General features: G+C 44.2%; 5 protein-coding genes and 1 pseudogene across 11 annotated transcripts in view; 2 read left to right on the top strand and 4 right to left on the bottom strand.

Moving 5' to 3' along the window:
• Positions 1 to 5,629: 5,629 nt before the first annotated feature.
• On the bottom strand, positions 5,630 to 48,495 carry aPKC (protein kinase C iota type). Of its 2 annotated transcripts, none has more exons than XM_084598258.1 (18): positions 48,172 to 48,494; positions 44,334 to 44,455; positions 42,039 to 42,128; positions 41,863 to 41,913; positions 40,460 to 40,545; positions 39,173 to 39,304; positions 37,950 to 38,061; positions 35,315 to 35,427; positions 27,085 to 27,249; positions 26,327 to 26,424; positions 25,422 to 25,558; positions 23,702 to 23,787; positions 22,746 to 22,833; positions 22,128 to 22,253; positions 21,844 to 21,923; positions 21,587 to 21,676; positions 19,712 to 19,827; positions 5,630 to 10,843 (listed from the first exon to the last, which is right to left on the bottom strand). In XM_084598258.1, exons 1-18 carry the CDS (start codon positions 48,219 to 48,221, stop codon positions 10,756 to 10,758), a joined length of 1,830 nt encoding a protein of 609 aa, XP_084454384.1. In that variant the 5' UTR covers positions 48,222 to 48,494; the 3' UTR covers positions 5,630 to 10,755. The 2 variants fall into 2 exon arrangements, with proteins under 2 accessions (XP_084454384.1, XP_084454383.1); XM_084598257.1 differs by lacking the exon at positions 5,630 to 10,843 and adding an exon at positions 15,630 to 16,851 and having other exon boundaries at positions 48,172 to 48,495.
• Positions 48,496 to 48,639: 144 nt separating this feature from the next.
• Positions 48,640 to 63,170, top strand: LOC146196502 (acetyl-coenzyme A transporter 1). Its single transcript, XM_084598259.1, has 10 exons — positions 48,640 to 48,764; positions 51,308 to 51,581; positions 52,526 to 52,830; positions 54,013 to 54,167; positions 57,930 to 58,132; positions 58,512 to 58,696; positions 59,089 to 59,209; positions 60,776 to 60,997; positions 61,734 to 61,904; positions 62,577 to 63,170. Exons 2-9 carry the CDS (start codon positions 51,321 to 51,323, stop codon positions 61,890 to 61,892), a joined length of 1,611 nt encoding a protein of 536 aa, XP_084454385.1. The 5' UTR covers positions 48,640 to 48,764; positions 51,308 to 51,320; the 3' UTR covers positions 61,893 to 61,904; positions 62,577 to 63,170.
• Positions 63,171 to 79,583: 16,413 nt separating this feature from the next.
• On the bottom strand, positions 79,584 to 115,009 carry LOC146196503 (uncharacterized). Its single transcript, XM_084598260.1, has 10 exons — positions 114,827 to 115,009; positions 113,470 to 113,587; positions 111,541 to 111,732; positions 96,831 to 97,010; positions 94,566 to 94,795; positions 92,037 to 92,231; positions 89,355 to 89,614; positions 87,011 to 87,301; positions 81,928 to 82,254; positions 79,584 to 80,240 (listed from the first exon to the last, which is right to left on the bottom strand). The coding sequence occupies exons 1-10, from the start codon at positions 114,895 to 114,897 to the stop codon at positions 80,107 to 80,109; spliced, it is 1,998 nt and encodes a 665-aa protein (XP_084454386.1). The 5' UTR covers positions 114,898 to 115,009; the 3' UTR covers positions 79,584 to 80,106.
• On the bottom strand, positions 98,097 to 104,293 carry LOC146196504 (uncharacterized; annotated as a pseudogene).
• Positions 115,010 to 115,437: 428 nt separating the features above from the next.
• On the top strand, positions 115,438 to 132,420 carry LOC146196505 (succinyl-CoA:acetate/propanoyl-CoA:succinate CoA transferase). The gene is made up of 7 exons (XM_084598266.1): positions 115,438 to 115,855; positions 121,105 to 121,257; positions 123,688 to 123,927; positions 124,946 to 125,134; positions 125,978 to 126,193; positions 127,739 to 127,876; positions 131,402 to 132,420. Exons 1-7 carry the CDS (start codon positions 115,681 to 115,683, stop codon positions 131,713 to 131,715), a joined length of 1,425 nt encoding a protein of 474 aa, XP_084454392.1. The 5' UTR covers positions 115,438 to 115,680; the 3' UTR covers positions 131,716 to 132,420.
• Positions 132,421 to 133,225: 805 nt separating this feature from the next.
• The window catches only part of Gug (arginine-glutamic acid dipeptide repeats grunge), a 72,964-nt gene continuing 62,010 nt past the window's right edge, over positions 133,226 to 144,179 (bottom strand). For 4 of the 6 annotated variants that reach the window (XM_084598263.1, XM_084598265.1, XM_084598261.1 and 1 more), the window contains one exon: positions 133,226 to 135,705. In XM_084598263.1, coding sequence (XP_084454389.1) covers positions 135,558 to 135,705 — 148 coding nt within the window. In that variant the 3' untranslated portion in view covers positions 133,226 to 135,557. Of the gene's footprint in view, positions 135,706 to 136,485; positions 136,595 to 138,008; positions 138,125 to 144,179 lie in introns of those variants that run through there. The other 2 variants (XR_014706116.1, XM_084598264.1) reach the window with 2 other exon arrangements.

The following is a 144,179-nucleotide window of genomic DNA, read 5'->3' on the forward strand; positions in this document are numbered from 1 at the left end:
CCGCCTCGTAACATTTTGGTGGAGGTGTGGGTGCATCATCATCCTGTCCCGGAGCTTCGGCGTCGTGAGTCTTCTTACGCTGTCGCCGGAAGGTTAGGAGGCATCGCATGGCTGGTCCCCAGCCTGCCGGACCCAACAAGACGTTGCCGTTCCTCCGCCCCGTCCCCCGCCTCGACCTGAAGACACGACGATTTAAAGTGGACAACTGTGCTAGCTGGTGATCTTTAGATTCAAAGCAGTTGGTAACTATAGCGTTAAAGACAAGTACGGAAAAGAGACGGGCACCACGAACGCTAGACATCAACTTCGTTTTCTTCCAGACACATTCAATATAGAGGCAAACCATGTACAGGCACGGGCATAGGTAAACGGAGCACGCTTTTCCCTTCAAATTAAAATCACGCCTTCTGCCGTGGAGATAAGAAACAATATTTTTCAAGTGAAAGAGCACTGGCGTCTACGACCGGTTCGCACGTATCGCGACTACAAGATGAAATTATGCAGCGCGTGAAATTTTACAAGGAAATAGCGTTCAACACTATAGCCAAATGGGTGAGTTGGTGGAACATTGGATGGAAAAACGGCGCAAAAAACGACCACAGCAAGGAAACACAAGACAAGCGCTGCTTGCGAAGCCAAAACGGCCGAGTTATCCAGATGGGGGTGAGGACAAATAATAGAGCCCGAGGTAGAAGTAATGAAGTTCAACACTATAGCCAAACGGGCGAGTTGATGGAACATATTGGATGGAAAAACAGCGCAAAAGACGAACACCACAGCAAGGAAACACAAGACAGCGCTCGTCTTGTGTTTCCTTGCTGTGGTGTTCGTCTTTTGCGCTGTTTTTTCATCCGAAATAGCGTGCTCTATTTACTTTTGTGCTCACCGGTACAAAGGATCACTCTAAAGCGCATGCGCAACGGCACCTTCTGGTTCAAGAATTATAATTCCTTAGTTGATAACGATAAGGATGGTTTGCGTACGCACGACTGTCGTTCCATGTAAATGAGAAAAGCTTCCAGAATTTCCCGCTCCATCTGGTCTGAACTTGAAAAAATTACCCGTGTCTGATTGTGCATCGGAGCACAATTATCCTCACAACGTTAACAATGTGCCGCCAAGTATCTCGAGCGTGATAGTGCCTCGGCAGCCTGCCTGTCGAGCGTGATAGTGCCTCGGCAGCCTGCCTGTGCTCCATTAGCCAAACAGTTTGGCCGATGTAACAATTCCCACATGGAATTATGTAGACCATATTGGTCTTGCGGAGCCGCGTACGGCATTTGATGTTTCATTGGGAAATGACTTTTTTTGTTTTTCGAGGCAACATTAACGGCCTTGCAGATTCCTACGGTAAATTGAAGCGCAAACGAAAGACGATCCACAAAGAAGAGGCAAACACAAGGACAGGCGTTATCCTTGATAACGCCTGTCCTTGTGTTTGCCTCTTCTTTGTGGATAGTCTTTCGTTTGCGCTTCAGTTTACCTTACGAATAATGCACCAACTAGTCCCAACCGAAATTTTATTCAAGTTCCTTTCTAGTTCAGTGGGCCCCTCTTTTTGTGTCTTCCCCGTTTTTTTTCTTCTTCTGTCATCAACGCATTGCTCAGCCATATGATCCATGCCACATGCCGAGAAAGACAGTGCGGGTGCTTAGCGCCTGTCCTTGTGTTTGTCTTTTCTTTGTGGATCGTCTTTCGTTTGCGCTTCAGTTTACCTTAGGAATAATGCACCAGCTAGCCCCAACCGAAATCGTACTGAAGCCTTGCAGAGTTTGCCTAGTTTATCTGCACAACGCGGACCTTGCCTATCTAGAAAGCGCCACCTTCATTAAGCAGTGTTGTTGCGACTGTACGAAGAAGGCAAAGAAACTGCACGGGCCTGCAAACTAGCTCTGTAGCTGAGCCACCTCCGCTGCCCCGTGCAGACAGAAGAAAATAGAACGGAAAGAAAGAAAAAAGGAAGAGAGTAAGACGCGCGTCGTAACGGCCGTCGTCCGCCACCGAAGAGATTAACGTCGTCCGCGTAAATGCTGAACTTATAATCCAAAATCAATGAGGTGCAAGGGCGACTTTAACGTAGAAATTAAGGTCGACGGCAAAACCGTACCAAGAGTCCAGCAAATCAGAATCCTCGAACTTTTTATTCAAGAGGATGGGTATAACGACGGAACGATAAAGAAACTCACTACCTACGCGACGCAAGTAACAGGAATATTTAGGAGGATTGCATTCAAAGGCAGAGGCCTCAAAGAGAGAAGCCTCTTGAGACTGATGCAGGCGTACATAATAAGTCGAATATGCTATGCCACACCGTTCCTCAACATCAGGACTAATGAAAAAGATAAGATAGACGCACTCATCAGGCGTTGCGTCAAGAGGGCGCTGGGTCTACCCATCTCCTCTTCTACGGAACGCCTGATAGAAATGGGAGTGCATAATAGCTGGACGGAACTTGCTGAAGCGGTGAGAATCGCCCAACATGAAAGATTAAGTAGGTCGAGCACGGGTCGAACCATCTTAGAATGGGTGGGTCGAAAAATAGATAGGGGCACAGTCGACAAGGTTGCCCTACCACCACAATGTCGCGAGAACATCATTGTCCGTCCTCTCCCCCACAACATGCACCCAGAATACCACAAGGAGAGACGGGAGAAGAGAGCAGAAGCACTGGTTAAAAGTGCAAAAGAATTCAGAGTAAAAGAAGTTGCCTACATAGACGCTGCAAGCGGCCGATCAGGGGCGGCAGTCGCCGCGGTAGTCGATGGTAGCGGCGCACCAGTCGTCTCCGCCACCATCCGAAGCAGAAACATAGACACGGCTAAAGAGGTCGCAATAGCGCTCGCTTGCGTCGGAACGAAGGCTAGATTGATCTTTAGCGACAGTAAAATTGCTCTCTGGAATATCGGAAAAGGCAGGGTCTTGCAAGAAGCCACTCGAATTCTAAAAGCTGCAACTAAAATCGATCGCAAAATCACCCTAATTTGGGTCCCAGCACACACGTCCGCCCCTGGCAACGAGGCGGCCCATGATTTAGCCCGAGATCTCTACTTCCGGGCAAACGCGGAGCCGCCCGACTGCCAGGCGATGGACGAACGCTTGCAAACCTATAAAGAAATAATCGAAAATTATAGATTAGGAAGACGTCTGATGCCGCCACCGGATCCTAGCTTAAATAATAAAGAGGCCATAGCCTGGCGGCGATTACAAGCCGGAAATTTCCCGAACCCTGTCTGGTTGTTTCACACCCAGATAGATGAGAGAAAAAACGATAAATGTAAAGCCTGCGAAGCGAGGGGGACCCTCGACCATATACTTTGGGAATGCCCTAAGTCTCCGGGCGCTAGGGACAACATTAAAAGTAGCGAAGCCTGGGAAACCCTGCTGCGAAGCGACGTCCCCGCTGACCAGCAGAAAGCCGTCCGCCTGGCGGCTGAGGCCGTGAATAACCAATGTATATTCGCCAGTCCTTAGTCGCGGAGGTTCCAGCCCCCGTTCCTCAGGCCTGCGTGCCAGGAGCGGGGAGTAGGGGCCTCCTAAATCGGTGGAAATTAAAGTTTTAATCAATCAATCAATCCGCCACCCTTCGGTGGCGGGTACAATTACGGCCTACAACAGGTACAACCACCGATGGCAGGCTATCCCCCACCTCAAACGGCAGGGACCTGCCAGTTCCAGCCCCGTAGGGCCACGAGCAATCCCCCTCCCCCGTGCGTTCCTTAAGCGGTGTTGTGGCTGTAGGAAGAAAATGCGCGGGCCTTCTACTGGCTCTATAGCTGAGCCACCTCTGCTGCCTCGTGCGGATAGAGGAGAAAAAGTAGAGAAGAAAAAGAAGAGGGAGAGAAAGACGCGCGCCGTCCACCACCTAAGCGGTGGCGGGTGCAACGACGGCCTGTCAGTCCCACCCAGCCCCGTGGAGCCAGGAACAGCCACACCTTCGCTGGTGAATATAGGGCAGTGCCACGCATCTAGCCCGCTCATAAGCTCGTAGCTCAGTTTTCATTGAGTTTCCCAGTCGTTGCCAATTGTTGAACCGAAAGGTGTTGTTGCACATGCGCTTTAGGGCATGTTATTCATTCCTTCATGCTTTAGGGTGTGATCCTTTGTACATGGTTGGCCTATATATTGAATGTGTCTACCTGGATTAAAATCAAGTTGATGTCTAGCGTTCGTGGTGTCCGTCTCTCTTTTTCATTGTCTTTAGCACTATTACCATATGCCTTGTATATATCAAGTCCCGCTCTGCAGATCAGCTCACATTGGCCTTCAGGTGTGGAGTACGCGAGATGCCCGGACACCGACTTTTCATTCCACAATTACTTTTATATTATTTGTTCAAGTTGGCTTTTGGAGGAAGGGACATCTCAGTGCACATCTCTTAATGAACATCTTCTCAGTGGACACCTCTAATTATCTGAGGTACATATGTCGTCGGTTCGAATCCCTATCGCGAACTAGCCTCGGACTTGATAAAAAGATGGATACCAAACAGGAAGCGAAGTGGCAAGGTGTGCTGTGGTCTAACAGGTGGTGTCGTCTTCCATTGGAGACACTTTGCCTCTCTTCTCTCTTCGGTAAGTAGAGGGAGGTATTCCCCTGATGGGGCTGGGACAGGTAGGTCACCGCCGCTTGCGGCGGGGGCTTGCCTGCCACCGCATTATCTGTTGTAGGCCGTCATTGCACCCGCCACCGCTTCGGTGGTGGACGACGGCCGTTGTTGCGGCTCGCGTCTTTCTCTCCCTCTTCCTTTTCTAGACAGCGGAGGTGGCTCAGCTACAGAGCTAGTAGCAGGCCCGTGCATTTTCTTTTCCTTCTTCCTACAGCCACAACAACCTCGTAAGGCCAGGAAGAGCCACCCTTCATCGCCTTCCACCCCGGTGGAAAAGAGGCAGCCAACACAAGCAAGAAAAAAAGCTCGCGAAAACACGTGACGGTGCTCGGCCAATGGGAGCGTCGAACGCAGAAGGAGAGTACCGGAGAGGAGGCGGGCGGCAATCTTCACGTTGGCGATAGAGGCCGTTCGCCGCAGCCACACTACCACAGCTGCGAAGAGCCGGATGGCGTATCCCCTGCTTTCTTAGCTTTGATCCATCGAAAACTGTTCTCGCCACAGTGCACCCTATGTGGGGCACCAAAAGCCGATTTCGAACATATGATTAAATGCTCGAAATTCCACCCTCCAGTCACTTGGCAACTCTCCGACCTCGAGCGATGGGAGGCTGCGGTGTCCAGCTCTGAACTAGCCGTTCAAAAGCGGCTGGCGGAATGGGCTTTGGGAGTCGCTGGGAAGCGCCAGCTTCCGGCCACAACACGTAGCCAAGAGGCGACCCGTCATTAGGATGCACCCAACATGGCATAACGTTTTTCACCACTACCACTAGTCAAACGACTCGAGGTGAGAGAGACAACGACGCTAACTCGGAATACGGACGTACGGAGTTCTAGCTGGTGTTAACGGACGCGATGCGACTAACGATCGAGGCTCCGCGTGTGCTACACGGATGGCCAGCTTCCGCTATTGACAAGAACAAGTCCTGTAACGGCCAAGTTTTGCAAATGCGACCCTTTATCGAGGCCGTCGATTTACTCAACGCGACGTCAGGATGAAGTAACCCACAAAACACAAGTGGTGTTACGATCGCCTCTGTACAATACTTTTCTTTTATTTCGTGGTGAGTACAGCTACGCAGCGTACTTTAAAGCTACACAGCATACAAGACCAATCCTGTAACGGCCACGCTTTGCAAATGCGGCCCTTTTTCGAGGCCGTCGATTTACTCGACGCGACGACAAGATGAAGTAACCCACAAAACACAAGTGGTGTTACGATCGCCTCTGTACAATACTTCTTTTCTTTTATTTCGTGGCGAGTACAGCTATGCAGCATTAGTGTAACAACTACACAGCGGCAGCAAGGATTGGCAGCGCGCAAGTGCCGTACAACTGCGCGAGTGCGCGCGTACAATATGCGATCTCTCTCGACACCATCATCACCGATCGGCGAACAAGGCGACAGATATGCACAGTCAACAAACAGGCAAGCTGCCGTTACGACGGCAAATACATTCACGATGCGATGTCCTTCTAAGCAATAGGAGGAGACGTCGGTCAATATGGAAGAAGCACTCTATTGTCATGCATGCGTACACTCACTTTGAAGAAAATAGCGCACGCTGTCAAACAGATGGCTTGCACGCGACGTGACGTGCGCCATGATGAAGCACCGGGCATAACTTCCACAGTGCAGCAACGTTGGAACAGGTGGTGGCGATATATTATAAGCGTACGTATTACCGATAAAGGCTCATATTTTTCTTGCTCTTGGCCTCCAGCACGTGGCGGTCACTGTGGCGTCTGTGCAAGCCATCTACATGTATATATATATGTATGTACACAGGCTGCGCAAGGCGCGTCGGGAAAAAAAGAAAACATGGTAATCGACAGGAAGTACAGGGATTAAAAAAGGGGTATGCACACATAAAAAAGAAAGGCCTCAGTGTCTGCGATCCAGTAATCGCTGAACGGCAGTGCTCATGCAATGCGAGTAAAGGCCAAATAATAATAATAATAAAAAAAAGGTTAAATTTCGCCACGTTTTCATCTGAAGAATAACAAAAAGGCTGCTCTAATTGCGAAAAGCTCCGAATTTCTAAGAAACAATAATGAGTGCTTCAACTTCATTCAACATAGAGTAATGGTCAGATATCAAAGCTGCACTCCACAGGGAATGTGGCCAACACTACATATCTAGTAGATATACTACTCAAGAGAAAGTGCAGCTACTGAGGAGTGCAATTAGTGTGTGAATACATTTTGCTCATTTAGTGCCGAATTTGTCACCAAAATACCATACATCGTGCTGAAATGAAGCTTTAGCAAATACTCACCCCGGCAAGTAGTGCAGCAATTGGCAGCGAGCGTGGACTCTGCAAAATGCCTCAGGATGCAACGGTTGCTTGGGCCTCAATTTGAGAAGTGTCTCAACATTAACTGCTTCAGCATCTATTAACAAAACTGCTTTCTGTGCAAGATGATTCTGCTTCAGATCTGTAATGTTCTCTCATAGTACAAAGGGCAACATGGGCCAACTGTTAAACGTTGTTCGGATGAACTGTACGGATGTCCATCAACTGTAATCGTCACCGTTACTTGCTCTGTAACGTTATCAAGTAGTGAAGATATTTGAGTGAGTGGCAGCGCTGAAAGTGGTCACACAAAAAGCAAAGAATATTCATGACCAATACCTTATACAGACGTGACAGGGTAACAGTTCTTTTGAGACAAAAGTGTTATAGATTCCATACGCATTATAAGAGGGATGAAAACGTGGAGAAACATTTGAGTCTTCTGTAAAAAGCAATGCATGGAACTAGCAAGCTGATATAGTGACAAGCGCGTGAGCAAAGGCAACAAACAAACAGCATCAAGGAATAGTACAGGGGGATCACTGAAACCGAAACAGCAAGTCACGCAAACATATATGCACAAATCACGGGCAACAAGAAGCTATATATATATATATATATATATATATAGAGAGAGAGAGAGAGAGAGAGAGAAAGGGTGAGGCCACAGGAAAGACAGCCCAGGTAACTGGCTGGCACTGACACACAGCTTGCACAAAGTGCATTAGTCAAAAGTGAGACTGGTGCACTGGAAATTGCAAAAAACAAAGGAAGACAATAACCGTGGCAAACCTACAGCACGTCCACGGGGCAGCAAGCTTAGACAAGCTGCCATATCAAGGAAAGCATGTATAGTCATGCACAAACAAAGAAGTGCAACGACAAAGTAATATGAGAATGAGTAAACAGCAACAAATGAAAATAATCACAATCACAACTGAATAATGATAAAAACATGACAGCATAGAAACGCAACATATTGCAGTCATATAAATACTCTGTGGCTGACAAAGGAAAATAAGGTGGATCACGCTATCAGAGCTGAAGCATGCACCTCTCAGTTGTACACAAATTTATCATAACAACGTGATAAAAAAGCAGTTATTAACAAGTAGTCAACAGGGAGTCATCACAATAATGCGCTGCAGTATTTTATGAGAGGGAGCCATGCCTTGCAGTTATGTTTTTCTTTTTTCTCTCACAACTGATATCTTTTTACAAACCAAACCAGACCACTCTTGTGTAGGGACATGGAAATAGCATATGAATGGACATATCACGAGCGCATTTCAGCACCTAGCAGCAGGCAGTGGCTGCACCAAGCATGCAGCAGGCCAAAGAAGAAAGTAGGCAAAGCAAGGATTTAGTCACTGAACAGCGAAACGTAAAATAATTACTACTAGTGTAAAAGGCCAACAATCACAAAAATTTCTATTGATATTACATAAACTGGGCATGACTGTCAAACTTCTTGCGAGGTAATGCAGCAACTATGCTCGTAAGCTAGTTGGATTCAGAGTGCACGATTTAATCTACTTTCCTTTGCTTCACAATCTCTAAAGAATTGAATGGTCAAAGAATTACCATTTTTAAATGCCTGTAAGCTGTATTGTGCTTTCTCCAAAGACAAGAAAACACCTCCAAGCATTTTTCTAAGGCATAGTTCAACGTCCCTCCGGAAGAGCCAATCTGTTTCTTTTGCACTTTTTATGAAAGTGACGTGTGCAAGAAAAAATGCAAAGATGCATAAAAGTGCACGGTCATTGTGCTTACCTCTTTTAAAAGGGAAGCCACACTGAAACCTTGTGTGACTGACCATTTTTCAACGAACAATTAAAATTTTCATCAAAGACTAAGACAAACTGAAAAAAAAAACAAAAACAAAGGAACGCTTAACTATTTGCAGTTGCACATTGAGATTTCACAAACAAACCAGTCCTCTCATATTAAAAATGTAAAGGAAGAAAAAATGCAAGGCAACTAATTTTTGCAGCTCACCTCAAGAATGCAAACAAAGCACCTGTGCTCTTGCAAAAGTCATCTTAGCAAGGTCGATGCCGCTCAGCACCGGAAGAGACTACAACTTGACCATTTGATTTTCTATACGGGAAAAACGTTACCAGTCCAAACACTAAAACAGTTGGCAAAAATGCTCTGTGCTACACATTTCTACACAGTAAGTGCAGTGCTGGTGAGAGTAACACTTCATGGTGTCAGCACTCCACACGCAGCTGGCAGGGACGGTCTCTCTACACAGTCCTGGATTTGGCCTAACTTTCTACGTCAACACAGCCTTTATAAATGCATTGCACATTTTTGGGCAGTCTGCAAGTGTTGCCCCACTGCTGAACTAAGAAACTGTTCCTTACATCAAGACTCAAATAGGTATAGCCTGATAATGGCCCAATGCCGGCAGCTTGTAGACTGCACTTTTTGGAATAGAACACCAAGCTTTATTTTATCTCAGCCGCTTTCTTAGCTCGGAGTGAAGGCAGCAACAGCACCGGTTGCCCAACATACAAGAAAATAAAGTTGTACTAGGCCAGGACAAAATTCCTGACCTTGGCTTAAAACACTTCAGTGCAAGAAAGGTAGAAACTTCAATGCACTATCACTTCCAGGCAGGCTACAGGTAGGCACAATCTAAACAGAAGTAATGTCGTCATTTACAGAAGATGTTTAGAACTATGCCCAATTCTATGCCTTACACTGATCCACCTAGACAGAAAGGGTCAACTGCCCAGGGATAGAAGAGGAGGAGAAAAGCCCACACTAACGGATGGAATGCACTCTTTGTATGTCCCTGGCGTCACAGGACGATAAGAAAAGGACCACGCCTAATACTATGAAATACGGTGAAAACACACAGCCGCTCTGGGAACTCTACCTGGCTCCCAGCAGAGTCAAAACTGGACCCAAAAAGGTGCCGCTGCTAGTCCGGCACCATGCTCTGGAACAACACTGTGGCACCGCAACTGATGCCCACAATCACCTGGCAATGGAATGTGCTACTTCGCTGCAGGAGGTTTGCCACAGGAAAGATTTCTGCATCGCTACTCTCTACATTTTTAGCGACTACTTTAATTAGGCTGGGTGACAGCACACTGGTGAACCTATGTCCTATGCAACCTACACAACACAGCCTCGCAGACCAGCAGCAACTTCTGAAAACAACTCCCCGGCCCAAAACTGAGCAAGAAGGAAAATGTTAATGGTGCCACTTAAGAGACTATAAGACTACTCTGTGGTTTTAAGTATTGTTAGCAAACCATTCGCCACGCACTGCTGGATCAAAGCATCTGAAGCATACCGATTCCCGAATCCACTGCCATCAATTACCGAATCCATCGCCCATAGGCAAAGGCCACAACACGTCGCACGCACGTCTGCAAGCAGACAGACGAAAAGCCCTACCACAAGTCAAAACAGCACTCGTGGCAACAACGGTGAGAGAAAAAAATCTTACAGGCTTTGAAAACAAGGCCTCCTTTGTGGTGTGTGTGGTCGACACAGGCCAGCCAGCATGAATCTGCGATCAGGCGCTCGAAACGAAACCTGCTTATGGTGTTCATTCCTCGTAACAGCTGTGCAAGATTCAAACATTTCTCACAAATAATCGTACGGCCCTCTCCTCGACCAGACACTCAAGTGTGAGCAAGGATGACTAAAGGGCTGGCTTGGTGCTGCGAGTTTTTCTTTACAGCCTGCACTCTTCTGCGTGGACTCCGAGAAGCCCTCTGAAGTGCCAGAGAGAGAGAAAGGGCACTTGAAACACCCTCAATGCCACCGCATGTCCCAACACGGACAGCAAAACAAAACGACCGGTGACAGGGAAAGGTAATGTGAGAGGTGGTTACACACAATCCTCCAGCGACATCAACAGTGGGTTGACGTACTCAAAGCCCTCGAACTCCGATTGGTCAATCTTCGAGATGACTTTCCTGAAAAGAAAAAAAAAAAAAAAAAGACAGGGACAGAGGGTCAACATCACAGGAGAGCTCCACCTGAGAACACAGAAGTCACAAAGGCATCCAGACATCAGAAATTAATAAAAGGAGTGCCTGTTTGCCCTGCACAAGATCAATAATATTGGGGCTATCGGTGTGGTTAGTTTACATCAAAAGGTTTGTTAAAGATTGAAATTGCCCTCCCTACTCCATGTTTTCTCCCAAGCCGAGGTAATGCTAGTCTTTGCTTTTGGTTGGAGGATGAGGAAGAAGCATTTTTATTTTGAATGACAAGGTATGCATACCTCCATGTTCCCTGGCATTCAATGCCACCAAGCTCTGCTACTTTCACTAGCTTGTAAGAAAAAAATAGAGAGGAAGCTCCGAACTCTTCTGTATCTCGAGCACACAACAAAATATCATCTATCTGATGGGTTGGGCAGCTAGAAATAGCAGCAAGCATACCTGTTGCTTTAAAGAGTCAGAGCGCAGGAATGCTGTCTAACACACACTGGCCCGAATGCCACTGCTGAATGTCAAGAGAACAAGAGTTGTCCTGCTGTGTACGGCAGCGGGCAGCAAAGTACAGTTCACTCAGAGCTGAGTCCGATCTAGACAACAGCTCGAGTGCCGTCTTGCTTGTTTTGCGGGCACTTGAAAACGGTGGCAAGGCGGCACTGATAACACCGCGTTTTGTGTTGCGGATGTTCCGGATTATCCGTTTGTGACAACAAACACAGTTTGCTTGCACGCTTTGGCATGCGTGAAGCGTGCTTCGGTCTAAGGAAGGTAATGCAAACAAGCACCAGATGTGAGTGGACATACTTAGAATAGATGTGCCAAAGAATTTCTGACGCAGTCACTTGATAACATTAACCTTGCAGTCACACAGGTTCAACGTGCAATACAGAGTGTAAAAATATCAATTAGTTTCTTTCCTACTAGCAAACAGGTATCAAGTCCTCCCCCCATTGCTCAACTTAATTTATATATTCAAAGCAAAGCCAACCTGTAAGCTCTCTTAGAAATGCAGGAATGCATGCTCCAAGGACATGCACTTCAAAAGGCACGCATGCACCGAGTGCAAACTGACCCTGGCTTATGACAATAGGGTTCCGTGGACTAATCACAAAAATACCCATTTCACTGAGAACAGAGCATTTATAAGTTACATAAGTCGATACTGTTGACCATAAACCCTGACTGCTCATTGGAGGGTCAAATTCTAAAGTTAAAGCTCAGCTACTTTGGCCATCTGATGAGAACAGAGGAGTCGCTGGAGAAAGATTTGACGTTGGGAAAGGTTGAGGGTCACCGGAGAAGGGGTAGGCAGCGAACGCAATGGTTAGATGGCATCCTCGAGGTGCTGCAGATGAGGTTATGTGATGTTAGGAAGATAGTGAGAGACTGGAAAGCGTGGCGTGATATGGTCCATAGGGTCACGAAGAGTCGGACACGACTGAACGGAACTGAAGACCACATAATGAAACACAGGCATTGCCATCACCAGCTGGTTTTGCAAGTGCAATGCATGCTCAAAAGTCAGTTTTGGACGCAGGCCCCAGAGGTTATGTACTTTGCTGCTGTCTTCAAAATGGCGACAACTAAAGTGTTTTCTATAACTATGTCACGAGCTTAAATTGCTGAGAGGGAAGGCTTTTAAATTCGATTTTCTCAAGAAAAAATATGACTTCTGCTGCTACAACACAAACGTCAACATGACCAGAACAAGATAAAGAACCAATTTTTACTGAGAATATTTCTTAACTTTAACCCTACCCATGAGGCAGTCAACATTTCAGTCGATATACTACTACTACTACTAAGTGCGCAGGTGGTGGAAGGACCTTTAATGCTGTTACTGGTTTATCCCGTGCGCGTCATTATGAAAATGAAGTTACAATGTTTCACGCTTCCAGGAATTACCTAATTTATCGCATTTAGTGCTTGTGCCATGCTGGTAACTGCTGTGGCCCTCCAGCCCAGGTAAGGCAAAGGTCATGCGACACTATTGGATCGTGCTCTGCATATTTTACAACCGTTTGGTTTTGGTTTGATGTGCTAGGATGCACAGAATTAGCTCTGCCACAGCACTGAGCCCAGTGGCATTTTCTGAAGTAAGAGCAAACTGACGTGCCAATTTACTAATGGCCAGCAACATGTTTAATTACAATAACGCTTAACTGCAATAGTTAAAAAGTTAACCACAGATGTGCAAATATTCAATATTTTCGACTATCAAATCGAATATCCGCCTATTCCTTTCGCCAAACATACTAAACATGGCACATTCAAAATCAGGTTTGGTTTGGTTTGGTATACACCGTTAACGCTGCAATAGAAGTCTCTGGTATTTTCGACCACACTTGTGTGCACTGACACAGTACAATACACAGACACCACCTAGCACTTTTCCTTTATTGAAATGTGACCATTACAGCCATGATCAAACCCGCATCCTTAGGTTCAGCAGTCAAGCACTCTAACCACCGAGCCATTGCAGCAGGGCCCTTCAGTTTATTCATAATGAATCAATTATGTTCTATGTTCTCAAGTTCCAAAGTAGTCAATGAATAACTGTAAAAAAGTTCAAGCACATTTTTTTTCCCCTTGCAAATGCTTTAAAAACAATGTCTCCTCAGGTGTCACACAGCACGCTGCCGCAACTGGTCTACATGAATAGTTAAGTACCACGACACGATCCTGTAGTGTAGTGGCATTTATAATGCTCATACCTGGGCTCCAAGACTGGGTGATGTAACAGCAGGCAGCTTTAGAAAACCCTACCTTGATGCCCTTATATATGAGAATCGATGACTCAAATGTAGCTCATGCCTGTCTCATGTATCGAGTCGTGGCACCAGTTTTCTGTCGTCATCATGACAGTCACGTGGAGGTCACAATATTAATAGTATACCGGTTCGTGTTGCACATCCTCTGGTGGAGATCAGTGCTATGCCTTTTCACATCTACAGTTATAACTCCATAAGTGATAGTGAGTGCAACATCACTACTATTAAACGCTCCATGAATTCATGACCCCTTTCTCAAGAATTTCATCTAGAAGTGTCAAGCACCAGGCCAAGAGAAATCTTATACTTATTGAAAACCGGTGGGAACCCCGTGGCGCCAGGGATCGAACCTGGTACCTCCTCTATGTAAGGTGGATATGCCCTAGCACAAGTACCGAATACTCAGTACATTGCAGAGCTGGGTAAGCTGGTACAACCTTAGAACGATTAAAATCAGCAGAACTCTGGTTATTACCTGTGTAATGCAAGTTGTGTATTGTATACTATTATCTTGCTGGAAAAAGTATGTTGAGCAAACGGGCCACTACTTAAATACCCTACTTAGAGAACATGAAAGGTCTGTACCTTCTGATGATGGTGTGCGAATTTGTCAAAACTTAAATACCCTACTTAGAGAACATGAAAGGTCTGTACCTTCTGATGATGGTGTGCGAATTTGTCAAAGCACTGCAGAAAGCATAAATGCAGTTCATTACTCAAGGATACCACCATTCTTGGATGGGGTAAAACAAAGAGCCAACGCTAAATCTTGGAGGCATATCGCATCATCAAAAACAAGATACATGCGTCAGCCATACTCCAGGAAGGTTGTTCTTAAGAAAATTAGGTTCTTAAGCTCTTTAGAGTACCCAGAGATAATTTTAGAAAGTGTGATGTCACGGGCATCGTTCTCTCTTTTATTATAACTTGTCATGTCATTTGTGTGTGTCTGGTTTCATTGCTGAAAGATGGAAGCTTGTTAATTTGAACAATAATTCAAATTTTCGAACAGTTTCGAACTGTGCTACTTGCTCCGGCCAAGTTCCATAGAAGTATGCGGATAAAAAAAAGCTGTTACGCTTCTTTCGTTCGTGTGGTTCTTTCACTGCTCTGAAAATATGTGCTTGTTAAGTGCTGTCCAGTGCATCGTGAGGTGAAACCTTACACGCGATACAGGCTGCTTGTGAGGGGTCATCGCTGCTACTGTGGCACACCGTGAAGGGTGACAAGAAGACCTCTAACCATTTCCAAGTTCCGCCTTGAGGCTCCCGACAGTGCACGGAATAGAGCATTGACAGCAATGCAAAAAATAGTCGCGCTGTCAAGATAATTGTTTTCTTACGTCCATCACAACTGGTACAATATTACATGCTGCAAACACCATTTTTATATGTTAAAGATAAAAAAAAAACTTATTTTTAAATACTGCTGGAGGGCTTCAGTGAAACAAATATTTCTGCCGCTATTTTTCAAACCTCATCTTTTACCCCCTGTCATTCATGCATGGCCTATCTGCCTGCACTGCGAGAGTGGGAGAGCTCATATAACAAAAAAGAAACACGCTTGCGCACTTCACTCATGAAAAGGATGCCCCAAGTGAAAACACATCCCTGTGCTTCACACATGACAGGATGCCTCAGCTCTTTATCAAGAAGTTCTGCTATTTCTGCAAGGTGATAACCCCCTGTTTACGAGGACATTCCTGACACAAAGACCTAATCCACAGCCCCATCTTGGGCTTATCTTTATGGCTGCAGGCACCTGAAGGAACGAGCAGATAATGCTAAGCAGGCTTGTGCAGTGCTCTTAGCTACAAGTACCGGGCATATTTACGGCCCAAGCATGTGCTGCAGCTTGCATGTGCACCACATTTCACGAGGTGGTGTTTGTAAATAGAAGAAGTACTGATGTCTTGAGAGATTTGGGAGGGATCAAAGCAACAGCTTTTCCGTGAGTAACGGGAGCACAAACGACAACACTACTAAGAATTTGTCCAGAACGAAGAGCAAAGCATGGCCATTTATTTAAGGAGGTTCTACTGCGTTGACACACACACAAATAAAGTGAAGTACAGAAGCCACCAATACAGAACAAAATTTTATTGTTCTTGGCCCAGTCAAGTCCACTGCAAGACAAAGGCCTAGCTCTCCACTGTCCTTCAATAATTAACTTTGTCCTTTGCAGTCAAGACCATTGATCCCATCTCTAAATTTACTGACCTCACCTCCCTACCCAACTCTGCTTTCTTCTTTTCTTGCAATCCAGGCCGCTACGCTAATGGATCACTTGTTATCTGTGGTCAGCATTAGAAGTCCGGAATGTCTACTTCCTCTCCACGATTACAGCAACATCCTTGACTAATGTTTGCTCAGTAACCCATCAGCTCTCTTCCCATCTCTTGGCGCTACCATTTTCCCTCCTACAGTAGAGCTTCAGTTCGAGCTCACTCAGCACACACCACTTGAAAAGAACTCAGCACCAACAAAAGGTGGTGCGATCCATCTTTCCTGTGTGTTAGCCTCTTTCCAAATCACTTTTCCTGGACCTTCCCACAGAATTAACTTTACCACTTGCTGAATGTGATGAGCTAAAGAATATTTCACGTTGACATTACATTCTAGTGAATGTGCGCTCCGCAGCCCTGCTGTGAGGCAACCCTTACGATAGATTCACTCTCAGCAGTCTAAGTGCTGGATGCACTAGGAAAAACGGAAGCACTTGCTTAACGAGTGAACAGAAACAGAGTAGGCAATGAAAGCGAAAGCGCTACACAAGATGACCTCTGATACTTCCCAAGCCACTGCTGTGCCAAGAGAGATAGCGGTGAACGAGAGATAACTTTCCAGAGAAGCTGTCAGCATGAGCGTGTGTGGGCGTCTGTGTGTGCGACAGCACAGGAGGTCACTCGGTGGATAACCGTCTGGCAGAGCGTAGAAGATAAACAAAGAGGCAAACAAAGGTGGGAAACACAGAACGAGGAGGTGAATGCCAAAAGGAACAGCAGGTGCCCCCTTTCAACATTTTGCTGAGTGGCCCCTTTACAATGTCCGCGCATTTGTTGCTTAATGCTGTAGAAGGTAGAATACATTCCCTCGTGCCCGTGGAGTGCTATGTGCAGCACTAGCAAGAATAGTCTTCTCGACTGTCCCTCCTGCAGTTTGAACTGGGCACTGCTTCTTAGCTTGAATGTCCCGAGATCTCTTGAAAACACTGGTAGAGAAAAGTTAGAAACTGAAGAGAATGGGGGGCCACAGGAACGCAAATAACGATGAGACATGTTACACAACAATTTGTTGCCATTAACTGGACCTGCTCCACGCAAGTACTCAACAGAACAGCCTTTTTTGACTAGTCTGCCCGACACTTCGCTGCCGCATTAAGACATTCACTGGTTCTGAAATGCCCCAGTCAGTTAAGTGGCACTCGTCAGTTTACGTGTTAGAATCAAATAAGCAAGTCTAGCTCAATGTGTTGCTGTCATCGGAGTGAGAACAACAAAGTACTCCGTTGAAGAGTAAGAGCTTTGTTTGTGCTAGAGGCATTGTCATAAGAAGGGAGACTTTAAAGTGCAATGCGATAACTATTAAAGTGGAACATTAATTAACAATCTTGAAAGGAAAGGGAAGGTGGGAACGTCCACTAGCATCCTTTTAAGTAAAAGAATGAAATCACTTAGAAAGTAGTATCCAGAGGCTGCTTTCGTGTCAACTGACTAGCCGCTCCACAACAATATGATCCCCGTCTTCAAGTGTGACCATCAACTTTCCTTTATAACAACCAAATGCTTTGCTGCAGAAGTGTTTTACTACCTTAAACATTGGTACACATCCAGTGATGTGGTAAAAATAGCCTACAGATTTCAGACCAACCGCACAAGTATTGACGGCGATAAACCAGGTGGGTAGATAAGGTTACGAAGTCTCCTAGAATAAGGAAAAAATGAGACTGCCGAGAGAGAGGTCCTGCAGCAGATGCAGCTTGTCATACTATCAATCCTAGTGTCGCAAAATGCAAAAATGCAAAGAAGGAGACAACTACAATGGATTCAAGTAAGGAGCATTACAATATATATATATATATATATATATATATATATATATATACACATATATATATAAAGAGAGGTCTGTGGTGGGCTGACTGATCTCCTGCTCAATTAAGCAGAAAACGACATTAAAATAAGGTAAAAAGAAGACAACTAGCTGGCTCGTTCTACAAAGCTTCAGTTTCACCGTGGCAAAAAATTGCCTTGCATTTTATGCCTACAGCTCTGAATGCTTCACGAAAAAAATGTTGCTTCCTTATCTAATTAAACCTGGAAGTGCTTCATGAATAGAAATGACAGTGGTCACTCGAAACCTTAAAAAAACAAAAAAAGCAAATGAGGCTACATACTAATGAGACAGACCCCCTAGACACTAACGGCAATACTCAACTCTTGGAAAGTTAGTTTGAAGAACACTGAACAATGCACATGAAAAACAAAACAAAACAAAACAAAAACAACCTATTTTTACCAAAATGTTGCATTTTTTGTTTTTACTTATTCTATAATCTTTAACCCTTCCGCTTTCATGTGCAGTAACCCCAGCCTCGAATGTAGATGAGAAGCAATAAAAACTTGCAATGTGAGCATGCTAGGCAGAACTGAGTTGCTTTTATAACGGCTACGAATTTCAAACACGACTTCTACCACTTTTGTGGCGTTGCAGACAGGTAGAAAGAGCTTTTTGCATTTTGTGAGTCCTCCACCAGTTTTCAAAAAGAATTAGAAACGAGTCTTTTTCTGCCTCCAAACGCTGCATCAAAACCCTCGAAAATGCGTCCGCCATTGGCTCAAAGCTGCTCTATAAGCGCGTTGTCATGTTGCCGTGCTGTGGTTCAATCAGGGACGCACAGGCTTTGAGCAAGGCTTGGAGAACCTGTGTTCTTGGGAATTAATTTACTAAATAATGCGCGTGACAGTTTGCGAGTCTCAAGGAAGTCTGGTAAAGAAACTGCTGAGGCCAAGTTCCATAGTTGCCACATGGCGAAGAAAGCTTGTACCAAGGGCACTTTTCGGAGGCAGCACGAGAGATCTACATATGACACACAAAAACTCCAAGGAAACTCTGCAGCTCCTTAAGTTGCATTTTCTCAAGTTTGTTTAAAAAAAGTCATATTCACTCATTAAATGCTTGTTCAAATTTTAAAACCTTCTTTTCTTTGTTGTTTTCAAGCAACCCTACTGCTTGTGCATGACATTACTTCATCTATCAATGTTGTATCACTATGAAATTTTGTATAGATGTTCTCTAGTATTTAGTATTTGCAAAAGCATTGTAGTTCCACCAATAAAGAGCAACTTAATGAGTAATATATACTTTTAAACCCTCAAAAAGTTTACAGATGGAACACTTTGTTCTCACTGTGTTGAGCGCATCCCTATAAAGGAATTTACACACTGCTCACTGCTTTGTGATATTTACGCCGACTTCAAATAGGTGCACAAAAGCACACTTACATTTCAAATCGATGCCTTGCAAAAATTCAACCAAACTAATAGGCAAGAATTAACACCAGATTTGAAACACAGCTCCTAAAAATTGACCAAACGTGAAATTTCCGGCCACCTGTCTTTTATATTAACAAAATTGTTTCTCTCTGGTCCATGTCCCCTTCCTAAGGTGGTCCTAAAATGAGAGAGAACTCGATACAGTCCTTGCTGGCTGTGGACAGCAACCAAGACAGATGCATCCCAATGCAAATACAAGCCTATTTGCTAAGTGTAATCAGGCTTCCAATAGTCAAGCTAGCAGCATGCGAGAATTCAATGATCCTAGTGCTAAACAGCAATGCGCTGTTTTACCAAACACCGCAATAAACCTTTCACAGCCAGCTCCACCCTTCAGCTGCTCTATCCTCATCCAGTGGTAGTCTTCACACTTACTGCTGCACGTCACATCCACCGTAATTTATCACTCATGCTGTCCTTTTCCGGTGCAAGAAAAAGCGAGATAAGATGAAAAAAAGAAAGGAAACCTGCAAGCAAGGGGAGAAGGAAAGAGAGGGAAAGAAGACTGCTGCTCACGTATCATCAGGAGTCAGCTGCACAGGCTCGCTGGTGAACTGCGGGTCAAAGTGCTCAAAGTCGCGCTCCGTGCCAAGCTTGGGCTTGTAGGGCGGCGTCACCTGTTTTCCCTCCAGCTTCAGAGCAGAAAAGAAAAGAAAAAAAAAAAGAAAGAAAATAAGTCAAGCATGCATGGCCGTCAGAAAAAGAAGACTGCAAGCGAAAGGGGTACTCTCTATCCAAAAACAACTTGGCACGGAGGTCGTGCGCTCAGTCTGTCGGTGCCGAAGAAATGGTGCAACAAGAGCGCACAATCTCTGCTTGGCAATGACTTCAAGAAGCTGAGATTGTGCACTGAAGAGAAACCTTGCGGCCCCGCGGTTTCAGAATTAACAACAGTACTCTGTAAGACAGTGGCAATGGAAAAGGGAAGCCGTACAAAGCTTCGACTGCTGTAGTTGTGTTGCTCGGTGCAGTGAAAAGTTCACTGGACAAGAATGACCTCGTCATTCCAGAAGTTGAAAAATGATAACCCTTAAAACATAAAAAAAAAAGAAAAAAAAAAGAAAAAATGCCGTCACAATATGCTACTTCTTTCTTCAGGAAACTGTTTCTTCAGACATTCTTCCCGACAAGCAGTAGTTTTTTTTTCTTAATTAAATGTCTTGTTCGGATGCTCACAATTGACAACTCTACTACTCTAGCTGGACCTAGAATTGCATCTCGTTTCAATGCGTAAAATTATTCAGTCAGATTGCTAAGCATTCAATGATGATACACTGCAGTTCACATTCTGTTAACGACACTGATCAAAAAGTTTTTTGTTCCTTTCTTATTTCACAGTTTCAAAAGTAGAACTGACAGGTTTGTGGCACCATAAACTGCTCAACTATCTTTTTTGCACGCTGCAAGTATTCCAGTCGGACAGCCTGGATTTCTTCCACCAGCTGCCACAACATTTTAAACAAAATAAGAAGGCAGCAATGACCATGGTGACAGTGCTTGTTATAACCCTAGGCTATCTCCAGCAAGAAAAATGCAGCACAGCTAAAGACATGCAATGATGCTGAGCAGACAACATACACTGGGCATAATGCATATTTCTAAGCGCGCACACTTAGCAATGTGGTATAGGCCTAAAGCACATTTTTCAATTTTTCAACATATAGTCGCAGGGTGGATAAGGGGCCTGCTCTTGAGTGAGAAATTTTTACAATAAAAACTCACATTTGCTCCTATACTTTTGTGTAAAAGTTGGAGTGGAGATACAGCCGAACCCGGATATATCGAACTCGAAGGGAATCGCGAAATAGTTCGATATATAGATAATTCGATATACAGAAATTAACTACAGAAGCCACTTGAGATCGTGAAAAATGATACTGTATTTGTCGTGTAATCAACCCACTCGCATAACGAACCCACACCCCACTTTTACCCTTCGCCTTTTGCGCTTTGCTCTATCGAGTTTTTCCCCTCTCCCTAACACCACGGCTGCATTGGTTCCCTCTCGTTCCTTCAAGCACACGGCTTGCAAACGTCACATGCTGGCGTGCGTCAGCAGCCTTCTGCGTGACCAGACCAGACCAGCCTTCCGCGCGTGGCTTGAGAACGTCACGTGGCAAACAGCCGAAGGTATGCGATCGTCTTTGGGAAAGGCACCGTCCAATGCGTGGTGCGGAGTTCAATATATTGAACGACCAATGAAATTGGGTTCGATATACGACGCAGCTTTCTAATAATTTACATGGGATTTTCAAGGGGATATTCCGCGAGTTCGATGTAACCAAAATTCGAACTATCCGGGTTCGACTGTGTGTGTGTGTGTAGTGTAATTAAGAAAGCTCTGCTAGTGTGTGACAAAGGGACCAGAAGAAAATGTGGAAAACCACGAACCTGCTCCCAATTGATGCTCTTGAAGAATGCATGTGACATGATGTCACTGAAGCCTGTGGTCGGATGGCAGCCCAGCCTCTCAACAGGGTTCTGCACAAGCAAGGGATGTGAAGAGAGAGAGAGAGAAAAAAAGGTGACAATTATAAACGAAATTCGGCATGTTTCACAGTGCATAAAGCTGCATACTATCTAGGTTATCTCACAATGTGATAGCACTGCTGCAAAGTAAAAATCATGAGAAATGGCAATGCGCCCACCTTGTTCAGGAAGCCTTTGAGCACCGACTGTGCCTTGACCGAAATAGAGCGTGGAATACGGATCGTCTTCTCGAGGATTGCTGCAAGGCAAACGATGTAATTGAAACATGACGACAGCTTGGCGTTGATGTTTCATACACACTGACAAAAGATAAAAAAAAAAGTGAAAAGAAATCTGAAGTGTGATACTGCTATTCTCTTAGGATTCTGTCTAGCTGAACCCCATGCACAGCTTGGAGCCTCACACTGACATCCACAAAAAGCGACAAGACAAAGGCACTTACCCTGGAAGAGAAAGTCTTCGGTGTTCTCATCAGGGTTCTCGCTGGTGCCCATGATGTCGAAGGGAGAGTGGCCTGCCAGCATTTCATACAATAGCACACCCAGCGCCCACCAGTCCACGCTGAAGTCTGCATGACAACGGAAACAATGGCATAGGGGAGCCAGCGTTAGACTAGTTTTCACATGCTGTCATCCAAAGTTCACTGTAAATGCAACACATTTGGCAACACAGAAAGCGGTAGCGCCACACGTAACATGTTCCCATGGGTCTGCAAAAGACGTCACAAAACTCAACAATAGCACAATGACAGTTATCACATGGTGACATCAGTGTTGGCTGCTTAGAAGCTTACAGTGAAAATCAGTCAAAATAGCAGCACTTTTTAATAAGTGAACGTGTTCATCACAATTTTTCTCACACCAAGTCCACATCACAAATCACTTCAACTTGAGCAAAATGAAATTTCTTGATACACTGCACCCCACCTAAGCGACAACACAAGAGTGTCACAAAAGAGTAATGCCCGCATTACAGTGCATGTGTAGTTATATGAACATCAATTGCAACACTGCTTTGACTCCACACAAGCAGAGTATCGGTGTCGTTCGGTGATACATACCATAGTCCTCGCCTCTGAGGATCTCGGGGGCTATGTAGTTGGGGGTTCCACAGAATGTGCTTGTCGTGTCACCGGGACGAATGCCCTCCTGCAAGTGATGCACATCACCTATGTCACATGCTGCACATGGTTCACATATACAACCCCATCACATACGTTCATCCTGCTTCCGACCTTTGACCACAAATGCATAGCACAGAAAGTGCGAGAGTTTGACATCTCCGAAAAGGCGAAAAAGCCAATGCTAATATGAGTATTTGCACTTGCTGGTAATTTAAGGCAGTTAGGCAAAGAGGAAAAAAAAAAGCATAGGCAATGAGGTGGCTTGTTGCGAGCTCTTTGTGTGCTGCCATGGCCAACCAGCCATTACATACATAACAACACAGCCAGCTTCTGGTTTCTTCCTCCTCTATCCTAGGAGAGGAGAATTTCCCTCTTACCACCTGCCGAATGTGGCAGGTGGCCAGTGTGCGACACCGGCAGTTTTCGTTGCAGTGGGGCTCTTACATGTATAACAGTCTTTTTCTCGTGCAGGGAATTGTAGCAACTGGAAAGGACTGGTCAGAAAGCAACTGGTCAGAAAACTTGGTTTTCCTGTACCCAGTCTTCACAGGAAGGCGAGGCTGCCCTTTAGTCTTGGCAAAATGTGGCAGTTACTAACACTGCTACTGTGCAAAGATTTCACATGCAACGTCCACAAGAAATCAAAGCCCCATTTTCTGAACTTGTCCAGCCTTGCACTTGTTACATTGAACTATGCGCCCCCCCCCGTGTATGACACTGATGCAATGCGGAAAGCACCGTAGACGCGCAACACACGAGGCAAGGCCAGGACACCCTGCAGCAAAAAGAATGGGAAGCCCGCCAGCTTTCCCCTTAAAAAGCTGCATAAATGTGAAGCAAAAATAATGCAGCATAATGAAGTAATGAAGTGCGGCAAAGAGAGGTGTACCAACCTTGCACATGCCATAATCAGTCAATTTGATGTGGCCCTCATGATCCAACAAGACATTGTCCAACTTTAGGTCCCGGTAAATGATGCCTGCAAGCATCAAACTAACATCAGGCCCGACTGGCAAGGATTACGCCTTCGCAACAAGCATTCTTCAATCAAATCCCCGCTTTGAAATATAGAAAAGAATATAGAGAATACAAAAGAGTGAAAATGAATGACAGGTATCCACAACCCAGGTTGGCTCAACAAGTCCACTGCGGAAGCATCAAGCAAGATTTTTTGTTGTTGTTTGGAATGAAAAATAAAACATGACACTCCAAATTATCAGGTGACCTCCACTGCACAGCTACCACTAATGTTGTTTTACTGCACAAGGAAGATAAAAATGAATGCTAAATGTGTAAACAATTATATCTAGAAGAGCCATAACACCCGAGGTCAACATGAACTTTGGGGGGTACGAAGCTAAGTGCACGAAAAAAATAAAATAAATGTGACCAAGTTATGACAGTTTTTTCTACTATTTTGCCAAGAACAAAAACTTCATGGATTTTCATTTTTCGATCATTTCTGCAACACCTAAAACTGAAGTAAAAAATGAAAAATATAATCTTTTAAAAATAAAATCGTACAGAATCTTTTTTGCAATTTATAAAAAAATTATTTTAAATTCTGTACCTCTACTACTGGATCGAATACAAAAAGTTTCGCTTCATTATAAGGCACAATTGGTGAGCAGTATGAACCAATTTGACTACCTGGGATACTACAACGCGTAACAAAATTTGAATATGCTGGTGTTTGTTATGGGCGTGTAAATAGTATTTTTCCAAACCAAATCAATTATGAATACTGTACCTCAACTAGTGAATTGAATACAATAGTGTTACTTCATTACCAAATTGAATATGCATAGAATAGTGATAAAAATGAATTAACTACATATTTAATATTTGTACTAATATTCACCACTTTAAGAATATGCATACAAAATAAGCAATAGTGTGAAACACTGGAATTTCAGTGGGAACACATTCTATGAATTGTGCAATGTTAATCTCTCGTAAGGGGCCACAACAATGAATCCTGCATGTTAGCTGTATGAGCATTAAATTATGTGAAGAAAAATAACATTTCCCACTTATGGTGAAGGGGAATAAACTATAGCCACGCCTCAGGGCAACAGATGGGCGACAGTTACTCCGAAAAGGAAGAAGAAAAGAATACTGAGCTATGCCTTCAGAGATTGGCAATCGGGGCCAAGTTTGCCGAACTTGCCCGAGCCCTGTCGCACTGTCCAGTCTTTGTGGCTATGCATTAGCATTATGAATGGACTGTTCAGTGGTGCTAAATTGTTCATCCCATGCACACTGACCTCTGTAATACAGTACATGGTGCTGATGTCGGCCCTGTTTTTCGAACCGTCTCAGAAAGCAAAATACCGCAGCAAGTGCAACTTGAACCTTGTGCCAATAATTCGAAAAGCATTAAAAAAGTTCAATCCATATTCGATATTCGATTCGCTTTGAATAATTCCTAAGATGCGCTATCTGGTATGTTCGTATAATCAAATAGGTTACTAGGAGATTTGCTATTTGAAATCTTGAAATAATTTGCACACACCTAGTGTAGTATTTGCGTTTTGCGTCAAAGTGCAGCTGCTTGTACGGAGCACAATATCAGAGCTTCTAAGCCATGCATGAAGGCAATGCGGTTCTCACCTCTCTCGTGCAAAAAGTTCAGAGCGAGGGAAATTTCGGCAGAGTAAAAGCGGGCGTGCTCCTCCGGAAGACGGCGTTGTCGCTGCATGTGGAACATGAGGTCGCCTCCACGCACAAACTCGATAACAAAGAACAACCTGCAGAGGAGAGAACGTGGTAAGCTTGTACACATCTTACTGCTCAAGAGGTTGCTTCTGTCGGGACCAGCTGCTACATCTGTCAATGAACGAAACTCAGTGCTGCAGATGCGTTTACTATGCAACCATGCCTATTATACCCCGAAAATCATGTCACGGTCCTGATTTGGAAACAGCGAAAGACCTTAGATGCTGACAGATTTTTAGTGATGAACAGTCATGAACTGTTCAGGCCAGCCTATCTGTCGTCTAGTCTGATTCCAAAAAGTGGAGCTTCGCTTAGAGGGAAGTTTTTGCAAGCTCCACGAATTTTGTTACAATGGGGTTTTAGCGTAGCACTACTCATTAAGGTCATTTGCAAAACTAGCTCATCTGATTCTGAAAAGTCAAAAATGTTCCAACACCAAAGGAGTCTACTACAAGCGACTTCAGTCCTGCTCTGTATTGTGCACGCTCTCCTGTTTAACAGTGGCCATGCAAGATTGTTCACATACAATGATGCATACTAAGTCTGTATGCTAGTGTTAGCGGAACTGTTAACAAGCATTGAAACTTTGGAATTATGAACAGCAAGTCACATGTCGTGGCTTGCCCAAAATACTCTTCCTTCCTTCTCTTTTATGCGCCCATTCCTGGAGCGGTAATTCTTAAAACTAGCCACTACACATAGACGGTGTGTGGACCCTGATGCCCCCAAGTCAACCCACAGTAAAACGTAACAAAATGTTCTCCCAGCAAGCTTTGCAAGAGTGCTGAAGGTCACCTCACCTGCTCTCCGTCTGGAAGCAGGAGTGGAGCCCCACAAGGAATGGGTAGTTGGACGCTGTTTCAAAGACATGCTTTTCTGTCTGGATCCAGTCAATGTCCTGCACATAGCAATAATTTTTTTTAATAACTATAAGCTATCCATATTAAATAGTTTGAGGAAGGCAGCACGACAGGCAGGACATAAGGAAGGGATGAACATTCATCCTGCCAGTACCCTTTCTTATGTCCTGTCTATCCCCACATCCTCCACTGAATATGTGCGACCAACTGGCAAGCAACTCTATTTTTTCCTAAGCAGCATTAAGGGTTCATATCCATTTATATTTCTGGTCTCCGTTTGGTTTGCTTGATGGCGTTTAACGTCCCAAAGTCACTCAGGCTATGAGAGACGCCATAGTGGAGGGCTCCGGAAATTTCAACCACCTGGGACTCTTTAATGTGCACTGATGTTGCGCAGCACACGGGCGGCTTACTTTTTGGCTCCATCGAAAAGCTGCCGCCGCAGCTGGGATGAGGAAGTACACAAGAATGAAAACAGAACATTTGTGGCCATCTCCTAATTCAGCAGAGGCTGCAAGAATTACTGAACGGGGGAGTCATATCAATGTGCAAAAATTGCTGTGATCTTGCAAAATATGCTCAAAAGCTTAGAAGGGCATTGAAAACAAACTGAAGTTGGCCAATAATGATTGCTCACCACAGTGATTTCACTACAACAACCAACAAGGTCAACAAGGTCAACAAGGCTAACAACGCACCTCGTCGTCAGTGACCAGCTCCTTCTTGATGATTTTCATGGCGTAGATGCGGTTGGTCTTGCGCAGCTCCACCATGAGCACCTTGGCATACGAGCCACGGCCGATCACACGAATTAGGTCAAAGTCCTGCAGGCCGTACTGGCAGGAGTCTCCCCCAGATTCCACCTGCTCGACACAGTCATGCACACAGAAGGTCAACTGCAGAGGCACGCGAAATAGTGGGCGAGCAAATGCGAACACAACAATTCACACGAGAGCAGGAAACAACGTTGAGGACCTTTGTGATTGCTTTTGGCAAAGTGCCTTTGACTATCAGGAGTGGTCTTCAATTGAAAGTTGAAATCAAGCGGGAGATCATTTTTGCAAGCACCTCCCCTCTTTGTGTGTTGCTGTTCATGTTTTAACTATCCCTGCTGTGTCATGCGCCCACCGCAATGTACGACTGAAACATAATAACTGAACAGCCTGTCCTCTCCCCGATTTAACCGTAATGGGGGTCAAATTAATTTTGACCTCCATGAGTTGCTTAATATGAGCTGACATTGCACAGTAGGTGGGCTCCTCGAGTTGAGATGAAATGCAAGGGAACCGCGTATTGTATGCGGGTTCCGTCCCAGCTGCCGTGGTCGGGACTGAACCTTAACCAGCAGCTGAGCACCCCGCAGAGCCACAGCAGCAGGGAAATTTCCCTCATTCCTTCTTCGACCATAGGACGCAAGCAGCAATAAGAACTACAGTTTACTCCTGTTGAAATGAACCCAGGGGGTTAAGATAAGCTCTCGGATAGGGTGAACAATGTAAGGACGTCTGTTTGGTTTCCCATAGGAACGAAAAAAAAAAAAAAAAAAAAGAATCTGTTCAAGATGAACATTTCAGAAGCGCTAATCAGTAAAATGAGCTTTTATGCCCAACTATGCCCAACCCGTGCTGCTATACTTGAACGTCTGTGCTGTAACTATCAAGAAAAGAAACTAAAAAGAGCAACAAAAATGAAAACTTCTCGGCATAGGTGGCACAGAGAGACGCTGCTCTGGAGTCGGAAACGTGCTGATGTAAAGGCAGAAGTGCCCCTGCTATTCCTGCACCAGGTGTGCCCTTTGCCCCTATATTAAGTTTGCGTTGCCAGCTGTACAACGAGATGATAATCTCCAAATCTTCCAGGATCCGTGCACGCGGCCCCATCACAATGGCTCACTGGCTAAGGTGCTCAACTGGCCATCCTAAGGATTAAGTTCGATTCCAGCTGTGGCATCTGCTTTTGAATGGAGGTGAAGAGCAAGGTTCCCTCATACTGTGCGATGTCTGTGCATGTTAAATAAACTTCAGGTGGTCGAAATTGCCAGAGCCCTCACTACAGTGTCCCCATGGGCCGAGTCGTTTTCGGACATTAAACCCTATAAGCCAAACCCTGCATACCTTCTTCTACGGACGACAGACCCTGTGTACTTGTGTGTTTGTCCTCTCTTGAAGATGCTAAGCAACGACTCTAGACAAGAGCTCCCTTTTTGTTGCGGCTTTAGCGTGCCCCTAGTAATGGACTAGCCATGCTGGCCTGCGATCACGAACAAGTAGGAAGCACAGTGCAAAGAAAAAAACAAAAACAAAAAAACGATCATGCATTTATAGGCCTCTAGTCAGCAAAGCTGAAACCAGACGGAAAAAAAGAAAAATGTCTAAGTGTCGTAGTTGCTGCTGCACGGATTGGAGACCAAATGCTGAAAAAAAGAAAAAGAAAAAGGCAATCAGCCAATGCCGTTTATTATGGAAATCACGTGATTGCGTCGCCCTATTTTGACCAGTGGACCCACTCCGACTACACCGTATGCTGCCACGCCAGTCTGTGGTGCACAGTATTTCGCTTTCGTGGTGCGTGCTGTGTATGCCGTGTTTCCATTATGGCCAGTCAGCTGATCACTCTGAAAGAGCCACTCGATCTTCGTGAGAAGGCCAATGAATTTACCAATGTTCATCTGGCTGGCTTTTGAAGACTGAAAGCCCGCAAGTTCGGAATCATGAAAAGTAACATGACGGCTATTTTGAAACATTAAGTACCAGTGCATTGGAAAGATGGAGAGTTTGGACCAAAACAAGAAAGGATGCGAAAGTTACTCCCAAGCCTGCACTAGTGACTTGCAATGCAGCTGACGCTTGCCTGGACACTTCAGTGCAGTTTTATAAGAGGGCCTCCAGGAGCCGTTAAAACTAAACTTAAAGGTGGAGCTCTTTTTTACAAGGTCATTTCATTCACTTGTTTTCGTTCGAGAAGTACTTGGATGCACTGCATGCTCCCACTATTTTTGAAAGCCCTCCCGATAAGACTAACTTCTGATAGCCAAAACAATTTTCACTGGCTTACAATTGTGATGCTTGGAAATGTGAAATGAGACACAACTCTTCGCATATTTTGGTTTTCCGACATGCTCAGGTAACGAACTCAAGTGACAATTGTGCATATCTGAGTACAGCTAGAGATTACTCTTTATTTACCAATAACATATTGATACCTCAGCAGACACTCCTTTCCAAGTTCTTTATAGTTTGAAAAGAGTCCTCGCAATCAATATAACGGTAGATGTTTTCTACGTGCTGGACCAACACCTGGCTTTGCAACACGAGGCCCATGCATGAATTATGTCTCCTGTTCGTGCCGTCAACTGCTTGCCGTGACAAGCGGTGCATTGCTCTGCTGCCAGCTGCCATGGCCAGCAGGAGTCCGGTTATGCCGACAAATACAAGGTCAAGTGTACAGTAGACTCCCGTTAAGACGAACTCGCTTAAGATGAACCCTCGGTTAAGATGAACAGTGGAGGTCGTTTGTTTGGTTTCCCATAGAGTCAATGTAAAAACAATCCGCTTAAGATGAACACTTTGCAATCGCTAATCGGTTAAGATGAATTTTCACAGCCGGCCGCACCCCACCAGCGCAGCTTACTCGACCGTCCGAGCAGCGCTTCAGCGGAAAGAAAAAAAAAAAAGCTTTTCAGTGCCACGACCATCCGTGCCGCCGATGCACGCAGACCCAAGCAAGTCGGCGTCGGAAATGCGATTCTATGAAGGCGGAAGAGTGCCGCTGCTCGTCCTCTCCCACCGTTCCCCCGCTCACTCCTTTTGTCCCCGCAGTAGGAGTAGGTTTGCGTTTCGCGTCGCGCCGGCTGTCTTGGTACGACCTCGGGCAAGGACGAAACAGAGCACAGAGAGGAAGAGAGAGAGAGAGAAAAAAAAGAGCATGCGCGGCCCGGCCAGCAAAACTAGCGAAACGCGGGAAAAAAAACGGTGAGAAGAAAAAGCAGCCAATGACGTTTTCCAATGGTGATCACGTGATAGTGTCGTCATGCCAGTGCTACCGAGCTCCGCGCCTTTGCTGACTGCCAACGACGCCTACTACGCAGTGCACAGATCCATTGTTCGTGGCGGGTGTGCGCGTCGTGTCCCGCAATTTTCTACCAGGCTGTACGCTGTCACCTCGTGGTGTGCGCTGTTTGTTTTCGTGCGCGCCGTGTTCGCCGTGTTGCTACTATGGCTAGTCGGCCAACAAATCTAAAAAAGCCGCTTGAGCTTCGTGAGAAGGCCGAAGTTTTGACCGAAATTCGCGTCGGCCGGCTTTCAAAAACTGAAATAGCGCACAAGTTCGGCATCGCGAAAAGTACCGTGAGCGGTATCGTGAAGGACGAAGTGCGGATTACCAGTGCTTTGGAAGATGGTGAGTTTGCGCCGAAGCGGAAGAGGATGCGCACAGCTATGCACAAAGACATTGAAGACGTTCTGCTTGCCTGGGTGAAGAGAGCGCGCAGAGTGAATTTGTCAGTGAATGGAGTGCTACTGAAAGCTAAGGCGGAAGAAATTGCCCTGCGACTGAATGTCGAGTTTGCGTGCAGCGATGGGTGGCTCGACCGTTTTCGGAAAAGGCATGGACTGGCCTTTCGTTGTGTTGTCGGCAAGGCCGCTGCAGTGGATGAAGCGGTCTGCAGCAATTGGAGGCAGAACAAGATGAATGAACTCATGGACGAATATTACCCTCAAGACATATACAATGTGGACGACACTGCGCTTTTCTACCAGCTACTCCCAAATAAAACGCTCGCATTTGCTGGTGATGACTGCGTGGCGGGCAAACGTAGCAAGCTTTGAGTAACGGTCCTCGTGGGCGCAAATATGACTGGGACTGACAAACTAAAGTTGCTGGTGATTAGCAAATCTAAAGCACCACGCTGCTTTACAAACATAAAAACGCTGCCGGTCACGTACATGGCTAATTCAAAAGCGTGGATGACGCAGGCACTTTTCGAGCAGTGGCTTCAAGAGATCGCCACTTCCAGAGACAGAAGAGAAAAGTTCTCACTGTTGTTGACAACTGTCCCGGACACAGCCACGTCGCCGGAGTTCATGCCATCCGACTGGAGTTTCTACCAGCAAATACAACTGCGAAGCTGCCGCCTATGGACCAGGGAGTAATAAGCAGCTTGAAGAGGCACTATCGTCGCTCTCTGCTGCAAAGGATGCTGATTTGCACGGAGAGCAGTAAGGAGTACACAGTTAACCTGTTAAGTGCTGTCCACTTACTGACGAGTGCCTGGGAGGAGGCTACTCAAGCCACTATTGCCAACGTCTTCCGCCATGCAGGATTTGTGGCGCTTAGTGATTGCTCAGTGCAGAATGACTGCGATACTACGAATGAGGACCACACTGCAAACTTGGAGGATAGAAGCATTGTTTCTGCGCTGAGCAGTAAGGGTGTGTTCATTGACATCAGTGCGTATGTCAGCATTGACGAAAGTGTGGAAACGTGTAGGGCTGACACACTGGACGCTCTGATTGAAGAAGTGCTTGACCTACCATCGGAAACTGCTGCTGAAGATTGCAGCTTGAATGTTATGCCTGAATCTGCACTAGTTACCTGTGATGCAGCTAATGCCTGCCTAGACACTTTAGTGCAGTTTTTTTAACAGTGTGAGGGCACTGAAGGGTATCTTCAAAAGTTAAGCGAGATGTCTGCTTTTGTAGCAGGCCGTCGATTTTCACGACAGACACACAAAAAAAATAACAGACTGGGTAACAGTCAACAATGCCTGATGACTTACTACTGCAAAGTGTAGTAGACAATCATTAGTCCAATAAATGCTTGTATTGCAGTTTATTTTCCTGAAAGGCCATTTTATTCATTTGTTCTCATATACGAGGTATTTGGACACACTCTGCATGCTCAAACATCATTTTTGGAAGCACTCCTGATTAGACTAACTTCTGATAAGACGAACAATTTTCATGGTCCCTTGGAGTTCGTCTTAAAGGGAGTCTACTGTAACATCAATTACGCAAAACACAAGAGATGCCTAAGATCTGTCCTCCAAAAATCTTAGGTAAACGACAGGAGTCGCTAAGACCCTTTTAGAACCTTTAGAAATGTGAAAAAGCTATGGCTTGCCCTCTCCTACAGCTATTGTAGTCACTATCTCCTTTTTTTTTGCCTTTCACTCTCACCACCCTATTGCGCATTCCTTGGCTCTCCTCACAATGACCACCTGCTTTCCCTGCAATCACCATTCGTCCTGAGTCACTCGAGTATCATTCAGGTTGTGCATTCTTTGGTCACTCCCCAAGGTTGGTTACACTGACTACGCCGCCAACACACAATCTAGGAATGGGCACCCAAGAGCTGCACTCTAAAAGAAAGGGGTGACTGAGGCTAACGTCACTCATCTGGCTGGATAACCTGCACACGACGAAATCACTCTGCACACTAGATGAAGACAGAATGAGTCGACACCCTCTTTGTATATACTGGTACAGATATTTCCAAAAAGAATGACAACAATCCTCTATAATTTTTAACCAATAATTCGAACTAAGATGACCTCATGGGTGCACAAATTTCTTTACTATAGAATATAAGAATAAAATATCTATGTGTTAATGTGCTTTCTATAGGGGTGTGCGAATATTCGAAATTTTGAATACGAAGTTAATATGTTTGTTATTTGATTCACATTCATGTTTGAAAAAAAAAAAAAATATATATATATATATATATATATATATATATTCAAAATTTTCCGAACACCTGAAAATTACCAAATAAAGTTCCGCTAAAGATCGAATTAACAAGAGTTTACTGTATTCAGCAGCAATATACAGCTTCACCCAATTTCATGCAAATCCTTCCTTTACAAAAAAAAAAAAAAAAAAATAAAAATAAAAAAAAATATATATACGGAACTTTGTATAAAATTTGTACTGGATTATAGTCATCTACAGTGCAGTCCACTTATAACGATACCAGATATAGCGATATATCGCTTATAACAATCAAATTCTCGAGATTTATAATTTTTCCCATTGCCCCTATGTAAAAATAAACCAGATATAATGATCGATCATCGGCGGTACATCGGCTACAACGATAGCTTTATCGCTGCACGGTTGTTTTCCACGAAAATGTGATTGAATATTTAATAAAAGATAAAATATTAAGATGACAATGACGTGAAAACTTGACATATGCGGCGAAAACGGAAGCAAATGGGCACTATCATCATCGCAATCACAGCCACGCAAAGGGTGCTGCTGCGGCCGTATCGTCATCGCCATCGCCGATTCTGCGTCCGTGGGAGCTGGTGCCCACCAGATTGACGGACGGTGCGATACATGGATGAAACAGCAGATTCATCGGGATTTTTGGCAGGGTTTTAAGGTTAGAAACCTCATGAAAAAATGCGGACATTCGCACTGTACGATTTTAACGACCATCAAGACTGATAATATCCTTCAGTTCGTCCAGTCGCTAATCGGTTTCGTGCACACACAAAGGACTGCCGCCAGCGTACACGCTACTGGAAGCGATTCTCACAGTGATTGTGAAGTTCAGCTGTTGCTCAAGCGAGCGCAAATTTCCAACTTCTTTAAGTATGTTTAAGTTATTTTATTTCTACTGATGTGTAATCTAATAAAGTGTTTAGTGCTCTTTACGATGATTAACGTTGTTCAATCCGATTTACCCATCGTAAGTAGGCAAGCCTATATGCGTGGAAAAATACGTGGGTGTGTGTGTGTTTTTTTTTCGCTCGTCCAGATATAACGATAATCGATTGGATTTTCAAGTTTTCTCAATATCGTTACAAGTGGACTGCACTGTATACGGAAGGGTATACACTTCTGTGCAATTGTAGTTTATTTTATTTGCAAATGCCACGTGAATATTGAAATAAACAAGATGAATAATGTTTGCTTTTCTCTCTCTCTCTCTCTCTCTTTTTTTTTTTTTTTTTGCATTGATCCGATATTCGTTGTTGTGTTGTGTTGGGTTTTTTTGGCGCATAAGCAACTAAGGCTATCATGCGCCAAGAGCAAGTTATTTTTGTCCAATATTCGATTCGATACCCAAAGGTGGTCCTCGCTCTCCTATTTGTATTTGATTTATATTAAAAAATTTCAATATTCGCACACCCCTAGTGTTCTGACATTGCGAACGCTACACTGCATGTCAGTACCACATTCCGGAAAACTTCACGCATAGAAAGGTTGTGCAACTAAGAAATATTAACACATTTATGAACAAAGCTCGATTCCCATTTCAGCCTGGTTAATTTATGTGTAAAACTTAGTACACTGAAGTATTTTTAAGAGATATACTGTTAGCAATTCGAAGTAGTAGGGCCAAATAGTAGTGCTTTGCCTAGCAGTGGCAATCAGTAGTCTTAACTTAAACCACAGTTTGCTGCCATGCTGCTGTCTATAGTACGAGGCAGTTGCCCATGAACCCTTAACTAAACAAATGCTCCTCAATGGTGTAGAGGTAGCGTGTCTGGCTTATGATCCAAAGGACCTGCCTTGGAACATCCTCTGCTTTTTATCAGTTTTTTTTTTTCTTGAAAGGCACCTTGTAATGCTGTTTGGCTGAGCTTGAGGCCCTTCGAATGCCGTCATAACCCTGCCAACTAGGGTATGAAATTCAGTCTGGTTGAGAGGCTGATGATGTCACACGGTCACGGGACTTGTATGAGCACTGATTGGTCAGTGGGTTGTGCGGCGTCATGAGATCAAGTAACCTCTCTCAACCAATCATAGAAGTTCGTGACACATGCCAGCTTTTTCTTGGAATGTGGATTCAAGTGCTATTGCATCAGTATACTAATGATGCGCGAAAATTTTATACAAAAAAGTACCCTTGCTTTCCTTCGGCGTCCTACAAAAAAACTACCCGCAAGGCATAGCAGAAAAACCTAACAGCACTTACGCCTCCAGTGACCTGGTCATCGATGTCCTGACCAATTTGAGGACCAGCAGAGTCGGTGGATGTCTCAACAGCTGAGCTTGCCCTGTGATGCGTCTTATGCCTTGGTGTTCCAGCTGGAAGCAGGAAAGGACAGAACAGTAAGACTCAGGTGATCAGTCTCTCTCAGTTATGCTTAATGCAACATTGAGCACAACTCCATCCAGTTTTGTAACACGACAGCATTAAATACCCCGCTCTTCATAGAATCCGGAGTTGGCGCTATGAGCAAAATATCACGAGCATGCTTCTGGCAAGGGGTAGTTGGCAGGTGACGTTGCTAGGCCCTGATTAGTGATCAGGCTGTGTGACGTCACGAGACCACGTGACACGGTATAGTTGGCAACAGGAGGGTCTCGACTCAAACGCTACCCATGGGTCATGCAGGCATGTTTGTACGGCTTGGTTAAAGCAGGTGTTTATATCTGCGTCAGGTGGTATTCCACATAACGCAGTAGCTTAAGATTGCATGCCACTGAGTGAGTGTGAGATAGTAGAGGCAAAACTTTGGGTAGCAGTGATTGAGTGCGTAGCAAACTGCACGCTGTTGCATCATACCCTTAAAGGCAGTGTCTTCACTCACTCCCTAATGTTACCCCAAATTTTGGTTGTGGTGAAATTTGTCTGTTTGGCATTTTGTAACCATGTCAAAGTATGTTCAGGAGCAAAAGATGCATCTTTCACAGAGAAATTTGGAACTGAAAAGGGAATACCTTTTCTTACCATTCAATTCCTAAAATGGTAAAATTAATTATATGTCAAGACTAGCAGGGACTTCTGTCATCATTGGCAGACAGCCCATAAGCTATGTTTACAGTGATAGTAGCCTCTTTACAGCTAGAAAGTGGTAATCAATCATACATAACAACTTCGTTTTTTTTCTTGTAATCCCTAACCATTTTTTTCTTTTGCGCAACATGCTAAAAGCCTAATCCTAGTGAAAGACCTCACAAAAGGTGACACGCCACGACAGTCACTACTCTTCTGCATTTCTGTCCCTTTTAAGCCCCGTAAAGAATCCTGAAAAATAAATAAAGACCTGGGACAAAAAAACCTGCAGGCTAGAACTTTTCAAGCAAAGAAAAAAAAAAAAAGAAAAGAACATTTTTAGGTTTTAAAATTTTGTTCTATGTCAAGTTTGCACAGAAGCAAATATTTATCCATTTCCCAGTACCATAAATAATGTAATGGAAAGGTGAGAGAGTGAAATTTAATGAGCAGCACTTCCAAGTGAACTTAGCTACTAAATTGTAGCAAAGTGAGGCCAAGGAAAGCTTAGGAGAGCTTAGAAGGGTTGTTTTGTAGGCCAGTTGGTGATCCATACTTCAAAAAATGCTTCGGCACGGCAGACAAGGACAAGATGTAGAGAACGTTGACACGGGTTTCAATAAAATCAGCTGTTAGTTGGCGCTCTGTTGTGTGTTTTCTACGTCTTGTCCTTGTCTGCCACGCTGAAGCACTTCTTGAAACTTAAGAGAGCATTAGGACAGAAAACTGCAGCCATAAAAGATTTACCTTTTTTACAAAGCCAAAACACCATGCACAGGAGAATCAGGAACATAGTGGCACAGTTTAAATGAGGCATTGTAGCCGAAAGCTTAGTAATTAGACTTTATCACAATGAGCTTGCTTATCTGCTTTCATTCTCCGATATCTACAGATAACAAAGGCAAACACATTAAGTATTAGGGACAGAAAAAAAAAAAGGAAGACAAAAAATGTCTCTGTATTGTCTCATTTTTCTGATGTATCCCACAGTTCTTTCACATGAACACCATTTTATGCGAGTGACTTGTGACCTTCCTTTTCTGTTTCCCTAGAAAATGTCTGGTCGCCGACCCTTTTTCTAAGAAACCTTGTACCCATTGGAAGACTGGTAGGTAGCCGGGGGCACCAGGGATCGATCCTGGCACCTCCCAAATGCAAGGGGGGGTGCTCTACCACAAGGCCATCACTTCGGTGATGTGGTTGCTGACACTTGCACCGTCACACATGTCAAATGGATAACATGGGCAAAGGAAACATCGCCAACATATCGGCTTGCTGCTGCAATGGGGCCGTAGAGCCACGGCCTCACCTGAATTTGTTCACTGAAACCTCGACTTGAGAACAGCATAATCACAGAGCGTGAATATGCTAGTCACGTGATCTTCTTGCATTTTGTGGGCTTTCTCCGAAGCTCGGAAAACAAAGATACCTGCGAGGCTTCCTTATTGCGAATGATGGAATGGGCGTTTCTGAAGGTGTTCACAAAACTTTTCAAATGCCACTTATTGTCCAAACTAAATATTTAGTAATTTAGAAAACAAAGCAAAACATCTTAAATAGCTAATTAAGCAATCGCAAAGCAAGAAATTGCCTGTGGTACACAAGGTGGCCGCGGCTGGTAGGAATATACAACTGGGTTCTCTCGTCTGCTTCAAATATTAAATTTTTTAGCATTTAGCTCAAGTTAGCTTGAATACTCTCTTTCTTTCGTGCACATGTGCATATGCGTGTGTTATAGTATAAGTGTCCCAAAACAAATTCCCCCCCCCCCCCCCCCACACACACACACAAAAAAAAATAATAAAAAAAAAATAAAAGAAAGAAAACCCACCTCTGTTCAAACTTGTGCCATTTACATCTCCGCCATTTGTCGTGTCGTTTGTCCTTGCTGGTGCCGGCGTGGTGGGGGCAGACGACTCAGCAAACTGGTCTTGGTCATTTTTCTGAAAAAGAAAAAGATTGATTCTCATCTGTGCCTTAAATGCAGCATCTGACACCTTTGACATTGCATGATTCAGATAACAGCGTAGTGCGTGGTGCAAAAATGCAAGAGAAAAGAATCTGTGCCCTCTGGAGTGGCATGACAGTGTTACAGTGCTCGAAGTGGCCTGAAGCTGGTCGTACACTGCAGGCCCCTGGCGGCTGGCATTCAAGCACTATACTTCCAAGCATGCGAAGACCAATAAAAATGTATCGTCAAGTGCATTTTGTTACCACTCTTCCAGTGAGGTGCATTGTCAGAAGCTTGTATTTAGCACCACCAGATGACTCCCCGGCGTAATGCCCTCACCTTTTTCACTCCCTATAACCCTTACCACAGGATGCGATTCAGGTACCCATTAAGAGCACAGTGACGTGGTCACTGCAGTAAGCTTCATTCAAAGCCAAATCTAACCAAATGTTTCCACTGGAGCCTTTTCACCCATCACTATGTAAGTTGACCGTTCAATTTTACAGATGAAAACGGTTTGCCTCGTGACATACTCCTGCTCTGCGACTACTGTGAGCATACAGCACTAGAACTGCTTCAAAAATTGAATGAACCGATAGCTTTGGCACAAAGATCTGGAAAAAAAAAAATAATAAAGACGTTCCCAGAAGTTGTGCAGTTGAAATGTACTCTGATAACCAACGACTGTGGTACATGAAAAAATTTCTACCATTACTCTACCATGAAAAACTAGAGAAAACTACTTTAACATGCTGTCATATGTCAGCTAGTAAAGGTGCACAGCTTTTCCTAGCAGCCCGTCCTCCCCTGCATCTATGCAAACATTCTCACATAGATATAAATTAATTATTCAGGGAGTCTCCCACACATTTGCCTCAACAAAGGCTTACCATACCTACGTTTGTCCTTCATATATTTCACATGAAACGGCCGCTCACGCTAGTTACGACTAAAGACCCATGCAAACAGTCACAAAAAGCTAAGTGACAACCCCAGTTTTCTTTTTCCTTTTTTTATGTGCACCAATGTATAATCCTTTCTTTGCTAGTTCTAATTTGGATTGTGGTGCACCGACGAAGAACAAGGGAGCGGAGGCGACTCACGAGAGGTCCCGAGCAAGCCAGCTTGATGAGCTTGTGACACTTCTTGTGCACCATGAGTTTGCAGTTGATGCACTTGAAGCCCTGCCTGCCCAGCCCCCAGATGCGGTCCAAACAGAAGGTGCAGAACGCACGCTGCAAGTGACAAAAAATACGCAGGGAGCAACGATTAGTCAGGGCAGCACAACATGCACCTCATTACGCGGCACACGTTGAAAAAGAAGATTTTCATAATAAGAGGAGAACATAAAGAAGGAGGAGAAAAAAAAAAGTTAATGCTGGCACAGTAGCATTAAGGAAAATGCAGCATGGTACAACTTCAATGATTGCAATATTGCAAAGGACAGGTGTTAAATAAAAAGGTACATTGTGAGGTTTGTTCGCTGCAGAGTAGAAACCAAGCAGTTTTCTTCGTCTTTCCTAACTAAAATTGTGCCGTGCTATGCCACGACTATCAAGCCCAACTCAAGTTTGCGAGTAGCACTACAGAGAACCAATGAACTACAAAGGGTTCCAAAGATGCTGATATATATATGTATATATATATACACAATTAAATTTTCATAGCTAATTGGATGCCCATTTTTATCACCAAGCAGAAAAATTTTATAGAAAGAATTTTTTGATGCAAAAAAAGACAACAAAGGAAACCTTCACCATAAAACCACAAACAACATTTAACTCCCACATTTGTCAAGTCAGAAGAAACTGAAAAGTCAAGCGGAAAAAGAAAGAAAACAGGTAAAGCTTAAATAATCTATGAACTAAATAACAATAACAAAGAGGAACAAAATGCGTGAAAGCGAAGAAAAGACTCAAAAAGGGAGCCTTGGCCAGAACAATGCCAACAAGAAAATAATTATCACTCACTATCAGCTCTATCAGTATCATGACAAACGCAAGGACAATGGGGCATGCCTAACAGATGTGAAGCCTGACAGTCTAGCACCCAGGACTGGCCTGTCACAGAGCTGCGCCTAATCAGAATGAGCCACGAACAAGATAAGCGAGCCCCCCACTCAGCCCGTTCCCACCAACGCTTTCCTTCCTAGAGAAGAGGAGGAGGCTGGGGAAAGGGACGTTACTCAAGCGACAGACAAGAGTCGGTGACAACCGCAAGGTAAGGTTTCTCCCGAGCCCGCCTTTTAAACATGAAGAGAGGCGACAAGAGCAAACACCGTTATCTTCTTTCCAACGGAACTGCTTCTATACGGGATGTGGAGAGACAGCATGCGGGGGCGACATCAGCAAGGAGTTTAAAGCAGTGCCAACGGCATTGCCCTGACATACCCGGTTGAAACGCTTTGCTTGGAAGATGTGGCCGTTGACGCGGTACAGCTTTCGCCACCGTCGAGCCCCTCTTCGGTAGATGCTCTCTGCACCAAAAGAAAGGGAATCCATATCACAAACCGTCATGATTCACGCTGCAGAAGTTGTTGCCGTGAGAAGACATCAAGAGACAGTAAGAGATTCCCAGTATGTGGATGGTAAAACCCTGCCTGAACCAACATGTAAAGAAGTGACATCAAAGAACAGACCCGAGATTAAAATGTCATTCTGCCTGCACACTATGTAAAATGTGGTTAGAAGAAATCAAACATTGTGAAACTTAGCGCATAATTAAATCTAAATTTAGTCAAGCCTGAAAGAGTTGCATGCACCAGCCACGTCCAGGAGCAACTCTTTTCTAATTATACTGGCTTTTTAACTAAACTCGTCTAAATTAAGCGTGACGGAAGTGGCTGTAATAAAAAATGAAACCTCATCAGTGCTTTGGCTCAACAGACTAATCAGGTATTAACATCTTACCAATTAAAAATGCAGCCGACAGGCATCGCAAACCCTGCCACCCGCAATGTAGTGAAAGTTCAGAACAGAAAAATATGAAGCAACCATTTGTTGGAGTCAGCAAAAGAAGTTACTTGATATAAGAAACAAAGAAAACACAGTGGAATGTAAGAGGAGGAATATATGCACTATGGTTTTAGTGTGAAAGTAAACTCAAAGTAATAGCAGCCAACATATCACTGACTCTCACAGGAACAGAAATGAATAGAGGAGATGAAGGGCTCGATAGGATATATACAAAAAGGGTAAACAAACTTTCAGACTTCTGCTATCATTTTTTTTTTCCTAGCTGGACAGAAAAATAATTACCAATCATTTTAGGTGAGATATAATTTGTCAACACAGAAGACAACACATCACCAATAGGAACAAAGCCCACAACCTCTTCGTGCAGAGTGTGATGTTTTACCAAGTTGCAGCAAAGGCTATTTGCTTCTGTACGAGACAGATGAAAGCTTCTGTAGCTCAATTGGTAGACCATTTCACTTGACCCACAAAGGTCATGACCATACTCGCACTGGTGTCTTTTGTTCCTGTTTTTCAAACTTTATCCTGTCGAAAATGACTACTCAATTACTTCCCTCCCTAAGAAGAAAAAGAAAAAAAGAACAAATATGTCTTCCTCGGAATCAAAGAAGGAAGGCTTCTTTCATATGTTAATGTATGCATGCAGTACGAGCAGGCTGCTGGCATGATTCCCACTGGCAAAGATGTTCTTATCAGCAATACTTATCAACAACAGACTAGTGCAATCCACGCGATGTGCTTATAAGAGTATGAGCACAAAAAAAAGGTACACACCACCACGCACTTAAAAAAGACAAAGAATGAAAAGATGAACTCACTGTCCTCTCCAGCACAGGGCATTCCAGGAGCCACAGGAACATTAGGAAAAACTGCACAACAGGAAAATTGAAATGAGCAAGAAAAGAAAAGCACAAAAAACCTATATAAAACAAAAGGAGATGAGTCTATTAACAAAGAGAAAATAAGGGGGGAAGTTGCAAGCCGAAGGACCAACCGTGTATGGTAAGCTCCGAGTCCTTATTGACTTCGTACAGGCGAATGGCTTCGTTCAGTTCCTCCTGAGATGAAATGGTGCATGGGTCGCCTGCAGAAAAGCAGTGCACAGGCTGACACCGATGGTCAAGGGTTTCCCCCATGCCTCACCCTGTGAGCTCAAACAACTTATGTGCAGAAGACAATGTCTGCTTCTGCAGACACGAAACACAAGTGATGCAGTACTTTCACTTCTGCAGCACACAACTTACAAGCAACCTAGGTGGAGTAAAACTAGAATTCTCTTTCCAACATGGAGTGTAGGTTCAATTTATCCTACAATGAACACAACTGGACCTCTGTTCACAATGAAGTATTTAATGCAAATAAAATGGACTCTATCAGGTGTCTGCAAAGTATTTTTAAGATTACCCCCGCCACCCTCCTTCTCAAAAGCTAACTGCACCCGCACGATTTTTCGCCCTAACCTGTATGCAGTGAAGTGTCAAGAGAAAAAAAAAGAAGCTGCTTCCAGACAATACCTCCGAATGTCGTTGAAGCAACTCAGCACATAGCCAAATAAAGAAAAAAATAGAATAAAAACAAACAACTGCGCTTGCAGGGAAGAGGGTGCATTTCAGCCAAGCCCCATGCTCCACGCAGGCCTAACACAACAGCGCCAAATGCAGGCCTAGGCTTCACAGACCCTTGCCTAATATGACACAAGTGATTAAGCAGCCTTCATGTCAGTAAAACAAACTGTGACAGTCACTGCTGTGCTGCGGTGGATACCAATCAACTTGAATCCAAGGACGAAGCAGGTGTTGCTGAAGCTGAGTGCACACAAATGCGGGGCCAGCCCCTTTCAAACAACGACAATAAAGGCACAGCTGGGCTCTCTCGCGGCAGGCAGAGCAAAACGGGTCATGCAACACCGCCACAACGCAAGGAAGGGAAAGAACAATGCCGTTTGAAAATGAAGGCAAAAACTGAACACGCAAGGACATGCATGTCTCGTTTTTAAGAGTGACAGCTCTCCTCTCACAGGTGTCGATGGCGTCCTTCTGAAGCTTCAGACCACATGTTCATTTTTTTTTTTTTTTTCTGCCGAATACATTTCTGTTTTTAAAAGCAGGGTGATACCCTCAGTTCACTTATTTTTTTTTTTCCATTCTACCCTTCCCTCCCTATCTGTCAATTTAGGCAATGTGGAACCTGTTCAGTCATATAACCCCACACATGAAATGACTTTATGGTCCTATCTCCACTTCACACGGTACACACAAGCTACACTATGCATAGAAAGGGAACTGAAATTCACTGAAGAAGATACAAAAAGATATGTTCACAATTGGACCTGCTTATTTCAGCATTCCAGCCAGTAATTTTCTGAGCTGCCCTCTAAAATAAACAAATGCTTATTTAGGAACTTCATTTGAACAGAAAAACCCGTCACTGCTAATAACGAATTTTAGCACACAGAACATTCAAGACTGGTAGCTCTAACTGCCATTGAATGCCACCAATTTCTTAGTAGGATCAGCTGCAATCGACACTGCCACTTTATGAAAGCATGCATGCATTAATAGGCCCACACAAGAGGTCTTTCACCAGCTCTGCGTACTGTGGCCCAGTGCACTGTGCATAGAAGTGTGCTGCATCTCAGTGTACTTTACCTCAATATACCATGCCTGCTTACTGTGCATTCATCAAGCCAGCTCCCAAAGAAAGCATACAAGAAAAAATGGCATTATGTGCACGCGCCGCCCCTACTGCAAGGCTGACGGATGCATGATGAAATGCCTAACCGAAGTCAATGTACGCATAAATGCAAGCAAATGTGCAACACCGCTGCAGCTAAAGCATGCAGCCTACTGGTAGCCTTAGCAGAATTATTTTCGAACAATATATTCGCAACACTGCCATTGCTCTCAATCTGAAAATGGAGTTCATTTCAGAGGACAATGAAAAATGAAACGGAGAAAAACGAAACATTTTCGAGTGCACTGTACTGTTTTTGAAGAGCTTAGTCCCAGACCAGCTCACAATGAACCTTCCAATGGTTCCGGATGTTCCCCCTGCCATACATATATGATTTAACTGTGCACACTAAAGTGACAACGATAAAGAATGGCTAATGTTGTTGCAGCATGGTCAATCTTAATCTGGATGCTGCTGCCAGTTTGTTTTAAAAATTCACCAACAGAAAGGGAAAAGAAAAAAAAGTAACTGCCTCAAACCACATTAAGTGTTGCTTCAGGCTGTTAATGAATGGTACATTTCCAAGACCACACATAAAAAGACTTCGCAATCTCACCTTCTTCGTCGACCCACTTCATCGTGAATGGCTGCTCCTCATTGAACTTGCAGATGTCACGCATCTCCTTACAAAGCTTCTCGAGAGCAATGGCCGGGTCAATGTACATCACCATGATCTCCCTGCATAACATGGCCACAAGCAGTTTTCAACAGATGTAAAAGTTGCATGTGAAGTTTTCCATATATAAAAATGAAATGTGTGTGTGTGTGCATGCGTGCGTGTGTGTGTGAAAATACAGCAGTCACTTTTTTTTTCTTTTCAGTGCACTTCATCCCTTCACAGTGTCTTACACAGCATTTCCCATTTTTCATAGGCTGGTTCCTAATGGCTGTCATTTTGTCTAGAAATGTCATTTCTGGGTGTGCAATAAGGCAGCTGAGCTCTGTCACAGAAAATTGCACTGTAAATTTGAAAGTCCTTTATTTTTTTTTAATCCATCAATTTCACACACTGGTGGTGTTCTGTGAAAAGCAAGACCGATCTGTAACCTCGCTGCAAGTTGCATGCAGGAATCTTTTACACAGCATTTAACAAACGCTTAATTCTTAGTAAGTTGAATGTGATGAGTAATAACCTCGTACAGTAAAATGCACTGTACATTTAGTACCAGCACATGAATATATATCTCATTAAAAATTCAAGATTTTTTTTTTCCGCAGTCTTTATTCCCCTTTAAAGCAAGCCCAATGTATTAATGGCAAGGAATTTAATTAGAACTGGTGGCTATAACCCAGGCAGTAATGCAGAGACTGCTCGGCAACAAATTCATCTTTATCACTGGTAGGCTGCTACAGCTATTTGTGTTTGTCCAGTGGCAGCGAAAGTCATGCACAGAGTCATCCTTTTGCTAGCACTAATGACTTATAACCTGCTTGCAAGTGACTGCTATTTTTTGCTCATTAAGACCCCTGTTTAGCAGTTTAGAAAGGAGTCGTTGAACACACCACAATGATGATGGCACTAAACAGTTACCATTCGCAAGTGATGATGATGATTATGTATTAGACCCATTTTGCCAAGCATTTCACCCAAGAGGAATAGAGCACCAGGCCTGGGGAAAGCTTGTATCTATAATATCAATGATAGGTGGCCAGGTTGGGCATCCGCTTCACACAAGGAAGTTGTAAGTTTGGGTTGATAGCCAGCGGCACTGGCTATCAACCCAACCTTACAACTTCCTTGTGTGAAGCGGATGCCCAACCAGTAGGGACATTGTTGCGGTGTTACCATTTGTGATAGAAGAATTAGCTAGGATTTTTTTCAGAGATCAAAGTAAATTCTCCAAGTAAGGTCTGCAATTCAAAACAATGAAACATCAGAACAGGTGACATTTACAACCAGTTACAATGAAGCAGCGGTCCCTACTGCCTGATCCTGTGACCACATGATAACCACCTCACGGGACAAGCTTCAGACCATGGACTGAAAACAAGGTAATGACAAACAGCCGATAAATGCAAAACCAACAACAATAAAACTGATGCTGGCATTCGTTAAAGAGTCAAGAGTGTGCCATGTATCCAGAAGTAAATAAATTACAAATTCCGTTCTACTTTTTACATGGGCTGACCAATTCTTGCACTTTTTCAAGCCACAAAACGAACCTTTGTTTGTTATGTAACAAAGGCTGAGAACGTTGGAAAATGACCTCAACATGGCTCAGGTTTTACTTCTTAAAGCACATCTTTTTACTGAATAAATTTTATGACATAAGCTGTATGTGGACTAAGGCAAAACTAAGTAGCGAGAGTTTTCCGTCCCATACTCAGCCGAGCCCAGCAGGCAACCTAGCACGAAGAGAATTTATGATTAGTCAAGGCTTCTAGTCAACAACTTTTGCCATAAAACATGAACAAGGGCAACTGGCAGGTGTACCATTAAAACAGCTCACCAATGTAAAGGTTTTTACAAACTGTAAACGAGTGTTAAGGCCTGTATGAAGATAGCTTTCAGCTCAGCGAAGCTACTGGAATTGATGGAAATATAAAGTTGTGACGCGCACAACTGCAGCCCATCTAAAGCTGCACATGCACAACGTTCAGTATGGTTAGCTATGCCATTTTTAAAATGGTAAATAACGTCCCAAAGTGACAAATGCGCTATAAGGTTTGAAACAAAACAAAAGCGACACTTCATTTAATTAATGTTTGGGTTCCTGCATACGAGCTTGAGTCCACAATGCCTATTCCTAGCCAGATAGGAAAGTGTAAAACCCTACTGTTGTAAGCTTCGGTAGCGGAAGTCGAAAAAAGTAAGGAAAAACATATCCACTCGTTCCAATAAACCTGTGACGACAGAAAGGTGATATTCTGACTAAGCAGATAACACAGCGTGTGAGGGGCTTATTCATGCAACGCCCACGCAAAAAGTGCAAAGGGCGTAGTCGGCGCCCAGACCTGTTCGATAGCCGGACTCGTTTCACTAGTTCTGCTTGCTGTGCCTAGGAGGGGGGAGGGGGGCAAAAACAAAAAGAAAGAAGATCGGAAACATGCGGAGGAGGGCTGGCGTGAATGAGAGGAGCGTATCAGCGCGCGCGCGCGCTCTACGATGGAGAAGCTAAGTTATCCGCTTTCTTTGCTTGCTGACGAGCGTTTCACAGGGCGTTCCTCTCACAGCGCTATGTCGGAAGAGGAATGCGTAGGCCAGAAGAAAAAGAAAACAAGAGTTACATCAGAGGGCGAGGAAAAAGATGTGCGGGGGAGAGAATGAGTCAAGAAGAACGGCGACGTTACAGGGGCAAGAGAAGCGTGTCCAGTGCAGCAAGAAGCACCGTTATGAGCCGCGCGGGCTACGGCGTAACGCGGCGGCGACTGCCACGAGCAGAAGCGGTGGCAGCAGCTCGGCAAGCGAGCCAGCCAGCTGCGCTACGGACGCGGCTACGGCACAATGAACAACGGCTGGGGCCGTGACCGGAACGAATTCCATTTCACAAACACGCCGCCTCGAAAAGAAAGAGACAGACAGCAGAAAACAACAACTAAAGAATCACGGACAGTGCCGCGCGACGCTCGCATCGCACGGGCCGTCACGTCACGCAAGCGGGCGCACAGACTAGCTGCGGAAACATCCATCGGACGCACGCACGCAAAAGAACTCGCTGCGCCAAGACGGGGAAAAAAAGGAAAAAAAAAAAAGCGACTTCTGCCAACTACCGATAAACCAGCCGCCCAGACACCGTAGGTTGCGTGCAGCACGGGAGCCAAAAAGAAAAGAAGAGAAAGCCACAGGCGCGCCGCTACAGAGACGTTACGAGGAGCCTGTCGAACGGTGCGATTGATTTTGGTCTGCAACAACGTCGCGGACCTTCTCCTCCTTCGTCGCGACACTTTCGAGGTCAGCCCGTCTTAATTACCGTGCGAACCGGACTAGGTTAAGGGGGAGGAAATACAACGATCAACAGCGTCCTCCGAGGAAGTGCGAAACATCTTGGAATCGCCAGCGGGTCCTGCTCGCAGCTGTAGCGGTCCAACAGGAGCGAATTGAGTCGGAGTCTTGCCTAGCGTGACAGCAGCCTGGCCAAAGCAAACAGGCAAAGTGACAGGCGCGCTTCGATTAAGTCCCGCACGGAGCGCGTCTCTCTTTCAGAGAGTGTAGGTCATGATCGCACAGACTTCTCAGGGCTACCAAGGAGGCGAAAATGTCATGCAGCTTAATCAGCATTGATCAATAACACGTGAAAAAGCTTCCCTGCATCTTCAGTGTCGAGATATTGCCTGTGTCAACGGTCATCAGAGAAGGGGGGTACCAGCCTGAGATACACAGCATCATGGAAGGACAAGCTTGACGAAACTGTGTGAACAGTAACATGCGAACAGATTTTACAAGCCATTCTCACCCGTTGTAAGCCGTCTTGACACGAATTTCGTTGCCTTCGCCGTCAGTCATCTTGGAGGCCGAATTAATTACTCAGAGAAAAGCAGATTGATGCCCGTGGTCAACTTGCTGGTGAAGCGCGGAGCGACGGCTCATAGGATCGCGGTTTTCGCGAACTAAATGGGCTACAAATGTCGCAGACAGCGCGTCCGCGACGTTGATTTTGCGGTCTTCAACCGTTCGGGCATATTAACACCTGAAGCGCGCCCAACTTCTACACACAAACACCCCAATGAGTCAAAGTAGAAATTCCACTGCCGCCATGCTGGGTTGTGCCACAAACGGAAGCGGAAATGCTAACTTACGTATGCTTTCTTTTTGATCTTTAACGCTAAAATATTATCAAACATATAAAACAAAACAACAAATGTTAGCATGTGACTGCTCACAGTTGCAAATTATTACCACATTAGTGTTGCAATCATGTTGAAATGTAGCGCCGCTTAACGGCGAAGTCTACATTCAGAGGGACACGTATGTTCAAGCCGGAGTCGTCTGCTGCATTCATTCCAAACGACGAGTAAATGAATGACGCGGGATAAGTGCAGATTCGAGGTGAGAAGCACCACTGCGGTTAAATTTCAATTTTTGTGGGGCGTGCAAGCGTTTGAAACCGAGTTGAACATGCGCTGGGAACCTACGTACGCCAACGTAGTAACTAACAGAGCATGGACCATGGCCAAATGTTGACCATGACACGACGGGCTATTAATCAATGGACGCTGGATAGCGGTGGTCATTCAAGATGCCTTTGACCTCTCATTGGCTGCAGATTGTTACAGCTGCATTTTGCCTGCTTTCTTGTAATTCACGTGCAGCATCTATTAGAAGTTATTGAGGTCTTGTAAGCCAATTTTAGAAGTCCGATCTCAAGCGCTGCTAAACTAAACGCACTTGCTGCTTTCATCCATTTATTTACGTAGTACGTTGGCGCTGTTTGATAACGCTTTATGATTTTATTTTTCCTTCTACACGAGACTGAACGACATTGTTTTGCTTTATATATCATCACCTCCTTCTTCTTGGTGCTGCCGGTTTTTGTAAGCACAGCTGTGTTCGCAAAATTAAGCGCTATTATAGAGCATATGTGCCGATGCACATATTGCGCCAAATGTCGCGAGGGCGTTTAGCGACATTTACACGCACATATATGCCATAGGCTTCTTCGTTCCAGACGGTACGGTTACGTCGCATGTGAATCGATCCAATCGCATCGATTCAAGTGCGCGCTGTTAATCGAGACTGATATATACTGCGCCTCCACATTAACGTATACTAGGTGACAAAGATTTTAACCTGCCTGATATTGTATGTAGCGACAAGACGTAAGATACGCTTGGTCTTAGTGCCCAGCTTATTTGTCTCCTACTTGAATAGAGATGCGCACGGTTTTGAAGTCGCAGAGCTCAGGAGTGGAAACCGTTGGTCAAAACCAGAGGAATGAAAAGAACGCAAATGGTATAAGCAAGATTTTATTGGCGCAAAACACATATCGTGAATGGTAATGTTCCAGGATAGTGCTAATAAAATCTGGTGGAAGATGCACAGCTTAAAGAAAGCGACATGTAAGTGAAATATGAAAACTATTTCCTTGTCAAAGAACATATGCTGCTGTATGCTCAGACTTGTGCCAGCGACAAGGAAAAAAATACTACTCCGAGTGGCGATCAGTGCTGACAAATAGTGGATTTATTTTTTTTGCTAGTTCACTGAAGTTCTTGCTTGTAAAAAAAGAAAAAAAAGAAACCATTGACAGCTGTTTTGTGTGCATGGCTATAAATTTGTGCTGTCCATGCTCATCAAGGCACCGGTGCACATGCCGGCCTATATGAGACTGAAATTGAAACATCATGGCTGGAGGCAATATCCCTTTCATGTTGCCCGAGCTAGTGCTGTCTGCCATCCGCAGCACTCATAATCTGCGCACTTTGATGTCGAACTTCCAACCTTTACGTCCCCGTTTTCACAAAAGGACCCAAGCTCACTGTTTGCTCTACAGCTGATCTTACTGGGCAAAAAAATGTTGTTCATATACTCACTTGATTGTAAAGAAAATGCATTTTGATAGAGGCTAAACGTAAGGTGCCCATGTACTGTGCAATGTCAATGCATGTTAAAGAACCCAAAATGGTCAAAGTTGTCTGCAGCCTCCACTACAGCATGTGAGCCACTTTGGGACGTTAGACCTCATACACCAAACCATGCCAAGCCAATATTGTGAATCACTGTTTAAATGTCAAAAAGAAATAAGGCTTCTTTTTCTGCTGTTCTAGACTGTGGCATATATATGCACTCGCGTGAGGCTTTAACTTTCCCACTAGTTTTAATAACAAAAGTTGTAGACCACCAAATTTTTTCGCTATCAATCACCTGATAAGTGTGGGGTGGGAAAAAATTCAGCAACATCCTTACGAACATGCTTGAACTATAAATCCAGCTCCCGAGTACTAATTTTGTCAGTGCAGTCAAACAGTGAGGACCTTCGCAGATTTTGCTGTTTCATTTGGTGGGGAGAGCCTTTCTTTAAAGCCAAACTATTTGCTATTGAAAAACTTCATTAGCATTGTGTGCCATAACTGTACCCATATGGCATCAAGGGTGGCTGCACGGAATCGCTATTATTGGGCCATTTCTATGTGACATCACTGTGGCCATTTAATTATTTAGCTATTTTGCCCCTTTTGATGCATTCTCGCACCACCCTTGTGCTTTGTTATTCAAAAACTGCTAAAATAACCAATTTAGCACGTTTTACTGTGCTTTGGATCCTGTTATTTTTGGGGTGCAGTTTGCAAAATGCAAATTGTGAAGTTGCTCGTCTCAGTCACCACCACTAGTAGTGCAGAAAAGTGTATGTGAAGTTATTACCCCAAGTGCTTAATGTTTGCAATATTCCTTTTTCTAACAAGGCCATGTTATATATTTGAAAGGTAACCCTTGACATTCTTGAAAGGTAATCTCTATTTATGTACACATTATTTATTTATGTACGCATATTTATGTACACATAGCAACAGTGTATTGGGCGGGTATTTCGAAAAGTGATCACGGCTGTCTGACTGAATAAGTGCTCTGTCATCATGCTTTTACCTTGGAAGGCTGTGGAGTAACATGGAGGCCCGCAAGCGTCCCTTCGGTGGGCATCAAGACTCCACCGAAAACAGCGCCATGGCTCGAAACAAGAATCCACTGCTGGAGGATGGCCAAGCGGCCGGAGATGGCCATCCTCACGACAAAATTCATCTGGGAGGCGTGCGTGAGGAATGGCGCAGTATTGCACTCCTGCTCTTCCTGTACGTGTTGCAGGGCATCCCCTTGGGTCTCGGTTCAGCCGTACCACTGCTGCTCCAGAACAGGCACGTCAGCTATAAGGTGGGGCATTGATTCAAGAAGAAAATGCCTCTCAGTGGTGTCACTAACTGATGATGATGCTGTACGAATGTTTGTTAAAAAAGAGAATTCTGAACTACAGTTGCACAAAACTCACGTTTACAGTAACCACTGTGCACAACTCCCCTCTGACAGAAAGTAGTCTGCTGTTAAAGCTTTTCTGGTTACGTCACTAAAAAGCTGAGAATCAGACCAAATTGTAAGCTAAAGAACTTTGATGTGTTTGGTTCGTTTGGTATGGTCATATTTCAGGAACTGATTTTGTTTACAGTTCAGCGAAATAATTCGCAGCCTGTGCACCATAACTGATAGTTAGCAACCGCTGTTATTTTTTAAGTTGTATCCTACTATAATTGCATACATTTACATCATAAATTTGTTTGTATAATATCTGCAACACGCTTTTGTCAAACTTTTTAGGCTTAAAAATATGTGGAGAACATATATAAGTTCTTCATACCATAAGGAGTCATAGCTCCTATACAGGGCCCACTATTGCTGATGATTATATTACCTTGAATACATCTTACAAAATGTTGTATTGCATGGCTTGATGTATAGTATTTCGTCAACTGTTGCCCATTGTCATTTTTCGCTGTGTAAATATTGTATATGCTCCCATGTGTGACTGCACTGACAGGCTGAATTTCAGTACTGTTCAGTCAGTAGCTGATGCAGAACAGAAAGCATCCTCAAATGCCTGGTATTTTAATCACAAGGGTATCTGAAGGGAAGCAAAGTGTAGCAACACCTTTGTACAGAGACATCCTTGCAACGCAAAGACTGCCTTGTGGTTGGAATCAACCAGGAGTCCTCTGCTCCAGCATGACTCATAGTCAAAGTGTAAACATGCATAAACATTTTAGCCACTTGGACACTCAGGCTCCAAAACTTTGTGTCGCATTACTTCTTGTGTTGTGATGCAGGAACAAGCCCTGTTCAGCTTTGTCTCGTGGCCCTTCAGTGTGAAGCTTCTGTGGGCACCTATAGTCGACTCACTTTACTCAAACCGTTTTGGGCGGCGCAAGTCATGGCTGGTGCCCACACAGTACGCCATCGGCCTGTCGTTCTTCTGGCTGTCGTCACACGTGCGAGCCTTGCTCGGCGACGAAGAAGGGAGCACAACCGAGCCGAGCATCCTGGTGCTGACGGTCATCTTTTTTGCACTCAACTTCCTGGCAGCTACTCAGGACATTGCTGTGGATGGCTGGGCTCTCACAATGCTCTCGAGGTAGGCGGGCACAAGGCATTTTCATGCACGTGTTGGCTTCCACATGCAGTTTTATTTGTTGGCAGTGCTTGTTTATTAATTTGCAATATGTGATATTACTGTGCTGACATTTCAGAGTCTAATTACTAGAGTGACATAACGTAATTCAGTGTTCTGTTATGCTGCTGCTTTATTACCGTGTCAAAGAGGCCACTCATGTGGGTTGGTGTGGCGATATGGATGAAAGAGAACACGAGGAGACGTTGATTAGGGAAAAAGGGAAGGATTTGAAAGAAGGCATTAGTGCAATGCCTGCGCTGACTTCCATTATCTTTGATGGTGTGTGTTTCTATGACTGATTTGCGCAATTCCACGTTCATTCCACTGGGATAGCATGTTTTACATAGAGAATTATTGCATAATCTGGTTGCCAGAAATCTGCATGCTTGCATGCATATGGAATTAATTATGGTATGTGCTACATATGAGAAACTCCTTCTGCTATGCTAAAATGCAGTGCTAGGTAAAAAGGTATGTACAGAATTGTTCGTTGTTAACATACATTATTAATTACGTTCTAGAGTTGGATCACAGTGTCTCAGAACTTCACACCACCATGGTGGCCATATTATCATGCATGTGCGAAAAGAGAGGCAAAACATACAGCTGTCCATGCTGCCAGCACTTGCTTGCTAATTTACAAGTATCCAATGTACAGTGCATTTGTGTTCACTGTAGCACTAGACAATAGTGTAACTTGAATTACTGGCAAGCCATTTCGTGCTTGGATGATATATGGTGCCATGATTGAAATAAAAGCAAGAATGCAAACAGTGCCATAGGCATGATGCCTCCACCTCTCTGCTACCTCTACACCCACCCCTTTCTGAAAAAGAACAAAATAATAATGTTAGCTTAGGAATGTTGCCAGAAAAGAAAAGTTTTTGATGCATTCATTACAGAATTCTATGAGGCTATGAGGGTGTGTTTTCTATTTATAAGTGCTATTTATGTCCATTGCTTTCAAGCTAGAACAGTTTTATGGTTGTTGTGTTTCAGATGAGTTTCAGGTATGAATCTGGAGGCAGCAGCTGAGGTTTTGTGCAATTCTTGTGTAGAGAATTTCCAAATGAATATGATGGAGAATATTCTCCGTCTGCCATATAGTAGAAAGAGATGGACTCTTCTGTTTCACTTTTTCAGGAGGCACGTTGGCTATGCTTCTACGTGCAACTCGGTGGGACAAACGGCCGGCTACTTCTTAGGCAATGTTGTCTTCTTGGCCCTCGAGTCGGCTGACTTTTGCAACCGCTACCTCAGATCTGTTCCTCAAAAGGACGGCGTTGTGACTCTTGATGGTAAGGGGAATTCTGTCATTTCACAATTTTTTATGGTGTACTATAGAGGCTTTTGCTCACATAGTAGATTGTTCATTCATAGCAGCTTTTGCATCTATCCACATGTCAGCATGACTGTACTTTTGGTTAATAAGTATTGCTAATTAATGTAAATTTGTTGAGGCATGCTACAAAATCTTAGGATTCAGTAATCTAACCTAACCTTAACATAAACCTGAACTAACCTAAACCTTAACTCAACCCTAATGTAAACCTAGCCTAAACCAACCTAATCTAAACATAGCCTAGCCTAACCTAAACATTACCCTGACTAGCCTAGCCTAGAAGGGTCAGGGTTTGGGTAGTGGGTAATCAGCTGAGGTTGTGTTGTGCCCTATGGAACCTCTAGCCTAACCGAACCTTAACACTTTTGTTCATGACTGATTTAACCTACTTTTTTCATTCGCCATTATTGTGAGCTTTATCCGGTTGTTTTAATTGTGCAGTTGCTGGTTACATTGATCAGTGTAAACTGAGGACAGCTTTATTCTCTCATCTGTGTTTTTTTGTGTGTGTGTTGAGATGCACATGTGAAGTACTTTTCTTTTATGCTCATTTGCCAGATTACTGTACCGGTGTCAAAGTGAAGGCTCATAGCCCTGTCAAGCTGTCGAACTGCAGCTTTTAATCCTGGCCCCCGCCATCATTTGTGCCACGATAGCAAATAAATTGAACATTAGCCTAAACCTTGCTTAGCGTAAGCAAACCTAGCCTAGCCTACCCTAGCCTAACCAAATGAACCTAGACCTAAATTTAGCCTAGCCTAGCCTAGCCTAACCTAACCTTAACGTTTTTGTTTGTGACTGATTAACTTAATTCTTTTTCACTCACCATTATTGAGCTTATTCTCGTTGTTTTCATTGTGCAATTGTTGGTACATTGATCGATGTAAACTGAGAAGAACTTTATTCTCTCATCTGATTTTTTTCTTGCATTGAGATGTGCATGTTATGTACTTTTCTTATATGGTCATCTGTCAGACTACTGTAGTGCTGCCACAGTGAGGTCCATAGCCCTGTCACTTTTACTCCAGCTCTCACCATCATTTGTATCATGATGGCAAATAAATTGAACCTTGATCTAAACTTAGCCCAACCTTGCTTACCCTAGCCTAGACTAGCTTAGCTATAGTGCCTAGAATATACTAGCTAGTGTGCTGAGGGCACGCGCTGGCGAGGTCGCCGCTGTGATGCCTTCCCGCCACCGCCGCATGGTGGTGCTCTAGGTCGCCAAGGTACTACGTGCCAAGCTCGCGGCCAACATCCGGGTAGTCGGGCCTCGGTAAATGTACCGACTGTACGCGCGCTGCTCTTTCTGTAGCCTGTTTTCGTCCCCGCTTTCAGAGCATTTTTATCTGAAATATTGGTGGAAGACAAACATACCTAGGTGACCTTGAAATTTTGTAAGGAAAGAAAAGGCAAAAGCCGAAAGAAAATATCAATCCGCATGTATAACACAAAATGTACCAATTAAATTTTCATCCATATCGAGTACAACGGGAACTGCTAAAGATACAAAGCAACCACTTTTGAAGCCACTGCTCAAAGTTTTTGCAAAAGCGAACATATGCCACTGAACGAATTGTTTAATAACTGTAACAAACTATCTGATATTAATTGCTAAAAGTCAGACTGTTCCACAATGAAACTAAGGAAAAGTGCAAAACTGAACACAATATAATGCATGCAAATGCAAGCCCAATAATGACAATCGAACGCCATAAAATCATTCAGGCTAATGTCTGAAACCCAAATGCCCGAATTCTGAATAACTTCAAATTCACGAAGTATCCACATTGAAAACCAGGGCTCTAATATGACAACATATTTTGGAACATGCTTGCAGTCTGTCTCCCACCCCAGAAGTCGTGCAGGGTCTGACGTCGCGGCGAACATAAAACTACGCCTCGTATGGGTTCGAAATGTAGCTTCTCTGACACAGTGGCATGAAGCGAGCATTCTCCATTCACTGATTCATTACATTTAGCATCATGATAGTTGTGGACAGCTTTCTAAGGCTACACAGTGGAAGCTACAAATGCGAGACACCGGCTTCCACAAGCTCCCTATTCTCGTGCGACACGCACTCGCAGCTTCCGCTGCATAGCTGGCATAGCTGCTGAAAGCTGTTGCTACTATACTTGGTGCAAAGTTCATTTCTATGGCCTCAAATGAAAAATAAACAATAACAGCGTAAACGTGAGCGAAACGATTCGCAAATACGACGGTGCAATGGTAGCAAACCAACGGGACGGAGCCGACGGCACCTTTAAGACTAGCAGTGCCCCTGGCGGCCAAAGTTGCAAGGCATCGCCGTTGCGGCACCTCCTCCCATTGTTAGACCCTTCCACACGGCACACTAGCCAGTATATTCTAGGCACTATAGCTTAGCCTAGCCTAGCCTGGAAGTAGGCAAAAAATTTTTGTGAAATTGTGAGATTGCTTTCAGAGGAATGGAAATCATAGACATCAGTATTATGCAGAAGTGACCTTGGGCCACTTTTCTATACTTAAGAAACAGGGCAAACCATTGCAAAGCATTTCAGACAAACTTATAGGAAACATTAGTGTTTTATGAGCAAAACATTTAATGCTGTCTTACATCCAGTGCATGAAAATGCAGTTGTGGATCCTTCTTGTGTCAATGTTTTATTAGGATGTTTTAAACAAACTGCAACTTTCTTAAAACTTTCAGTACTTTATTGCAACAATCAAAATTTCTAACCCTGTGTTTGACACACTCTTACACATTTTATGCGCTGAACCGCACCGAATCGAGCTGAACCGAAACTGTAGCTAGTGATGATAGCACTGCGTTGATTTAGACCCCAAGAACTGCAAATTACACCAGTTTTTGAATTGCAGGATTACTAAATTTTCGTGCTACTATGAAAATGCAAGGGGCTAGGGGTATTAAAGGGGCATAGATCAACAGCTTAGATGCCTCTGACGTGCTCAACTTCTGTACCCAAGGATGCGGGATCGAATTCTGGCCACACCAGCCTCTTTTTGATGGAGGAGGAAAGCAAGGCGCCTATGTGCTATGCGATGTCGGTGCATGTTAAAGAATATTAGGTGGTCGAAATTTCCGGAGCACTCCACTACAATGTCTCTCATAGCCTGAGTTGCTTTGGTATTTAAACCAAGCAGTTTAGGTATAAATTTATAGCGGGTAATTGAATGTATTAATCCACTTCAATCGTTCTCATTCTAAGAGATCTGATTTGTCATGTTTTGGAACAAAGGACAGTGAAGGTAGTTTTCTAAACTTTTCAAAGCTCGTGATTTCTCACAGACTTCTCCAGCCACCATTTGTAGCAAATTGGTGCATGGAATAACCATCATGACCAAGTTTGGATACACACACTGAGAGTCAGCAATCAAACAGCTATTGCTGACATTTTCTCTGCATGGTATGCCAACCAAAACAAATTTATTTTGCTTCACATGTGGCATGTATAGATAGGAAATTCTAGAATCATTGGATATGACCTTTTGTTTCACCAAATGTTTACTTACAAAATTGGAACCAGCAAAGAAAGACACAACACCGCTTAACAATTTTGTATGTGTACCTCCTCTTCTTGTCCTGCCTCTGTCTTTGTAGACATTGTGAACCATCTTTCCCAGCAATTTACTCTCCTGAGCTAATGTGTACATCTGTTTGCGATGCCATTTCTGAGGCATATCAGGTTGAAACTCATTGGTTGTGTCTTTGCTGTAGGGTTCCTCTATTTCTGGGGCATCGTGTTCATGTTGACAACCACCCTGGTTGCCCTGCTCAAGCATGAGCGAGATGCCAGTGCTTCTGATGACACAGCTGATGGCCACCCTGATTTGGGTGTTGTCAAGACATACAAGATGGCGCTGCGCATCTTCCATCTTCCCTGTGTCCAGACCTTATGCGTCTTCCTACTGACGTGCAAGGTGAATAAGGCATTGCATTCTTAGAGGTTTTTTGCCATCCATATTCAAACATTTACAAGAACATAGAAGTTTTGGATATTGACAAGAAACACTGTTACTCTGTCCTGTTGCTTAAAATAAAACATTTCTTTGCAGCATGCCCGTGAATCTTTTGGTCTTTCAAACTTTTCTTAATGGATGCCAGAATGGTTCTTGTCTTCTGTGTTCGTCTTTCACATCCTATAAAGTCGATAGGTTGAATGTGCTACTATTTCCCATACTGCCTGTTTGCTTGCAATGAATAATATCAATACATAATGCAAATGACACAATATCTGGCGTGTAAAATCTGGTGTCTGTGAGATTCAAAGGGTGTCTTGGTCACCTTGCTTTCCTTTAGGTTGGGTTTGCAGCTGCCGACAGCGTGACAGGGTTGAAGCTCCTGGAGGCCGGTGTCCACAGGGAGAACTTGGCCCTGCTGGCAATCCCCATGGTGCCCGTGCAGATTCTGCTGCCGCTTATAATAAGCAAGCACACGGCCGGCCGCAGTCCTCTTGACATCTTTCTCAAGGCCTATGCGCCCAGGTATGCACAAAGTGTGGCATGTTTGCAGTGTTGCGTTTGACAAGACACGAAAAAAAAAAAAAAAAAGTGCAGTGTTAGGGAGGATGAAAGTAGATCAGGTAAAATGGAGCACCGAGGAATACTGGAATAAACAAGCTTATGTGAAAGTCAGAAAAAAAAGAAAGTTATCAAACCGGTACTAGAACAGTATTGATTGCTTATAAAAGATATAGTAACTGACGTCAGTAATCCAGGGTACTAAAACAATGTTGATTGTTTATAAAAGGTATAGTAACTGACGTGCAACCATGTGGCTGTGATGTGTTTCAAGGGTTGCGTAAAATTGACTGCATGGTAGGATGTTTCCGTGTGGTGGTTCATTTTGATAAGGTGACACCCTATGGTTCTTGCAGGTTGCTTCTCGGCCTGGTGTTTATGCTCGTTCTAAAGTGGACATACCATGTCAAGAATCCTGACGGAACATTCCCGTTCTACTACTATGCAGTTATTGTTATCATCTATGCTGTGCACCAGGTAAGACCTTGTATGATGGTAGACAGAGCAGCTAGACAGTGTTTTCAAGAAAGGGCATCTTGCAAGCCTGTTACATCCTCGAATTGAACCCCAGCTTGAATAAAGAAAATGTTAGCCTTAATGAAGGTTCTTTAAGCATCATAGGATATCATGCAGGATGGATTTGCAATGGCTTGGAGTATACTCATCTTATGCAGGGACGAATAGATGTGTCTGTGTCATTTTTGGATGAGGCGGTTGAAGCTTGGGGGGGGTTCTGTTTGAGGTAAAGCCGCAATTAAACCTGAGCGCATTGTTGCATTTCCGAGCGTCTCACTCGCCGTCCGCGAAAAGTTAAAGAATCAGCTCATCTGCCGGGGCAAGAATCGCGTCTGCTGGGGCGAACGCTCCTGGCCGCTGCGCAACGAAATCTGCGCCTGCTAACAGGATCGAAACTTAAGGGCGTCTGGGGAAAAGCCGCTATGCATCCTGAGTGAATTTTTCCATCTGCGAGCGTCTCACTCCGCGAAGACGTTGAATGCCCAGTGCTGCTTTAAAATACAATTAAAGAAATTGTTTATTGGGCCTTTGAAATCAATTTGCTCTGAAATGTCAAGAAGAGTGTAAATAATACTCTGGGACGTGAGGGGAGGGGGGGGGGGGGGGTCACAATGATTTTCCTATAAAACTGAGAGGGGGCAACCATGCCCCCCATTTTAAATCCGCCCCCTGACCTTATATGCGTACCTGATAAGTTTGGAGGACTAGCTAAACAACTCCTTATTTACTACCATGCTTTTTGGCGCATAAGTTAGTTTATTTGCCTCCACTGTCATTGTTAGTGTATGTTATGCAGTGCTGCAACTTGCATGTTGATTTATTCTCGATAATGCCAGTATTACCTAAATAACGTGCAAGCTGATGCAGCTTTTATGACCAGAAACACATCGAAGAATTATTTGCTGTGCATAAGAGTAGCATTTGTACGGAATATCTAGACACGTGACAGTAGCGTAAGTAGACTCAAAAGTTTCTTCTACTGACAGTGCAGAAAGCTGCATCTGTGCAACACATGTACCAACTTGTTTGAAAGTATAGTGTGCATAAGTGCATGCTGGCATTTGTACATCATGCACATGCAAATTAATAACTATAATAATAACAATTAATAACAAGTTACTAGGTTCATGCATGGAGCAGTAGGTTTCATTTGATGTTTTACTTAGGGTGGCTCATAGCATCTAAGCTGAAAATGCTCATATCTCAGTGAACATATGGGCACACCATGACCTTAACTTTTTGTGTTCCATATGAAGCATACTATGAAATGATTGGTAGGCTACGTCGTAAAGCTACATCTATGCTTAATGAACTAGATGCTGAGGTGGGGGGTTCCAATGGCTGCATTTTGAAGCAAGCGAAATTTAAGAATTCCCATCTGCTCTGCGATTTCAATGGATACTAAACAACCCCATAGCATCCCTCATAGCCCGTATGCCACTTCACGATACGTGGGCTACAAGCACACTACTTACACAATGTGCCATGAATAGCACATAAATGTGTGCACGTGACTGTGTTGCCCAGGTTACGGTGTACAGCATCTTCGTGTCCCTGATGGCGTTCTTTGCGAGAGTGAGTGACCCTGCCATAGGGGGAACGTACATGACCCTGCTCAACACGATATGCAACCTGGGTGGCAACTGGCCCGCGACTGCTTCCCTCTGGATGATGGACAGCCTGACCTTCAAGAGATGCGTTGGTGCCTTGCAAGGCTGGCCTCTGTGCTCTTCCAAGGAACACTTGGAGGTGAGCTCCATTCAACCAGCAGAGCTCATGAACTGTTCTCCTTCAGTCGCTACTTTTACTATGTGTGTTGCTGTTGCATGGCAAATGTTGTCATACGCACTGTGTGAGGTTAGTTTTATTATTAAGTTATAAATACTGCAATCCAGGTTGTATTTCAGCTGAGTGTAGTGTTTCGCTGCTACTTTTTTGACTGTTCAAGAAGCTACTTAGTATGCTCTATTTAAAATGCGTGTATTTTAGTGTTGGCTTAGTGTAGTAATAATATTGTGGTCTATCTTGCTTGAGAAGTATTTTAACAACTGTAACTGCCTGGGTTGCTCAGAGTCGGTAAATAATTGATGCAATCAGCCAGCGTCAACTGCGGCACTTGCCCATCCGCTGTCAGGTGTTTTTGCAAACCCAGCAGCTGTAGGGAAATTGCAGCACCCCATTGTCTATGCTAGTTGTCCTGCTATCTCAGTTAGCAAAAGTGAAGTTAGTAAAAGATAGCAAAGTTTTTGAAAGTGAAAGGAAATATTAGTCATGTTATGCACTTTTTTTTTTTCAGCTCTCCTGCCCAGAATTACTCAATTTTTACAACTACGGAACAAAAAAACAAAACAACGCAGTATTTTCCTGTGCTTTTGCTTCTATTCTGTCAAGGCATTCATGTTCCTAATTTTTTTATGCTTATGTCTAAAGGGAGGCCACATTTGGAGAAGAGAAAAAAATATTGCTCTGTGCACGCTTTTCGCAGACATGCACCAGTCAGGGAGGCACCTGTGAGACCACGATAGATGGTTACAACATAGAGATGGTGCTCTGCATTGTGCTCGGTTTCGTGTGGCTCCTGTACGCCCGGCGGCGGGCGCACTGGCTGCAGTCTCTGCCACAGTCAGCTTGGAAATGCACCTGACCACATTGCCAGGTACGCTTGTGTCAAGATTCTGAACAGGTATTTACTACCAATTGGGTGCAATGCGCTGTTGGCTTTCTTTACGCTATGTTGTGTTTGTCAAATGCTTTCGGTTTTTTTTTTTAACAATTTCCTTTAATTGCTCTCAAACTTGTTGGCTTCCTTCTTTTCTCCTACATGTATCAAATTTGGTTGTGTGTTCTTACTGATGCACGAGGCACTAGTAAACATAAATTGCCATGGGGAATTCGAACTTCTTATATTGTCTCGGTTTCAACACCCAATTGGTGGCTACGACGTTAGTGTGAAATAGTCACACTGGCCATGAAGAAACTACATTACAGTTGCTTGTTTGCTTGTCGTCATTCCCGCTCTTAGGATAGGCTGCCATAAAAAATAGTAAATTGAAACAATGAAGCACCGATTATATTTTTTTTTCTGGCCTGTGCGACTTGAACTGAACTTTCGTGTAATGGTTACCAGTCGGCTGCTGAAAAACGAGAAAAATATTCTGTTGCAAACTGTTCACGACAAATGTAGGTAAATCACATGTGGCAGTTCATATGCACCAATGTCTCTTGCACATCATTTCAAAGAAAAAGTTAGTAACGAAGGATTTGGCATCCTTAATTTTTGTAATGCTTTAAATATCTATAAGTGCTGTTTCTTTCTTTTTTTTTTTAGGCAATAGCTTCTGCAATGAACTACAACCAGAGGAAACTTTGAAACTGGCTACCACATCTTCACAACTCATTTCTGTGCAAACCTTGCATCGTACTAGGCCATGCCTTGTTCTGTAGGCATTTGTGACATTGTGCGTGCATTGTGCATTCATTACATCAGAGAACATTCCAACAGTTACCATTGCGTCTGTTATAAACCTTCAAACTGTGCACTGTACAAACATCCTTCAGTTTTCATTTGAGGCTGCGGCTCCTTTTGTTTGTTATGAGGAGACGTTTTGTGCACATTACACATTACATCAATTTAATAGTGGTAACTGATACTCTATATAGCAATTCAGTACTGCATTAAATGATGTGCATGCATTACTAAAACCATCCTGAATCGGTAACTTGTGAAAGTTATTTCATGATAAAGTCAAATGTACGAAAACCACAGGTCAGCCTAAGGGTAATGCTTTGTCCAATCTTCTTGAATACTCCGAAGGAGTACTGTGTGAAAAATAAAATTGGAAAGAAGTTGTTACGTTAGTGAAAGGACTGATGGGACTACAATTAAACCTCGATATAATGAAGTCGTAAAAATCGGCTATTTACTTCGCTGTATCGAAATTCCGTACCAAGCACTTGACAGTTGTAAGGACTTTGTTTTTAATTCCTCTGAAAGTAATCCGTAACCTTGTCTTGCGTCTGCTTAGCTATCAGAGATGGCTTCACGCTGCGTTCATAGGCCCACAGGGATTGCATCGCTTCTTGCTGTCCTGTTAAACTTGCGTAGTGCCGCAGCACGTTTATTGAGTCAAGCACTTCACGGTTACTTGGGGCTTTGCAGTCTTCGGCGTCAGTGTCACTGACTGGGTTCTCCTGCGAAGGACCCAGGCAGCGATGCTGACCCAGGCAGTGACAAAGCAAAGGAGGGTCGTGGAGGAGAATCGAAGAATAGAGCAGAAAGCAGCGTACAAACAGCTGCTGCGGCAACGCACGTGGGAAACCAAAGCGAAGGAAAGTCAGGTGAGTCGGAATCGGCAAACCCAGCGGCAAGCAGCGCACAAACAACGCCTGCAGAAGCGGCGGCGGCGCGAGAGCCGTGCAAGAAAGGGATGACAGATGCGCGTGCACGCTGACGCATCAACCTTCGCAGGCACGGGGAAGAGTTTCATTGGATCATAGCAAAAGGGTGAGCAGAGCAGGAAATGGGGGGGGGGGGGGGGGGGGGGGCGATACAGAGCCGCCGCTCTCCTCGATTTGTGACGAAGCAAAAAGACAGAGGGGGATAGAAAAAAAAGCGGGAGGCCCGTCCGCGTGAGTTACCCAAGTCTTGCGCGCTGGAAAGCTTTCCCTTTGGCCGCCGTCTCCTCTGTGAAATTTTTGTCCTTCTGGGTAAAATTTATTTGAAGATTTCGTTGTAATGAAATTACAGAACCATTGAACCATTTACTTCATTATATTGAGGTAAAATATACATAGTTTCCAATAGGCATTATGTGATGTATTCCTTATAACTTCGTTATATCGAGGATTTCATTATACTAAAGTTCGTTATACCGAGGTTTAACTATACCTCACGACAACTTAAGTATTTGCTTTAGTGACCTTTTTGAACATATATGTGGCTTTCTCTATGGCAAAACTTGGAATGAAAGTAATGTTTTCCAGCCTGTTTTGTGACAAAAAAAAAAAAAATACAAATTTAATACTTGTTTCCAGCACTGTATAGTGCCATGTACAGACATGTACAGTTAGGGTTTACTGATGTGTGTACAGAGCGACTGTGTGAGCTTGTGTGAATAGTCATTTTTCTTGTTTGAAGTGAGCGCCAATTTTACTCTGATAATTTTGAATAGTTCCGACATGCAGAAATGGTTGAACAGCATAACACGCATTTTCAAAATCGTTCTTTTCTAACGCACACCACCATTACACGGGAAGGGGGAAAAGAGAGTGCACTGTCATGCTCATTGAAGCTATCTAGACCTTTCGCAAAAATGGCCATCCAAAAACTGGGGGAGCCAGCCTATGTGTAGAGAACACCTGTTGTGGGCCTGGTCAGATCTTCAACTGCTAGTCTTAACTGCACCTGCACCATCATGCAACTGCCGATTATAAGCGGCAACTTCACAGACTTCACCTGCAAGGTGTAGGCACGGCCCATGTGTGTCTAGCGTCACCCTGCATCAGGCATTTGAAAGAGGCACCCATCGTTTTGGCTTGTCCTTTTGCTCACACCATCAAGCTTGATTAGTGAATTTCATGTGAAGCTCAGGTTGGTCCCACGGATGTCATGGAAGCCGTACATCCTCCAATAGGTATATGTATGTTACAGGGGTGTAAGTGAAGCTCCATTCTGCTTTCCATGCAGCCCCGACGTTTTACTATCAAATTTATGTGAACACAAGAACGATGGCAGCACACCAGTGGCAGAGGGTACAATGCATCTTGCACTGGGCTTAATGTACACAGATGTTTTCAAAGCTAGGGAAGTGTGGAGCATAATAAATATTTGTTTGCTAGTATAAATTTAATATGGCCCACAGGCAATTGAAGGCTATTAATTGTGAAAAAAAAAAAAATGCACTGTGCATGTGAAATAGCACATCCTCCCAGGATTTTGAATCACCTGTGGAGAAAAAAGCGAGAGCAGCAAGCGAAGCAGATAGTGCGAACTACCGCGAACAGTTAGGAAACTTGTCCGCCTCAAAAAACTACACAAGTTGCTTAAATGCTTTTGCTTTGAAAACAAGCAGGTACGTCACCATTGAGTCCCTTTGTCCGTGACATACGTCAGGCAAAAGCATACTTGAAGCATTATGGGGTGGTGCGCCAAAGGTTCCAATCACTAGAAACCTTCTCAATGGTATCGGAAAGCCATACAGGGCCGGTCGTCAAGATGTTAAAACTGAAGCCCCAGCATTGCTCAAGCAGAAAAATAATAAAAGCAATGAAGTAAAGAAGCTGAAGGATGAAAGGCTAACCTTTAGTGCTGTTTATCCTCTCGAAGAAACTACCGATTAGTGCTCAGGAACTTATCAGCATGATGTAGGATCAAAAAAATTAGAAGGGTTCAACGCTGCTGAACCGAATATGTAGCGAAAGCATTAGCTGCAGGTGACCGAGCGTTCTTCTTCTTCTCCTTCGCAATTAGACGCGGCTCTCGCGCATGCGCATAACGGGCGGGGCACACACGCGAAACTCTGCTTTGACCCGCGTAGCGTAGCTTTACGCTACAAAAGGATATGCACAAGATAGCAGAAATGTCGTGCCCATTGCTAGTGGCACTGCCCGAGTACTTTGAAGTGGTAGACTCTACATTTCAATCTATCAAGTAAAAATAGGCGAAAGCTTCAGCTCGAACTTCGTTTTTTTCAGTTATGAGGTGCATTAATAAGCGCTCCGTCAGCTGCAACTTCGTTCCTAATTGTTGCTTAGGCCAGCCTGTGTTGTTTTAAACACCTTAAAGTTTTGGCTGTTGTCTTGTCAGAGGTGCGTGCGTAGCTGGAAAAATATTGAATGTTGCATAAAAAGGAATCAGACTGGGATGTTGTTTGTCAGGAATAGAAAATGGCAATTATCAAAGGCCTTTGAACCTAGAAACGTGCCCCAAACTATGCTCAGAATGCTCCAAAACTTTCCCACGCAAATTTCTTGCCAGAAGTATGCATAAACTAGTGTACCACGATACCGCACAAGGTATGTTAACGAAGTGACTACTTCAATATTTTGAGTACCAAACATTCGGGGTATATAGAGCATTTTATATAGAGTATTTAAATATTTCACCGAATAAAAGAAATGATTATATATTTGCACAAGCTTACAAGTTTAGCTTTGGTGCATTCTACACAAGTTTGCCATGGACAGGAACAGATTATGGGGAACTTCAGTCAGCCCATGTGAGAACTGAATGTTGACTCTTCGCAATTAGTTGCCAAGCTCTGCCAACCTGCATGCGACGCCATTCAGGGGCTTGTGACAAGGTGCATCTCATACAGCCGGCTGCTCTACCACTTGGAAAACACGGGTTGTCACATTATTTTGCACACAAAACTGATCTCATGATGTTGATATTACCATGTCTAGCAGGCTGAGCTGTCTTGCACATACTCAAACTGCCTGCTACAGTACCTCTAAATATATAAAACTTAGCTTTTGCACTTTTTAACTTTTAAAGCAAGATTGGAATCTGTACTTCCCCAGCTCATTTGAAGTTAAAAACAGGTCAAAAACGTAGGTACCAAACCCAACCTTGGAAAGGTTAGCCTGACCAATTAATGACACAGGCTGCATGATGCTAGTCCAGTCGACTCCTGTGAGTCATAGCAGGCATTCACAATCCTCCCGAGCTGTCTCAATCTCGTAGGCGACGTGATGCACATGTAGGCGCAAAATCAGAATAAGGGAGATTCAGTCATAGCTCAAACTTTCCAACGCCAAAAGTCTCGGCATGCTTACGATTTCCCCATCGCTGAAACATGCACACACACCATATAGCTCGCTTTCCACGTTAGTTTTTGAGTTCTCTATCACCATTTTTGTTATTACTTAATTCCACTATGTCATTTGTAAACTGTTTGTCCAAGCATACTAAACAACCTTTACAGGCACCAGGAAATTTTTGATTACTTCACAAAACTTCATTTTCAGCACCATTTCATTCAGCCACTGTTCTTCAGAATACAAGCTAGTGCGATGCTCTGCAAAACTTTGGGCAATTTTCCACAAAAATGTCAAGTGAATTTGTTTGCCAATCTTGAATATGTAAAATTAACTTCAGACCACATTGCACTGCACCATAAATAAAACTTTGTTCAACACTTACATGACTCACTTGGTGACAGATATATTTATTGAAGGCAATAAAAAAATTCTTTTGATATTTATGCTCAATTTTGTGAACGTCCTTTGTGAAAAATTTAGAGCTATGGGGGGTGTTGCTTCTGGACTGCAGTGCTGGTCCTCACTCCTGCAGAGCAACAGTGTGCTGGCAGCAAGGGAAGGAGGAGGGGGATGATGTACAGGGTCATCTACTTCTAGCTATAACACGGTCACTGCTTTCAAAGCAACATTGTGCCCGACGCAGGCACATATCGGACGGAGGCACAGAAGGACCCGGGCGTGTTGCTTCACATGGCCTGCCACTAAGCTCTATTGCATGGCCGGGTCGGACGCAATGACGCTTTAAAAGCAGTGACCGTGTTATAGCTAGAAGTGGACGAGGCTGTACAGCTGTCACAAGCTTCTGAACGTGATATGAAACCGAAAACATTTCTTGCCTCAGGAGTTGCTTCTATACAAGTTGTCACTGTGGCATGTCCTAACGAGAATTGAAAGTGAGAAAAATAAGTGAATCATGTCCACACCGGGACTTAAACCACCATCCTTCCATGCCCTAGCTGACTCTATGCTGACGTACCGAGAACCAGAACAGTCCATATTTCTCCATGTTTGGTGTAAGGACACCGGAGGGCACTGAGGAAAAGGGCAATGGTGGCAATAACTAAAACAGTGAAAAGCAAAAAGGAAAACTAAGAATAAAAGTAAACAGTAAAGACAAAGATAACATTAGAAAGAAAGTAGCAGCTTAAAAGCGAGAAAATTTGTACACATCTAAGAAAAACAATGAAACGCGGAATGAGCTCATAGCGAAACTAAACATGGAACTCGTGCTTTCGCACTTCCGCACATAAGGAGACTTAAATGCATCTCCAATTTTTTTGTTTTCAAACTGAACAGATAAACTGATACATCATTACTTATCGTTGCACCCAAAAACTAAGCTGTGAGTGTGATCTGTAATTTATTTCAAAAGCAAGTAATGCAGAAACACGAAAAAGCAAGGTAGTTGATTACAGTTAAAATTTTATTTTTACATACAGTGTCAAGCTCAACTTAAAATTCCAAACCGTTTCACTTTTTCAAAAAGAGAAATTCAAGAAGCATCTGGCATTGTCCACAAGCATCAGCACAAGCATAGGATCTAAAAGGATATGCACAAGATATAGAGCGAACATGTGCTGCTCGCTGATGTGAACTCCAAACTAGTGATGGAACTAAAGTGCATCAAAGTGGTACACTCCACATTTGAATCTATCAAGTAAGGATAGGCAAAAGCTTTCAGTCAAACCTAATGTTCAGTTATTACATGCAGCAGCAAACATTCTGTTCGCTGCTGGTATGTTCCAAATTGTTGCTTAGGTCATTTGCTGTTTCAAGCATCTGTGCATATTTTAGTCGTTTGTCTTGTCAGAAATGTGTATTCGGCAAAGCGTTGAACACTGAGCAAAAAGGAATCAAACTGGATATTTTCTATATCGGAAATAGAAAATTTAAATGATCAAAGTCGCTTCAAACTTAGAAGCATGTTCCAGAACATAACAGGAATGCTCCGAAGCTAGTTTTATTGCTCCGAAACTGCTCCAAAATGGATTTATTACTGCTCCCTGAGCTGCTCAAGCCTGCTTCCGCCACTGCACCATGAATCGAATAATATCACGTGGAACTTAAAAGAAAAGGCAGGGAAGCAATGAGTACAAGTGATTGATGTTACGAGACACATGCATGCGAGATGGGAAAAAAAAAAAAAAAGACATACATTCACTCCGAACAGTTGAGATACCTTGGATGGATTAAGCGTTAATAAATTTTAAAGCAAAAGCTTTACTGGCCTAGCAGAACTCAAGGTCATCGGCGGGCCAGATCTGACCTTCAAACAGAGGTGCGGTGGCGGTTGCTGTGCAGCTCAGGTTTCCATGGAGAAAATGTGACAGACACTGTGTCTTTCCTTTCCTCTAAACCAAAATACAATGTTAGCGTAGACTAGCAATGAACCTCCACCTGACCTCCAAAAAGGTGGTGCGACCTTGACATGATTATGGCGAATTCGAGTGGGAGAGCAGGTGCACTCGAGAGCACTTCGAAAGTGCTCTCAGACAAGCGGGCGCCCTCCAGTGAGAGAGCAGGAGTAGAATCACTGGCTTCCAATGGTAGAGGAGGAGGGCTTTTCCTCTGCCGAGAGCAGCCGAGTGCACTCCCGGCTGCTCCCTTGTCTAAAGCGACTGTAGAGGAAGTCACATGGCATAAAACGTCATATCCGTGCCATCTTCCCCCCCCCCCCCCCCCCCTTCCCCCGAGTCGGCGACGCTCAAAATGGCGGCTGCAAAGCGTCGGCGCTCGACAACTCTTTGGAATCAAGCGAATTTTCGTAAGGAGTAGAAAGCATTGCTCAGGTGCTGTATGCATGTTTGAGAGTTGCTGTTGACGTCAAAAGGGCCAAAGGAGGCAAATCGCCGCGCTGTGAGAACAAAAGTATACAAAACAAGTGGTTCTTCGCGGAGCGTTGGCCTCTCTTCGGGTTGCAACTGCCGCCGCTGCGGGCAGGCAGAGAATGCTGGGGAGAGAAGTGCGGTCACGTGGTCGTGGCGCGCTGCTTTTGACACGCAGAGAGCGTTCCCGAGGGAGGACAGTTACACCCTCGCTCGGCGTACTCCTGTACTGCTTTGCAATGCTCGGCGCCTCTGCTCTCATCCCCTCAACCGAATGCGTCATAACCGTAGGTGTCCACCATTCTGCAGTGTCCATCCAAAAAATCGCTACTCTCACAGCTTTCACTCGGATCACTAGCTTTAAGGAATGCTTAAACTCCCAAATTTTTCGCCAGTGTCTGCGATGGATGTTACACTATGCACTACACTGCATGAGACTTAGAGCATGCGCAGCGTGGACACTGACATATCTACAATACAATTTTTTTTTAACAATATTTATTGCCTCATGGCATCAATGAGGTATGTGATGAAGGATGGAGTAATGATTAAAAGAATGGAAAAAGGTTGGCTGATATTATGAAGTCCAGGAGTGAGCGATAATGTGGCCCCTGCATCCAGGCACTATATGAAACAGGATTGCTGGTGAAAGACCCGCTGCCGTCTAGTGCCAGATTCTTATAGGCTCTAGCGTTCGACAGTCCCACAGCAAGTGGTGAGTGTCGGCTTCAATATTTCCATCTAGGTCATGGAAAGAGACCTCGTTACTGAGGTAACTTCCGAGTTACCACATACGGAGGAATGATAGCATGCAGTGCCAGAGGTGTTCCTTTCTTGATAAACGAAGGATAGTAATGTCCAGATCAAGGAGTCGAATGAGCCTGGGGTCCCAAGACTGATTGTCGCTAAATCCGCATGGCTTTAATTGACTGTGAGATGCATGCTGCGATTCGGTGGATGTCTTGACGTATTACCCAGCAGCAACTGACATATCAGACATATTACCGCCACCGTATTGCTTGGGGTGTCCGTGCGGGCCGCAGGGTACATAGTTGTGGTGGCCACTGTGCAGAGTGCCTTTATATTCAAACTGCAACGAGCACAGCACAAAAAGATGTAGGAGGTTCCGTATGTTGAAACGAGACAATTACTCTAGACTGCTAAAGGTGAGCTGAGTGCATTTTACTGCCAGCAAATGTTAGAGCAGAGAGTGGTCACATTGCCTGACACCAGCCATGCCAGCATAACTGGCTGAGGCATACCCATAGTCAGGGAGCCTACCACTGTTTTTGCAAAAGGAAAAAGTCAAGGAAGAGGTCATTCTTTGAGTTTCCAGGAAGACATACCTCAGCTCACTGTCTGCTGCCGTTTCAGAAAAGCTTTTAGCGTCCTGTGCTAATGATGTGAAATGAAAAGGAAGAACGCCCTTGGGCTCTTTGTTGTACCATAGTTAGTTACACTGTTTCTGAACACCCCACCCCTCTGCTCCTCCTTAACAATCTGTGAACTGTGGGGTAATAATCAGGTGCAGTGCTAACATCTTCAGAGCTATTTGCGACTCCTCAAGTGAAAAGACGTGGCCAAGTTAACCATTGTGTTTTCCTTTACTCACAAATTAAACAGATAAGTTGTACAGCACGGGCGGTGTGGCCACAAATTATTTTATGCCCACTTATTATGGCCAGGTAAAACCAGCACTAATAGCAAAATGAGTCCATCCTGCTACTGTAAAAGAATGTTCGCAGAAAAGATGCGAGAATTTAGCAGACTTGACTAAACCTTTATGGGGTCATGACCCGACCAGGTCCAACACGTCAAATATGGCTTGGTAGCCGCTAGCAGTGTGGGCAACTGGAAGGTCCATTTGAATTTTCTTTTCAACTTCCTTTCTTGCTGTAGCATGTACATCAATAAGCTGCAGCCACCAATAGGCTCCACATTATTCATCTTATTTTTGGACGGTCTGAGGTTCCATGAACAACCCTCCCCACCCCACATTCCTTGCTATGCCCTTGTTATAGAGGCTGCTTCGAGATGGAACCGGGGCCGTATCCAGCGGAGGTTCCTTTCGGGAACCGTTCTCTTTCAAGATGACGTCAATTTGACGTCAGCAAGACAGCGGGCGCCACCTCACGGCGAAGACGGGAAAGACAGCGGCCAATCAGCGATGGCCCCAGATCGTAGGCGTGTCCATCACGAGCATGTGGCTTTTTCTGGTACCAAATACTTGTACCAAAGTGGTGTTAAGCACAAAATAAATCTAATAATTACATGGTAATGCAAACTAGTGAATAATAGACTGAAATATTCTTAGAAGCATCCTGTTAACAACTGCCAAGCAATTATCTTGGCTCATGAGTACCTTTCTTCGCCGCTAGATGGTGCTGCGCGCGCGGCGGCGTCGTCTGCTTTCTCGCTCGCTGTGAAGTTTTTGTAAGTTCTGCCTTTCGCACAGAGTGGCAAATATCCTAATAACGATGTCTACAACGCCCGTAGTATGCAGTCCGAATCACGCTAGCTCTTTGACGGAGGAGTTGCTGCCGCCGTTGCGAGTACGAACGAGCTGCTTGATACCGGCACCGCGCCGGCGCGTCCGCGCCTGCCTATGTAGCGGGGCAGCGTCCGTAGCCTTATCGGCCGCTCAAGCGTCGTGAGTATGCGCGACCTTTCCGTGAATAGCTGTCAATGTAGGACGCAGCCGATGACACATGGAATCCGACTGCACTCGACCCAGTCAGCCACCGTCTGCTCCCCTTCCGCTGATGAAGGAGGGAAAACTCAGTCCGCACTTAGGGACGCGAATTATTTGTCTCTACGACTGCCGGATTCAAATGGTCGCACTGCTGTTGGCCGAGCTCCCGATCGCTAAGTAGCGATCGAAGCGCGTAGAGCACCTTTGCTTCTGACGGCAGCCCGGCATACCCCTTCGTCCCCACTTCGCTTCGCGATCGGCACGCAGCCTTAGCCAGTGTTGCCGCAAAACCTCCTGCGACATGTAGAAGGCGTTGTCTCGTTTTTCTTCTTTTTTTTTTTTTTACTGCGTCAGTTTACTAAACCCGCAAAGCGCTGCCCAAAAAAGACACACACACACACACACACACACACACACAAAAAAAATGATACCACGGCCGTACTCAAGCAGCTGCGCGGCGCGCGCCGTCGCTCGACTACGGCCATCCCTTTCATGGATGTTAAAAGGCCATATCACAAGCCTTAGAAGCAAACTTCTACCATGGCTTCGAACAAAGACTGTTCTTTTCATTTCATTGAAAATGGGCAAGTTACATCACTTCATAAAGAAAATGTGATCTGCTCAAACACGCAGACAAAAAATCATGTTCATAAGATTATAAATACAGTACAACAAAGAAGACCATTTTTGCCGTCAAACCTGCTGTAGGCTGGTACAACGCTACAACACAAAACCACACACAGTACTGATAAATAGATTTAGAAAATGTACACTCGTTGCACAACACGACAACCTACAGCCACAATTCCATTGGGTAAAACTTTACTCTACATAAAATCAACATATTTTCGCACAGGGGTACCCCAACCTTCGCAAGAGCTTTGGCACACTGCTTACCCTTTTTCCACACTATATAAACTTGCTCGCCTCAGAAAACTGACATGAAACCTCTCAGGACAACGCTGTACAGGCGTACAAAGTGGGCTAGCTTAAATGTGAAGCAGAACTCAAGAATTGGCTCTAGGCCCATTTGTGGCTCAAAATCACCAAAGATGTGATCTGGTTTGTGCTGACACGGCAGTACAATGCAATCCTTTAGGCTGGAATTGTGCTTAAAAAAATGTCATGTTCTGACTTGTACATATACACAACCATTTTGTTTTGAAGTATACACATAAGTAGAAAAAAATAAAGAGAAAAGGAATTACGATGTTTTGGCAGTCTTGTTGCGCAGTATAAATATGGTAGAAAAGTATAAAAGCTCAACAAAAGAAAGTCACTGAAAAAAACAAAAAAAGAAAACTTGTTTGAGACTAAATATGGTTGCAAACAGAGCTAAACAACCAACGTGAGCTTGAATTAGCTTCCATTTGTATGCGGTATTTTTCTTGGTTATACTAGTAAGGATAATAAATATTGACACCATTGTAACAAACAGGTGAGCTACAACACACAGGCAATAACAGCCAGTAACTGCTGCAATGCATGTACACAACTTCTGGCAGTTCATGAGATGTAAAAACTGTTGGAAAGTGCTCCATTTCCTGCGCATTACTTGTGGCAGTTAACAAGTTAGGCGACGAAAGTCAGTCAAAAGGGCAGTGAAGTCAATTCTATGTGAATTCCATGCCATGCACACTCAGGTCTGATGCGACAGCCTCACAGTTTTCTTTCATGACAAAAAACAGGCCATTGTTAAAGCATTTCTTGCCGCCTAAATAGAGCTGATCACCCAAATTATAAAGTCAAGTATCCTGGTGCCTCTGGCTCGTCTCCTCTAGATAAACATTAAAAACCTAATTTTACTTACTGTAACAAGTGGGCAGAGTAATATTAGTAGACGCCACAGACCATGGCCTGTTGTTACCAACTGCCGTTTCTTAAGCTGTACCCTATTATAGATGAATGACTGAAAAAAAGTTCACCCATTTCATTTCTTTCACTCCAGATGCAAAGGCATCAACGGCAGTGCAGAAATCATAAAGAAAGGCAATAGCATCACTCCAAATATGTTCAGCAACACCACCATCTAGCAACGCCAATGGTACAAAACAACACGGCGACAGACCAGTCAACAGACTAAAATAGTAGTTATGCTAGCCTTGAGACAAACTGTACAATGATACTGTATACAAAAGGTGTAACGGTAATAATAATAATAATAATATGGATAAAAAAGGCCAATGTCAAGATGCATACATAGTACATTGCACAGCTGACATTTCCCAACAGCGTTTTGGACGCACCATTATAGCAAAAACAAAAGAAAAAAATATGCACACGAACAAATTGCACTATCATCAAATTTCACCTTCTCGGCACTGCTATAACTCAGTGGAATCCTGACCCTTGCACGCGCACTAGTGCACAAACTTTAGGGTACATATAGGTTGCCAAGTGTGCTGCGTCCTTGCCATTGCCAGGCAAGGTGGAGAGAGAAAAAAAAAACACACACACACCTGAAGTTGACATTACGCACATCGAAAACGTTCAAAACAGGAGCAGAAAAGCATTGCCACAACATGACATGCGACAATCGTGATATCGTGGTTGGAGAAGCAATTAAGGCACAGCACCTAATTATCGCTAGCTCTTCCCACTATTAGTTTAAACAGCGCGAACACGAAGACAAAGGACAAGATAAAAGAAAGCCGCAGTACAAGCGCTGACTCACAACTATGCCTAAGCCCTTCACTCCAAGGCCCAGATAAAAACAAACATGACGAAAATGAAACAATCACGTGAAACAACCCCTGGGTTCACCTGCTGCACAAAAAGTCACTCAAAAAAGACACCTCTTTGCCTGAAAGAGCAAGAGAAGTCTTGCTGACACACTTATTGTCCGTTGAAGTGAAATATGATTCCAGTATCTCTCTCGTCATCTTTTCATTGTGGCGATACAGTATCGGTCAAACTTAGGAGTGCACTTCTTCTCCTTCTTCACTGTTTCACATGAATGGCAATGTGATACCAGAAATGTTTTGTCCTTGCCACTTTGCAAGTTGTTCCGGTGTTCCTGTAGTCTCTTGTCAATGCACCGTCCTGTTTGTCCTATATAACAGGCTCCACAAGAGAGTGGAAGCCTGTACACAACACCTGTCTTGCATCCAACAAATGGGTTTCTATGTTTCATCCCACATTCTTGCTTCTTCGATTCTCTTTTCCTTTGAATAGCCGGGTAGCCGGGCAAATCCTCTTCATCTTGAGCGGGGCGGCCAATGCGACATCAACACCATACCTCTTGCCTACATTTTTGAGGTCATGTGAAATTCTGTGCACATACGGTACCACTGCAACCTTCCTCTTCTTCTCACTCATGCTGGGCAGGGATTTCAGTCTGTGCATTCTTTTAAGGCTCTTCAGCACCCAGCAACTGGCCTCATTAATAACCGGTTCCTGATAACCGGCCTTTGCAGTTCTTGTCACTTGTCTTTCAAAACTCTTGCCCATGCCGTGGTAGCAAGATTTCTTCAACGCATTTAATAAGCATGTGTTGATCATCCCATTGTTCACTAACTTGAAATGCCCCGAATTGGAGCTTAGCAAGGGCTTCACCGATCTCGGGTTGTATTTCCAACAAACATGATCCTCACCGAATTGAATCAATAAATTTAAATACTGTAACCAATCGTCAACTGGTTCTTCAACAGTAAATTCTAGCCCGGATCCACACTCAGTAAAAACATCCATAATGTCCCTCATTCGTTGATTGAATCCTTCACGGTCTGTGAATACTAAAAAGTCGTCCACATACCTGAAGGTGGAATGATGTAGGCCCTCCAAGTTATCCTTCAGGTGTCTGTCCACGTACATTAAGAAGATGTCACACAAGACCGGTGCAACACTCGACCCAATGCATACTCCAGCCTTCTGCGTATACAGCTTGTCCTTCCAGCCTATGAAGATGGACTCCAGGTAGATCCTCAAAAGTTTAAAGAAACTTCCAGCACTTACACCTGAGGCGTCAATGAAGTCACATTCATTATTGTCTTCAGTAATGCACATTTGAACACGCTTAAGGAGGCATTCATGGGGAAGGCTATAATACATATCCTTGACATCCATGCTGAAACACATTTTCTTGGGTTGTGTTCTTTGAGGAATTCAACAAGGGCTTCAGAGTTAGGTTGCCCTGGGGGTCTGATAAAGTCAGTGAGTAAAGGTGTTTCTGCAAATATTTGGAGACCAGGTGCTGCCACGTGCTCTTCTCAAATACGATGGCTCTGAACGGACCATCTCGTTTATGGGTTTTTGCCGAGAAGAATACCTCCAAATGTAATTGCTTGCATTGTTTCACCTGTTCACGTATCCGTTCAAGCCCAAGGTCACCTAGTAGAGCCATAGCCCTCTCTTTCACCATGGTCGCTTTCATAGGAAACCTTTTGAAATTCTTCTCAACAGCAGCCTCCTCTTTTTCTTGAAACTGATTCTCAGAAAAAATAGTAAAATACCCTTCTTTATCTGATAGTATAACTCTGAGGTCTCTCGAGGCCATCCATTTGGCAATAAAGTTAATAGGGCACTGTTTCCCCTTTAATCCTTCTTTTGTGTGCTCTAACACTTCCAAGCACTCACGGATGCACCGCGACCTATCAGAATCTTGAACTCTATTTGCAAAACAGCGTGACATGGTGAACAGGTGACCATGTCACGCTGTTTTGCAAATAGAGTTCAAGATTCTGATAGGTCGCGGTGCATCCGTGAGTGCTTGGAAGTGTTAGAGCACACAAAAGAAGGATTAAAGGGGAAACAGTGCCCTATTAACTTTATTGCCAAATGGATGGCCTCGAGAGACCTCAGAGTTATACTATCAGATAAAGAAGGGTATTTTACTATTTTTTCTGAGAATCAGTTTCAAGAAAAAGAGGAGGCTGCTGTTGAGAAGAATTTCAAAAGGTTTCCTACGAAAGCGACCATGTTGAAAGAGAGGGCTATGGCTCTACTAGGTGACCTTGGGCTTGAACGGATACGTGAACAGGTGAAACAATGCAAGCAATTACATTTGGAGGTATTCTTCTCGGCAAAAACCCATAAACGAGATGGTCCATTCAGAGCCATCGTATTTGAGAAGAGCACGTGGCAGCACCTGGTCTCCAAATATTTGCAGAAACACCTTTACTCACTGACTTTATCAGACCCCCAAGGCAACCTAACTCTGAAGCCCTTGTTGAATTCCTCAAAGAACACACCCCAAGAAAATGTGTTTCAGCATGGATGTCAAGGATATGTATTATAGCCTTCCCCATGAATGCCTCCTTAAGCGTGTTCAAATGTGCATTACTGAAGACAATAATGAATGTGACTTCATTGACGCCTCAGGTGTAAGTGCTGGAAGTTTCGCTAAACTTTTGAGGTTCTACCTGGAGTCCATCTTCATAGGCTGGAAGGACAAGCTGTGTACGCAGAAGGCTGGAGTATGCATTGGGTCGAGTGTTGCACCGGTCTTGTGTGATATCTTCTTAATGTACGTGGACAGACACCTGAAGGATAACTTGGAGGGCCTACATCATTCCACCTTCAGGTATGTGGACGACTTTTTAGTATTCACAGACCGTGAAGGATTCAATCAACGAATGAGGGACATTATGGATGTTTTTACTGAGTGTGGATCCGGGCTAGAATTTACTGTTGAAGAACCAGTTGACGATTGGTTAAAGTATTTAAATTTATTGATTCAATTCGGTGAGGATCATGTTTGTTGGAAATACAACCCGAGATCGGTGAAGCCCTTGCTAAGCTCCAATTCGGGGCATTTTAAGTTAGTGAATAATGGGATGTTCAACACATGCTTATTAAATGCGTTGAAGAAATCTTGCTACCATGGCATGGGCAAGAGTTTTGAAAGACAAGTGACAAGAATTGCAAAGGCCGGTTATCAGGAACCGGTTATTAATGAGGCCAGTTGCTGGGTGCTGAAGAGCCTTAAAAGAACGCACAGACTGAAATCCCTGCCCAGCATGGGTGAGAAGAAGCGGAAGGTTGCAGTGGTACCGTATGTGCATAGAATTTCACATGACCTCAAAAATGTAGGCAAGAGGTATGGTGTTGATGTCGCATTGGCCGCCCCGCTCAAGATGAAGAGGATTTGCCTGGCTACCCGGCTATTCAAAGGAAAAGAGAATCGAAGAAGCAAGAATGTGGGATGAAACATAGAAACCCATTTGTTGGATGCAAGACAGGTGTGTACAGGCTTCCACTCTCTTGTGGAGCCTGTTATATAGGACAAGCAGGACGGTGTATTAACAAGAGACTACAGGAACACCGGAACAACTTGCAAAGTGGCAAGGACAAAACGTTTCTGGTATCACATTGCCATTCATGTGAAACAATGAAGAAGGAGAAGAAGTGCACTCCTAAGTTTGACCGATACTGTATCGCCACAATGAAAAGATGACGAGAGAGATACTGGAATCATATTTCACTTCATTGGACAATAAGTGTGTCAGCAAGACTTCTCTTGCTCTTTCAGGCAAAGAGGTGTCTTTTTTGAGTGACTTTTTGTGCAGCAGGTGAACCCAGGGGTTGTTTCACATGATTGTTTCATTTTCGTCATGTTAGTTTTTATCTGGGCCTTGGAGTGAAGGGCTTAGGCATAGTTGTGAGTCAGCGCTTGTACTGTGGCTTTCTTTTATTTTGTCCTTTGTCTTCATGTTCGCACTGTTTAAATTAATAATGAATATGTACCAACTAGCCCAACAAAGTATCTTGGTAAGCTCTCCCCACACCTTTGTTTCACACAATGATGGCACTGTGCACGTCAGCCAGAACTATTTCAATATGGGTGCCGCTACTGAGGCTGGGGAGGTCAAAATAAGAACTTTACAGTTAAGCACAACAATTACGGACATACTTTGGCAAACCAGGCCATTAAAAAGAGAACAGAAATGCAAGCTTTGTGCTCTGACTGGTCACAACTGCACACACACACACACACACACACACACACACACACACACACACACACACACACACACACACACACACACACACACACACACACACACACACATGCGCGCGCACACACACACACACACACACACACACACACACACACACACACACACACACACACACACAGCAAGGTTCGTCATAACTAAGTAAGGCAAGTTAAGTGTCAACAGATTAAAATAAATACAATAAAGGCTTGGCTAGCACAAATACGCCGTCACTTTCTCACATAATATACACAAGCTTGAAAAAACGCATGCACCTTCAAAGGCGACAGCACTTTACAGTCTATGGCCTGAGTGTCAACACGTGGGACGCTGCAGTACAGTATGTAGCGTGTCTTTTTTTTAGAAATCAGGTCGGAAATATTTGAGAGAGAGGAAGGAAAATTAAAAAAAATGAGAAGACACTGATGCATTTCCGCAAGAAAGGAAAAATGCATCTCTCACACCAGTTTCCAAGTCCATGCTTCCTCTATAAACCCAGCATCTGTGAAAGCAATGCTCATAGCTTTCATCAAGAAGGGCCCACCGACATGACACTGTTCATAAGATGGCATATCCTTAACATGGTGGCAGAGGTAGTGCAGGCCCATAAAAGCACGCTGAAAAGAACAGACATATTGGGGCTCCTCATTGTCTCACAACAGTCATTTGCGATGAGACAAAGTAGTAGGCAAATAGAGATATGTTCAGTGTCATGCTTAGTCCCAGCAGTAGCCAGCTGAGCTTTGGTAAAGGCCACTTGGCAAACTTCTTGCTAGAGTCTGGTGAAGAAAGGAGAAAAGAGGTCAAACTCATTACAGCTCAAAATGTGTCAGTTGCATAGTTTATAGCGCAACAAGTCGCAACACACAAGACTCAAAGCTTTAAACAAGGGGTACAAGGATCCTGGCATTTTTATACTTGTGAGGTTTCAAATGGAGGTTGCAAGGGTCCTGGCTTGGTTAGGCTGACAGAACCTGGATATATTGACGAAATCCATCATGCTGGGCTAGAAGTACTTTTGCACTAAAAATAAACATGGCCAAACTATGCCATGCCTGGGATTCGAACCTGTGGTAGTGTGAACCACTGAGCGATAATCACTGTGCGAGAGAATATGCTATTGTAGCAACCGTGACATCTTGTGGTTAGCTGCCACCCTTTCATGCTGTACATTGCATGTCGTCATCTTCATAACTTCCATCCATGTGCATTGGATCCAAACATATCATTATCTCATTGCTTAATGAAGCTGCTTTAAACGATCCCAAAATTTTATACTTGTGACTGGGGACGTCATAAGGTTCCCAGTCAACAATTTCACTGCTCTTTGCCTGACCTTAAACTTCAAACCAAAAGTGAAAAATATTCCTTTATCTTTTGAACTGGTAACTCACATCTGAGAGATGCTCAACAATCCAGTTAATGCTGTTCATGCAGTATGCAACCAGCACTACTACCTATTAAATGTGTCTGCTTTCTCTGATGTGACCAATAGTAGTGGCAACTGTTCCATTAGTTAAAACTGCCTTATTTGTTGTCCACAAGTGACGCTGACATCAGCTGACAGCCGCTTTCAGCGCTGTTTGACAACTTGGGTTACACCGGCACTTTGCAGTACATGCGTCCTACAATTTAAGCATTTCTTGATTTCGGGTCATCGCTGCTGAAACTACATTAGCTAAAACTTGACCTTTCGCTCTCCAAAATTGTCAAAATCGCACTTATAAGTCCTGCAAATTCCCTAGGTCTATTTTTGACGGAAGGAGGCCTACGCCGACCATAAGTGCGAGAATATGAACTGCTTTCACAAACATGCTTTTCGAAGCAAACGTGAAATTGTCAGTGTTAGGCTACTGTCCACTTCTCTCAGCAGCTCTGTTCCACTGCACCAGAAAAACGAGACCTTCTCAGTCATGCCTCTCTAGGTGTAATTTCATGCCAATATAGTGTCAAAGTGTTCGACATGATCTGACGTTATACGAATTACCATACACTGCCAATTGTCGCCCTTTCTTCAAAAAAATGAATTTCCGAAATTTGAGGGTTGACTTATAATGGGAGCTGACCAATGTGCAAAAACGTAATTAACCTATATGCATGGCTAAGCGCGTATCCTGCGCATTGAGCTAAAATGTCAAGAATTGGGTAACAAATTTTATGAGGCAGAAAGGCTGGAGCCTAAGGCAACACAAGACTAATGATCCGTGGGCAAAACAGTCCTTTCTGCTTGGTCAAACTGGCACTGCCAACCAGACCCCTGTCTGGTTTGACACGGCTAGTTTTTGACTCTAAAGCATTGAAGGACTCCGATGCCTTGCTCCTTCCCCTCGTTCGGGATTTCACAGTGATCACATAAGACGATGACAATGTTAACACCCTCCACCCCACATGCAGCTCACTCACTGTAAAACAGTTTGGATGGAGAAGGAAGAAATCCAAGCAAGATGCTTCCTTGGGACCACCTACCTGCTGCTAGCCTGGTGTCTGCAGGCTTCCCCGTTGCCAGCGATGTCTGGCTGACGGAAGACCTTGCATAGCTGCCATTTTGAGCATTGCGATCGGGACTAGACATGGCTCCTCTGCTGGTGCGCTGCCTAAGTGTTGACGTACCATTCATCCTGGGTGCACTCGCTGCGGACTGTTGGCTATTAAACGGCCTGTTGTAGTCACTCGATGGACTAGCTGCAGAAGCTGGCATCCGCATGTCGGAAATGAAGCGGCCATCAGGTGAGGAGGAGAAGAAAGCATCCCTCTGCTTGAAGAACACCCAGTCTGTTTGTCGCTTCTGGCCAGCTGTGTTCAAGAAAAGAGAATAAAGAAAATGGCAATGAGGATTTTAAGGGATGCAAGTTTGCAGAAAACATTTTACACTAAGACCCCTCATTTCCATATTTCACCAATGTTTACCAATGTTGGTCATACGGCATGTCTCTGGCAGGTGATATGGCCAGGTAGTGATTGGTTGGTGCCTTGTGTTACGCCATGAGATCACGTAATTTTGGCCAAACTGGCAGAAGCTACCAACTTGGGCAGTAGTTTTGAGATGAGGGGCCAGACATGCTACTCCAAGGCCATGCAGGCATGTTCATACAGCTTGGTTAAAGCAGGGCTTCAAATCTATTTCAGTGGCCTTTCGCATAAATGTGGCACGTTACAACTGCATGCTAATGAGCATATGCGAACAGAAACTGAAGTGAAAACAGAAGTGGTAGTGCACCAAAGCATCTGGTTTAACCACGCTGAATTGGCTATATATTTTGTGTGGAAGTAGTTGTTCCAACCACTTAACTGAAAAACCTGGAAGCATGAACGGAGCTCTATGTGCTGGAATGAACACCATAAGACTGGGCAGAAGGCAATGCAAAAATAAGCGCTTGCTTTTTAGCAAACCCACACTTCATAAACTTTTGTCCAGGATGGTACAGAAACCTCAGAAGGAAAACTGAGCACACAAACGAACATTTTTTCTCCCCCCGCCGTGCTTTAGCATCATATTGTTACGGGGATATCCTTAATGTAACTGGCACTGCAATGGGCTGAATTCGACGCCAAGACTTTAGTACCGTGCAGCATCCACTCTGTCAGCGTCGTCTTCTTTCCCAACGCTTTGTCGTGCCCGCGTTCCTCGGTCGTCATCTTTATCTGTGAGCACATCTCGGTGGAGGTCGCGGGTTCGATACAATCTGACGCCGGATCTCCGCAGTGGCCGTCACCTTGAAACCGTCACGATGACAACCGACGTGGCTCCATCTACCTCCGCAACTCCAACCATCGTCGTAGCCCACCCCCGTGACCCTGGCCCATTCTGCGGTACAGATGAGGTTGATGTCGAGGACTGGCTTTCACTTTATGAGCGTGTTAGCCAGCACAACAGGTGGGACGCCACGCCGATGCTGGCCAATGTCATCTTCTATCTCACTGGCACAGCACGCGTGTGGTTTGAAACGCACGAATTAGATATTCCCTCCTGGGATGTTTGCAAACAAAAACTCCATGACCTGTTCGGAAAACCGGTTGGCCGTCAACTTGCCGCCAAGAGGGACCTCGCCACACGGGCCCAGACATCTATCGAGCCTTATATCACCTATATACAAGACATTCTGGCCCTCTGTCGAAAAGTTGATAGACATGACAGAACCTGATAAGGTGGGGCACAACCTCGCAGGCATAGCCGATGATGCCTTCAATCTTCTAATCTGTCGGGACTGTTCTACGGTTGACTCCGTTCTGCAAGTTTGTTGACGTTTCGAGCAGGCTAAACAAAGATTCATTGCACATCGCTTCGACCGGCTCCCCAACACCGCCCCTAGCTCCACGTGCAAGGATCTGCTGAGCCTAAGGCAGCCTTCCAACACTGAAAACGTGACCCACATCGTACGTCGCGAACTGGAAGCGCTCGCTCCTGCTGCATCCAACCCGCCCTCCTCTGACAGCAACCTAGCGACGATATCCCTCATTCAACGCTCGTCTGTCAGGAGGTTGCCAACATAGGTGTCCCCTGTAGCCGCACCGTGGAACACCAGAGGTCGAGCCCCGTCCCTCCCATGGTCGCCACCGCTACGCCTCGCAACACCTACACGGCACTCTACCGATACTGCAATCCTGATGAGTGCCGCACCCCTAACGATAGGCCGATCTGTTTCACGTGCTCGCGTATTGGCCACATCTCTCGCCACTGCCGCAGGTCTTCACCACCTCGACGTTTCACTTACGTTGACCGCTACTCAGATTATGGTCACCGGCGTTTCTCGCCTCCTTATGAGCCACCCCGCACCGATACCACTCCACCTCCTCCTGCATCCAGTCCAGACGATATGAACATGCACATAGCTCGGGAGCGTGATGGACATCTGGATGACCAGGGCTATGCTTTTGGTGCTTGTCTCATCAGCCGCCCAGACGAAGCAGTGCAGTTTTTCCACAGACCAGTTCTCCACTGTACACTTGGGGCACCCATACAGCAGCTCCTTTTCAGAGTCAAACAAAGATGAAAACTGCTTTCTCAGTCTTTCATAGCCATACTTGCAGTTTAGAACAGAACAACAAATCTATGTAAAGAGCATAATGCTTTGAAAACCCAGTTTCTCAAGCAGAGACAAGCAGACAGCTGAGGTTGTTAAGCTTACATTTGAACTTGCAAGCAATGAAACAGGAACACCACCAACCTTGCTCGCTGCAAGCAACTGCATCTGAGCACTCTCGGCCTGAGATACATTTAAGTCGGTACCAGAGTTTTGCATTTTCCATTCGTTGAGCACGCCTCATTGACTGAACATGGCCAGGTACAGTGAAATCTCGTTACTACAAACACTACATTAACAAATTTTTTAAGAATCCCCGGCAGATTTGCTATGTTTTGAATGTAAAATTATTTCAGAATTACGAATTTCAAAACAGCATATATTTCAGAATAACGAAAGTATTTTATTTCTTGTTCTATAATTTTGGAACATCAGTATTACGAATTCAGTTAAAATTAACAGCGCCGCAGCTTGCAACTCTCGCGTGAAACGAAACAGAAACTGCCGTTTCTGTGTGTATCGTCCGTGGGCTGTAGCTATCAACATCAGGACATCAGGACCAGCTTCTAGCGCCACCATGAAGCTATGGTTTATTACGCAGTAGCCAGCAGGCCTAGCTGCCTGCGTTTTTTTCTTCCTGTGGGCTCGGTCGTTCGCACGTGCGAAGCGGTATTTTAGTTTTTTTTTTATTTATTTATTCTTTTTTTGCCGCAGATTATCTTATTGCGAAGTTTGTGCGAGATTGGCGATATTAGCCAGCGAAGTGCGAAGAAGATATGAACGTAGCTGCTTTCACTGCAAGAAATCGACGCAGGGAAAAAGCGATTCGGCCTCTACAGACAGCGAGCATTGCCCCATCGACTGCCGCGATTATTATGAAAGACCGAGACAAGATTTTCAAAGTTCAGGGAGCATTGAAGATGGGGTCATAGAGACCTTTGATGTTTTTTTTTTTTGCACATGGACAAAGTCCGTACTTTCATCGCTCGATGCAATCACGCACGCAATGAGGTGTTCCGGAAAGTGGAAGGTGTATGTGCTGTAGTGGTGTAATGTAGTGCGCAGTCGTGTTTGCTGCACGTGGCAGAAGAAAATAATTGATTTCTTCAAATAAATCAGCTCTGAGTTAGTGCAACATTTTCACTTGAGGTTTTACTTGTCTACACACGTGCCTACTGCCACAGTACGTCATTTTCATACTTGGGTATGACCACTGGCTTATAATCGCAAATTTTTCATTACAACGATATTTCAAAATAACGAATGATTTTTTGCCGTCCCGCAGGATTCATTATATCGGGATTTGACTGTAGCTCCAAAGCATCCGTGCACAACAGAGAAACAGACACCTTTGTGCCATTTCTCTGCCAAAAAATCCACTGATATAAATACTGCCCTCATGCTTAGCGAGATATCTTTCTGCCCAGATGTGTCACTGAAGTGTTCTAAGGTGAAAGCCTTTAACAGCTCAAGAGTGGCATCGGCAGAAAGTGTGCGCGAGATTCTGCGGGGTATCGGTGGGGTTTTGGTATACAGTGACCGAAGCTTATAGTTAGTGATAGGTAATGATATAGGCAGTGATGAGTAAGAGTGAGAAAGTTGCTCCCCACTTTCCCCTTCATCTCCTTTCCTCCCTCTATCCAGAGACCAAAGAGAGAGAGTGCCCTTCTCCCTCTATAGACAGAGTCTCTGTCGAGGAATCAGGAGCGTTCAAAGTACCGCAGCAGGGCGACCAAAAGGCTTCCGCTTTGCTGCATGTAAGGTGACCTGACCTAAGTGTTCCCCTGAAATTTTTCTATCAAGAACAAGCAATCTCATAAAATGTTTTCTCGTATCTTAGAAACGAGAGTATTAGTGCAGCTGACACTTATCTTACAACCAGCAGCAAAGCAAAGCTCTGCCATGAGCAGTGCAGAAGCGAATGTGGCGACACTTTATTGAGTGGCAGAGAAGAGCACTGTAATCGCAGCACATTCAGATGCACAAAGCAAGCTGTCATGTCGTAGTTTTTAAACTTCCCAGGCTTTCATTTTTGTCCGGTAAAAAGTGCCACGCGAAGGCTACCTCGTTAGCATTTCGGTCAGGCCATTCTCGCGATGCTTGAAAACTTCCCTGCTGGCACCTGAGAGTTTAACGCAATATTTAAATGTTAGTTTATGTTGACTACTTTCGAAGTAGGCAGAAAAAAGAAAAGCAGCACTAGGTGGTATTTTAAATACAGAAATGTTGTGGGGATTCCCAATCCCCTGCTCCCTTTATAACGCAGAGCGTAATTATAACGCGAGTTACGCGCGCTGTTAAGGAGGTTGGTGGAAGAGAGGGCACACTGGACAGGCCACCCCCTACCGCCTCCCAGTCTCCCGCTCTTTCCTCCCGGCGTTATTACGCGCTGGCGCTAAAATGGGGGCAGGAGATAGTGAATCCCCACAATGCTCACTTGAATAAAAAGACAAAATGACAACTAGGTATTTATAAAATATTGGCCCACCTTAGCTGGGACAACTGCATAAACTCAACACAGAACTCACCATTGGAGCTGCTGGAGCTGTGCTTGGCTGAGCCAGCTACTGAAGGCGGTGGGGTAAGCTGACCAAACCTCTGCCTGACTCCCCAAAGGACCTGTGTGTCCGATGGAGTGCGTGTGCCACCCAGGGCCCACATGCTGCCTGCCATCCACGATGAGCCCTGATGCAGGCGCAACTTGGGAGGCCACAGCAATGACGACGTCGAGCCATCAGGCATGCCACATTCACTCGTGCCACCTACTTGCCCAGCTCCATTAGATGCTGCCTGCAGACTTGTTGGCTTCGACCACGTGCCTGTACAAGCAACAAACAAGAAGAAAAACAGATAGATGTACTTTTCTTTTTCCTGAGTTGGCAGCACCTGCCGATCGAGCTTCAGAAACACCTGTTTTTCTGTCTTACCCCACTTACCCCTTCGCACTAAAATAGTCTTTTCAAACTTGCATTAGGCAATTTTCAAGCAGCAGAACTGAGGTGAACTAAGCATCATTGTCTCAAGCCGTTATTGTGCGGTTATTTACATGCTGCTGAATTTAAATATAAAAGGTGCTACATGTTTTTCGGACATAGCTTACAACCTAAACTTGCACGACGCTGAGTCATCCATTCCTTAGGGTTCAGTGTCAGAGCATGAATCAAATTTCGGATGCATCGCACCCAATGCCACAGTTCTACCTCTGACATTATTTGCGTTGCACATTTAAGAGGGTTTAAGGCCTTTGAATTTTTTCTTTTCTTTTTTTTTTGTTTTTTGAAAATCAAGGATTTAAAGGGTTTGTACAAATCCTGCAGTAAAAGGACTGTAGCACGGCGCCAAACACCAATCAGACGAAGGGGTATTGACGATTTCTGACTGCAGTCTTCGCATATACTAATCTCGCAACGAAGCGCTGCTCTGGATGGAGACGTGTTGTCAGTATAGGCTAGCACAAGGCATGATGTGCACCTATCCTTAGAGAGCAGGCTAACATGGTATTCTTCGAAGGTAAGTACTTGTGTTTAAACACGTGAAAAGACTGCAAAGAGCAGGGGAGCACAGGGGGCAAAAAATCATGAGCATAATAAAATGGTGGCCTTGTTCAGAATGAACGCTGTAAAGCCAAAGCAGCCACAGCTGGTCAGGCTCTGGTCAGCTGCTGAACCTATGATGCTGATGGTGCTAGCGTAGCCGTTAATAGTGATGCTGACTATTAGAATACAGTTGCAGATTCCGCCATGCCAGCTGCAACCGTGCCAGTTCCACAAAAACTATTCTTGCATTGGCAGAGGCAACTTTTGGGAGATACAGGGCGGGGGTAGTACAAACGGGAAGTCCAGAGAGAGAGAAAAAAAAAAATGGAAGCCTCATGGGCAAATTGGGAGGGTTGGCAGGTGCAATATACTGTGCGATATTAGTGTACATTGAAGAATACCAAGTGATCTAAATTTTCAGAGCCCTCCACTAAAGCGTACATTGTAGCCTGAGTCGCTTTGGGATGTTAAATCCTCTAAAACCTAAAACAATCATTTATACACGCAAATAAAGATTTTTCATTATGAAGTATTAGATTGGCTATTGCTTATCCAACTCTTTTTGTCTTCGAGGACAGCTAGATCCATGCCAGTTTCTTTTTTCATTTATGATGGCCTGATCATCAAATTTACATCTTTGTTGTTAATCAGCATGGAGACCAATTAACTGGTGGTGTATTGCACAAGAATGGCTACATAGGAAAAATGCTGATGGTTCATCGTGAATAAAATGGACAGAAACAAAGAGCCAAATGCAGTGCTGACATTTCAGCGAAGTCCCTGCTTTGTTCCACTTTTACAGCCATCTTTCTATTATTAATATACGGGTAGAACTCCTTAATTCGAGGCATTACAAGTGTGCTGTCATAAGATATACTACTTTGAACACCTTTATTTAATCCAGATCTGCAGCTGTTAAGCATGCACTATGATTTCAGTGTATCTAATTAGAAATAGTAATCACACTTGCAGAAAGCAAGTTTAAGGGGACTAGCAACTGAGTGAAACGTGACACAGGATCATGATGCAAATAAGAAGATGAAAGCAAACAATTCCTTTGCATTGCCAGTGAAGTGTTTTGAGCTTCTGTCAGTAGATGGCACTACAGTGTTTTGCATTTATTGTTTGAAGCAGTAACCACTGTTCACTAAAACCATTGCCGACAATGTGTGCACTGCAATGTTGCAACGTTTTTGGCTGTTTAAAGTGCAACAAACACTGTGCTAAAATAAAACTGTACTAATTACTGTCTGGCAGCCACTTCTACCAATGTGAAATGTTATTCCAGCCATAACACTGCGAATGCTCTTTGTAAAAGCAGCAGCAGCCAACTCACTAGTGGTCCACGACCGTTCACTCTCGGGGGATATGTGCACGTCGCTCATCCTGTCGGAAAGGTCTGTCAGACGTGCTGAGCGACGAGAGGACTTCGTCTGCCGGCTGTATGTGCTCCGCCTGTCTGCGAAGTCACTCTGGCCAATGTGCTGAGAACCCTCGTCCCAGCTGGGCAGGTAATCCGCTGAACTCAGGCTCACACCACTAGAGGCACAAGGGCTCGAAGATGAAAGGCTGCTTGCACTCGAGCCAACCAGCTTCCTGGGGAAATCCAACACAAGTGCCACCCAGGGGGAAATCTGTATGCGTGCCACAATGACTGCTTCTGCAAGGCTTAGTACTGCGAGACACTTAAGTAGGAAGAGTGAATCCTGCTGGAAGCTAAGAGATCATAATCAAGAGCAAAAGTGACTTCCTGTTCCTGAATTCGTGATGGAAACTGAAAAAGGCTATGCACTCAAACCTCACTGCAATTAAATTCAATTTAAAGAAATCCTGGATGTAATGAATTATTTCAGTCTTCGCAACCTCATACTCACTGAACACCGTATAGTACTTTTAGCATCAAAGTGCAATGAAATTTCACTGCTGAAATAAACTGAACCTGAGCCTAAATTGTAATACAAGTTCAAATGATTGAGCTGAGTGCATATATTTAAAGACGCATTGGAACGGGAAATGTGATGATAAAGATCCTAGTGGCCAGCGCGCAGCCTGCTCCGCCACCTGGGATAATACAAGCAAGGCCGGAGAACGTGACGTCGAGTGAAACCACTACAAAGCTCTAGTGTTGGGGCAACCAGCCACCCACACCAGCCCGCACAGCTGATGTGGCCGTGTTGCTTGCAATCTGCATCGATGGATGTATGTCGAACTCCCTGTGCTCAAAGCTAGTGTGCTATGTTTACCCAAAACCCCGTAAGAGGACAAGGTGTCAGTTGCCTTCGGCACACCCATGACCTTAGAGCTCACTATTGTGTCCTCACAGCAAATAGCCTTGCCTCTCTACAATGAGCACAAGGAAACCAAAATGCATGCACATTCTTGCACTTATGATAGAAAAGCGGCGAAGTGCACAGTAGGCTTGATTTTATTTTACTGCGTGCCAACTAAAAGACCCCTTCTCTCTCTCGCTAATATGAAAAAAGGGGCGGGAAAAAAAATGTGCCCACAATGAGGCTGCGACAGTGGTGGACACGCCATCATATTAACAATATGCTTGGAGACCCACAGTTAATAGGGCAACAGTGAAGCGAAACCTAAATTCTGCAGGTGCATCATCATTACCTTAGAACAGAGGTGTTCAATGCAGTAGTGATGCTGATCCGGTTGATGAACTTACAGTGTGATCTCTATGAGCACGAGCAACACAGAATGCCATTGTCGATGGCAAAGAAATTGCAGAATAACAGACCACTTTCACTATGCTTATAACCTCTTTAATTGCTATCGATCTGACCCGTCCTGTCTTAAATGTCCCACTATCTATGCAAATCTATCCCATTGCCTCTGCTACTGCCCAACTGCCTGGCTAGACTTGCTTGGCGCAGAAGGAGAAGAAAAACAGCATCGACTGGTCGCCCAAGTTGTCAACGTGTTCAACCTGTAATTTTTGGCTGAATGAAAGTCTCATTTTAGTACTACTATAGCCGCGCCACTGAAAAATTCTAAAATCTGGAAGTAGAACAATGCCGAGAGCTAACAAAAGTTTTGCAGACGCTTGCGGCATCCGCGATTGGCAATGACCACTTCGTGTGCACCGATCCTGGATGCCAAGTTGATACAGTGTGTCGGAAGATGGTGCCAGATGCTGAAGCGAAAGAGAGAGAGAGAGAAAGAGAGAGAAGAAAAGAAACTGGCAACGATGCTGGCAGCGGCCGACCGTGCGATAAGGCATAAGTGCATTTATGGAGCATTCTTAAGCTGAGTGGATTGTCACAATACCGGCAAATCGCAAAGCCCGAGTCTTGTGACGAAGCAGCAGATCTGAGACAAGTATTCGAAGTGGGTGCTCTCGTGAACAAGTAAAAATTAGCGCAGTCAACAATCTTGACAATTCTTTGAAAAGCGGGAGCACCGCTGTCTGGAAAGGCGATCTACCCCAATGTATGCGTAGCAGTTTGATTCATGCACTGCGCGATCATGAAGTCACAGCTGCTATTGGATTTCATTACCATACCTAACGCACGATGCACCAATTTAGCAGCTGAATAGGGAGTCAAATGTCAATTTTTTGGTACTAGTACCTGCATTCTACAACAACCACTGTTTGCATCCAAAGCAAATATGGATGTGTGCGGGTGATTTCTGATCATAAGTGGTTATAACAGTCAATTTTTTCGGTTTTCTCATTATTATGAGCTCACTGTAGCTCAGACAACATCACAGGCAGCAGCCCTTTCGTAGCAATAACTAATTTCTCTGAAACTCTCCACACAAAATGGGTATGCATGAGAAGTAAAAAAAAGGAAGTCACATTACTTAAAAAATAAATTCTTTCAACACATACAAACAATCACACGTGACAAATAAAATGTGAGCAAAATGTTGGTACATTGATTCACGGTGCTTTGCTATGCTAATGCAACAGCATTCTCTATGGCTTAGAGAAAGTGACGTAATAGATGGAACAAAGCCTTCTCTATTCCCAGCAAAAAAATAAGCAACAGAGCGCTCTGCTTACCTGAGCGCACCGCTACGCAGCTGGATCTTGATGAGGAACAAAGTGTGAGCAACAGCTAAGACGAATGTGGCGCAAGCAAGGGCAAGCTGCGACCATGCTATGTAGAATGTGTTCAACCACCTTTCCACTTCAAAATGGTGGGACGCCACAAACTGCAGCCAAAGGAAGCACAGAACTAAAGCTGTAAGCCCAAGCCTGCAAAGGAAAAAAAGAGAGAGGAAAATAAGTGATGGCTACCAGTGAACAGAGCAAATGTGGCTTCCTGTTGCTACATGCAAGTTTCTTCAACCAAAATAGGCAGAACACATTTTTAAAGAACATTTAAAAATACCACCATGTCTTCTAAAAAAATTTACAGATAAGCATATTCCAATATCAGATTGTTCAGAGAAAGCTGTCGTTAACTAGCAGATTGCCATTAGTGGTTGAGAGGTATGGAGCACAAGTCTTGTTCCAGCATTTTACAGGCGACTGCTCAGTGGTGCATACAAAGCCTTAATTTGCAGTCACCGGTTTCCTCACGTGTTATAGTACTGAGCTCGGAAAACATGCCAAATCTTCGAGCATCATATGTTACTCTCTCCTCTTTGCAGTGGCGTCTGTACTCCCTGGCACCTGGCTTGGCAAGCCACATATCCTCCGCACTTTGTGGCCTAGTCCAAAGTAACAACCTCTCTTTGTGGCGGCGCTATACTCCTGAACACGTGGGCATCCACTCATTGGTTGCCAACTTGCGATTGTACTGATGCTCCAAGGCAATGACACCCATGGCGTCAGCACACAAGAACACAGCCGCAAAGTATGCTCCATCCCAACACAGGCTACTAACTACTAACTACTACTACTACTACTATTCATAACAACCGTGAGTGACTGCTCCTTTATCGCCACTGCAATTGATGACGTATACTTCATGCTACAGAATGTGTCACGTGATAATCTTTGGGCATCATACGAACACTAGCTAGCACTTGTGAGCAACTGGCTTCCGTTGGTGCTGCCTCTATAGTGTACTCTGCCGTCGCAGCTGATGCACTGATACACGAGGCATTCTGTGATAGCCACCTCTATTGCCACAGCAATTGGCATGAGCTATACTCTCTCAATGAGCATATGCATTCTGCCAGGCTTTCTCCCTCTCTCAACTCGTTTTTCTCCTTTCCACATGTGATGCTACATGCTGTGACACCGATCATGTCATTGTAATTTCTATATTTGACTCTTTAAATAAGCTATTAAAGCTTTTGCAATATAACAAACGGCAGGAGCGCTAACACTACAGACTGTTTTTTTTTTGTCTGAATCATACATATGCAGCATCCATATTACTACACAGTTTGTACCAAGGTTATAGTGGCTGCTATGTGCACGGCCAGAAGGGTGGTGAAAACATGAGCATCTTTCTAATCTGCTCATTGCCATCTGCTCCGACATACAGTGAAGAAGCTAGGCCCTGGACCCAGATAAGGTGCCCTAATGTTTCATGCAAATCATCCAAATATGAGGCACAGTAAAACCGCGTTAAATCAAAAATCCGAACTATTTGAACTGTCAGCGCAACCTTGGACAATGCATGACACAAGTCTATGGCATCAGCAGCACGCTAATTTGAACGCTACAGGTCTCGCACTGGTTATTTCAAACGACTTCTCAGAAGGAGGCCAGGTCTGGGTATGACCAATGAGGAGAAAGTGGAAATACAGTCAAACCTGGATATATTGAGCATGAAAAGGATCACGAAATGTCGCTGATTAGAAAGACAAAACATAAAAGTGGTTAAGCTTATTATTCATAACCTAGAAGCACGAATACACAGCTTTAAGGCCAGCGATGCATCTCTTGTAGCACTACCTACCAGCATGCAAGCAGTGCCCCGCTCGCTAAACGCTGCGACCACGCCACTCCCCCCCCCACTTTTTCTCACAGTTTCTAACCCTTTGTAGGTCCGGTTCTGTGCTTCTAGTATGCTGAAACTGCACTCCTCACATTTTGCAGGGTTGTTCTGTATGCCTGTAAGAATGTATGCCTCGTTGATAAAAGTTTTAACTGACTGTGGTTACTGCTTCAGTCAAGGAATTCGCAGCCCTGTGGCACCATCAGTGAGAGGCGCTAGAGACACATCATAGGCAACGTAAAAGGAGGAATGATTTATATTAAAGGACACTCGAGAGAGCACAAAATATAATAATACAGAACAAGAACCCCTGAAAAAAAAAAAAAACAATGCCAACTTAAAAATGTTAGTGATAATTTTCCTGAGATGTGGTCATGTGGGGTACTACGCTGATAATGACACCGTTTCCCTGCAAGAAGTCACTTCAGCTGGTTTTATGCAATTTTTAGTGCCACACTAAAATTATAAATCTTAATTTTTGGATATTGTAGTGCTCGATCTGTACAGTACTAAATGAGGCAAGATCTTTTTATTTCCACCACTATTTCATGAAACATTTTGCTCAGTGCTATGTCCCATTAAAGTAAAAAAAAAAAAAAAAGCCCCGGAACAAAGTTAAAAGTGCTGAAGATTACCGTCGACGTCCTGCAAGCAGCACAGAGCTGGCAGATAACACCAAGCCGGCTGGCCGCAGGAGATGCGTGGGTGGCATGCTCACTACCATGTTGGCTAAGCCCAACTTTGTGCCGTAATGGGCAAGCACGAAGTCATTCTTCAACAAGGCCATGATCAACATCACTGAGGTACAAAGGCTCAACACTGATGCCGTCGTTGACAGTAAGAGCCGCAGGCGTTGCTTCCAAGGCTGCGACAAAAAAAGACGCAGGTTAGCCTATCGAGTGTGCTGCACAGTTAACAAGGCATCAAAACTGGATGCAAAGACGAACAAGATTGGAGTAATGAGATGAGTCAGCAGTGCTGTAGTGATAGGTGATCTAGAAAATTAGAAGAGGCTTAACCTGGTTAAGCCAGTGGCAGTGTTCTGAGAAGTACTGGTTTGAATCATGGCTAATTAAGGTAAAGATTAAATTAAAGGTCAAGTCAAGGTCAAAGCTCGGGTCATAGCCATTGTCTGAGCATATAACAGACTTCAATTACTCGCTCGAGACCACATAGTTGTGACGTCACAAAACAGTTCAGCCAATCAGGTGGATGGCACACAATATCCGATGGCATTCAATTCCCATTTTGCGGTTCGATATGAAAGGAGCTGCCTGAGGTGGCAGCCCATTCCAACTCGATCATGTCATCTAGTCTCGTGACATCACACAACCCGCTGACCAACCTGTGCACCACTTTCTCCCCTGCCAATTATCACCTGCCAGATGCATGCCAGTGATATATTGACGGTGTGTGCTTCAGACGGGGAATGCTAGGATCCCAGTGGTGGATGTCATGAAACAGCTTAGCTAATGAGAGCGACGGAACGCAAAATTCCAGTGCTCGGCTTGGGTGATCCCATGAGCGTACTTCTCAGCACACTAAATAACTGTGAAAATTTGCTCGCTTACTATATTTAAGTAGACAAATTGCACCGTGAAGACAGGCTGAATCTGGCCAGATGACAGCTTACCATGTGTTGAATACAAAGAGACCACTGGTAATGAAAACAGCATCCTTTTAAGTTTACGGGGAAAACACAAAATACAAGTACTATCGCCATCCCCGGTAATTTTTCAGAAGCAAACTGTACGAATGACAATAAATTTTTTGCAGTTGCCGACAAGCTGAACCCCATCGCCATTCAACAATGATCACTCGAGTGGCATGAATCTATTTTCCTTGAAATCCAATTACTTCAGTGTTAAATGCAGTTCTTTTTTTGCTGCCAAACACAAAAAGATCCAAACAATCAACTTTTGCCAACCAAGAACAAGCTGTTACCAACACCTTTGATACAGACCACTAACATAGGTGCTGACATGTACTCGAGCAGTGTTTGTGGCAAGGTTAGCAATTTTATAAACAAGTCTCCTTTGTCAACAGATCCCATTTTGTAGCGAGGTCATATGAATACCAACGTGCGTAAGTGGTCCCCCCCCCCCCTCAATGTAGAAACCCAATCTGCACAGCATAATCACACACAAGCAAGTACTGAAAAGCACAGGCCCACTTTACATAAATACTCTACTGCATCCAACATCTCAAAAAAAGACCAGTTTTTATCATGCAAGCAAGTAGTAACTTGTAGTAAAAATAAATAAAAAATAAAACTTTTTGAGAGTCATTCCTGACACACTCGCTGCTATTACAAATGCTATGTTTCATTTTTACTACTCCCTCTTGATGTCCTACTAAAAAAACACTCCCTCCACAGAACAAAAAATTTTTGTTGCGGTTAAGTCTTCTCATTGCTTGAAGAGTCAAGATAGCTGGCATAGTGCATTTGTCAATGAAAACTGATTGGCATTGGCTGATGGAGCCCTCCACCTTCCTCGGTAACCACCCATGAGTTGCTGCATGGCAATCACCCTCAGGGTGATATCCCTCCACCCATGTCAGGACCTCCTCTGTCCACAACAGCCACTGTACCGGTTTTTTCCGTGGCCACCAACTTCTGGTTTCATCTCCTCTCCCCTAGAAGCGGAGAGGAAGATTTTCCTCTCTCCACTGTGTGACCAGCCAACAGTGGTACATGGTTTACACATACTCACCGTACACACTCTTCTCTGCCGTACAAGTGGAGAGCAGGATATCCCCTCTCCAACTTGCCACCAGTTAACCATCGAAAGTGGTGTCACAGCTTGACATATGCTGAAACTAGCACCATCTCCTGAGCGGGCAACTAGTTCTAACGCATTCATTACTAACACTGTAGCAATTAACCAGGCTCAACTTACAAGGGAGTAGTGTGCCAGCACTCTCCAACGGGTTGGCAGTCTGTGGCCCATCAGCTGTGGCCGCAGCAGAGAGTCTTGCAGGTTCAGTGTTCGCTTCACCTGAGTCTTGCATGCCAGGCACAGCGCATACACCTCTTCCAGGTGCGCCCGATACTGCTCCACCTCAGTCTCGAATTGGCTCTGCACAACACAGCAAGCAAGTAGCATGCAATCTGAATTCCTTCTCATGCTAAACCGTAGCCCAGCAACATCAATAGCTTGCATACTAACTACCATACCTGCAGAGGCGGTAGCACACCTCGCAAAGATGTCAATGTTTAAATAAACCGTCAAGTGAATTTTGGTCACGTATTTTCTTTGCGACAATCAAAAACTCCTTGCCGAACTAAAAGTATATAGCTGGGCTGATAAACGCAGAACACTGAAAGAGACATGAGAATGACCGCCTGTCGCCGGGGCAATAATCAGCGTGGTATTGAGACACGCAGGTTTGCTTGAAAGTGTGTGGAAGAGAAAGAGGGAAGGGTGTTCCAAATGGCTGCCATGTACCAGGGGAATGGGATTTTGGGATGTAAAAGGAAATCAGAGAAGAGGTCAGGAGCACGATAACTTCTGACACACAAGCATGAGGCCCTCGAATAATGAAACTAGTGCTTTGTAGGCCTTGAGGGTCAACAATGGCTCTGGCCACAGTTCCAGGATCTCAACATCCGTCATATGGCGAGAACTAAGATTTAAAGAACATACAGTTTCTAAAAACGTTAGTTGTGGTTTAGCTCTGATAAACTCTAGTTGAATTGCGAAAGCAACAACGGAAGCTTCTTTTGCCTGCTACGTTATTCCCCCATCATGCCCCATCAGTGTAAGGTGCTACATTATTGGGGGGTACTTAATCTCTGGTATGACGTGAGAGTGTAAGCTACCAGCCCACATATAAAGCAGGGTTCGTACAGATTCTAAACGGGCAAATTCAAGGATATTCAAGGAATTTCAAGGCCCAGTTGGAGTATTTTCAAGGACTCAACACAATGCTACATGCAGCAGTTTTCAATATCAGGTACCAATTTCACAGAACAAAATCGAAAAAGAAACATTTCAAGGAACAGCTTGTATTGCATTAAGCCAACATTGTAATAAGCCAACATAATAAAGCCAGTATTGCACTAAGCCAACATAATTAGAAATGTTCAGTCTTGAAAAACACCCTGCAATGCATTGCACCAATGTCGAAGAGCAATCCATTCTGCAAAACTGCTAACGGCAACTTCAGGGGAGCTCTTGCCGCTTTTCCTGAATCTTCTCGTTGAGGCTACACAGTTCCTCAGTCTTGCTTCGTGCAGCCTTCCTCAGGCTATTGGATCTGACAATTTACTTCAGATCATTAGCTGCCTCTGCCTTTTCAGCATACGTATCTGATGAAGCCTGGAGGTCAGCTATTGTTGCCTCGAGTTTCTTTTTCTTTTTTCATCGTGTCGATCGCTTTGTCGATGCAGCACCTCTTTGATTCCCTGACATCATCACATTGCTTCTTTTTTACTGCCTCCAGGTGTGCAGCATACTGCTGCCGGGCAGCTGATACAGCAGTACTTAAGCCTTTCATAATAGGGACGTTAAGAACGGCCCCTGCCTTGCCTACAGCATCGCATACAATACATTGCGAAATATACGAGAGGTCATTCAGGTTTTCTACGGCAGCTTGCCGGTTCACACTCAACCCTCGCTCAACAGTGGCCTGCCCGTGGCTGAGCACAAGCAAAAGCTTGACAACTTTCCAGAGTTCCCCATATGATGAATTAAACTTCATCAGCTCAGACAAGAACACGTCCAACCTGTTTACATTCTTGTCAAACATTCGCAGGTTATGCTTCTCTTCCTGCAGGAACTCAGTGTACTCCCCAAGTACAGTGTCTCTTTGGTGCTCAGACATTCTGCCTGCTGTAATGAGGGCATCCAACACTCTTCTGAAGCCGGTCAAGCATTCATCTGGTTTAGTACAAATTTGTCGTGGGTTCAGAAAGGACAAACTCCTAACGATTGAGAATCTCGGTGGGCTTCTCTCAAGCACCTTCTTTGTCACACTGATCAAGAAGTGTTTGCATTCCATGCAGAACTGGAACACGCCCTTCTGGCTTGCTTTAGTTTTCCTGACAGTATGTTCAGCGGCATGGCCTACATCCACTTATACAAGTGGAGTGTGGTTCCCGGTGCTTTCAATGTCCACCGTCAGCAGACCAGTGACTCCTCTTGCTGAAGACCGAGCACTTCAAAAACTTCGTGAATAGATTCTTGACTACTGTTTCCAAGTCCCTTGCAAGAAAGAACACCATGGGCTGATCCGTTTGGTACTCAATGAGAAATGGCTTGAGGGTCATGGCCACACCTAGAGCAAATTGAAGCTTTGCTAGCAGTAAGACATCACTGGCAAACTCGCAAAGGTTGTTTAATGATTCACATTTTGAGGGGGGGGGGGGGGGGGGGGGGGGGGGGCTTACTTCCTTCTTCCTTGCATCTGCAATAAACTTCTTAATATCACACCACAATAGCAAGGCTCTCTCTATCACAGGGACATTCTCCAACCACCGGTGTGAAACAAAGTTCAGGGGAAAAGTCTCCTGACTAGTAACTGCTGAGAAATCTTCCCTCCTTGCAGGAGAACCATGGAAAAGCGCACTCAGACTGGAGAGCAGACAGTCAACTCCCCACTTACTTGCTGTAACACCTGCCCTGTAGGCGTTGTGCATGGTATGGAGGCCACAGGTCCCAATGTCCAGATATTGAACTTGGTATGCTCGATGCAGGTGCTCTTGGAAATTCTTGAGTAACTTAAGGTCATAGGTCGGCACACTCACTCATGAGTGCACTCATATCACCTCACTCACACTCACACTCACGCCGTGAGTGTGAGTGTGAGTGAGTGGACACGTATGAGAGTGATCGTGAGTGTGAGTGGGAGTGAGTGGCCATGAATGGCAGCTGCCATGAGTGTGAGTGCGAGTGAGTGGCCGCGAATGGGAGCGGCCATGAGTGTGAGTGCGAGTGAGTGGCCGCGAATGGGAGCGGCCATGAGTGTGAGTGAGTGGCCGCGAATGGGAGCGGCCATGAGTGTGAGTGCGAGTGAGTGGCCACAAATTGGAGCGGCGATGAGTGTGAGTGGGAGTGAGTGGATGTGGGAGGTAGTGGACGCGAGTGTGAGTGCGAGTGAGTGGCCACAAATTGGAGCGGCGATGAGTGTGAGTGGGAGTGAAAGCCGTGTTCAAAGTAAACGCTGTTAGGGGCGCCTTTATAATATATCCAAAGGAAAGAATAAAACAAAGAAAGGCCAACTTTGAACAATTAGAGAACCTTATATGAGCGCCATAACTCTGAGAATTCCAGCTCTGGCTTTTTCAAATAAAATGTCTGAATGAAACCGGAAATTTGAGCACTGGCAGTTTTATAATTACGATTATTGTATGTCCTTTTAATTTTTTTCTGCATTGTTTTATGTGTTCCTATTCTCTTTCATTCGTTCGCATAAAAAGGAGGCAATCTTCAGTGCATAATTTTCTTTTTATTTCAGTTTAGAATGTTTCATACCATTTTTGGTTGGCGCTTTGCAGTGCCCTCACGCCCTTGCCATGCGAATGCTCAGCAACACGAGCGATCTTCAGCCTTAAATGAAGGCATCAGGCACATGAAGTAATTTTTGAACCGTATTTCTTTCTTTCCGCCGGCTGCAGCTCGGGTGCTTAAGATGTACCAATGGACATTTTTCAAGTAGCACTGCTGCGCACGCGCGATGCCTCCTCGGCCGCCATTTTCGCCTGGATTTGAACGAGAACATCTTCGGCGGAAATACGCCTGGTTGGGTTCTTGAAACAAAAGTTTCAGAAACACTATCACCAACCAAAAATATTTATTAGAACCCGACGTTTTAGGACCAACTCGGTCCCTTCCTCAGGGGCGACTGAAATGCAGGGCCAGCAGTAGCAAGCAGCGGCCTTTGCTTCCCCTTTCCCAGCACTTCGCGGAGTCCAATTGTGTACGTGGAGGGTGGCGTCCCCGAATTCCTATTTACAGCTGCTGCTGTCATTCGGATGAACCAAGACTCGACCTGTGGTCTTTTGAAAAGATTGGTTTCCACGGCAAGGACGCTTTCCTCCTCAAAGACGATTTTGTGGTCGACGCGTTCGCAGTGCACGGCGAGGGGGTTGCTTTCATGCCACGAGAAAATGATGGGAGGTGTTTTCTGCACATGGTTTTCCGCGAAACGACGTCCCTTGCTTCATCGACGCAACAAACTGTTGCACAATACTTGCTTACAGTGCTAGCATCTTCTAGGCCTTCGGAATGTATGCATTGCATTATCCCTGTCTCCCCTAGCTCGCCTCAAGCGAGGAGACGGCTAGGTTCGTCACTGTCCTGTTGTCAAGGGTAAAAAGGGTAGAGCAGAAGAAGGATTGGAGGGAGGAGTGAGTCACGGTAGGTCCACAGATGACTCGCATCTCTGCCCAGGTTAGGCGAAACAGCCCTGCACACAACTACTGCTTGGAAAATAAGCCCACCTCACCATTGTGAAATAATGTCTGCACAATTTTACAGCAAGGCAGGAAAATTAGCTTTTGTCCCCGTGCAGTGTGTGTGTGTGTGTGTGGGGGGGGGGGGAGACGAACAATCACTAAAGGGATGAATAAGCCCGAAGCTAATGTTAACCATATGATCAGTGAGCAGCAGTATAGGCCGCCTCCTTCGCTTCCAAGGGAGCTAGCGGGCTAGCGTTCCCGGTAACCTGCTTGAAGTCGCCTTTGTGAGCTGGGTGTGATACAACTTGAGGGCAGTATGTTTCACAGCTCACTTTCTCGAAGGCGATCTTATGGCCAGGGCACTCGCCGTGCTCGGCGACGGGTCGCGTTCGGTGTTCTTTGACCGTTATTTATGTGTTGCTGAATTATCAAATATAGGACTTTAAGGCGATACATATGAGAAATGCTGTGTGAAAAACGAGCGTTTAGCAAGTTGGATGGAGGAATGGGCAAGAACGAAAGAAGCCAGGACGAGAAGTATAGATATGGAGGGAAAAAGGAAGTACATGTAGCAGCGAGAGCGCGCGTCGGGGAACCGAAAAGTTGAGCGAGATGAAACTTCATCTTTCTTCTGCTCCAGGAGTGCGGTATTGTCAAAAAATGTTCATTAACTGGAAAAAAGGGCTATACTATGCAGAGCTCTAGAACCCAATCTTCTAGAGAACCACAGCTATACTCGATCTTTGTACTTCTTGGTAGCGCTACCAAAGCTGCGACGAATATGTTCAAACGCTGCAGGATAAAATCGCCACGCTGATAACTGAGATACCGTACTGTAAATTTAGTGCGCTTGCGCCAAACGAAAATATTGATGTTGCAGTGTGATTTTTGATCAGTGCTTTTGCATGCCATGCTTATGCAGTGAATACCATTCGACCGACACGCAAGGATCGCATGCAGGGTTGCTTGATGTTTGCATAGAAAATTCCGGATTTCTCACGATAATGTTAACAATACGGAATGCGTTGATATTACAATCAGTGCGCTTTCAGATTCAATGAAAGATTCAATTTAACTAGAACAAATAGTTTCACCTCTGCCGCGGCAACTCCTCTCACGTGACCGCACATCAGAAGACGTCCCGGTGTTCGTCAGTGTTCGGACGCAGAGCGAGCACAGTGACGCTGCTCAAACCATTTGAGGCTAGACATACACTATGTTCTGTCGCAGGCTGAGGATGATCGCAATGTCAGCGGGTGAAACCGCTCTACATAAAACGGACGTTTAGCATGCGCGATTCTTGTTCGTGTTTATCGTTTCCAAAATCACGGCTCACTTTGATTCCGGACCCATCGCTTAGAACAGATCTCGTAGCTCTAATTTTAGTTTATTTTTTATTCAGAGTGATGATTTTGCCGCATAAATGGGACCTAAGAAGTGTTGTTTTCTTTTTTATAAAAACGGCTACTGATTTAACAACAAGATGGCGCCAGTAGACTGAATTAACGGCTGAGCCAAAAGTGCAGAAGTAACAAATAGCAATGTCCTGCATAGTGCTTTCTTAGCGAACGTAAACCTATCTGCTCTATTCTAATACTTTCATGCATCGGTCGGCGCACTCCCTCGTGAGTGCACTCATATCGCTTCACTCACACTCACGCAGTGGTCGTGAGTGTGAGTGAGTGGCCCGGAATGGGAGCGGTCATGATTGTGAGTGTGAGTGAGTGGCCATGAATAGGAGAGGCCATGAGTGTGAGTGAGTGGCCGTGAACAGGACCAGGCATGAGCGTGAGTGTGAGTGAGTGGCCGCGAATGGGAGCAGCCATGAGTGTGAGTGCGAGTGAGTGGATGCGAGTGTGGATGGGCATGAGTGTGAGTGTGAGTGGCCGTAAATGGGATCGGGCATGAGTGTGAGTGTGAGTGAGTGGACGTGTATGAGAGTCGCCGTGAGTGCGAGTGTGAGTGAGTGGCCATGAATGAGAGAGGGCGTGAGTGTGAGCGTGAGTGAGTGGATGGGTACCAGAGTGACCGTGAGTTTGAGTGTGAGTGAGTGGCTGCGAACAGGAGTGGCCATGAGTGTGAGTTGGAGTGAGTGGTGGTGAATGGCAGCGGGCATGAGTGTGAGTGCGAGTGAGTGGGGTTGAGAGTCACTGGTCGTGAGTGTGAGTGAGCCCCTCCTCATGGTGCCGACCTATGCTTAAGGTTAACATTGGGACCATCCATTAAAATCTGAAGAATTTTCTCAAAAGGGAAAGGCTCGAGCGCACTCAGCAGCTTTCCTTGGATTTCCTCGGATGTCGAGTGTCCTATAAACACCGAGGTATAGTACCTCGTTGCCGCCTTGTGAGACAAATTCCAAAACCGGATGTGGACATCCATTTGTTTCCGCTGGAGATAGTCGTTCGTGGACTCGTCGAAGAGTACCACGTAGTAATCACAATCTTTTATCTCCCTCTGCAAAGCAGATGAAAAGAAGAGCCTCAGGCCATGGCACGTAACGTAGGCACATTTTTTCTTTCCGCAAGAAAATGCTTCGGCCACGTCACTGTCCGAGAACATACGCTGGAATAGCTGGCCTGCTTCCGATGATGACAGATAGGAGAAATGCGATGTGACAACCTTCAAAGTCCACAGAATCTCTGCGTTTGGAGTCAGCTCATGTGCCTTGCAAACATCACCTAGCTTCCCCATTGCGAAGGAGGCGGGACGGCTGACTGTTGGCTAGTACTTGGAACTAAATACTTTTGCACCGAGCTGTTGGCTGCAATTTTCATTGCACCAGCATGCTTAGCACTCTTCATATGGCTCTTTAACGCCGACTCGCCCATGGTGGTTATATCGATCGTCTTCCTGCAAGGCCTGCATCTTGCACGGTGCTCACTCGTCGTCATCTGGTGCAATCCAGTCTTTGTAAGCGTCGTTGTGAAGCCACGTGCCTTTAAATCTGCATTTCCCAGGCATTTGCTTTGCAGTCGGATGCTTCAGCCGCAACAAGTCGGGTGCAGAACCGACGTAAAAATACAATGCCATCAACCACCATCGGATTGGATTGAATCAGCTCAAGTTTGCTTCAGAGCGAGTGGCTCCAATGTGGCTAACCGTCGTGCAACGTTGGCTATATTAGCACAAACTGATTTTTTACGCCTGAAACGCAGATACCGAAACACATTATTGAGAATACAAATATTTTAATCGCGTTTTTTTCTGATTAATAACCATTTGCATGCAGTACGCTAGGAATTCAAGGATTTTCAAGAAGCAGCAAAAATTCCAGGATTTTCAAGGGCCTTGAAAACGAAATTTTCAAATTCAAGGGTTTTCAAGGTTTTCAAGGACCTGTGCGCACCCTGTAAAGTCACGCTTCAACCAAGCCGTATAGAAATGCCTGCGTATCGTAGGGTTAACGAGAATGCAAACGGTTCTTGAGGGCTGATTCTGATATCACCCTCCCATATGAAAGGAGCGACCAGAGTTGGCAGCTCCTGCCCATGGCATAGGGATAACGTGAATTCAAATGCCATGGCAGGCTAATTTTTTATGAGGAGACCATAGCTACGCCTCTTCACGGCGTAGCTGCGGCCACACGAGGTCTCGCTTTGGCTGTTGTAGTATTGCTTTCGCAATGAAATTGCCAAAACATAAGGCTGGTGACACCTACCATACATATCTGCAAAGATAGTTCGCCATTAGCAGCACTGTCAAAGGCAGCGCCACTGTCAGCATACTGGAACACTGCCCATGCAAACCATTTTAAAAGATGGCGAGAACGCAGGGTTACACCACACAAAATGCAATGAACGGTTGCCAGAGAAAAAAAAGATGTAGGTGCCTGAAGGTTCTTTGAATGAAATTAACCCTTTGCATTGCGGTTGTTCTTAAAGATGTAGTGCATGTACTGGAACACTGCCCATGCAAACCATTTTAAAAGATGGCAAGAACGCAGGGTTACACCACACAAAATGCAATGAACGGTTGCCAGAGAAAAAAAAGATGTAGGTGCCTGAAGGTTCTTTGAATGAAAATAACCCTTTGCATTGCGGTTGTTCTTAAAGATGTAGTGCATGTGTCAACTCCAGGCAATGTAGCCAGTCTACTAGTAGAGTTACAAAGTTTGAACATAATATGGCATCACTACTGTGTTGTGTTGTGTTGTGTTGGGTTTTATGGCGCATAAGCAACTAAGGCTATCATGCGCCAAGAGCGAGGTTAATGTATGTTCTGGTTGCAAAAGAGGAAATGGATATGTTTAATCTATAGTTTATTTAAAAAGCTTCCTTCTTCTAGGAAACTGAGAACAGATGCTAGGTTTACAAGTGCTCTTTCTCCTAAAAGCAAGGTGGGATGGAATGGGATGGTATGATTGTAAAATATAGTAAAATGTTTTCTCCGTAGTGCCTCAAGTTTTGAGCATGTAATTAGAATGTGGTTTACAGTGAGTATCTCGTCGCATTCTTCACAGGTCGGTTTGTTATGTTTCATTAGCAGAAAGTTATGTGTTAGATGTGTATGTCCAATACGAAGACGGCATACTATCACTTCCATAAAACGTTGTTGATGTGTGCTCGATTGCCATTCTCCTAGTACAGGCTTTATGAGACGCAACTTATTATTTTCTTGGTTGTTCCATCTGGACTGCCATTTATTCATCTGTTTATGTTTTATTAATTTCAAGCAATCACTATGTGGTATGTTTACTTTCTGAATCAATTTGTTGTGGGCAAGTGCAGCACATTTGTCTGCTCTTTCATTGCCGTCAATGCCTACGTGACTAGGGACCCAACAGAACACTATGTTGTGTCCTTGTGTCGTGATCATTTTTACATTATGTATTATGTCACCGATTAGAGGCATGGCAGCATTTCTGTGATTTAAAGCCATCAGTACACTCAACGAATCGGTGTAGATGACACTGTTACAAATGCCTTCATTCACTATTTTTTCTACAGCTGTCAGGATAGCATAAGATTCAGCTGCAAATATTGATGCGCACTGAGGAAGCCTAATTATTTGTTCCCAGTTCTCTTCAACTACGGCACAGCCAACATAAGTAGAAGTTTTTGATCCATCTGTATAAAACTCTGTATAATTACTGTACTTTTCTTTTATTGTGCGAAATTCTTGTATTATATGCTCTTTAGGAGTTTGGCTTTTGTTGAAGTGTGTTAGAGTGAGATCACAGACATTTGGAAGTTCGTACCATGGGGGTAGGGGGCTGTTTTTTGGTGCAGTGTCGGCCAAGGTGTCCAGAATTTCTAACTCACTGCAAATGTTTTCGAAACGCATTATCAGTGGCCTCGTCGCTTGTGGTTTATTTGTGAAAATTACTCGTGAGCGGCATGTTGAGACTATTGGATAGCAGAGGTGTTTTTTCTGTGACCTTATTCTAAGGACATAAGCACATGTAAGTGAAGCCCTTCTATCTTTCAGCGGAGGCTCATTCGTCTCTGCATACAGACTATCAACAGGGGATGTTCTGTAAGCGCCACAAGAAAGGCGTAAACCTAAGTTATGTACCGGGTCCAATTTCCTTAGGTATGATGGTCTAGCTGACCCGTAGACTATGGACCCGTAGTCCAAGCTAGACCGCACAACAGATCGATATATATGTAGAAGACACGCCCTATCAGACCCCCAGTGTTTCCGAGAGAGAACCTTCAGTATGTTTAGAGATTTTATGGCTTTCCTCTTTAGGATGTTTATGTGAGGCAGGAATGTTAGTTTTCTGTCGAACGTTACACCCAAAAATTTATGTTTGCTCTTTACTGGCAACTCAATCCCATTTAAGTGTAACTTGGGATTGATCTGTATACCTCGTTTCAGCGAGAACATTACTGCCACGGTTTTCTGTGGCGAAAATTTGAACCCATTTTTAAAAGCCCATGAGTCTAGTTTATTTAGTGTTAATTGTACTTGTCTTTCACAAATTGATATGTTTGAGGATGTGCAGGCTATTTGAAGGTCGTCGACATACAGCGAGAACATAATGGATTTTGGGATTACCTTGCTAATAGAATTCATTTTTACAATAAACAAAGTTGTACTTAAAATGCACCCCTGAGGTACCCCATTCTCTTGAATAAAGTTCCTCGAGAAGGTGGTACCGAGACGTACTTGAAATGAACGACCTGATAGAAAGTCCTTCAGAACATTTAGCATCCGGCCTCGGATGCCCAAATCTGCTACTGCATCACTACTGGTTCTGGCCAATCACATAAGAGGAGGATGAGAATATACAACGAAGTGGTGCACCGTGTGTCCTCATCCTCCTCGTGTTTTCGACGAGTGGCAAGTAATAAGCGCCCATGACTGTGCCCGATGCCGGCAGAACAAGGGCCCAAGCATCAAAGTGTAGTTGGCAACGAATTTCGAATTGCACGTTGTTTGTCTGGCCTCTATCGCTGGTGGTCGCTGCCTCAGAAGTGATAGGCAGCGCAAGAGCAACTTTCAATAGTAATCTTGGGGCATGTGCGTGCTGTGAAATCAAAAACTGCACGACCGTGCAAATTTGCAGCAAGCCGCTCAGGTCACGCTCAAGTGTGGAAGGCAGGAAGGAGTGGCATTTCACTTTTCATCTCTGCTAACATCGTAACATATTCACATTTTTGTTTTTTGAAGTTGCAAGCGTGCCACAATGCCACCCCTCGAGAAATTATAAACAAGGTGCAGAGGCGGGATGAAGTGCAGGGTACGTGCAGATGCGCAGCGCGTTCTAGTGATGAAATTTTTTGCCTCGCCCTTTTGATTTTCACGGTGTTCGACCTGAAATTTTGCGCAGTCCGAATGAGTTCGAAACAATGAGGTTTTACTGTATGTGTTTACTTGTCTCAGACAGCTGACTGTACCTTTAACATCATTATAGCCAAAATTCATGTTCTACACCAAGTTCACTCATCTGCGCTTTAATTATGGTCTAGCTTGTGCAGTTTCAAGCAATATCAGATGCCATGAAGTAAAGTGCTGTGGGTGCGCATATGCCAAACAAAATTGTAGGCCACAGGTGACAGGACACAATACCAGAGCTATAGGTCAATTTCAACCAAGTGGCATTTTCTGCATTGTTTTAATCAAGACAGATGTCGCATTAAAGACTAGGCTGGACAACTTGAGCTAACAACGAAATATTGTGATGTTATCATAAGGTACAGTAAACTATAATTATTTGACCCCCATTAATTCGAAATTTCAAAATAGGAGCGCAGTCCCAGCTGACGTCCGTGTAAATCTATGGTGTCAGACACTCGTCAATTCGGACATGGAAGGCCTTGTGCCTGTTAATTCAGATGAGGAGTCGCATCCAGGTATGACCTGCAAAGCTAGTGGTTAGCCAAACTGATGTTCTGTGACATGAATTGCATAAAACAGTGGTACCTACACACCTCAGACGTGCACGCTACGGCAGGAATGATGATGATCAGAAGTATTCCACTGCCGAAATACAGCATAGCCACATAGATAGTTTTGCTTAAATTCACGCCATCCCACCACTGACACTGGGCCTGTGCATAGGTCAGCCGTGTCGTTTCGGACGCTGCTTAGCACGTCACACGCTGTTCTAACGACCACGCATATTTCCTCTCTTGAATCCACATGCTTCCTCCACTCTTCAAGTACACTGAACCGTAGCGTTCCGAGGATGATCGTCCATGCGTTGAAGCTTCCTCAAAATGAAATGGGGTTGTTCGTGAAGAGGTACCATTGCTACTGAGCTGCACTACGAAAATGTTTGTGAAGGATGAGCCGAGCCAGCAAGCAAGCAAGCAAATAAAGAGGGAATCTAGCAGAACAGATGGTTTTTGGGAAAGTTAAAGTGTCAAATGAACTCGTACAGTTTCTACTGAGGTATGTCAATGTATGTGCCAACTCTGTGGTGAAAATATATACAGCTTGAGAAAAACATGCAAACACCACAGTGAATGAACAACTTATGTTTCATGTCAAAATAGAAATACAATGATATACAGCATCTGCACTAAACTCCAGGACAGCATAATGCATACAGCAGCAGTATTTCAGCTTACATGGTAAGTTATGGAAGCTGAATTTTAAGCATGGCAGCATGCTTTTGGCGCATATATAATTTATATTGATTGGTTCAAATGAGTAATATCAAGGGGCAGGATTTTTCAGTTTTTGTTTGGAAAATTTGGCTCCATTTTAAGTGTTCTTTTTCAGAACATGTTTAGTCTTTCTTTCTTTTTTTGTGCAAATATTTTCAACGAGTCAATTACTTTTCTCATTATCTATATGTCAATCTTTGTGGTCAACGGTTGCTTATAGTGCGTCTCAACATTTTTGTCAGCGCAAACAATTTATTTACTTCTAATTAATGTCCAAATGACAGCATTTTGAACTGTGCCTGTGAAAGAAATTACTTTAATCATTGAGAAAAATGCAACACACAATAAATAAGAAAGCAGGCAGAATAAAAATGCAAGTAGAAGTTTACTTCAATGAACTAGTTTAAAATATTAGTGTTGGTTTCTTGAGTTCCTGCGCTGCATCAAATGAAAGCATGGGGCACTGTTATGTTCCCTGCTCATAATTGTCTCTATGTGTGCCCTAACCTTTTATTTATCATGGCCGACCGACTTGCCGAACAATGCACCCTCTTAAATTCCATAGCCTTAGTGTTGACCAAAGTGATGGTTTGGCTTGGTTTGTAGGGTTTAACGTCCTGAAGCAACTCTTTAGACAACGCGAGGCACCAAAACGAAGGACGCCAGAAATTTCGACCACATGGGGTTCTTTAACATGCACTGACACTGCACAGTAAGCGGGCACCTTGGTTTTTTAATCCTGCATCCTTGAGTTCATTAGGCGAGCGCTCTAACCACTGAGCCACAGTGATAGGTGTGACAGGGTGTGACACAAGTGATGGAACTGCCACTCATTCACTGTGGTAATTAGAACAGAAGTTTTCGTGATGCCCATGCATGGTTCCATGTCAGCGCTCTAAAATCAGCTGATACTAAACATCCTTAACCGAGTAGTTGCTCTAAGCGGGTGGTGATAGGAAATAAAACGTGCTTAGATAGCAGGCGGCTGGGAGGTGGTGCTTCCCAGTCTACCGAGGTATGCAAGCTAGCAAAGCAATATCTCAAATTGCACAACTGGTTGCTTATCTAATAATACACAGTGGCATCATGTCCCTGACTTCTCTATTAAACTAGCCAATTTTCAACCTTGACCCAGTGCAATTCGTGCTCAACAGCCAGCCAACTATGCCTTACATGTCAAGAATAATGTCTTTTGGTTAAGATCAAATTTAAAGGAACTGAAACCGACATACTTTTATGGGTGTTTTTGCTTAAACCAAGAAGTCCAGTCTCTAGTTATATATTCAAAGTTCTTTTGTAAGAAAAAATTCTAGCTTGCAGTTAACGGTGGCAACAAAAAATAGTGCTAAATGACCTCGAAGAAAGGCAACTATGCACCTGAAGAGCCCTGGGTCAAGGTGCTATTTATACTCTATCTCAGTAGTTCCTTGCACCAGTACCAAAGCTAGCATGATTGCAGAGGCAACGGTTTGAGGCTGTGGAATGTAGCGCCAGTATAAAGTGCCCGTAAAGCATATGGGATGACATGTTTTAAAGCGCACATTTGCAAAATGCTATTTCAAATCGAACCTGAACGTACGCTAGACTTATATACATTGTTTCCCGAGTTTAGCGTTCACGACCCTTGCATATGCTGAAATCATGTTTTCAACATGTCCAAGTGCTTCGAAGAAGCCGTCTTGCTCACAGTCAACTCGTCGTTGTTACTGGGTTTTTTGGCATGTTCATTGGTCATAAACAGCACATCAGGCACTCATTTGGCTTCATCTCACCTACAGCAACATCCACGAGCATTGAATTACCTTTATTTTTTATTTTGGGCAATAATTTTGGCTTTCCCAGGCCTAAAAACAAAACTCGGTTCTTTATAAAAAAAATTGTTTCAGTTTTGAAAGCCAGATGGCACCAGTAGGCTGAAGTACGACAACTCTGTTTGCATACAATTAACTAAAAGCGCGGACATGACAAACTGTGTAACGTTACTCAACACGCCTTTCTAAAGCTTCCGAAAGTTTTTTTTGAAGACTTGGGGCGTAGACTGCATCTATTTATACTCTACAGAGTATAAAAAAAGGCTTGCCTCATTCAAATGCAACCAAACTCAACGTAATAAAATAATAAAGAACGCTGAACATTCCCAGCACCACATACCTCTTCTGTAGGAGTAAAGTTTGCCAGAAGCCGGACCTTGATGAGTTGGTGATAGTTGCAGACTGAACACAGGCGGCTGTCAAACTTGGGCTTAAGAGCTATAGGCGATGAGTCTGGCTCACAGCTTGTCGTCGTCATGAAGTTGAGAGCCTCATCAAACTGTGCAGGAATCGGCTTGTTGTAGTCGCCGTCCTGAAGAAAGAAGCAAAAGTCAAAACTAGACCAGCATAATGCAGTCAACTGGAGACATTCAAATTAGAAGAAGCAACAACTACATGCATGTACGCAAAGGGTACACAAAAATATAGCAACAGCTCCGCATTGCTCAGTAAAGTACATCGCTGCAAAGTAATTTGCCCAGACTGTTGACAGCACAGAACACACTGCTGAGCGAAATTATCAGATTCCGCTGTGACATTCATCACTGATGCATTTATGATACTGCACAAACAAAATGCGCATGATTGCTCCACACATTTTTTTTCCACGAGGAAAAATATACAGGCAGCTGAAGAAGCGTAGTGCTTCTAAATCACAAACTTTACAACTACAAATTAATTTTGGAAGGCTTATGACTCATGAGGTCTTAATGTCCCGAAGTAACTCAGTCTACAAGAGATTCCAAATAATGTTATGCTGAACATCAACTACGCGCTTATTTTCAACTATATGCTGTTACTGAACATGTTGTACACTGTTCAGTTAGTCGAGCAAAGTTCTTGACAGCACTGTAACGATGAAGTGGACCTATTCTAGTACCTCCACTGAAAAAAAAACACAAGAGGTTCAGTTCAGAAACATTTTTAACTGCTAAAATTGAGACATTTTTCACAAAGTGTAGCACTTCTGTAGATGTCATTATGCAGTAGCCTGCATATATACTTATCATGACATCTACAAAACTCTCTCTTTTCATTACAGTTCATTTTTCTAGATCCAAATTTTGCACAAAAATCATGTGCAAGGGTCGACTATGTATAGTAGAACTTTTGATGCCAGCACATGCCTATTTATTTAATATGTGCATAAGGCAATCCCCGCAAGGTGAAGACCATATTAAATAGGATAATCTTGCCATTTACGAAATAGCTCTCCTGACCTTAAATAGTAGAACGAAGACCCAGACAAGTGGCAGCCCCATTTTCAAGCCCAAGATCAGAAAAATTGTTCTGTGGAGTTTCAGGAAGCCACATGGCTACAGTTGGGTGTGTGCTAATAAGTTAACAATCGCTTATTGTTTAATTCCTGAGGCAAGGATGGAAAAGCATTGTCGCCTTCAGGACCCAGCCTCAGAGAAACAAGTTCATAGAGTGTGAGTCTCTGACATTTGTTTAGAAAACAGGGGTGGAATTATGCACAATCACATCATAAATGCTGTCACAAACCTGTCAGTCAGTCCCCGCTCCTATTGGTCAACAGGTCCATCGATCAGAATCAACCAACAGAAGCAGGGCTAACCAATCGGTTCGTGACGGATTAGTGATAATTTTTGTGATGTGATCGTTGCGTCATTTGGACTCTGAATGCGCAAACCCTTGCTCTTCTTGATGCGTGCCTCCCTGCTTTTAAGAACATGCTGAATCTGCCTACTCTTTTGAAGGGTTGGCCTTGCGTAGCAGTTTCCTGAGCCCTGTGAATGCACAGCTTCAGAATGTAAACTGCAATGCTTTAAGAGTAAGAGAAAGTAACAGGAAATAAAAAAACCACTTTAACACACAATAGCAAGCTGCAGCCTAGAAGGCATCATTTAATTATCAAGTGGTTTTATTGAAAATCATTAAAATAATGAAGAAATAGATTTGTGCCAGCTGCAGCATCTGCCACTGCGCTCAGAGGCACCCGAGCTGTAGTGGTACACAGAAAATGTATTGCTTGGGTAAACGAGGATCTACCAAAAATGACTGTGGCCAGTCAGCAAGTTCGTCATACCTCCTTGAATCCATTGTACTGGTCACAGCTTGGGCAGTCCCAGCAGTTAATATTGCCATATGGGACCACTGTCTGCGCTCCGCAGAACCAACACTTCACTTTGGCTGAAAACAGCGGCCTGTGTAGAGAATAAAGAAAAAAATAATGGAATATTTAGCAAAATGCAGTCAGTATACGATGGCTTAGTTAAAATGTGTTGCTACAGTTATTACCAGGACACTTCCACGAGAACAGATATAAACACACAAACTATGTGCACAGTTGAGAATAAAGAAAAAAAGAAAGGAATATTTAGCAAAATGCAGTCAGTATACGATGGCTTAATTAAAATTTGTTGCTAGTTATTACCATGACATTTCCTCAGGAACAGATATAAACACACAAACTGAGTGCACAGTTAAACAAGGCATTAGCTGCCGAGTTCCACAGACAACCGTGTGTGAGTGGAGACACAGATATTCAAGCCATACAGTCACGAGCACAGTATCACAGTACCGCACATCGAACGCAGTTGTCAATAATAATAATAACGTTTAGTTTTTCTGACCAGGGTCGGCAAATTAATGTTTTGTCTCCCTTTCCACCGCCTTTCGTGATGGCTCAGTGGTTAGCACGTGCGGCTGCTGAGCCCTAGAACGAGTTTTCAATCCCGCCGCGTTTCGATGGCGGCGAAATGTAAAGACGCCTGTCTCAAGTCTTTCACTCCCACCCCTTTTTTTCACGGCTGAGTTCGGATGCCCGTCGTGGAGACGGTTGGTCCGCCCTTTTCTTTCCTCCACAGCGTTCCGCAAAACCAATTTTCAATTTCATCGCAGTGCATTAACAGCAGCTTTGGTCACGTAAAGAGCTGTGAACTGATGTGGACTAGCGCAGAAGTGAACACCGCGGTGACCTTGTTAGTAATCGATGTAAACAATCAAATATAATGTAGCTGATAGCACACCGCGGCTTCAGATGCTGCAAGTGAACCATTAAGTATTGAGAGGGTGATGCTACGATGAAAGTTGTTTTCCCATCGACAACAGTTGCAGACACAAGTCGACAGACGCGGACAAACTCTCCTCGCCGCCTACTACATATCGAACCATGTAGAAGAAAATCACAACCTCGTGGCATCTCACATGCGCCTGCTTTAATTGCAAGCATTCAAGTCTTCGTAAGCGCCTTACAGCACCAGGTGGTGAGGTGATGAGACCGGGCGCTCCCGTTCTGAAAGCGCGAAGACGCGCGGGCACCGCACGTGGTGGGTCAAACCAAACGCGGAGTTCGCGGCGTGCCGGAGCCCGCAACACTCGCATAAATAATAAAATAATAAGGCGAGGCAAGTATCGAGGTTTGAGCAAAAAGCTAATCTCACCGAATTCTTTTGTAGGAGTACACAAGAACGGGAACACATAGTGTGGCGCCTATTAAAACTAGAGCGATCATTGCGAACGCAGCGTTAACTTTGCAGTGTCCGCTGAAATGAAACACAAACGACAAACAACCGCGGCAACACTCCCGCCTTGCTTTGTCGAATGAACGGACAAGAAAAGAGAGGGCAATTGCTATGCACAGAACATAGACATATAACATGAGCGCACGGGAAACATGAGTGGACGGATGAACCAGGCCGGCCGGCCGAGCCGTTTGAATCGGACAGTGCGGACAGCACGCAACGAGGGGCCCTTCGGCACCCGCAAAAGCACCCTGTCATCTTTTATTGTTCGCTCTAATTTATTAATAAAGCTTTGAGGCTTTGAGCTGAAGTAATTTTTTAGAACTCTAATAAACTTTGTTTTAATGGTAACTTGTGTTGATTTCATGTCGTTTCTTTTTTGTAGTGTTGTTGATCACGACTTAAAATATCAACTTTTTTAATGTAACTGTTATTTTGTTTCTTTTATTTTTACGAACGCCGTTATTAATTATTAACGCGAAAAAGAGCACGAATGTTGCGGATGTGACGTCTTCAAAAGGCAACGAGCAGACGTCAGTTCCCGCATCGAAAGTTACCGACGGTCGTCGCAGGTGTTTAGGTATTTCTGCTGATTCTCCTTCAACAGCCAGGCGTTAGGCTTTCTTACGTCGATAGAACTACAGCCATCTACAGCGCGCCGTCGACACTGCGATAACGACCGGACATATCGCAAAGACAACTCCGCCTCCGCGTAGTGTGCGTCGTGCCGCGTCTGACAGACTGCGCGCTTTCGTGCTCATTCAGTTGCAGCGATGTCGTTCAAGTCCAAAGCTGCCTCCCTTTGCCAGCGGCTCGTTCGTTCGAGCTTGGCGGCGAAAAACGCTCACCGGCGAGGCTACTACTCATACTGCAACGAACCTTTTCAACCACTGAAGCGCGAGCCGAAGTGGGTGAAGGCAGAGGAAGCGGTCAGCGCGATCAAATCAGGCAAGTTACTCGGTACCTGCTGAGATTGTTTTGCAGTCGCCTAAAATGAACGGCACCGGAAAATTGTCATCTGGGCACGCCTTTTCGTTCTCGCACCTTCCTGGCTCCTTTTTTTAGCGCGCCGTACGCAACGGGCTTTACGGGCGTCCTCGAGCAGAGTTGTAGATTTCATAGGGCACCTATCGCCTTTCGATTGCGGCCATGAGGCCAAGTACAAACGCACTCGCATCGTGCAGCTCAGATATTGTCTTTTAGTTTCCAGCAGAAAATTAAAATTTATGATTAGAAAAGTTTAGGTTGTGTCAGTTTGTTCATTGTTGCGGAGGAAAAAATTCTTCCCTCAACAATTCTTATACTTTTTACGTGTTTTGTCAGCGCGCGTAGGCTGCTACCGAAAATGCCGAAGACCCTTTGAGTTTGTAATTGCTAACTATAGCTAATTCTTCGTTTGTAAATCCGAATGTTCAAACTTGATCCTTGAGCTACAAAGCTGTAGCGGGTGTTTTTTACTGCAAAACGAAGCTCGATTGGGCGTGTATCCGTATTCTTTGTATGTGACCTTGGAGGCATGAGTGCCACGAGTTTCCATTTGTAGGGATTCGACGCGTAAACAACGAAGATGTAGGTGCACAGGCGTCGACGGTTCGCTTTTCATTTTCCGCGCAAAGGTCAGCCGGTTTGAATATACGACTCTCTACGAAGAAAGTTGTAACTTTGGTAAAAGAAAAACCGGGCAACCTTCGTTACACGACCGCGCTTTGACCTCGTACTCGTTAACGGCGCATGTCGCACGCTTCGCTGATTCACTTAGCGAAAGAAAAAAAAAAAGAAAAAGAGAGAGAGAGAGAAAATGGAAGCAAGTGGAAAGAAATAGGAGAGGGGAAGAGAACAAGAAACAGAAACGGGACTGGCAAGTCCTCAGGCTGCATTATTCATCAGCCGCAGAGAGATTCTCAGGTTGCTGCTGCACCCTGGAATATATATATAACAAAATGTCATTTATTGCAGCATGTGTGTGCAGTTTCCTGTCGAACCAGTTCTTATCATTTGAAAGCGGTGCAACAAAAGTCTCAACATAACAGCGTGGTAACAAATTAAAGGAACAGTGGCATTACTTCGGGGCAGCTGGCAGCTCTCAGGAGGAAGGATTTATCTTGAAAATGTTTTTACTGAACTATATCAGTTTAATTATAAATGCTTAGTAAACTGAACACAATTTCTGTGCTGCCATGTGTGCCGCTTTTTTTTTTAAATTGCAGAAGCCAGAATAAATCTATGTCAAGCTTTGGTTCTTGTCGTGAATGCAGCCGAGTGTGACTAACATACTTCTTTATGCAATGCTCATAAAAAGCAAAGCAGCATGTGGTACAATGTGCAGTAGAGTGGAGAGCTGGGCCAGTTGGTACATATTGGTAAGGATTAAAACCAGCGGAAAGACGCAGACAAAGAGAGAAGCACACAACACAACACACCAGCGTTGTGTTGTGTGCTTCTCTCTGTCTACGTCTTTCCACTGGTTTTAATCCTTACCAAGGGGTGCAATGTGTTATCGTTTTTACATAAGGCACGGCTGCTCTTTAATTTTTAGGTAGCTGTCGTCAAGCAGATGAAATGACTACCATTAACCCGAACTATGCACAGTAGGCCTAAAAAGGAGTTAGATTACCTCTGCTGTACTGAGAGCCTTGACGGTCCTGCTGATAAGGCTCCAGAACTTGTTTTGGTCACATGACTGCCTATCTTTTTGTGTTGGCATGCAAACAAGAGCTCGCTTTCGGAGAGCAAAAAGGAAGGCAGGAGACCACTTCTCTGTGAATGCGAGCCTCTCGAAAGATAGCGCCCTGTACTTTAGCGCTACTTGTGGCTGTGTCACCTTCACTTTATTCGCTCAGCTAGTTCATTCACACAAGCACTCTTCATACTGTACGCGGGACATGTTGTTCGTGGTTTGTGGCAATTTTGCATGAAACACCTGAAACTAGTATTAAATGGAAGAATGTGAAATTACTTTTTTTTTTTTTTTTTTGTCATTTCTATCCAGTTCTGGAGGAGGTGATGTGCAGTGCCGTGGAAAATGGCCAAGTTATATTGGGCCATAAAAATCCTAAAAATGAAAAATTTTTGCTAGCATTGCTTTCACTGCGCATTGATAAAATAACTTCAGAAGGTCAGGAGTAACTACTCAAGCAGTGTTTCAGAGAAGGAACAAAAACATAAGAATGTTGAAGCGTGGTGAACATGATGTTCAAAACGCTTTTTTTTTCCACCACATTAATATGGTTTTAAAATATACAGTTACCTTTTTGTAATGAAGCACTTTATTGTGGACTTCATATGCATGCACTATTTAATTTGTCACAACACTCAATTTCTTAAACTTAATTGAAACTCAGTTTTTAAAATCCATATTTTGCACTTATATGCTTATGCTTGGTGGGGAGGCAATGTAATGTTTTAATTTGAATAAAATTTAAAGTCAAATCAATTCTTTGTAAAGGTGAGAAGGACGGGCAGTATGTCAAGTGCAACACAGAAAGTGATCCAAACATCGGCAAGGCTGTTTCTTGGACTAGTTGCTAGTGTTTGCTCATTTTGACGAAGCCTGAAGCACTTTGTCCTGTGTCTCACTCACATCCCTGCCTTTTTTTGCGCTTCAGGCTTTGCCAAAATGAGCAGATCCAAACATGTTCCTGTCACAGAAAGCTCTTTAATAAATAACCTTTTGAACTCTCATTAACTCAAATGTGCTAGCAAGGAGTGTGCCAGTTAATCAGTTTTAGATGTCACTTGTGAAAAGACCCCGGAGTAGAGCATATTGTACCGGTGTGACAAAAGTAAACGGAGCACGCTTTTTTCCTTTCTTTGTGTGTGTTGCATAATTGAAACTGGCAGTTGTGGTACTACGTGTGAACTGGGAGTAGACGCCAGTGCCCTTTCACTTGGACAAATATTGTTTTCTTATCTCCAGTGCAGAAGGTACGATTTTAATTTGAACGGAAAAGCGTGCTCAGTTTACTTTTGTCCGCACCTACATAACAGAGATGTGAATGTATGGCTGAGTGGCATAAATGCCATTTTAGAGCAGCTGTGACCTAAAATGCAGCCCTTGACAACATTTGACTATTTGCTTCTTTATGTGTGTGGTCTTGGCTGTCATGCACACTGCATAGCTTTTACAGTTCTTGTTCTTTTTTTGTGTGTGTGTGTGCAGAATTTCGAACGTTTTTCTTCATGGCAATAGTACTACGCTGTACTGCCAGCTTACTTTGGCACTGTGAGGTACACTTCGTTCATGGCAGCCTGACGTGGTCATAGTGCAAATTACAGTGATGAAAGCCTGCACATATCTTCTATGCATCAGGAGTGCCTATGCATCAGGAGTGCCTCTTTGTGGCTTTAGTGTGTGTGTAGCATGCCTAAAGAGAAATATTTTTCAGCTTCTTTCTAAGGGAAATATTTTTGAGGTGCTTTCTAAACAGAAGAGTTTTGCTGTAGGGCGTACTTCTGTCGCGGTTCCTTCTGGCAAAACGAAGAACAATGGCAATCTGTGTATTGTTGTAGGTATCTTGGGTATCTTGTACCTGCGCAACAGATTACAGGGATACTTCTCTAGGATCTGGAAGGGGAGTATGCAAAGTGACCTGTACGAGCAGTGTCACTTTCTATCTTTGAGGGCAGAGTGCTTCTCTATCATTTACGTTGGGAAGATACGTTTGCACAATATTGTCCATGTTGTCCAATAGTGCCAAAGACTTAGCAGTGCTATAGTGGAAGCATTTATAACTGTGATTAATTTGCATCTTTCTGTGAGCTGCGCTTAGAGAGAGAAGTTGGTCCTCTGACTATTTACTTAGTTCCGGTGGACACATGTAATTGAAAAAAGCTGCTTTTAGAAGTGCTGTGCTCATGTTTTGGGGAAAGCATCTATTCCAGCTCCTATTGTTCCTTAGGAGCAGATTATGATTGCGTTCACATTTGAAGTACTATAGAAAAAATTACTGGTTTAGGCTTGTGTCGCACTGTGGCTTCCACCTGCCACCTGCATTGTTTGGTGGCAGGGGGCAAAATTGAGAGGGAAATTTCCCTCCCTGCTTGTAGGGGAGGTGCTGGGAGGTGGCTGCCATGTAAAGAACCTCCACAAATGACACAGCGAAGAGTAGAATAAAGTTGCTCAGAAGTTTTCTCAGTTAAGTTGAGCAAAGAAGCTTTTAATGAGGAAAGAAACACATGGCAAACTATATAATGAAACAGAAACATAGAGAAGGAGCAGAATAGAAATGAAAAGCAGGAGTACCTAATACTAATACACTATTATTGCATAATTTTAATTAAGTGCTGCCGTAATGTTTTTATCCTAATTTGTTCACTGAAACTTCAGTGACTTTTCCTTATTGTTACATTTCATTTGTTTTACTCGGTACAGTGCTCTTAGAGAGCCCCTTAAATGGTTCTTGCCATAAAATTCTATTGCAAGAAGTCCATACAGGTGCGTCTTTGTGAGCATTGTGTCAAATTTTAAAGCTTTGCATAGAGCCGATAATTTGCAAATAGTTTATAAGAGGTGCTCCTGACGACCACTCACAACCGATTTAGCCTACACATATCTGTGTGCAAATCTACCCACTGCCAGTGGGGCTGCTGGGTGTGGCCGCTTATTAGACACTCCCAAGTTACACAGGCGGGACTGAGCATGGTGGGCCTCTGTCACTGCTTGTTTTCTTTCTTTCTTTTTTTTTTTTTTCTTGCGCACCGGCTTGGGTTAAATTGAAGGGTGAGAGGAGGTGCACCACTTTCGATAGCCAAATATTCGATGCTTATTAAGCTAGAAAATTTTTCCACTGTGGAGAAAATTGTTGGGATACCTAATGCGCATGCGCATTTTATAATTTTAGTAAATAGCTTTTTATGGGCCCTTTAATATTCTTCAGTGAACATACTGAGTAGCTCTGTAATAGCGAAAGTTGACAGGTTGCATGAGCAAGCATCAGTGTCTTTTGGTTGCTGTGTATCTTGCATTAGCTTGTTTTGCTTGAGTACTTGGGTGTTGACCCAGTTTTGCAACAGGCTTTAAGCTGCAAGGAGGAGGCAGAAATTACAGCAGGGATGTGTTTTCTCTAATTATCATACTGTGTGTGTGTATGTGTGCGTGCATGTGCATGCGTGTGTGTGTATGTGCATTAACACCCTGAATTTAGGACACCTGTCCTCGAGATAAAGAGAGGTTGGCTGTGCTCTTTCATTGGCTGCAGGTGACACGGTGTTTGTCCATGGAGCAGCAGCCACTCCAAGAGGTCTCATTCCAGCCATGGTGGAACATGGAAAGAAGGCTGGCCTCAAGAATGTCACTGTCTGCCACATCCACACTGAAGGCGCTGCCGAGTACAACCATCCAGACTGTCAAGGTGCGTGAGAGCCTTGACAGTCAGGAGTGGTAGCCAGCGCATTGGCGTCGTTAAAAGAAAATTGGCAGTCAGTTTTTGCCAAGAGCGAAAGGGCTCAGAGACAATTGATATTTATTTTTCACTCAATGAGTTTTGAACATTTGAAGCGAAAGCTTCACTACGCCATGTATCAGCCAAGGTCAACCTGTTCAGCTACTTGACCTTCAAAAAGATGTTGTGACCTAGACCTGATTAAGTGTAAGTGTCCATCATTCTGTGAGCGGTGTCCACCCAAAAGTATGCCGTGCCTTCCTTTCTCCAAAAACTGGCCTAAAGAAAAAAATATAAAAAGTTACCTTAGCCTGATTAAGCATAGATGCCCACCATTTCATGGTGTCCACCCAAAAGTCTCTTATGGCGGAGCTTGAGATAACCTTGGTTAACACAGCTTTTGTTAGTATCGCTAGGTTCTAGCCATGCTTAAACCCCCACAGTTTTTTATTATACACGCAGTGATTTACATGCAGCTCTAAGCTGAGACTGGCAGCTCTAAGCTGAGACTGGCAGCTCTAAGCTGAGACTGCACATTGGAAGCCTATGTGTAGGAATGGTTAGAAAACTGCCACCTTCACCTGATGATGTCCTGCTAGCTTTCTACTTGTCTCATCGTTTTTTTTTTTTTTTTTTTTTTTTTTTTTTTATTTCCCAGCACGGCATTTCGTTAGTCTCTTTCCACAGAGTGGCAAATATAAATTGTGGACATGTCGTAAGAAGACATGACATAAAGAGAATCCGCCAACTATAAAATCAGAATGCTTGTTATACCTTACACTGAGCAAAATGTAATCCATATGCAATTTTATCTGGAAGTGTAAAACAGCCATGCCCTTCTCTTTAATTTAACAATATCTTATCAACATTACCTAGACAAGTTGCTTGTTTTTATTTTTTTAAGCATTTTTAAGCATGATGAGAATAACTGCTTTTATGTGGTAGAGCAACACTGTAGGCTGTAAAGTGCACCATTGTGAAGGGTGCTATATTAATTTCAGTCGAATGGTTTTTTTTTTTAAGCAGCATTTAAATATCTGTGCAAGGGTGTTTTTGAAATTTGCCCCCAGAATGCTAGATAAGCGTTTGGCTCCTGTTCACCTGAGGCATTGCACTAAGTAGAGTAGGTCAACAACGTAAAAGCGTTTGATGTCGCCAGTCCTCCGTGTTTATGTCTTGGTAGCACTAAGGATGACGCAAGCTTCTGGTGGCAGGGGTTGCTTCATGAAGTGTTAAAAGGCAGTGGTGCCTGGCAGAGCAGAAGTGAATGAAAGCAGAGCACAGAGATGCAAAAAAAGGGGGGGGGGAGGGGGGGGAATGAGGAACTGAGCGGCCGTTCTAAATATAGTGAGGTAGAAGCTTTGATTGATGCGGGCCATGTCCTAAGGGGGACCAGAATTCACGGTTCAAAAAAAAAGAAAGTAAAAACAAACCTCACCTTGGGAGCGTGCCAGCTTGCTGTGTACTTGCTTGCGTCAGTCAGTGCGTCAGTCAAGTGTTTGGCTAGTCGCAATAACTGGGAAGGTACTCGCGTGTGCTGTAGTCTTTTTCTGTTTGTCTGGCCCATTAAAGTCTGGAATTCATCTGCCACTGCGTTTCGTATATGCATCAGTGTACTGAGATATTATAAAAAAATTTAAAAAAAGGGCCAGTTTAATTCCTTTTTTATTTGCCTGAAACCTATGAAGACTTTTCCAAGGGGTGGCTCATATGTAATAAATTAATAAAGCACTTTCACGAGGAATTCACTGTGGCAGTAGTAAACAGAATAAATAGACCATTAAGTGCATTTCAACGAAGGCATTTTGGTTTCATATTATAAAATGCAACAAACATTACACTGTATGCAAAGCTGTGGCCTTTAGCCACCTAAAAGTAGACAACCTGTGTGCCACAGGTGACACCATGTTAACTGGGCAGAGTACAGCCCCCTCGTTCTGGAGCACGATGCAGTGAGGAAGGTCGCAGCTTGAGGAAGGCGAAGTATTTAATCACCCATAGCTCCATAGAACCAGAAGGTCTGAAAAGAAATCTTAACATGAAAGGGCTCCTTAGACAGGGCTGCCCATTCTTACATTGGTTTTTCAGGTCAGACAGCACTGCTTCAAGGGCCCTTTGGGTTAGTATAATTTGGACAACAGTATGGTGGATTGTGGAGCTAGTTGGTTAAACATGATAAAAAGTTCAGTAGAGCTGAATTCGGTGGTAGCTTTCAGTGTTGCTTCAAGCTGAGGTCATATTTTTATGTAGCATCAGCAATTTGCCGAAATGCTTCCCTTTACACTAGCAGTGATTAGTCAAACTTACTATCGATTTTCAGTGCTATAAACGTAACTTGTAAACATATAGTGACTAACTGTATTTCCTTGGTTTTGATGATTGCTTTTGTATATTTTGCAGGCATGTTCCGCAGCATGTCATTCTTCGTTGGAGCCAACTGCCGGGAACCCATCAACGCTGGCCGGGCAGACTTTGTCCCCATATTCCTGAGTGAGATCCCACAAGTCTTCCACCGTGGTGTACTCCCTGTCGACGTTGCCTTGGTGCATGTGACCCCACCAGATATTCATGGCTACTGCAGTTTGGGCACCAGCGTTGACTGTGCACGGGCAGCTCTCACCCATGCCAAGTATATAATTGGTAAGAATGTGGCCCAGAGCATTTACCAAGTACAGTCTACTGTCACACATGTTGACCAATCAGTTCTGGATGCTGATCCTATATATTGCAGGGCGAGCTAGCTTTGTCAGTCTAGTTTTCCTGGTTTTGCATCGTCGGTGTTGTCGTCATCCCATCCATTTGCCCCATTCCTTAGCCAAATGATCAACAGTTACATGCACATATATAGGGCTTCTGGTTCTGTGACACAACCACTGTACGCTAGTGGCTTCCTCGTCGCAAAGAAGCGGATGGCGACTTACCACCAGTTGTCGTGAATGCCTCAATCGCTGTCACTATTATCGCGTTAGTAAAGCGGCTGGTCTCCAGAAAGTTTCTCAGTCGGGAGTATGTAATCATGCTGGGAGCATAGAAGATGGCTTGATAGTGTTTGATTTGAGGAAAGAGACATCCACAAGTGATTTTTCAAATAAATAAATAAATGCCATCTTTTGTATTACTTTTACTTTTTCTGTTTTAGTTTTGCTTAAATAGGGCAAGTCCACTTACTACGAACTTCAGAGACAACAAACAATCTAAATGACCATCAAGTTCATAAGTGGGCTTCACTGTATGTATGTATGCTGAAGGTTGTCAGAGGCTTGATCTGGACTTAACGTGCAATATTGAGCAGCTTGTCTCTTGGCATTGCACTGAAACAGTAACATAATAGTGTTATAGAACAAGCGGGCTGCCTGAGGCAAGAAGGTTTCTTGAACTCATTCATAATAGCCTTCTAAATTAACTCTTTTTAAAGCATGCACCTTTAGTATCAGGTCAGTGTCTCTACCTGTCTGTTGAAAGTTTGATATGCTTTTGAGCTTCGAAACTCATTATCTTCTATAGTGTCATTCAGTGCAGTTTCATATCTGGTTCATTGTTTTATGTTCTGTTTGTAGCGAAACTTTATTGTCACTTTTTTTTTTTGCTGAATGTTTAACTTGATCATTTTGAAGCTGCCTCGTGGAAAGGGTACATGCTGTACATCCGTTGTGTGCAGGGCAGGTAAACGAGCACATGCCCCGCACCTGGGGTGACGGAAACATACATATCTCGCATTTTGATGCCCTTGTGAAGCACGATGCCAAGCTGCCAGAGCACAAGCCAGCTGTGCTGACTGAAGTCGAGAAGCAGATCGGCAGAAACATCGCCGACAACCTGGTCGAAAATGGTGCCACGCTGCAACTCGGTAAGGGTGGCAGCTGTTCTGTTCTGATAATGCAGTAGTCTCCCGGCAATACAAAACTCTCAGGGGACAGAAGGGTTGTTTGAATAATGTGAAATTTGAATTAGGTTGAGCCCTTTAAACACATCCAATGTGGACAGGACCACAGTGCCATTGTGAACGAATCTGGACATGTGTGTTAGGCAAGTTCAAAATGTGATACAAGTTCAGTGTACCGTACAAGGACAATTTTGCATGTTGAAAAGTGTGGACATTGAAATAAACCGGGCATTAGAATATACCAGATGCTCGAGTTAAGCATCTTGAATAAATCGAAGTCCACTGCATTGGGACAATTTTGCATGTTGAAAACTGCAAACATTTTACACTTCTAAATTAATATGTTCCAAATTTATTTAACTGTGCACTTAATTTTGCTGCAGTTAGTGGTGCTTACATGTTCTATGAGTGCTTGTTGGCTCGATGCAGCATTTCTGACGTCACTGCCCATAATATCAACAGTAAAGTGTTGACAAACTTTTTTGTTGACTTGTTAGAATTATGTATGCATTTTGTGCTGCAATAATTTGTTGTCCCATTTGCAGAATGAGTTCAAACCCCTTCATGTACATGGATTTTTTAAAATCTTTAGACCCTTGATTAGATAGAAATAAGCTCTATATTACTTTCTACTCTTACTTTCACATAGATGGTAACACATCTAGAAACACCTCGAGCATGTGCACTTTCTCAAGTTGCGGTGAAGTTCTGTCAAATGTACAGATGCCTTTCCTGGCTCTGTTTTGTTATTGGTCCCTCTTTGCACCATTAGTAACTTTCGAAACACTTTTGTTTACGATATTCCAGGTATCGGCTCAATTCCTGATGCTGTGCTCAGCTGTCTCAAGAATCACAAGGACCTGGGTGTCCACTCGGAGATGTTCAGTGATGGTGTCGTCGACCTTGTGGAAGAAGGCTGTATCACTAACAACAAGAAAGTTATTGAGAAAGGAAAAATTGTGGGCAGCTTCTGCATTGGCACCCAAAGGCTGTTTGACTTCATGAACTGCAATGCCGGGCTTGGTTAGTACGACTTAGTTATTCTGTGTAGAATCACACAACCCACTTGCCTCAAGTAGCTAAGTGCTGAGAGACAAGTAAACTAGGTTATGAAGACTCATGGCAGTTTCTGAGGCTTTAGCTTACGTTTAGGTGCATACCTTGCGTGTGGTGTTCCAAAGTTGGATATGGTACTGTGTAGTAAATATTTACTGCCCTTCTTTGTTTTTAGCGCATTTTGAAGTTGTTTGGTTTGCATAGTGCTTTTAGTGAATTCAAACTATGCATTTTGTTGCCCAAAAAGTGAAGCTTGTATAGATAGGCACTCACAGAACGTCAAGTTAACTTAAAATTTATTGTGTAGCCACAACATGTGGGAATACGACAAGTACTTCAAGCTATAGCCATTGTATGATCTGCAGGTACAACATAGTACCGTATTTTCTTTTTATAGTCCCTAACAATGTGTTTCAGCACGGAAAGTGTACAGTGCTCTTGTTCAAGGAAAAATAGCTGCCATTTATGGAGATGGTTAATGTTTGTAGAAGAGAATAGATGGCTTAACACAGTCAGAATCGTGTCAGTGATTGACGGGCTGTGGAACTTGGTGTGCCATATTTAAATAACTGTTATACATGACAGCCTTGTTCAGCAGAAGGCTTTTTTTTTATATATTTAGATAACTTTTCATATAGTTAGACAAGCTTGTGGGAGTTTGTAAACTTCTGCAAGGCGTCCCAGAATGCTACTCGAGGGTTTATTTAATGAGAACTCGTGCATGTTATGGGAATGAAGCTGAATGATATTGTTACTGGTAACCTAGAACATACAGGTGTGTTTTAAGGTAAAGGGGTATTTGTGGGACAACATCTGCAGAGGATACATCCATAGCTTTGAAGACAGTCGCAGCACTCCTGCTGCCGACCACGTGTACCTCACGCCAGCCATGCAGTGCCTCTTCACCCGCAGTCGGGTGATAACTGTGCACACAACGCCTACACCTTGTGTGTCGTGCAGTCTTCGTTGTCATCAACAGGGACAAGCGGTCTTAAGGTTATGCCAAACATATTGAAACATCTCTTGTAGAATCTACACACATCTGTGTAGAGGTTATAAGCTGTTAGGAAGCAAAGGCACTGTAGCACTCTTATAGTAGATGGACACTTGAACCATAAACCACAAAAGGTGGGATTAAGGAGGCACTGTAGCACTCTTATAGTAGATGGACACTTGAACCATAAACCACAAAAGGTGGGATTAAGGAAAAGAGCAGAGATCTTTAAGAAACAGGAATGTTCACACTTGCTCTCGCCAGGTTTTGAGATTTTTACACAGCATCATGCATACACAGTTTCATTTTTCAACTTTTGGTTTCGCTTTCATATTAGTTAACTAAGGTAACTAAATTTTAAAGCACTAGAGGTGTGTTGGGAGATCTAGGAGGGTTTTCACATAATGGGGTAGCTACTTCATTCAGCATTTTATCATTGCTGCTTTTCTGTGAAGGCCCTATGTAGTCTGTGACAGACGTGCAAGAGGTTGACGCAATTTTCTCCATTTTTCATGCAGTGATGCTGGATGTCTCTTACGTCAACAACCCTCAGATTATCTGCCAGAACCCAAAGGTCACTGCCATCAATTCTTGCATTGAAGTTGACATCACCGGTCAGGTTGTGTCAGATTCCATTGGCACAAGGATTTACTCAGGTAATTAACCTCGCTATCAGTTGCTACGGCATTTTAGTGTGAACTTTCTTGTTTACTGGTGCATTGTCCCGCACTTTTGAGCTAGATTATCTGCCGAAATTGTTCTACACGCATTGCTATGGTGTGATTACTCCTCCATCGAGTCTTCTCTAAAGTATGGTGCTTTCAGATGTTGACTGGCTACTTTACTGGCTGCTCCAGGGAAATTTGAACCCAGCTCTCTGGCATTTTTTTTTTCAGCATTCAGTTATTCAGGCTTTTTAAATTTATTTCCCCATTTATTCGGCATGCAAAAGCGCTTTTTAGCTGAGGAACTTTTAGCCAAACTTGTGACGTCGGGCATGATTTGAGTTCCACGATTACATGGGTGGAACGTGCAGCACCACATGCGACGTTTGCTTTCTTAGCCATTTGTACAGTTTGAAAACTGGCGTTCTTACACCACTCTGAAAAGCCCACTTCAGGTCATAAGTGTATCATTTTACCGTGCTTAGTGTGCAAATTCCTGGAAACAATTTTAGAGGTTCAGTCAGTGATTTCGCTCATCGTCCATTTGTCCTCGCATTATGTGTATTACGGTGCATTGCCACAGGTACTTGATAATGTTTATCTTGGCAACACCTGCACGTTCAAATCGTTGAAAAGGCAGTTATCACCCTGGACTGCCTTTTATTTGGGTGTACAGGACTCCCGTTAATTCATGCTCATGAGCATGAATTAACGGGAGTCCTGTGAGCAGTTTTGTTAAGGAAGTGTCTGAACTTAACCCGAAGTAGAGCAACATTTGTTACACTTCCTTCCAGCCAGCTGCACATATAGATTTGCAGCTCAGGTTACATTTATTATGATTTTATCACAAACACTTTGGATGCTGAACAATCATAGTCACTCACGTAACTGCGTTGTGGGTCGCAATGCAGTCCGGTATGAAAAAGGCACGTCACCATCATTCTTGCACTAGCAGAGATAGTCTGCATCGCCCGTTCGTCATGTAATACGCGATGCCTTCCACAGGTAGGTGCGTATATGCAAAGTGTGTCCTCTTGTTGTCTTGAGGCTTTCATTAAAAACTCGAAGATCTCGTTTCCAACTGATGCGGTGTCAACATGCGCTACGTGGTGTAGAGATGCCCAGATATCTGTGCTACGTTTATTGCATGTGTGGGGCACAGAAAGGTGCTTAGTGTTCTTCTTCATGGAGTTAACAGCTCACGTTGCAGGTGGAGCGAGACTAGACAGACACACAAGGTTGCACTGCTGGCCACCTTAGCACCAAAGCAAGATTGAGAGTTAAAATCAGTCATCCTCTCCCTCGAAGGCTACTTTGATTTTCGTGTTGCATATATTTGAAAAAAGGGCGAGGAGGGGGGAGTTTACCGCATATAGTACTAGTAGTGATCTTTTTATTAACCCTCTCATGCATACGGGCCTCACATGAGGACACATATTCATCCTGCTATAAGAATTTTTCACTTGCTGGGAGCGTGTCGCTAACCACATGGTGTGTCCAGCTGAGGGCATATCAAGTTTCCTAACATGTTCCACAGGTGGCACTAGCCTTCAATATTCTTTGAAAAACCAGGTTCTAATGGGGATTAGGAGGCTATCGAATGATCGTAAGAAACAAAAAATAATTCATCGATAGGCAGTGGCTCTGACCGAGTATAAAAAATATATGTGCAAAGTGCAACCCTTATTTAATGTCAGCCAGTTTTGTTGTCGCTTTTTTCTTGGCTAGGCCTGTATACATAGAAACAAACGTGTCCTAAAATGGGGACATGCATGAAAAGCCTAACCTCATTTGTAGCGCCACCTAGCAAAAACTCACAGAATTTTAGGCCTGGGCTCAAAGCACCTGTATTTCCCCCCCGCTTTTCATGAGCAGTGCAGGCTGTCTAAGCAGGAATTTCGCTGTGTAGCACTTCCATTGACCGTGGAAAAAATAGCAGTTTTCCAAAATGTCTTCAAAGCGGAGTGTCCACGGAGGAAATCGATGCGAATAACGATTCTGAACCAGATTATTGAGAGATCTTGGCACTTAAGCAGCTCAGGAGAGGAGGATGATGACAGCGAGCCTCTACATGCTAACGGTGCTTCAGTAAATTCTGGCCTAGGGGCTGCCCCGTGGGTTTCTACTGCAGGAAAGTACAGCGTATTGTGGATCGCCCATAAAAACGACTGCGCAGGGAAGCCCGTTAGGTTTATTGGTGAGCACAATGTCAACATGCGTGACGCACATACCGATTGGCCGTAATTCCAGTCTTTACTTTAGGATGTTGTTTTCCAAAAAAGTGTGTATGCAGTTAAAAAAGGCAACAGGAAAGAGAGCAGTGTAACTGATGTCACCAGGCCGCACTCCATGGAAGTTTACAACAAATGCATGGGGAGTGTCGAATCCTGGATTTCTTGATTGCAAGGTACAGAAATAACATCCGGAAACAAGAAGGGTTACACGAGAATGCTCTTTCACCCACTAAATGCGGCATTTGTGAACAGGTCGATGGTATGGAGATGCAACAAATGCAAGAAACAAGTTGTGAACCAATTTCAGTTTTGAGATCGCGTTGCCAAGGAGCTCATAATCCGCGTTGAACCAGCACAGACCCTGATGCGATGAGACTGCTCATCCAATGATCCTGCGCCAGCTTCTATATAGGAAATAGTGCTCCACCATGTGTCTCTGGGAAAAAATATGCGATGTCAGGCAGCATTTCCTAAACAATAAGAGTAACCAGAAGCAAGGCAATTGCTGTCGAAGTCTAGCTTGCCGTAGCAAGACAAGGCACTTCTGCAGTCGCTGCAACGTCCCTCTCTGTACAGAGAGCTCAAGAATCCTTGCATAGTGCATAAGCGGCGTGTGCAAGGCCCATCATAAACCTTTCACTTTAAATTGTTTGTTGTTCTGTTCCGGCATGAGTGCCCTGTATTATTACAGATTTGGTTTCGTACTTAAGCCGATTACCTCATCGCCCACCTTACGACATGACATCCTCATATGAGGACACATTGAAAATATAAGGAGGTTGTTGATTACTTTACAAAAATTTTTTCGAGAGCTTTGTGGCCTAGGGAAATATTTTTGGGTGAGAAAAAAAGATTTCATTCACTGTATTTAATTCATGCACGAGAGGGTTAAGGTGAAAGCCTTTGCAGGTTCATGAGATGCCGCGAAATGTCAGCGAGATGATCGCAATAAATTCCGACGTCAATACAATTTTCCGGTAAGGACGTTGCAATTGGTAATGATGATGAAGCCAGAGAAAGTAGTGAAATTATGAGCACACAATCATTAAGTGAAGCTAAGCGCAATCCTGTAATTTTTTGCAGATGTATGCCGCTACATTCAGTTCACATTTGCAGTCCTAGTGTTTGAATTTTGTCATGGTTTCTTCATTATTCTGTTATGCCTGTCCTGCTTGGGTCTTAGAGCCGGCTGCACTGAATGAAATCAGTACTGAACAAACAAGGTTGACGAGTTAGACGTTGCCATTGACAAATACTTTGTGAAACTTGTTGAACCTTGCAGGTTTCGGCGGGCAGCTCGATTTCCTTCGAGGAGCGGCCATTTGCCAGGACGGCAAGGGCAAGCCCATCCTGGCCATGCCATCAGTGTCCGCCAAGGGTGTGAGCAAAATCTGCACTTACATCAAGCAGGGCGCGGGTGTTGTCACAACCCGCGGTCATGCACACTACATAGTCACAGAGCATGGCATTGCATCGCTGTTTGGCAAGAGCATTCGCCAGCGTGCCCACGCCCTCATCAACATTGCTCACCCCGATCACAGGGAACAGCTCGAGAAGGAAGCCTTCGAGCGACTCAAGTGTATGCCTTCTCCATAGACTACGCACTCGGTACTTCCTTTTCCCAGGAGATTTCACGTACAACTCATTTGATTTCGCACCTAAAAGGCAGCATTTGTTGAGAGAGTGGTCCCAGGGAGGCCTCCTGCATTGCCAAGCAGGCTCTCGGCACAGTCTGGACCAGTTCAGTAATCAGCAACACCGATTTACTGTAACTTTGCTCTAGTAGCCATCCTGGCCCATTTTGCATCTCTTCAGAGGTGCATCAAAACCAGGTATAGTAATAGGCAGTGGTTTCTACCGTGCTGTTTTACGCGAATTCGACCATCTTTCATTTTGTTTCTTGGCTTTCGAAAATGTGTGAATGTGCCATTGTTATATATAGCTCAATAAAAGATTCCTGCTGCCATACATTGAGGTGGGCATACATTTGTAAAAGATTTCATTGCATATTCACTGTATAGCAAGCAAGCCGGATCGGCCTGCTGCAACTGCTTCGACAAGACTGCACTTCGCCAGTTTTCGAGGCTGCCTAAACTGTACTTAAAAATGACCCTTTGGTTAATTTTAAGGGGTGCTGAACTACAGGCATTACTTGGAACCCCGTAAAATTGCAGCTTTTAATATTACCGGTTCATTTCCCCCTCCCCCAATTTCAGGGCAGTTTTATAAAATGACATTTGTACAATGAGCACTGTTATACAAACCTGTTTGTTGAAGAATAAATGGCAATATTTTAGCACACTCACTGCTGTCTTCTTTAATTAGGGGAAGAAGTAATGGATATTTATTGTCTGTGTGATACAAGTTTACACAAACTCTTCCAGGTGCCCAAATAGATATAAAATTACAGTCACCTCGCGCATCACAAAATGTACACCATGGGAGCAGGCTGGGACAACGCTGGCCGGGGGTGGCCTCTGAACAATTTCGCTATGCTGGGCGGGACATTAGGAAACGTTAAGTATAGGACAAGGAAGAACTCCTTGTCAGCTGCAATTTCTCCTGTCCTTTGGCCCAGTAGGCACTTGCAAAGAAATGGGGAAATTACTACACGCGGCCATTCTCCGTGCCGACGCAAAGTGTTCGAGGAGGGAAAACAAGTAAAAACAATGCTGCATTTCTTTTAGAAGGCACCTGTCGGCAATGTGTTTAAAATGAAGATAAATAAAGAAGGTACTTCAGAAACGCAACTTGCTAGTTGGCTGACCCGTGCCATCAAATTGGAAGCCACCATTGTCGAGGTGATGGTGCTTTGCCGGCACACCCCAGGGAAGCATGAGAGAGAGGAGTGACGGGCAGGGGACTGTGCCCAGCTTGTACTACAGGAGTCTTATTTGGTGCGACTGAGTGAGATTTGGCAGCCCTGCTGATATAAGACACAAGAGGGGAGGGCGCAGGGACGACGTGGCCGCAGTAGTATTTACATTGATCGGCAATAAATACACAAACAATGAAAGCATTGGAGGCAGTTGGGCAACTTGAAACGATGGCTGTGAGGGGAAGCGCGGGCACTTCGAATGCAGGGAGGTGACATTTCAAAGCCGTGTATGCTTGAATGAGCACATGTTTATTTACACACAAACCTTTGCTAAAGTCCCGCGGCATTCCGCACGCTCGTGCATGTAGTGACAACTGTGCCACTGTAAACCCCCATTTACTTATTTGGTGAGGTGGGACAAAATGAAATGTGTGGGATGGGACACACTGTACAGATGCAGTTTCGTATTTTTGTGCGCTGCTCCCCAAGAGCTCCTCCAACACCAAGCTGGGAAGACCTGCGAGGGGGCGCTATTTGCTCTTGTACTGTGGTGGTTGAAGATTTTTTTTTTTTTGCATTGTTCTTGTAGTGGTTGTAGCTGTAGTAGAAGTAGTAGTGACAGCAGTAGTGGGGTAGCCTGTCATTTTCTCACTAACGTTTTAGTAAACACATTTTTCACAAAGAAGCTGTCGTTAAAGATGCATTCGTTTTCTTGTTGGGGGAACACCCACATTGCATACAATTGCATTCTTGGTGATTCGCGCGAAATGCGTCGGCGCGCACTACATGACAACAAAAGCGTGTACGCCGTAGCAGACACCAGAGAAGTTGTTTGCTAACAAGTGACTCTGGGAACATGAAAAAAAAAAACTAATTGCAACTTGACAGACCAACCACTCACTGGTACAGTGAAAAATTGCAATTTCCTTTTCCCCTTGCAAATTGGCTAATATATGTACAGGGTGCAATATCTTTGCTTATATATTACACAAACAACGTGGCTGTGTCATGCAACTCTTGCAAGATGGGAGCACTTTTTACAATTACACATTCAACGTTCCGTAAGCTAGAATTTCAAGAAAGTGGAACAGAAAAATTGTAATAAAAAAACAAAACAAGAAAAAATGCCCCTAACCATGCTCAATATGATTTCAATGCCAGCTTAATTTTACTAAATTCAAACAAGAAAAGCACACGCGATGTATTTCTTGGCCATCTAAAAACCTGTCACCTTGCCTTCTATCAATGTTCGTGTGCAAAAAGTGCACAGTAATATATTACAGCCCAAGGTGCGCCATACAATTGATGACTTGTCTATGCACTCCACCTCATTAAAATAAACCCAACATTTGGCAACCCATCCAGACAGCAACAGCCACTAGTCCATCATCCTCCACCAAATTTTCTCAAAACACACATGGCACCAGAAAAATGCTTCTGCACAAATATAAAACAAGCACATCCAAACGCTCACGCACACATATGCACAAAGACACAGCCAAGAAAAAAAAAAACTTCACAACTATTTTAAAGACCTATCATTTCGCACACTCGTGGGTTCTTTCACAGCCTGAGCAGGCTGACAAGGAAACTGCATGGGGAGCAAAAGAAATAGGCTTTGTGACGAGAGCACACGAAGGGTGTTTGGAGAAGTAAAAACCAGTGGTCCTAATGTTGAGGCAAACAGATAAAAACGTTTTGCAATAAAGTGGAGATACAACAGTCTGCTGCAGGAACGAACCCTGCTGTGCAGGGCCAGGTTAAGGAAGGCAAGTTGTCTTGACTAGTAAAATCCACTACAATGCACGTCTATAAAAATTAAACACAAACAGTCGCAGGGAAACAAGCCCTGTACAGTCAACTGCTCTGTACTTGCATCAAAGTGGAAGCTTAAAAAAAATAAAAAATAAAGGACACCAATAAAAAGTATTGCATAAAACCTAAAAACACCAGTTCCTCACCTACACAACACATCAACGCCAAGATAGACAAAGAAAAAAAAAAGCACTCAATTGAAACATGTATATGTGTGTGTGTGTGTGTGTCTATATATATATATATATATAATAATAATAATATGTAAAAATAATCTGATGAGAATAAACACACCACTTTTTGTCTCGGATCTTGAGGAATGACTCAACTTGCTCTCTGCCAAAAAAAAAATTCTTGCCAGAGCGAAAGATTCATAACGCAGCAACAGCAGGCTAAAACAACACAACCTCTCGTTTGTCCTCATGAGAATGGGAGGTGGGGTAGGGGGGCAACAAAAAAAAAGGGTGTAAGAAAATGCCATCGCAAGGGGGTTGTCATCGTAGAGGCTGCAGATAGATGAAAACACATGCCACCACCACTCTTGGATGAAGGAAGAGTGCGCACAGTGTCTTGCTCTGCCCCCATTCAGGAACCGGTAAGGGGAGTAACATGGGAGCCACGCCTCTTGGTTGTGGAATGGGTTCGGAAAGGGGGAGGAGGAGGAGGAGGTGGGCAGTCATCACATGACGCGCTGGCCTCAGCTCAGGAGAACACCAGGAGGGATGTGGTAGTTGCTGGCAGGAGGGACGAAAAGGTCGCAGGAACACTGGGAGGTGAGAGAGGGCGATCGATCCTCTTCTTGTCTTCAGTTGATGGGCGGCCGACCACCACGGGCAGCCTCCTCCAGAGTCCTGAGTTTCAGCTCCCGCTCCCGCTGTTGCTGTTGGCTGCAGCGACGAGCCGTGGCACTACAGTCACTGGACAAGTCTTGCCTTGGGACTGTGGGGCGCCACCTGACAACCCCAAGGAAGGAGGCAAGACCACCACAAATCACTGGCACACACACCACCGCGGCATCAACGAGTGCACACGCTCATCCTTCTCTAACCCCCTCCCAACTGTCCACTAGGTTCTGGCTGTCTTCGAAATCTGAAGGCAGTGGTGCCCAATAGAAAGGCAGAGAGTGATGAGCCACTAATGTACTCCATAACATAAAGAAATGCTATTACTTTAGAGCCACCACATTTTGCTCTTGACATTTCGTCCCCCTATGGCACATGCAGTGAAAAAAGTTTACTGTCATGCGTGGGCTCGCTGCCAACGGACGACCCAACTAATGAATTTTTAGTCTTTAGAAGTTAGTAAACCCTGAAGAAGCACAAGGCAAGAGCAGTGGTGCAGTGCGCAGTTATCGCAAGGCAGTGTACTCGTCTAAACGGCCCCAACTGCAGTCACTGGACACTTGACGTGCACGCACCACCTCCAAGAGACTAGTGCGGAAAGTGGGCTGGTGTGGTTTACAGGTGGCAATCACGACTCGAGTTCCGCTAGCTGTTGTGCTCCACTAGCCTAGGGAAACGGCATCTGCCTCGTATCTGTGAAACGCTCTGTTTGAATTCCTGCATCAACGAGAGTCCAATGCTTTTTTTCTAACAGGTGCAGGCAGCCCCAAATTTGTTGCACTCCTATGGACTAACGCAAGTTCTTCCTTTAGTTGGTATTGAGCTCTGCGATGAATAAAGCATCAAAACTGAAGGACTCGGTGCCTAATGGATTTCAATTTGCTGGCTTACCAGTGTCATTTCTTAGCCTTTAACAATATGGTGGCGTCCTGCAGCTTTCGGTCAGCCGCCATCTTTACTCTAGTACGATCCTCCACGTTGCTGGGGGTAACGGTAGGTGCTGCAGGGGACCACATCATGGAATACAGAGAACGTTGGAGGCTTCAACTGCTGGCCCACTGTCCAGTAATATGCTGTCACAACCCGAGCTAAAGAATCCAGAGTATGACACAAAATCGTCAAAGATAATCGACAAGAACGAAGTGTGGAGCAGAAAGAGGGCGGCACACTACCCTGGCATTAAAGGTAAGTGCCATACGAACAAGTAATACGCTGACGTGTATACGCACAGCGACAATATGAAAAAAAAAACGAGCAGGCTCACTTTCAAGCTGCCTCGCTACGTGCGAAGTTTGCCAAGCTTTTCATGTTTTTTTATTTATATCCTACAAAGTGGCGAATGACACTGTATACTTGAAATTTGAGCACAGCTACTTGCCCAATTAGAAAGGTGAAGAGGGCTGGTTGGAATGGGTTTATTTTTGGAATAACTAGCATTAAAAACACGGACAACAGAGAAAATGGAGAAACAACGGCCAGGCGAGCTGTTGAGTTGGCTGTGCAGCTAAGAGAGCATTTTTGTCTTCGGGTGACCCGACCGGCACGCACCTGTCAGCACGCCATGCCACGTGTGGACCGAAGGAAGGTGGATAAGAAGGAGCAAAACAAGTCATTGGTAAGCCGCTCTTCCATAAAGCTCAAATCCTGCTATGTAAGCCTTCCATATCTGGAGGGATGTGGTGAGGTCAATTGCATCATCCAATCCTCTGTACAGCTGTTTGAAAGGAAGTCTGCCTTTTTGGATCACCATTAGGTGATCACATGTTCCTTTTATTCGTTTTATTTATTTATTTTTGCTCACTTCTTTCTGCCCGTATACACATATCTGGGCAATATAAACGTGCAAAGTTCCTGCATTAAACGTACAAGTTTCGAGCAGCAGCGTGTTGGTCCATTTCCTCTGCTGTCAGTGTTTTTCACGCTGGTTATTCCAAAAATGAGCTACTCATCCATGTGAAAGGCAACTGAACCACTACTACTATTTGCTCCAACCAGCTGACGGTCACATGACGACCCACTAGTCACTCAAGTTGCCAGCAACACTGCACTTAGGACATAGCTGTAAATACTATGAAATGGCACTTGTGGACTGTTGCCCCACGCACAATGATAACTAGAAAGCTGTGGCAAGGCAAACTACAGTGTATGCAGAGGTAAAACAACAACCATTGACCTCAGCGCCCAAGCTGCAGGTGGCGCACATCTCAGGGCCAGGAGGAATGCACTGTGCCCATAGGCGTTCTAGCGTGCACCACAGAAGAGCTGCTGCTGCCCTAGAGGATGGCACGTGTTCCCCTTCGCCTTCAAATCTAGGCTGATCGCAGTCCAAGAGGAAACCCTGGCCAAAGCTAACAAACGGTATCACAGTATCCCGCAGAGTGGCATGTGTCTTCAAAGAGCTACTGCCTGCTCACAGGATGATGGATGATCAGGAAAAACTGAAGGCCGATGGACTCAGAAAACATTGCTTCTCCCAAAGGACAATGGTGTAACACAGTGAGTAACAGGAGGGGCCCCGGTGGAAAAAACCCTGAAAAACCAAGGGAGTGCATGAAATTGCAAGGGGAATCTGGCTGAGAGAGCCACCACACCCGAAAAAGTTTGCACTACTACTGAAAATAATAATAATAATAATAATAATAATAAAAAAATTCAGAGAGCAGAAATCAAAATAACTGCAGCTTGTTAGCAGTAGTGATAATCTCAGAAAATGTGTGAAAGGATGCAAAATAAATCTCTCAAGTTAGAAAGCTACCTGTGTGGAAGGGGTGACCTTCAGACCGATTCTATGGCAGAGAAGGTTGCTGTCTTTGGGAAGGTTCTTGACAAGCAGCGACAATGATGTCACAGAAAGTACCCTCAAGGCATGTGCCAAGTCCTTTCACCTGGTGCAGTTAATGGCAGGCATTCTTGCATAAAATCCATAGTTCACCCAGAATGTCGTAGCACCATGTCATAGCTGACCCAGCATACATACTCTGTCTCACAAGATATTTGCAGCATTGCAAAAGGCAGAGCAGCCCTTGCAATTGTGCTCCTAAATGCCTCTCGTCTCTGCGCACTATAATAAAGAACTGTGCCCCTACTGTCACCCCCGCCAAATTGGGGGCAAGAGACACGTAGGAGCACAACTGCCTATTGTAGTGCGCGTGACCTTGATTGGACCGGGCTGCCTCTGCCTTTCGCAGTGCTGCAAACATCTTGCAAGACGAAGTATTATAGGATACAGTTGCTGACAAACTTTTCAGACTACAAAAAAACTTATGCACACTTTCAAGCAGTCATCACCTTCACTATAGGGCTTAAAGGTCAACCCCTGCACTTTATCCACCTACTCAGCTTTCTTTTCCTTTGAGACAAATTTCAGTGGAATAGCGTTTTGTTGCCGCACAAATAAATTTGAAATTCGCCACTTTGTGGCCCAATCAGGCAGATTTCTATGAGCGACCTAGCATACGAAACTTCACTGGACGCACAACTGTTGGTATTGAACTTCCCTTTTCCGTAGGGTGAAATTTCGATATTGTTTTTGGCGATTTTAGACAATTGATGACCCACGCTGCCGCTGAAGGTTGTCAGTTTTGCCAAACAATGTGCACATAACAGGTTTTCTGATAGTATCGACGACGCCAATGGATGGTCTGTTGTCTCGCCATTGCTAGGTCGAAACCCGGTTTCAGTTTCCTGACTTTTGCTGTTTCAAAATACTTTACTCAGTATATTGCAAAGCAATTCTCTGAACCAGACTGGGGACTCTAACCTTTAAGGGGAAATGTGCATAAAAAAAAAAAATAAAAATAAAAAAAAAAATATTGAAAAATCAATTATAAAGCACACGCATTACCTATGAGAGGTGCAGGTACTACCCACTTTTGAAGCACGAGATACATCAAATCAAGGCTTGGTCAAGCAACCCGGTTGGCCTCTGCTTTTTTCTCCCCCAAGGCTGGCTCTTAAGCTTCAAGTCTCGGAAATAATAAAGATATCTTCACCACTTATACTCACCTCTTTCACTGGATATTTATTTAAAAGACTAAATCATATTTTTCTCAACTTACGTTGGGCCCAACTTGGCTTTTCTGGACAAATTTCATATACTTGCTTTGGTCGCATCGAGACCAAATATGACATGCACAATCTCTGAAGCACACAGAATGCAACTACACTAGAGGTTTTAATACAATCATTAATAATTTGAGCTCAAAATTTTTTAAGCAGTGTTTGACTAACTTAACATCTAGAAAGCCACTGCTCCACTCTTGTTTTACTTAACCTTCACCAAATGCTGGTGCCATAAGAAAAACAGAGTACTATAGAAATGATGGCCTGTTTCAGCATTTATGCGAAAAACAGGTCAACTGTGCACTGCCTAAAACTGATCCTTAAAAACGTGCACTGCCTAAACTGATCCTTAAATGCCAAACCTAAAAGAAGAAGCCTGCATAAGCACACTTTTATAGCCTGTATAAGCATGCTTTTATAGCTACAAGCAGCACTGTCAGCAGTCAGCCTAAATCATGCGGAGTTCATTTCTGAATCGATCCATAAATGCCACATATGCTGCGAAAGTATTATGCAGTAGCAGGAAAAGATGCCTTAAATTTGAGTTCTATGCCAAACTTTCCTCTAGGAAACCTTTCTTCTTTTTAATGTTTTCTTAATCTTATGTTCCGATACACAACTCGTGATTGCAATTAGAATGGAAAAGCATGCCCTGTTTAATTATGTTCACGTCTGTACAGATCAGGTTGTGCTATTGAGTGAGCCTGATACAAGGACTCAGTGCTACATAAATTTTAAGTTTATTTTTTGCATTGCACCCAGTTTTGAGTCATCACGATATTGGTAGCAAGTAAGGCCTGGGAACAACACAATATAATCATCAAGAGTGACATGTACACATGGCCATGAGGAAGTGGTATCTCGTACACGTATAAATGTAAAAACCAACGTATAATACTTTTCCCCGATTTTATCACGTCAGATTTCCGCCTCACATTATATGCGGATCCAAACAAATTTCAGCCTAAATTTGCAATTCCTGCCTCATCACTAATGAGTAATATCAGCATTAGGCTTTCAGCAAGAAAAGGCACTGTGTAGCGTTGGCTAACTGTTTCGTTGGTTCTGGTTTCACCACGCTGACCCCGCAACCGTCGCAACTACAGTGCCCGCGACGCACACGCGGCTGGATGGAAATTGTCCGCACCTCGTATGAAGTAGGGATGAAGAAAGGATCACTCGGCATGTTGCACGAGTATCTTCTCCAGCCAGGCTAGCCGCATATTAGTGCCGAATCACTAAACTGCGGAAGAAGTGTGTCGGCCGCGCTTTAGTAAAAAGCAGGATACCGAATGTGTTTAGAGGTACCAAAGAAGAGTTTCTAGAGACTTTAGCAAGGGACTCTCGGCAGACGATCGACCAGATGATGATCACGAAAACCCCGAATCAGAGAACACTTCCTATGCGTGCACACTGCGTGCCTGCGAGCAGTGCTAGATGCAAGAAGGCACGAGCGCAGTGGATGAGGGCCGGCAGCGTCCCATGCCCGAACTGGAAGCGGCCCACAGGTTTTAGAGCAGTCGGAGGGCCATGTGGCTTCCGCAATTGCTGGGGCGAATGTGAGCTGCTCTTTTTTTCATGGTGCATGAAATTTTCCGATCAAGCTTACTGGCTCGAGAAGGGAAGTGAACCAACATAGGTAAATGAAGGTGCAGGCCATTATTGGACGCCTGGTGCGGAGTGGAGTCCGACGCGAAAGCGCAAAGCGCATATGCCTCGCAGGGCAGTCGCTAAATGTAGTGCAAATAAATACTTTTGTTCACCTTTCCTTTTTCTCAGTTTTCACTATCCCGAAATTACACCTCGTATTATATACGTGTTTTTATGGCACTCAAACTTCGTTTCAGGACTAGACTTCCTCTTATGATTTTATGTATTTTTTGCTTAGCAACATGTAATGCAGTGATCTGTGCTAATTCTGGAAAAAAAAAAAAAAACCAGCCCCATTATTATTTTTTTCTTCCTGACCATTGCCACATAGTTATTCTTGAAATTGTATTCAAAAATCCAAAACCAATGACCGAGAAGTTTAGCTTGGGTCTAATCATGAATTAATGCATGATGGCTAGCCCTAGTTTTGCATTTAACTATCTTAACTTTCCACAGTTTTCCTAGGCTTGAAGTGGCTTATTTCCATAGACACACAAGTTGAACCTCACTATAATGAAGACTGATTTGGCACAAAAATATTCGTTATACCCAATATTCATCTTAAGGGGGGGATACACCTCCTTGTGGACAAAAATTGGTCTACAAATCAGATTTTTTATTTCTTCATCTTTGCAGTCTTGAGGCCTTTCTGCAATTATCTGTAAATTATGGTTGAAAAATAGCACAAAAGTCTGCCAATAAACCCGAGCAGAAGAACCTTTACACGGACAAAAAGGTACAAAAATGGCTTCTTTTTTAGATTAAAAGCTTGGTATAAACACAAAACCTCGCCTCCCATTCATGTTGGACAGCAAAACTGAACAGTGACACAAAGCTCCACTTTAACTAAGCTGCGTGAACGTGCCTGCAAGGCCTAGGAGTAGTGTGCCTGACCCGGATCCAAGGTTCCCAGTGTGTTGAATTCCTGACTCAAAAGTTTGCCCAAGTTGCCAGCTCCTGTCAATTTGGCCATGACACATGGTCTTATATCATTATTAACGTCACACAAACCGCCAACACAGAACACTGACACTATTGCTGCGCAAGCTTGGAGGCTTCAGATAAACACACAAACAAAGGCTTATCACAGGGTTGACAGCCTTAGTCCTAAACACTAAAATGGTCGAGCATATGAGCCACACTAGGCAGGGCCCCATTGCCAACGTTCGTGGTGCCGTTACAGGCATTACAAGCTCATTTTCAGTCACAATGAAATATTTGGACTCTTTCCAGTTTGCATGATGTCCAAAAAATTCATCAGCAACTGTGTGGACATGCAATTAAAATATCATCGGTTGCCCAGATTCTACGCAAAACTCTTTAAGAAAAAAAGCAAACACCCTGTCATGCCACCCAAATAAGAAAGGTCCAAAAATTTTCTGTCCAAATATAATGTACAAGTGTTACCATTTTTTCCCCCATTTTTGTTTTATTTTAGACATACTGCAAAAAACTGCCTGCTTATCCTTGCTCCATATCATAAACAACGAAACCAAAATTAGCCAGCAGAAAATTAAATGCTGGTAATAATGCAAATCCTGTAGTGACAGGAAACTGACAAGTCAAGCTTCTTCATCTCTTATAATGCAATGTACTTTATTCTACACTGCATTAAGCATTTTGCCAAACCATCTGTAACAGCCAAGTCTGGCTAAAAAGAAGAGAAATGCTAAGTTTTCTGAGTCTACTTTGTCTTTACAAAAACTAAGGGGGTGCACTCAAATGGCTCACAGAGATTTCCTGTAGAAATTGCTACTCAAAGGATGGGCACATGAATTTGCTGTATGGCGGGCTCAACGATTCCACAAACAAATAAAGAGGAAGTTTAAGCTTGGGTCCCAGCTCCGGTCTACTTCTTTAGATATTTACCACACAAAATCACTGGGAGATAACAATTACTGCCAATCTGCAGGATTAATCACATGTGAAGTAGCTGTGCTGGCACTGCTTCTCTAGGTTAACGTAAACCAGGTAGACCTACTCCAGTCATGGTGACACATAGCTCAACAGCTTCCATTACCTCTCTTATGCAATGTGCAAGCAACGGACTTTATTGCCCTAATCAGGTGGAGAACGGCATGCGGATGCTGCTTGGCAGTCTTCTCCCCCACACAGCGCTGCTTTTTAGGAAGTGACACATGTAGTGCTCACGCGCTAAAACAGATGACCAATGAGATTCATGCGGCATTTACGCACGTGTGCTACTTTCCTACAGCATGCTAGATGACTGCCATCGCCTGTGTAAAGAAATCAGCGCCTCGCCACGTCACCTGCCAACTACCACCTGCCACAGGTATGCTTGCAATTTTTTTTTTTGGAGGGGGGGGGCTGCGATGATTCAAACGGGGAGTGTAAGGGTCCCAGTGCGTCCCAACTCACCTTTTCATATTACAAGCAGCTGCTTCCAATTGAACCATGCCATCTGGTATCGTGACATCGCACAACCCATCGACTAATCAGCACCTGCCCAAGTCAGCTGCTGGTTCCCACCTGCCAGAGCTATGCTCATGATTTTTCGAGGTTAGCCGTCACAGCGGTCGACGCCCCTGGATAATCTATTCTGGTTCATTGAAGCACCACGCTAATCAGCACACAGAGTTGGACTCAGTGTGTGTTCTGAATACATTTCATGTTACTGGAGGCGATATTGTGCACTAAACATTGACACGAGCTCTGGAGCTGGTCTCTGAACAATCGCAAGGCTCACCCTTGCCTCTTCGCTTTCTTGTCTTGAAATTCACTACACACAGGCACGCTCAGAGCTGCGAGCATGGAATGTTTGCTCGTGCATCACGAGGGAAGCTCCGACGCGGTGGTGCAGTGGTAAGACGTCCGACTACTGTGCCGGAGTTCCTGGGTTCGATCCAGACTGC

Source organism: Amblyomma maculatum, chromosome 3 (assembly GCF_055883805.1).
Source record: "Amblyomma maculatum isolate TAMU_Amacu chromosome 3, ASM5588380v1, whole genome shotgun sequence".
Taxonomy (NCBI): Eukaryota; Metazoa; Arthropoda; class Arachnida; order Ixodida; family Ixodidae; genus Amblyomma; species Amblyomma maculatum.

Coding starts and splice junctions, on each gene's coding strand:
- LOC146196505 (XM_084598266.1), top strand. CDS start 115,681: ATGTCGTTCAAGTCCAAAGCTGCCTCCCTTTGCCAGCGGCTCGTTCGT. Junction 121,258..123,687: donor CAACCATCCAGACTGTCAAG/GTGCGTGAGAGC, acceptor TATATTTTGCAG/GCATGTTCCGCAGCATGTCA. Junction 125,135..125,977: donor TGGTGCCACGCTGCAACTCG/GTAAGGGTGGCA, acceptor ACGATATTCCAG/GTATCGGCTCAATTCCTGAT.
- LOC146196503 (XM_084598260.1), bottom strand. CDS start 114,897: ATGATCGCTCTAGTTTTAATAGGCGCCACACTATGTGTTCCCGTTCTT. Junction 113,588..114,826: donor TACTCCTACAAAAGAATTCG/GTGAGATTAGCT, acceptor TTCTCTACACAG/GCCGCTGTTTTCAGCCAAAG. Junction 82,255..87,010: donor CAGCTCCAGCAGCTCCAATG/GTGAGTTCTGTG, acceptor TCTTGAACACAG/CTGGCCAGAAGCGACAAACA.
- aPKC (XM_084598257.1), bottom strand. CDS start 48,221: ATGACTGACGGCGAAGGCAACGAAATTCGTGTCAAGACGGCTTACAAC. Junction 38,062..39,172: donor TGGCTTGCTCGGGACCTCTC/GTGAGTCGCCTC, acceptor TTTCTTTTTCAG/AAAAATGACCAAGACCAGTT. Junction 22,254..22,745: donor CCTCAGAGGCGAGGACTATG/GTATGTATCACC, acceptor GTTGTCATGCAG/ACTTCAGCGTGGACTGGTGG.
- LOC146196502 (XM_084598259.1), top strand. CDS start 51,321: ATGGAGGCCCGCAAGCGTCCCTTCGGTGGGCATCAAGACTCCACCGAA. Junction 51,582..52,525: donor ACAGGCACGTCAGCTATAAG/GTGGGGCATTGA, acceptor GTTGTGATGCAG/GAACAAGCCCTGTTCAGCTT. Junction 54,168..57,929: donor CGGCGTTGTGACTCTTGATG/GTAAGGGGAATT, acceptor TCTTTGCTGTAG/GGTTCCTCTATTTCTGGGGC.